Source organism: Catharus ustulatus, chromosome 7 (genome assembly GCF_009819885.2).
Source record: "Catharus ustulatus isolate bCatUst1 chromosome 7, bCatUst1.pri.v2, whole genome shotgun sequence".
Lineage (NCBI taxonomy): Eukaryota > Metazoa > Chordata > Aves > Passeriformes > Turdidae > Catharus > Catharus ustulatus.
Genome location: NC_046227.1, coordinates 36,608,275 through 36,752,453, shown reverse-complemented (window position 1 = coordinate 36,752,453; position 144,179 = coordinate 36,608,275). Strand labels below are relative to the sequence as shown.

The window sequence follows — 144,179 nt, the reverse complement described above, 5'->3', positions numbered from 1 at the left end:
TGAATTCTCCATGATGAGGAGCATGGGCTGATTTATCCTGCAGTTCCCAGCGTGGAAACTGGTCTGTGGATAAAGACCTGAGTCTGCAGCATCTTCCATCAGCACAAAGCATACAAGTGTAAGAAAAGCAAGAAACCTTTTCATAATCATGGGGAAAAAGAGAGAGAGAAAAAAACAACCCAAATTCTTAAATGCATTCAGACTCAGCTGGAATTCGGACCAAGAGATGGACTAGCTACTTACTTATCCCTGAGGCACATTCACCCCTCTCTATAATTAAGCTCTTGGGCTGTTTTGTTAGTGGTGAGAAGCAGGCTTTGCCAAAAGTCATCTGGCTTTCTCCCTTAGAACACTGACAGGTTTTTTCCCCCCCTCCTTGCTAAAGAAAGCTTTCAATTTCCATTGCTTATGTGCTTTAGGTATAATTATTTTTTTTACCTTGCACGGTGTTATTTCCTACCCATAAAATTATACAAAAATGGTCATCAGTGAGCCTGCTGAAAAGACCAGCCACCATACATTACAGAGAATAACCTTAATATTTATAAAAAAAAAAATAAAGACCATATTTCTTTTAAAGATCTTGCTCTAAACAAACTGAATTATTCATGCATAGAATTGTACAGCATTAGAACACCTGTTTTCAATCATGCATAATGTAAAATCACTCATTACCTCACAAGAGCCTCTACATCTCCAGCAATCAAATGGCATTGAAACAGCAGAACAGGTGCTTGGCAGGTGGATCCAAACAGATGTTTTAGGCTTGGTTGTCTTTTCTTGTACAGGTGTGGTGATCTTGTTTTCAACGGCATAATTGCTATTTGAATAGGTGATATTTAATTCTTACGTGCTTTAATATTTATTTTTGCTTCTTCAATTCCTTTTTTTTTCCCACTCTGCAAACTGCACTGGCTCAAAGCAGCTTATGAGATGTGGGAAAGCTCTGGGCTGAAACATCAGTGATGCAATGGAAAGTACAATTCCTCTTAGTCAGACCTACAAATTCTCAACCAGAACTTTATCCTTTTTCTAGACAACTTGGGCAAAACCACTGCAGAGCCCTCCAGACTCTCAACCAGGGTCCAGCTTTCCCTTCCTGAAGGATGGATACAGGGAGACATGACAAACCTTCATGAAAACAATTAAAAAGGAAATGGAGAAGATCTCTCCATGTTTTTTGAGGGTTCAATTATGCACAATTTAAATGTGCATAAAAACTTCAGCAGATTTAGTACACTGATGTCGTGAAGGAGAAATCACTGATGAAGGACAGGGTTAGACTAGAAATTAGGAAGAAATTCTTGCCTGTGAGGATGGGCAGACCCTGGCACAGGTTCCCAGGGAAGCTGTGGCTGCCCCTGGATCCCTGGAAGTGTCCCAGACCAGGCTGGATGGAACTGGGAGTAACCTGAGATAGTGGAATATGTCCCTGCCCAAGGCATGGGGTGGAATGAGACAATCCTTAAGGTCTCTTCCAACCCAAACCATTCTAGGATTTGATGGTTCCAAACCTTGGCTCTGCTTTCCAAACTCCTGTTTTCCATGTGGGCCCCATGGAGAGAGGGGTGTGGACGAGTAGCCTTTGCCAGATTGTGGACCTGGCACTCTGCAAGAGGGTACTGAACCTGCAAGGAAAGAAAAAATAAAAAGGCAAAAATTTGACATCTTCGCCTTGGAATTTAGAGAAAATTGATGAACAGTGGCCAAAAAGTAGTTTGGTGCTCATCACCTTCAAGCACTGATTACTGCTTGGCCAAAGCCGATGTGTTCCCACTTCTACTTCAGTCTGAACAGCAAAGTGGCAAATCATTAGAAACTGTTTTAAACTTGGCACTCTGACCAGCATCTCGACAGGGCAGCCAAGGACTGACAATCCAGGGTGACAGTTTATTGCTCTGACAGGTCACCTGTCCCCAGGCTGTGATCTGACACCAAGGACACAGAGGGATAAACAGGATGCAGTGACCCAGACTGATGCTCCATACAGGTGTGTTCAGAGCAGAACAACCCTTCATGGTTGACATGTGATGCTTGCAGGGTGTAAAAAACTGATTTGTTTTGTGTCAAACCATTTTGTGTGTCAAGGGCCAGAGCAGTAAGGTTTTAGGACCACAATGTGCCACCATAAATTCTTCCCTGTGAGGATGCTGAAGGTGCCAAAGAAGCTGTGGCTGCCTCTGGATTTCTGGAAGTGCCCAAGGCCAGGTTGGACAGGGCTGGAAGCAGCCTGGGACAGTGGGAATTTGCCCTGCTCATGACAGGGAATAGAACAAGAAGATCTTTGAGGTTCCTTGAACCCAAACCATTCTATGATTCCAGGATTTTAGAACACAGAAAATAATTTGTACAAACATATAATTCAATTATTCTTGCCCACTAAACCATATTAATTCACTGCATTTTTCAGTGTCAGAGATCTCATTTTTCTCTGAGTATAAGCATTTCCCAGTATTTTTAAGAAGGAATGGCAAAAGAACCTGATTCCCCCAATCAAGGGATTTATTTTGGATTTACCTCACTGAAACAGGTGCTCATTTGCCAGGGCAGAAAGAAGAGTTAATGAATCTGTCCTGAACCAAGTATGACAGAACTTAGATAACTATCCCATTACCAAGTAGGGTGTCAAGACTGATAAGGACACATAAATGTGTAGATCAATTTATCTATACATTTCATATTTAGACAGACAAGAAGCATTCATTTACATGCTTATTTCATGAGCAGCAATTAAAACATATAGGAAAATATTTGATAAAAAGTTCTGACACTCATGGTGGCTTACCTGTCCAAAGGCGGCACATACCTCAAAACAGAAACTTCCACAACCAGCAGGTGCCTGCAGTGACCTCGGCATCACCTCCTTCACTCCAGCCCCTCATCCTTCTCCTGGCTCCTTCTGTGGTAAAAAAATGGGCAGGAGGCTTCATTCCCAGCTGAAAAGCTCCAGAAAACCTCCCTTCAGCACACTTCCTGAGAGACTGTAAAATTCTTGTATTTCTGGGTCAGATATATATGTGACTTCTCGTAGAAGTTACTTTAAACACAAGAGCAGCAAAGAGAAACAAAGGATGTATCAGTGTATCCAGGATGAAATTAAAGCTCAGCAAACGCTTCACAAATTCCACCAGGGATTATTTTCTGAACAGGAGAAAAATATAAACTCTTACCTTTGACACAACAGGTCCATCTCACAGCTCCAGCACAGCCTCAGCATCTGCTGATGTCCCCCAGTGCTCCTCCTTTGACCTCCCATCCAGCCCCAGGTGCTGGAGCTCATCTTTAACCCAGGATGAGGTGGTTTGGGTTGTTTTTGAACATTTCCACAAAGAGCTGTTTGATCTGGAGTGCTGCCTTCAGGAAACAGAGCTGCTCTCGATCTCCTCTTAAGAACTTTTGACCACTTTTTGCTGCAGGATCTTTTCCCACATCCTTGTCTCCATGACCGGGCTTCAAAGGACACCGTGCTCTCCTCTTTGACAGCCCTCACCAGCTCTACACCTCCTGGCTTGGAATGGGTCTGTGCAGCTTTTCTCCACGCTGATATTTCCATTCATTACTCACATTTAATTTGTGTCTCAGCTGATCACAGAGGCAGCATGGATTGGCCTCTCCAGGATGCTTTGGATCAATTTTCTTTTCGCATGAAGCATAAATTATTAATTACACCAGGCACTCAAACCCGACTTGCTCCCAAAGTTTCATGCAGTTTACAAAAAATCTAAATGGTTTAATAACTCCAAAATATCAGTGAATGTGAGCTGTGTAAATTCCAGGTGAGAGGCAAACTCCTGTGATAAAGGACTTGTCACGAAAAACATCCTTTTCATTTATGGACCAGTAACAGCTCTTTTGTGTTGAAGGCCTCAGAATCATTTAATACTGCTGTGGCTCTGCATATTCACCAATAAAATGGCCCAGAGAGATGGTACAAGGGGGTTATAAACAAAGCAGAGAAATTAGGAGGTTTTTGCCCAGGTGCTCTTCATGTCTCACTTACCTGAGATGTGCATCCCACAGTTCCTTCACTCAGCAGTGCCTCTGGAGCATGCTGGGCTGCACTCTTCCCAGAACTGTCAGGGCTGGAAAAGCCCTCCAAAATCATCAAGCTCAACTGTTAATGTGACACTGGCAATCCCACCCCAAACCATGTCTCCCAGGGCTAGATTTTGCTCAAGGCCAGGTTGGATGGGAGCAACCCGGGACAGTGGAAGGTGTCCCAGTGGAATGAGATGAGTTAAGGTCCCTTCCAACCCAAACCATTCTGTGATTCTACCAGAGAACAAAACTGCAAATCGCTCAGAGGGAAGAAGCAGCATTGCAAAACTGAATCAATTGTGGGGGTGATTAACCCCATTTACTGTGTTTTAGACCCTCTGACTGCACCAGTGACTCCTGCTCTACTCTCTACCAGCATGGAGGGAACAGTGCCCACATGGAGACCAAACCCAGGCGCTTCCAACTTCTTAGGTATCCAAAGATGTGTTTAAATGCATGTGTTTATATATATATATATATAAATGTTGTGTATGTTATATATATAAATACATGCACACACACATACAGGGAATCATGGAATCACAGAACAGGTTGGGGTGGAAAGGACATTAAAACTCATCTAATTCCAACCCTCTGCCAGACCAAGCTACTCCAAGCCTTGTCCAAACTGGCCTGGAACACTTCTAGGGACCCAGGGGCAGCCCCAGCTTCTCTGGGTACCCTGTACCAGGGCCTCCCTACCCTCTGAGCAACAAATTTCTCCCTAATCTCAAACCTAAACCCGACATCCACCCTAAAGCCGTTCCCCTTTGGCAATAGGACATTCTATATAAAACACACAATTTGCACAGGAGGGAGCAGAGTGTTCAGTGCCACTCCTGGTGCAAACCCCCAGCCCTGCTCCCCTGGGCTCCCCCGATGGCAGTGGGGCTCTGGCAGCTCCACTTTCAGCCCGACAGCTGCGGATCCCAGGTGGTCTGACATTTGAGAGAGGGGCTGCAGGGGAGATTGGAGGTGTTTGAGGGGAGAAGGAGGCTGAGAATAACAGCGAGCCCTCATCCAGATGGAATCGTTCACGGAACAACCTGGGATACTCTATTACTGTCCATATGCCTCCCAGGTCTCCAAAGGCCACACTCCATTGATTTATTAGAAATCTGCTTCTCTTCCCCCAGCGTTGCTTCTTTCCCAAACAGGGCATAATGTGGGATTTACTGCCATCTGAAATGCTCCTTTTTGCAAATTAGTTCTTTGCATAGGCTGGGCTTCAGAAAAGCTCCAATAAACACCAGATTAGAGAGCATTTCAGGACGGGAGCCCCCTCTTTATGTAGCCTTTAAACAAATTTCTTCCTGCCACAATGAGTGATAAAACATTTTATAGGGCATTTCTATGATAAGTAAATGGCTGAAGGCATGGCACCAGTAGAATTAAAGCCACCAGATATAACTCTGCTAACAGTCTGCCTTACACTTATTTCTTCCTTTGCATATAAGCCTGGAAGAATTATTTTATTGTTTTAGCACTGCAAACAGTTGTTATTAGTGTATCTTATTTATAGTCAGTTCTTTGAGGCACTATAGTAATATAGAAAAATATCAGTTATTTCATCACACTGGTGAATTTAATGAACCTGAAGGTGTGTGTTATTTTAGCACTTGCTGCAGCTCCTGTGAAAACCCAATGGTGCTAAAATCTGTAAACCTGTCACTGCTTAAGTAATAACCTTGTTAAAAGCATCTTCATTTAACTTATTTCAGCTTTTGCAGAATGCAGGTTTTATTTTATCAGTGCAGGGAATAGGTGTTTCCAACCAAACCACTTATTGTAAATATAGTTAATTGTAGTTCATTAATTTATTCTCAGTGTTATTGCTTTTATTTTAACACTTAGTTTAAATTAAGTGTTGTCTAGAATTGAGTTCCCATTTTCGATTTTTTTTAAACAAACTCTTAATTTATATAAAATATCTTTGGTTAGAACAGTAAATTTTATTCTGCAATATGGAAAATGCTCTTTGCATTCATTAATATCCCTTTATGCTGCAAGAAATGAGCTTTCTTCCTTAACAGCAGACAGGAAAACAAAATGAGATTCTTTTTTTAATCTTACCACTGTGAAATTGGGCTTCTTCCTTTCATTTAAAAATATAGAGAAAATGAAATATTGATAGCATGTGATCCAAATTATCAATTGATCCCTGCAAATGTACATCTACAATTATCGAAATCCTGGCAATAGAAGAATGGGAACTCCCTGCTATTTAGCACCATTCAGCAGAAAGAGAAGTGTAATTTGCACCATCACTTTTTTATAGCACCAATGATACTTCCTATATTATTACACCACGAAGTTTGTGACAAATGATGGAAGTATCAGGTTCCCAGTAAATTATTACAAGGTGGGCAATTATCCACCCATTAATACCTTTTGTCTTTGAGACCTGCTGTGCTCCCTGGCAGACACATCCCAGGGGTGCAGACCTCAAAACTGATGCTGGATGCCAAGAGGGACCCGAGCTCTTGATGGCAGAGGGGCTGCAGTAGAAACCCAAATGTGTTGACAGCTTTGAAAGAATTATCAGAATTATCCATCCAGGATGCTCCCATTACATTGTCATTTGACTGGGGGGCTCATTTTTTTCTTTATTCCCATAATTTAGCTCTCCTTCTCCATGTGTTTCTGTTTCAGTGTTTATTGATCTGTGCTTTGGAGTAGGGCTGTGACTAATTTAAATCAGAGCATCATCCTCCAAGAGAGTGACACATCCCCAAGCAGGCACAAGGCTGACCTGGGTTATTTCATTGTCCCTCATTACAACCTTCTGCCCTAATCAGTCTTCTCAAACAAGCTGAAAGTGTAATTAACTTCATGCTTTCTTCCAGTTTTGGTGCCAAAACCCCTCAGAGGGGAGGCAGTGCAGTGCAGACCCCTGTGTGGGTCCTACACAGCAAGAGGGATGCTGCAAGAATTACTGCATGCTTTAGAAGCAAGGATGGGTGAGGATGGTCAGCAGGCAGCCCCAGAAGTGGGAATGAGGACCTGAAATGGGGCTGAAGGCATCAGCATCCCCCAACACCTTCATGAACATCTCAAAACCAAGGTGGGAGCACCCGGATCAGGTGTCCAGGATAGGAACACCCAGACCTGCTGTGGTGCTGCCCAAAGCAGTGAGGAGTAGAGCAGGGAACACACACTGCCTACGCACTGTGTCTGCAGCAGGGTCATTCCACCAAAAATGAGGTCTTGTCTCAAAGCAGAAGAGTGTCAGTGTGCCCAGGAGCTGCAGCAAACAGAGGAAAGGGAGGGAAGCCAAGCTGCCTGTGCCTGACCACAGCACCAGGACTCAGGGCAGAAGTGAGGATGCTTCAAATCCCAACAGCTGCAGTGTGTCTTCAGGATCTGAGAAACCAGACCAAGCAATTGAAAAGGAATCCAGTTGTTTAAGCTTAGGCTGGGACTGTGTTTGTATTTGTTTTGCTTGTAACCTTTCGTTTCCAGCCTTCCAGCTAAAAGCCTGACCTTACATCTTGCTTAATAAACCTTTTGAAAAAGCTTTATTTTATCATCCAGCCTGGTCCGTGCTGCAGGGAAGATGGATGGGAGGGGATGGGTGAAGCTGTGGAGGTGCAGAGGCACATCCCAAGGGTGCAGGGTGGGAAGCTGGGGTATCCTGCCCTGAAATGCTATTCCACAGAGCCATGAGCACCCCTGTGAAGGGTTAGACAGGCAGGAGAGATCCTCTGCTAAAGCATCTCACAGCTGCTTCCCAGAATGCACTCAGTGGAAAGGATACAGATATCTGGAAGTGTGTATAAAAGGATCTAGCTGATAGTGATCAAATGAAATTTAGATATAAAAGCAAGTCTGCAAATGCAAGGGTTATTTTGGAGCCCGGAGCCCTGGGAGCTTCCCTGCTGCAGAGCCAGGGGTCCAGGAGCCCAGTTTGGTGTGGGTCAGCATCACACTTCCTCTGGGGCTGCCACCTAACTCTGCTTCGTTCCTCCCTGCTGTGTCTGTGTAACTGCATCACAAGCTCCTTCCTGCCCTGGATTCAGCTATGAGTGCTGGTAGAAAAAATTTTGAGCCTTTTCTGCTCCAAGACAAAAAAATTTCCCATATCAAACATCCGGCCTGTCTCCAGGAGCCCTGCTCTTTCTGCTGACATCCTGTGCTGCCACAACCCACAGAGAGGCAAGACAAACCCCCCACACACAAGATAACCCCAAATTTGATGATCAGGTGCTGAATTCAGCTGCAGGAGGGAAAGAAAAGGCAATGCCAACATTACCATTCCTTCAGACTCTGCAGCACAGCAAAGTCCAACAGCAGAGCTGGGAAAGGGGACTCTCCTTTTGACAACCATCATAACCCAGCCCAGAAATGGGTTTTATACCCATTTACACTGCATGGACTTTGGCTGCTTTATAGCTAGAGCAATAGTATTTATCCCCAGTGCTGAGACACAAAATAATTCCAGGTAGAATTTCACATTAATGATCTTTTCAGAATCTAAAGCCAGCACAACATAGTTCTGTACCCATTGCTAGTATCAAACAAGAGTGAAATCAACATTATGTTTATGGCTGTAGTGCCAAAAAGGTAAGATTAAAATTATGGAGCAGAAAATTTGAATTTAAGAAGATTTTTCTAAGCCAGCATACATTTATCCCTCACACTGACACAACAGTAATAGCAATTTGACCCACATAACTTTTTTGTTTCTTAAGTTATACTATTACAGACCAATTACACATTCTTTAATGAAATGTTATTAATTATTGAAACATTAAAAAGCTGAGGTCATTGTTTTTTGTGCACTTAGCATAGCTTTTAAGACAGATTATAGGGAGAGAATCTTTTGGTAGATAGTCTTAAAATATTCACCAGTGCTAGAACAATTTAATGAAATTCACATTTATTTCAAGGATTTTTTTAATTAAATCTATTGGTTGTTGGTATCCGTAAACCCTTAAGAATAAACACCTGCAGTGTTTTATTATGTAAAAAGGTAGTTTAATTGCATCATATTTATCACAGACAAATCAAGCCCTATTCAGAAGATAATAATGACACAGTAATTGGACCAGTAATTGGTTCAGGATGATTCAATATTGTACTAATAATCATAAATACAACTGTCTCCTGCTTTGGTACAAGGCTGACACTGTATTATAGATTGGATTTGGTGCAATAAATATCCATGAACCGGGTCCAGTAGTGCCCAGGTCTTTAGTGCAACTGCCTTAGTAAATAACAGGTATCTAATAATGCAGCCTACAGGAGCAATCATTGTTTCCTGGCGGGAAACACTGGGAATGCTGCTCTTTTCTGCATCTGGGAATGACTGGAAGAGGCATCCTTGCAGCAATGCTTCCTTTGGCTCCTTGTGTCAGGCATTTGCCTCAGAAATGATTCCACTCCAAGGAAACCTGGTCATGCTCAGAGCCAGTTGTAAAGTACATTTGTGTAGTGAAAATCTTGCTTTTCTTTGGTTTTTCACTTATTTGTTTGCATTCCTGACAACTGGAGAAGTGGCATGCTCCAAAGAGGCACAGTTTTCCAAAAATGCTCAGCATCTGCCCTCAAACCCTCCAAGGAGACACAGGAGGATGAGCAAGATAACCCAAAACTGGGCACCCCGAACTCCACAGCAGGCAGGAGATGCACACGGTGTGGTTTGTCCCCAGTGGGCACAGATCTCTGGGGATGGCCACTGACGAGCCCCTGTGGGCCACCAGAACCCAGCAAACCCCTGGAATCTCTTATGTTCTCCATAAAAATCAGTTTTGCTGTTCCTTGCTTTAACTCTGCCTTTCCCCTGCATTTCCTGTGCTTTTCCTGCCTGATCCAGAGCATCACCATCCAAAGTGAGGGGTTTTCCTTGCTCCCTGCTGCCTGTCTGGCACCATGGGGGTCTTGCTGCAGCATTTTGGCAAGCCACGCTTCCTATTTCAAATGGGAAGGGTTTTCTCTTATAAAACCTAGGTTTTCATTTGTTTGGGTTTGTTTTTTTTTTTTTTCTAATGAAATTACCCATTGAATACAATAATGATAAAAAGGCTTTTTTTGGTTCCTTACTTTCACTGAATATGACATGTGACACTTAGGTCAGAGTTCCCCAAAACCAGATATTCCAAAATAAATGTACTTACTAAAAAAGTGCTCGTATCCATATTACAGCACTTAAAACCAGATGCCAACATTTCAAAGACTCCACAATTTCACCTGGAGCTCCAACCACAATTTTCTAGACTGTCCTGGTATGATCTGAGCACCTGCTTAGTTTCATGATTTCCTTATTGTATTAATTAAAGCATTATTTAAGGTACGACATAAATTGGCATAGTGGTACCCAGCTTTAATCTACTTTTTTTTGCTCAGTGTGTGAATATAGAATTTTTAAGAATATGACAATATAGAAATGAAATAGGGGAATAGACATAGAAATTTAGAAGATATTGAAGTGTTAATTCATTTCCTTTCTTGACTTGTGTGAGGAGGAGTGGAAATCCAGCAGAGCCAACACCAGGGCCGGGTGGCAAAGGGCAGCTGGTAGGAGGTGGCAGCCCTGTGGCCAACTGCTTGTTTATGGAGGGTTGATGCAGTGAAACACGGAGCACAAGCCCACTGCCCTGGCATTTGATGACAGCTGTGAAAATCAGCCCTGTCACCCCCGCATTCAGCACGCGCTCGGTGAACCCGCGGCTCCTTCACCAGTGCCGGGGCCTTTCAGAGGGAGCCAGAAGGGAGTGGAGCCTCATTATCCCCAAAACAATGGTCCTTATTCACCAGAGACTGAAACTTGCCTTTCATCAGAGCACTGTATGGCATAGAGCTGGAATGGAGATAACACAGCCCTTTTATCGCCGGGGCAAACGCTCAGGGTCCGTGCCCCTGGCTTGGAAGGGTGCCCTCTGCAGATAAATTGTAAGAATTTACCTTTTTTCTTTTAATTTCTCTGCACTGGAAGGAGGAGCAGCCAGGCCCAAGGTGGACAGTGAGTGCACATCTCCTTGATGCCCCATCCCACTGTCTGACACCTCCACCCCAAAGCACAGCAGCTGGAGGGAAGGAGGGGTGAGAGGAATGCAGGCAGAAGAAGAGACCCTTGAAATTCTACAGAGGAGAGCCCTGGCATGGACACTGAGGCTGAAACCAATCTGCACAAATGGAATTCCATGGCACCAGGGGACCAGCTCCCTCCTGGGGTCAAAGGGATGGAGCCCAAGGACATCAGCAAGGTGGCAACCAGGGGAAGGCACTCAACACCGAACCATCCCTTTTAATTTATTTTTCCCCTTGGTGCTCCATCCCCAAGCCATTTTTTTCCCTTTTGCCTGAGTGTCTCTTACCTTAGCCTTGCACAGGGAGGAGGGAAAGGTGAGAAGACAGGAGAGCTATCGCTGTGCACAGCCAGGCAGGCAGGCAGCAGAGGTAGATGAACAGAATGTGTTGAAAGCATCATGATCCAGCGCCAGGAAATAACAGTTAGCATATCCCTGAATGACATTTACAGGAAACCTATGTTTCCTTTTCAGGGCCATAAGCTTCAACAAACTGGTGTGTTCAGTCAGCCCTTCCCCATGTACAGTATGGATGCCACAATTTTCTCAGCATATGCTCAGCTGCGTCCTTCTGATGGCATCCATGTTGGCGCCTTTCCATCTATAGGCATGGAGGGATGTCTTCATCTTCTGCAGGAGTCTGGGGCTACTGCCAAAGGCAGGGATCCAAGCACCGCAGGCAAGGAAAGTGGATCATTTTGGTTCCTGAATAAGGATTAGGCTTTGCAACACCTGAGCAGCGAAAATCCTGCAGAGCCTTGGTGGCCGGAGCCAGGAAACGCCGCGGTTCTGCGGAACGTCGCTGAGCCGAGCCCTATTTAACCAAGGTGAATGTTTGCTGAAGAGCAAATTAGAGGAAATTTAGGAAACAAATGGCAAATAGGCAGCCACATGTAGTGTGGCTGTATAAAGGCTTCCATGGGTTTGGCTCTGATGTTTTCTCAACGTGTAATAGATAACACCTTCATTATCTTAACTCTCCTCCAGCCCTCACCTAAGGAAAAACCACACAGCCTTCACTCCAAGAACTCCTTTACTTATTGAGGCAGAGATCCCTTTGATCTTTTGTTCTATATGCTGAGGAACCCACTTATACACCATCCTAAGCACCAGCACTAGTTAAATCCCTTTATTATTTACTTCTTTATTTTTAATCACAAACAGAAATAAAAAATCCTTCCATTTTCCCCCTGAAGCTTATCCATTTCTTGTCTTTTCAGAGTATGGGCCGAAATGTACTTTTCTGACTCAAGAAAGGAGGATTTCACTGAAGTAAACAGGATACCCAGAATTAAGGGCAGGATTTTGTCTACACACTGTTTTATCCAATCTACATTTATCGTCTCTAATACACTTAGGAGAGAAGAAGGGAATTTATTTGGATATTAAATGGCCCTGGAAATCATTCTCAACAAGGAATAAAACATTCCCTTTACATAAAATCACATTATAGAAAAAGTGTTCAAGTTAATTTAAGGGGAAAATTTAGAAAACAAAAGCCAAGTCACAGCCACACACACACACAAACTCGCCTCGCTCCTGCTTGGGGAAGAGGACTGAAATATTTCCTCTCCTCCTCTCTGGCCAGCTCATTTTACAGAAATGAGAAGGTAACCTTATCGATCAGCAGTGCATAAAAGCCAGGCATACACAAAGCAGGGAGAGGTGGGTGATATAGATGAGAATTAAAAGTGTTTTTATAGCTCTGCACCTGATCAGGAAAAATCTTTTTCAGCTCAAATGCATGAAAGTTGTCTCGTACTCTTAAGCCATTTTTCACCTCTTTCATCAAACACGTGCTTTGCCCAAAGAAATGATGACAACACATGGCTAATTAACAACAAAGAATAATTGAACTATGGCTCTAACTATCTACCTTTAAATCAAAGGAAGAAGGCAACCAATACTAAAATTTAATCTGTCCTCTGGGGCTGGAGACAGCTTACAGGTTCAAGTCAGATAGCAAATGTAGCTAAATGGCAGTCAGAAAAGATCATGTGACTGGGGGCTAAAAACTAATTAATCTCCATAAAGCTGTAAGTGAGGTAGGTAAGATGACTTGAAATCTGATTACATTATTGCATTTAAGGAGGGAAAATGCAGCATGTATTTTTCATGTTGATTTTAACCACCTGAGCCCTTAATGACATTTTGTACCTTGAAAGAAAACTCATATTTCATTTATATTTTAAAAGACTTACAAAGATGCTATTGTCATCCACACAGAATTTACAAATTTAGTCTAAATAATGCTGCTATGAATCACAGGGAGTGCATTTCTAAACTTTTTTTTCTGGTGTCAGCCAGAAAATTCCATGTAACTATGGGAAGCTATAAAGCCAATCATTTAACAAAAGCTGAAATAAATCTGAAGGAAAGAATAATTTTACTACATACTCAAACAGAGGAGGGAAAAAAAGACCCTGCATTCTGACTGCTAAGGATACATGTGCACTGCTCCTCTGATTTGTAAACAATCTCCAACTCTAAATTTTGAATTACTGGGAACACAGCATTGATTATGGTTTCTATTATTTATAAATTGCTACACAGAAAAAAAAATTAAAAATAAACCAAGAAAAACCCAAGCAAACAAAAAATTCTAGGTGAGTGGGAAAGCTCAATTCTTTGAATTTAGTCAAATTATGCATGGAATCAACAAACTTAAATGTAATATTTTTAGTTGTGCAGGACAGATGCTAGAATACAGCATAGGAAAAGGGGAAATGGCCTCAAGTTTCTTCAGAGGAGGTTCAGGTCGGATATTAGGAAAAATTTCTGCACTGAAAGGAGGAAAATGCTGTCCAGGGCAGTGGTGGAGTCACCTGCCCTGGAATTGTCCAAAGGAGTAGATGTGGCAGTTTGTGCCATGGTTTAGTGGGCATGGGGGTGTTTGGTCAAAGGGTGAAAACTCCACCCTGGAGGCTTTTTCCAACCTTAATGATTCTAGGAACGGAAAGGAAGAGAGAGGGAACAGAAGCTGCAACCACGTACCAAGCTGAAACCAAGCCTGAAGTTAATTTTGGAGGTTTTAGTCATGGCTATGGACCACTGTGCATAATCTCTGCTTCTTGTGCAGCAGCATCCATGTTAATATTAAAGACTGGAAAACACCACAGACACACCAAAAAAAAAAAAAAGAAAAAAGAAAAAAAAAATTAAACTAACCTAGAAGCAGAGGCATTATCAGACTCAATTACATGTTTTGAAATTCAGTACCAGCAGTACCTGACAGCCTGTGCAGGGGGCTGAGGCAGGGACAGTTTTATGTGATAAAAACCTGTACTTTTAAAACGTTCGTAAAATATTTGATATACACTGCTGAACAAGTATATAGTGGCAATAAATAAACAGCATTTAACTTAACAAGCACACGTTTATAGGTATAATAATGGCATTTTGCACTTCTGCAACACCTTTGATCCCAGAATTTCCGAGTTCTTTGCAAGGATTAATTAATTAAGCTTCAACACGCCCCCGCACCAGATGTCATTAAAATACTTTTTATGGCCTACAAATTCTACAAAAGACACGCTTGTATTTCATGTCTTATTGTGCCTCCTACCCAAAGCAATTACTTTTCTCCTCACTTGGCTGTGTGGTGGATGGGAAATGATGGAGGGGTCCTGCTGCCCCATTGGGCTGGGAGATTCCCTGGCACCTCTGAGTCTTGTCACGATGATCAGGAAATTCAGGAGGTTCACACCTGGGTGAATTTGGGGAGTTCATGCCATGCACTCTCCCTCAAACAGCTTTGCCTGCCTTGCTCCTAGAGCCTCAGGTTTTCCTTCCCTTCCTCCTGTGTTGCTCTTTGCTGTGACTGATCTCCCTGAAATGCTCAAGGCTTTTGCAATGTTGCTATTTAGAGTCAAGAAGACATTTTTCCCACATGGTGAAACTGCCATGTGGCTGTAAAGTGCCCCCACACCACCCCCCTCATCCTTCCCCTGCTTCTCCTCTCAGAAACCAAACCATTGCACTTCTTACATCTTTATTCCCGGTTTTGCCAGAACCCAACATGAATTACAGCTCAAACCCTCCTTGGGAGTGATTTAAGGTAGAGCAGCTTGGCAGCAAAACTCGCGGGGTGAGAGCGCGTGTTTGTAAAGTCTGGCACAGATGGATGCACCTCCTTGCACGAACCCTTAGCCTCCATGGGAAAAGGCAGAACATGGGAATCAGCTCCCAGACCTCATCCTCTGCTTATCACGCTTATCTAGAGCTGGCAGTGCATCTTTTCCTGGACTGTGATTAGTGAAAAACTCCCACACGGAGCAAAGTTTGGCTCTATGACTTATTAGACTTAGGAGAAGTCACACGGGCAGCTGAATTAAAGTTTTTATTGCTGCTGGGCTCTTCCTAACATCTCTTTCTCTCTCCTCCTGCTTCCAGGTACCTGATGAGATCACAGTGTTTTTGATTCAAGTCTTCTCTACCTTATCTATTATTTACATAAACTGGCTGTGTCTCCTGGCCAGTAATCAAATTTAAGCAAAATTTGGCCAATGAGTTCAATTATGGACATGCACATCACCTCCTAAAAACACACCTGATGATATTTTGATGGCACTTATACCAGCCAACCTTAGACTGATTGTCTGCAGATCTATCTGTATTTTATTCTGGAAATAAAACACTTATAAAGAGCATATAAAAATATGGAGACTGACTTTTTAAACAGGCAGATAGTTACAGGACAAGGGGAATGCTTTTGAATTAAAGAGAGGAGATCTAGATTAGATGTTAGGAGGAAATTCTTGACTGAAAGATGCTAGAACAAGTTGCCCAAATTCCTCAAAGCACCAGGAGAAGGATCTCCTTGAGACCCACCAGCCACATGCACTGTGCTGGCAAAATCACCCTCCCAGAGGGACTGGTCTGTGGGCTGTGGCCACAGGGATTTGGTGACACATTACAGAGCTCTTCAGGACCTTTTCACCATCCCACAGACAATTCACAGGCTCTCACTGAGCAGGTGTGTCCTGACATGTCCTATGGAGCTATTTCTCAGGGTGTTGAGCACCATCTGAGAGTTCCCTTTACCTGAAGTATGCTTTGAGGGATGGCTCACCAGAAACCAGTTTCAGCAGACAGACAAGGAGCGCAGACCATGCCACTGCTCCTTCTTTCAGCAGATGTGCTCTCTGTCAGGAGCTGCAGCTCTCCCTTAGACTCAGCATTTCCTCTGTCCCTGTGCTCGCTTATTCAGGCCATAAAGAGCAACTGTGTGACCAGGGGACAGAATCAACTCAGCTCAAAGCAGGGGTTTGTTTGGCTTCTCTATAGCCCTGTGCCATAATGTTTTGTCACGCGAGGTCTCGTGCCAGCTACTTCTGAGAAAAGCTCTGCTGACCAGCATCGAGCACAGCCTGCTCCTTAAGAGAATGTACTTTGTGTATTCCTTTTTTTTTTTTTGAGGAAATGAGTTTGATCCTTCCATGGTGGAGTGAGAGGGAATCTCTAGGCCAGGCTTCAGATTCCTGACATAATTCTCCACCAGCTCAACAACAGAATGAGCACGTTCCCAACAGAGTTTGAGGAAGATGCAGTTCCATGTGCCTACAGAAAGAAAGGCAGGACTTCCCAAAAAAGTGTCTTTTCCTTAAGAGAAGAGAATCCTTTAAAATAAACCATGACTTTACCTTTTTCAGGTCACTTAGATAATGTGGCTGAGTCCAGCTGGGCTGAAGAAGTATTTGCACCATACGGATGTTGATACCACAGCTCTGCATGCTTAAATATTTAATTCCACTAAGGTACTGTGCAACCAAAATACCTTGGCTTAATTTAGGTTGCATCTGGAAACATGTCATTTGAGATGCCAAGAGGTAGCTTTCTAATTTTTTTTGCTTCTCTCTTCTCATGAATCTACAATTTCTACTCCCAAGTTTAAAGTGTGTAAAAATGCAACTTTTTTTTTCAGATAGAATGATAATGTTGCAATCCAAGGGTTGGCCCTTGGTTTTATATACTGGAGCCAAAATATTAGATAAAAATCATCTGAAGGCTCTTTAATAAGAAAGATGGCAAGTAAATTCTGGTTTAATAGAAAAGCCAATTCAACTATTAATCACGATTTCAGATAATTCCTAATGTGGCATGATATCATTTAATTTCCAAAAACCAGAGGAAGTGACAGCACACATTTTCCTGAGCCCACGTAATGATATCATGCAAGGAAGTCCTTTCTTAACCACTTCTGTGCACAGGTCATAAATTACCAATCAGACACGTAGATCCCCCTTTAATATTTTAAAGTCTCATTTTTTTGTGTGTTCTTTTCTCTTGTTCATGCTTTGTCTTAACAAATACGCCTGGCCATAATGAAAATAAACCTGCTGAAGTCTCTGTGGCCTGAGACAAGCTATAACACATTTCTGCACCACGGGGTGGGCTCCTGGGATGCCCACTGAGAAAATGCATCCCCTCTGCGCATGCCCAGACTATTAAAATGAATTGACATGTTAATGCTGACAGGAAAAGAGCACAAGAGAGCTTGCTAAATTACTGCTCAGTCAGGCACTAGGAATTCCTGAGTGGCTAACTCCTGAGCAAAACCCGCAGCAAGGAGACATGAAGAAAAAAAAAATTTGAAAAAAAAAAAAAAAAAGGAGGAAGAAAGGAGAAGAGGGGAAAAAAGAATGGGAAAAAAAAAAGTGGGTGAAAAAAAGAAACTTTATTGTCAAATGCAACAACACAAACAAACACCAGGGGTTTGTCATGTTAGTAATGCACCTACTCATAAATCATATGGATTTTAATCATACCTGCCACCTCAGCCTGCTTCTCCCCTGAGAAATTGTTTTCTTTTTGCTCCCTCCTTCACTCACTTTCAATTATCTGGAAGCTGTTTCTCCTGTTTATTTATTTATCTAAAGTTCACATACAGTATGCATGCACAAATTTCCTCTGGGGGCCTGAGCCCAGGCAGATCATACAGGGATGCGGTGGAGCGTGGCAGCTAAACATCTCAGATGAATGTACTCAGCCTCCAAAACCTGCTTTGGACCACGGTGACAAGAGGAGGGGAGGACAGAAAGTAATTAGTGTGTGTACAATGATGGATTATGGCTTAATATTCAGGCATTTCACCTTTGCACTGTTATAGGTAGGCCCACAAGATGACAAACGAAGGCTGCATTCTTGCCAGGGAGGGAAAAAAATAGATGAAAAGGTGGGGGGGGGAAAGCCCCACAGGATTTTCACTCCTTTAGCCATGTCCTCTGTTCAGTGAATAAATTGCCTTGGTTGTTTTAGTTACCTTTCAGACCTTTTACAGTTTGGAAAATGCCAGATATATGCACGTATACATCCATGAGAAACCTGAGGGGCAGCTGCTCGGTGGATTTCTGACAAGCTGGCACAATGTTGTTTTTATGTCTCACAGCTTCTATATGTAACTTTGCTACAGAGCAACTCACTCTTTCAGATTTTAAGGAGTGAACTGCCAGTGACCTTTTCTCAGCTCTGTGAGGTGAGTGTGCAGCCAGAGCTGACATCAGAGAAAGATCTTATAGACAACTTAAGGAAAAAAAAATTGCAAAAAATTTTTTGCAAACCAGATTGAAAGAAAAATAGATGAGGAGAGTTCAATAAGGAGATACAACTACAGGTTAAATAGAGTTTTAACTCCAAAAATGAGTTTAATTGAAGCTCTGTATGTTTATTAGGTCTATTGTAGCTTTTTCAGGAATGTTTGAAACTATAGCTGCTAGGCAGGATATTGGTCAATTAAAGGAACATCCAGACAGCTCTCCCATTTTGGAACACTTGTAGAAATTAAATGGATCACATGCAGTTTGACATTTTGCAAAATAAAAGAATAATGGGGGCACCGTATTGTTTTTGCCTTTTAAAGAGAAGAGTCAAGCTCGCCCCGTGAAGCTTAACTGGAACCAGGATCTGGAATCTGGGTCCAGATTTCTTCCCCCACTGCTTTCTCAGAAAACTTCTGATGCTCCAGTTAACCCTTGCAGCACCACACACTTCCCACTGGATATTTAATGCACCTCTAGCCTGGTATTTTTAAATAGTCAGAACTCTTTTAGTCAAATCTATCTGAGGGGAAGTAGTTGTGTTCTGTGGAAGATTCTGCAGTTCAATATTTCCCTCTGAAGGCCATGACCTGGTTATGAGACAAGTCCTGTGCTTCATGTCCTTTGAATAAAGACTTTTTGGAGGAATTCAGCTGCCAATGTGAGTTGTGGGGTGAGAGTTGGTTTCTCAGAACCCCCACCCTGCCCTGCAAAAGCCAAGGAGCTCACAGACTTTCACACATTTTTTGCGCCAAAACCTGAAATCCTTGAGATCAAGGGGTTTCTGGTGTCCTGTGGTACTTCAGCCCTCTCACATAAATCAAGTTCATGCTGTGGTCAGAGCAGATTGTTCACCAACTGAGGAGCCACAAACACTTATGTGTGTGCCATCTTTTAAACATTTCAACAGCCCCGTTAAATGTTGTCACATAAGCTAAAAATTAACCGTGAAGACACACTTTTCCTCACATTCACTGCAGCTGAGCCTGAAACCAAATCCCAGATGTTCCCAACAAAAGCCATCTTGAATCACTACTTTCCAAAAAAGTGTTTCAAAGAAATCCAAGGAGGTGTCCCTTGTCCTGATTTCATGGACAGAGGCTGAAATGGAGTTGAGGGACCTTCAGTCCAACCCACCAGGAACATTTAGTCCAACTCAGGACAGCCACTGTCATGCATCTACACAAGAAAATACTTTGGGGTGCTCTAATTTCAGCCTTACAGTACCTGAAGGGAACCTGCAAGAAAGATGGAGACTATTTACAAGAGAATGGAGTGATAGGAGAGGGAAGAGCTGAAAGAGAGCAGGTTTAGATTTGATATTAGGAAGAAATTCTACTCTGTGAGGATGGTGATGCCCTGGCACAGGGTACCCAGAGAAGCTGTGGCTGCCCCTGGATCCCTGGGAGTGTCCAAGGCCAGGTTGGACAGGGCTTAGAGCAGCCTGGGATAGTGGAAGGTGTCCCTGTCCATGGCAGGGGCTGGAACAAGATGAGCAAAGTGTTTGTTTCCCTCTGTCTCTCTGAATTACCTGAGCTAGAATATATCACAGGTGGTTTCCTGTGATATATTCAACAACTTAGTTTTGAAATGCCATGAGCACTTTCTGGCTGGGGCTTCTCCCACCTGAAGATCAAAGCCCTGAATGTGTACAGTTCATCTTCCTTGGTGTAAACAACATACTGCACGTTTGGTACAACTTTCATTTCATTTTGTATTTTCATTTGCAATCTGAGATATCAAAGAAAGCCAAACTGACAAAAGCCAGCTTGTAAACCCAGTCAAGTGGAGTTTTCCACAGTTTACAGAAATCAACCCATAATCGACTTTATTTAAATCTCTGAGTGCAAAAAAGGCTGCAGGTTGTCAGAATAAGACAGAAGCATAGAATCATAGAATTGCTTCAGCTGGAAAAGATCTTTAAGATCATTGAGTCCTTCCATTCCCCAGCACTGCCAGGACCATCACCAACCCACATCCCCAGGTGCCACTTCTACACAGTTTTTAAATCCCTCCAGGGATGAGGACTCCACCACTGCCCTGGGCAGCCTGTTCCAATGTTTGACCACCTTGATAGTAAAGAAATTTTCCCTAATATCCACCTAAACCTCCCTCAGCACAACTTGAGGACATTTCCTCTTCTGTTCCCCCCAGTTACAGTGAACCCTCTTGCTCTGGTGTCCCCCTGCATGATGGAGAGTGGATCTGAGGGATTTACTTCAGCACAGCAGTCACCTGCACATGAACACCCAGAATTAATTGGGACTTACCTCCACAGGCATTCCTTCAATCTCTTTTTTATTTTTCTGTAAGCTCTCCTACCAGCTGTGCTCCCAATGTCACCATTTTTGGACTGTTTTGTCTTCATTAATATATAAGAGGTTGTAAGATATCAGTCATCCAAATTTTTGCTAAAGAAGCATCTCTAGCAACTAGGCCAGGTATCACCAGCAGTAAAATTGCACAGAATGGGACTTTTATGAATTACATGGATCTAGATACAGTAAAAATACCTCACCCTCAGTTCTGTGTTATTCCAATGTCAGGAATTAATGCCAAAGTTTTGACAGACTCTAAATAAAAACAAACAACAGACAAAACAAACAAACAAAAAAATCAAACAAAATCCCCAAGTTCTTTAGTTTGCTTCAGTTTCTCCCAACCTTGCAGCAATGTGAGTTTTCCTTATGGTTGGGGGGAAAAAATGAATAGTTACCATGGAAATTGCCACAAATGTTTTTCTTTCAGTCTCCATCAAGCTACAGAGCACGTTTATAAAGACACACATAGAATTCACTTGTCATTAAAGAACTTAGGCAGTAACAGAACTACGTTTTCCCAAGTTTTACAACGTATTTCACAATAATTTGCTCTGCTCTCGTTCTCATTACAGAGGCAATATTAGAATGATAATGACTTACATGCTCTGTCATAGTTTACTACTCTGACCTTTTCAGTATTCTGCCTTTTGAAAGCTTGACAGGGCCACCTCTTCTGCTCACTTCAACATGGTAGAGAGCTGGGACCAAGGAAAGAAGAGGATAACAGCAGTAGACACTGCCAAATTTTCTTAAGCTTTAAATAACCTTCCTGTAACTCCTCATTTCTGGGTGCATTTAAACAGATTTCCTGCCTTTCTCCCAGCACTGGAATTTGTGTCCCTGGGATTGCAGTGGTCATCCAGAGCAATGGCTTACCCACAGCAGGTGCATTGGGAAGTGAGAGGTCTACACCCGCACTTTACTACTTGAATATCAGTTTGGCCTTTTGAATTATTCATCAGCTCAAGAGCAAAGTCAGATTCTCATCCCAGATGACCAGATGTCTGTTTTCTCAGCATGCAGAACTTTTTTGTTGGTTTTTTTGTTGGTTTTTTTTGGTTTTTTTTTTTTTTGTTTTTGTTGGTTTTTTTTAATTGTGCCATTAGACCCCAGGCCCGTCCCCTTACACATAGCACTTATTTTATTTTGTAGGATAACAGACTTTTTTCAGCTGCATTTCCTGCTGCCAATTCTCCTATAAATCATCAGGTGTTTGAAGGAAGCTCCACAGGATCAGAGCACAACCTGATGCACAATGTGGGGTCACAGGTAGGCATGCTTGCATGCAGTGTGTTCCTGCCCCTCCCTCAATTCCTGGAGCACAAAGAGTCAGAGACAAGTCCTAAAGGGAGTCACTGTCAACTCTCCTTTCCCTTGTACTTCTTTTAGTGGTACAAAGCCATACCCTTCTTGAAATGAGGGCACAAAGGGGCAGGAGCCTCTTAAACCAGTGGAATGCTTGTGATGGAGGAAGCAATTGCAGGGATCAAAGAATCACAGAATCATTTAGGTTGGGAAAGACCTCCAAGATCATTGAGTCCAACCCTTGACCAAACACCACCCTGACAACTAATCCAGAGCACTGAGGTTCCTGGAACACCTCCAGCAGCTCCCTGGGCATCCCCTTCCAATGCCTAATGACCTTTTGAGTGCAGAAATGCCTCCTGATGTCCAACCACGATGTGCACAGCAAATGGGGCTCCTTGTCTCCTGGGGAAGCTGCTCCCCATCCCAACCTTTTGCTGAGCAGCCAGGCTGACAGATAAAACCTCTGGTTTTAGAGATTCAAAGAGAGCTCTCAGCCTGCTGCTGCTCAGCCTGACCTCCCTCAAACACTCCCCTGATGCTGCTCCCTGCCTTCCTACAGCTGAGGTGGGGATCAAGCCACTTTCACCCTCTCACATCTCCATCTCACATCTGTCCTCTCCAATATTACTTGCAGGTGTTTTGAGAAGACCCACACACACTTCAGGCTGCCTTTTTCTCCTCTTTTCACTGCTCTGAAATAGCCTGCCCTGTACATTAGATCTTCAGTGTTATCCTCCTCGAGTACAGCACTTCAATAAAAACCAGGTGTTCTGCTGCTTTCCTGTGGGATCCCATCCCACTGCCAGGCATGGGCTGTGCAGAACACCCTGCCGTGGTGAGGGAAGGGTTAATGATCTCCGAGCCTGCTGCTGGAGGATTATTTAGCACACCAGGTGCCTGCTGCACTCTCACTGGCGAGGAGAGCCTGGGAACAGAGATGAATCAGGGCTGCAGCTGTGTGAGAGAGGGGCCTGGGAGCTGGTGAGGCACTGGGGATCAGCCTGGGACCCTCTGCTCTTTACACAAACACAGAGCAGGAGCTGAGCAGACCCCAGCGTGCCCCAGCCCTCCAGCACTGAGGGTCTCACCTTCCTGGGGAACACCAGAGCCTCAAAGTCTGCTGGTCCCCAGACTTGGGCAGATACTCATCACTGTCACCTGTTGCTTGTAAAGCTGCCTGCTCAAGTACAAAGATTTTGTGGCTGTAGGGAAATATAATTCAGACTTCAAGACACCTAAAAGCTCTTATTGCTCTTCTTAGCTCTCTTCTCCAAGTGCAGCTTCCTCTTCCTTCAGAGAATAGTTTGATTTTGGAGCTTTTTGTGCTGTTTTTTTTTTTTTCCCTAAACAATACATAATTTGTACCATTTGTACCATTAGTAACTCCTGAGTTTTCCTTTCACGAGAATACAAAAGCAGAGGACAGCCTGTCCCACACAGGAATGCAGAGGAGACTCTCACATGGCACCAGGAAGAGTAACTGGAATTGCAAAAGTCATGGGACCAGGTGTCTGTCTTAGGTACCAGCCTCAGCCACAAGAGGCTCAAGAGATGAATCTCAGAACTGTCCCAGGCCACTGGGACTTCCCATTATCTTTTAATCAGAGTCAGTGGAAAGCTATCCTCTGATCCAATCCTGTATGGTTTGATTTGTGCAATTCATAATGTGAACAACAAATACATCTGTAGGGTTTCAAATGTTTTTTTCCAAAAAGATAATGAAAGTATTAAAGGAAAACCAATATTGGGATAGTATTGTACCACTCCCAAGGAAGGAAGGTTTTGATCCATCTCAGCATCTTCACTCTGCTTAACTTTATCAGAAAAATCCATAGTAATAAACTCTCTATCTCTGTAAAAGTTTCGTTCTGGATGAGATAATTATGTTTTCTCTGGTACATCACCTCTCTCAGGGGGTTAAATATGGCACACACAGAGAAGGCAATGCACATGTCCCTTGCACGAGTGGTCTCATTATAGAGATCTCCATCCACAGCTCCCCTGCCCTGGAGGTAAGAAAAATGAATCCATGTCAAGAAAACCACTAGACCTGGAATCATGGACTGACTTGGGCTGGAAGGAAATTAAAGCTCATCTCATTCCAACCCCCTGCCATGGCAGGGACACCTTCCACTATCCCAGGTTGCTCCAACCTGGCCTTGGACACTTCCAGGGATGGGATGTCACACTTCATCTCCTCTCGTTTCTTTTCCTTCCCTGACTCATGAAACAAACAAAAATTAATATCCAGAAGAAAATAAAAATTAAAAGAAGCAAACACTTACTCCACTCCAAAGGATGAAAGAGCAGAAAAAAGTGATGGTACAAGTCCCCTGGGATCTGCAGTCCATGCAGAGGACTGTCCATACTCTTCCTAGTGCAGATAAAGGATATTTTAAACACCCTTCTCTTCCATATATGATAGCCCAGAACAGAGTCACTGCCTGCCCACTGCCCCCACCTGCTGTGACATCAGTTGGTTTCCCCATCCTGCAGAAGGGAGGTAGGTCCTGCCTAAAATGTGCTAGTCCAGCTACTGCTGGCACTGAGTGAAGCATTCATGGTTCACCCTAGAGTAATCCCTAAGTGACTCTTACTGCCATGTATACCATACCCAACTCTTTTTGCTTCTCTGTTCTCTGCTTCATGAGTTTCTTTTCACTTTCCTGAGTGTTTACTGTACTTTGAATAGTTCTGTGGCTACCATCCGTAGGAGAACCATGGGAACTGGCAGGCAATGAATGACTGGCATGCAAAAGGGGGTTTTGGGGTTTTTTCTTTCCCCTTCTTCTTCTACTTCTCCTTCTTGAAAACAACCTTGGCGAGCCATCAGATGAAAAAATCCATTTTTCTGCCAGCTCCTGCCCAGTGCCAGTGTCAGGCTATTTAAAGCTCTCTGAGAATGGTTTGGGGGAAGGTAGCACCAAAGCAGCATATCGAGCTGCATCTTTCACCTCCATATTAAAAAAAAACAAAAAAACAAAAAAAACCAAAAAACCAAACAAAAAAAAACGAAACAACCCAAATCTGAGATTACTGAGCTCTCTTTGCTCCCAGACTTGACTTAAGTTAAACATCCAAGCCCCTGACATAAATGTGCTCCGTAGGAATCTGTAATAAGGTAGTGCAGTTAAAACTAGCAACTGCATTTTCGATGTGAGAGCATAATCCCCATTGTTACTGGGGAGTCTGGATCTTGCCACAACAGAGGGGTTTTTGTTATATTACATGCCTACCAACCAAGTCCTTTTCTTTTATAGCTCCCTACGGTAGGGAAGGGAAAAAGAGTGGATTTAAGTTTCCAGGGAGCTGTCGGCCTTTGTAATGAGGTACATGGCTCACTGCTAGTTCACAAAGGGGGTTAGCACCAGAACCGTGGTGCAGCATTCATCCTGCCAGCGAGCTCAGGTGAACACAGCGCTCGCAGCCAAACAGGAACGCTCAGCCCCATTCACCCGGTGGCTGGGTAATGTACCACAAGCTGAAAGCTGTTCATCGAGCCAGCGGGAAATCCAGGCGTTCAGCAAGCGCTGGAACCGGAGCTGCCGTGATGGATGGTAATATCCAGAGCTCTGGAGCTGCGTGGAGAAACCGGGGCAGGAGCGAGAGAGTGGCTGGCACAGTCCTGGAGATGGGCTGGGAGACACAGGAGGATGGGGTGAGGTGTTCTACTCTCCTCCTCCCTGGGAAACTGCGAGAAAAAGAGATGAATTTGATTTATTTCCTATTGTGAACTTCGGGGAAAAGAGTAAAAACTGAGAGTGGAACACACAAACAAAACAAAAGACTTAACCCTGGGGGGGGAAGGAAAAAAAAAGTCTATTCCCCAGGGAGAAATGTGATACTCCCCAGCCTGCCCACTATCAGCACTCTGAGACTCGCTCCCAGCTGCTCTGCATTCTTGGGTTTCATCACTCAAATCTGAATTTCAGGAGAGCGTTAACGCTGCCCGTGCTGCTCCTGCTGTTTTCCCCTGGCGCTGCCCCTCAGAGCGATGCTCAGGCACATCCAGAGTGATGCAACCTGGACAGGTCAGAGCCCACCATGGCAGGAGGAGGCAGAGAATCACAGACACCTGGCAGGGCTGCCAGCAAAAGTGCAAAACCCAGGGGACCCAGAGTATAAAAATCAAAATTTAATTTCTATCAGGATGAAATTCTGTCTAAAATTGGCCAAATAACATGCTATAGCATTTATCCCTTTGAGCTGTTGGGTGCAGGTGGAGAGCAAACCCATCAGCAGCCCTGTGACCCATCCCAGGAGCCCTGGAGCAACAGGGAGGAGAAATCATCCCAAAACTGCAGCTACTAAACCTTTAATCTTGAGATCATAAAATGGCTTGGATTGGAAGTGAATTTAAAGACCATCTTTATCCAAACCCGCTTCCCATGGGCAGGGATACCTTCCACCAAACCAGGTTGCTCAAAGCCTTTTCCAACCTGACTGTGTTTGGTCACATCCCTCCACTCACTTTTGACACCTCTGCTTCATTTGACAGCTCATTAAGAATATGAAGATCATTAAAAATATAAAGGTTGATCCATATTAGTAGTTTACAGAAAACATGGCACCTTGCCCTGTATTGAGATAACATCTATTATTTAATGAAATCAAATAACATATTATTTGAGGAAACTGAGGCACACTTGGGTGAAGAGGTATGCAAAAGAGAAAGGAGAAATCACTGCCTATCTGTAGGAGGAATTAGGTATTAGATGATATTCCTTGTTTCCACTCAAATGCATTCTATTCCAGCTACACACTGCCCAAATCCACTGTGGTACTCAGGACTGTTAGTGCAGCATGAGCTCTCAGTGCCAGAGCAAATCCCGTTGATAAAAGGACAATAAACTGCTAAAGGTCTGCCTGAACATTCTCCCCACCTGCTGCTCTTAAGGCTCTTCCTGAGGACTGGGAAAAGCATCCCTGAAGTTTCAGCATCACCTCTTCAGTGATTTGGCACGGCCACCTTCCCGGAGATCCCGTGCCAGCTGAGAGGGGCTGGGATCACCCGGCTGCTCATCCCCACTTGACCCTCCTGCCTCTTTGTCACAGCTGTGTCACTGCCAGCTCACCACAGCACTTCATGAGCAGGGACAGCAAGGAAATCAGACAGTGACCCAGAGCTGGCAGGGCACGGGGAGAGCACAGCTCCAACTCCAGCCCCGAGCCTTGGCTGTGGAGTGGGATTTACATAATAATTAACTCCGGAATTCTTGGACAACTCACTTTCTGTGCAGCAACTGCAGATGATTCCCCCGTACACCCTTAAAAATCTGTCTAGCTAACAGATCCAAAAATCCAACACCTGTGTGTCAGCACGAACAGCTGTACACTTGCCACCACTCCTCTCTCTGCAGAGGATGCCACATGCCAGTTGCTTTACTTAGAGCGTGTGGGGAGGCCAATCCATTAGAGAGAGAACACAGCATAATTAAGAAGCAACATGCTTTCTTGTTCCTGCTGCCCTAATTTTTCTTTTTTTCTTTTTTAGTTTTTTTTTCCTCCCCCTACTTACTTTGTTTAAACAACTCCATCCACTTTATTCTGCTGATCTTCAGGCTTGCAGGGGTAGTGAACTTGAGAGGCAGGGTCTGTTTTCCCAAGTTCTCACAGCACTCATCAGCTGGCGTGTCAGGCTAGAGAAGCTTCCAGTTACACTACATTTTTGTCCTTTTTTATTAATCTCTTTCCTTTCTTCCCCCCCCCCCCTTTTTTTTTTCCCTTTCCCTGAGAAATATCCTCAATATGAAAGATCTTTTTGGAATAAATATCGGGAGACACAAAGAGTGCAGAATCTAAACACGCGCATTCCGCACGCTGTACGACGGCAACAAATGATTACATCCACCCCGAAACATCCACAGACAGTCGTGTTTGTTTTCATTGCATTCCAGATATCAGTTGCAATCACTCTATGTATATTTCTTTCTCTCTCTTGCTTTGTGTGTGAGTGCCTGTGTTCCCTTTATACATGGAGCAGAGGAAACATTTTGCTAAACTAAGCTTCAAAACCTGTGCTCCAGCAATGCACACTGTGTATAAAAATGTGAGCTAAAAAGGGGGTTTTAAATCCATTTGGAGCCATAATGTGAATTTATCTTCACATGAATAATTTGCACCAGTATTCCTAATTTGGCAAGCAAAGAGTGCAGCATAGCTTCACAAGCCATGGTACCTTTGTGCTCTTAATCCTCATGGGGCTACCTATACTTGTCTTTCTGTACATTGGATCACTGCTAGTGGAGGTCTGAAAAGCATCTCCAGCAATCTTTAATTCATGTGATTAAAAATTCAAAAGAAGCCCTTGTACCAGCTGTTAAACTATGTTAGTAAGCTGTAATTCAGAGTTCAAATCCCAGCAAATTGAAGGTTAGGTTAACAGGATCATTCAGTGGAACTGCATTATATCGTAGCAACTAGAACAGTAGGTGGACTGTTTTATACATGCTCATTTGCAGAAGATAAACTAAGGATGAGCAAACTCAGAGCACTGCAAACCTTGCCTTGGATTTATTTTCCCCCTTTTCTCTTTCTGTGACATGATTTTTTTTAGAGCCTGGCAGATGAAACCAACTGTGGGTTTTGTTTAATCTTTGCACAGATAGAAGCAGAATAAAATCGACATGAAGTGTTTTGTTTAAGATTATCTGGAATCTGAGCAAGGTGTTTTTCATCTCTGAGACTAATTAGTTTAAATATTGCAAAGGTGAAATGAGTTTGATGGTCTTAAGTCTACTGTTCATTGTCCTTCAGCAAATACAGAGAAAGTATATGAGAAAAGAAATTCGCCTTATTTAGCACAGTTTGATAGTTATTCCTTACTCAGACTGGTCCCAGGGTAAACTTGCTGAAAGTCTGGAAGAACCAACCTTAAGTGCAAGTAAGGTTGAAAGTCTTATGTACGATTACAATTATTATTTATTATTAACACCACAATAGTCATTAGTCTTCAACTGAGACTGAAAAGCTATTGTGGAGAGTGTTGCATTAAAAAGTGACATTATTTGCTCTACAGTGCTTACAGGCTCTGCAGCTTTACAGAGCTTGCAGGGAGAAGGTGAGAAACAGGATGTAATATCATCTTTAGTTTGCAGATGGGGAATTATGGCACAAAGTGTCTTTCCCAAAACCACACAGGAAGTGTGCAGAGCTAGAAGCTGAATCCTGATCTCCTGGAGGCTTTAGCCAAAATACCATCCTTCCTGTCTATTGAAAGAATCACACATTATATAATAGGCTGTAAAGCAGACCTTTAAGGAGCCCAGATTTTAGATGTGGTCCTGTGCTTGCGGTACCCAGCAAAACAATTAGCCCATTTAAAATATCCTCATAAAGTCTTGAACTCCATGATCTTAGAGGTGTATTTCAGCCTTAAAAATTCTATGATTCACTCTTGTGTTTCTGGTGAATTTGCTAAGGTGGGATTTGTACAATAGAGGGAAACTGGAAAAGGTTAGGAGGGGTTGATAACTTGCTCAGGATGGTAGGAGGGAGAGGGGCAGCAGCCTTTTGTGGTTACAGGGTAATACTGGGGGACAAAGCTTCCCAATAAAAGCAGTCAGGAAAACTATGTCTTTCAAATTAGGAGGAAAAGATGATAAAAGAGAAAAAGTGCTGTGAATAAGAGTGTCAGGGATTCTGGTAGAGGCAAAGGTGAGCTGAAGAAACAGGTGAGGAGAAGTTTGGTAGGAAGAAAAGACAGGAGTTTTAGGACTATAGCTCCCTGCCAAAGCACAGGAATCTTTGCATAGGTTGCAAAAGAATAAAAATTAAAAAGTGATATTTGCAATTTTGCCTTCTTGCTGTTGGTAAGATACCCCCTAGTAAAAGCACAACAAATTTTGTTGTCCTTCTAGGGATGCACTGACAGGTTGGAAGAAAGAAGACATCTGCTTATGCATCTTTTGGCCGAGACGCCTACGAACTTTGATCGAGCAGCTCCTTTTAATTTCCCACCTGAGACAGCATTTCTCCTGAAATAACTAAAAGTCCTGGCCACTCTTCCCAATAAAGGTCTTCAAACAAATTTATAAAAACCAAACCAAACCAAACAAACAATTAAAAATTGCTTGTGACCAGCACGACTGGATGATGTGTGGTTGGTTGCTGCCATTAAAACCCTCCAGTGACAAATCCCTCCCACTGTGGGTCAGATGTCATGTCTGTACACATGGCACTCCCCAAACAATTTTAATCCTACATCAAACACAGTGTTTAAAAATAACTTTGTCTAACCAAGGACTGAGTAAAACTTGTGAAGGACTTGGCCTCATAATTTAGAGTCATCATCATCAACAGGCTTTCACTTGGATAGCACCTTTCATTCAAAGATCTCGGAACACTTAATTTAATTAAGCCTTTCAACAATGCCATAATGCAGCCAAATGTTATAATAACTGCTTGTAGAGGTTTGAATCTGAGACAAAGAGAGGTTAAACGAGTCTCCCAATGTCCCAGAATGAATTAATAACATCACTGAGAAGAGGCTGCAAAGCTTCCCTGCAAGCCACGCTGCTTCCCTCCTTTCCCACCCTGACACGGGTGGGTTTCTGTGCCCACTGGGCTGTGCTGAGGGTGTCTCTGGGTTTTTTTTTCTGCTTCCCAGGGAGCAATCTGTGTGAGAAATGAGCAGTGATTGCTCAGCAGGGTTAGCTGCACCCTAAAAGGGAAGGTGGTAATGGGAACATCCCACCCCCCCCAGAAACAAGATGAGAAAAGGTCTCTCAGTGCTCTCCTCCACGCCACCACTTCCTCTGGGTTACCTTGGGAAGTGGAATTGTTTGCTGTTTTCCCATGGCTGAGAGCTGTGAGATCTTTTATGGCACATTAGTGATCTCTTATAATCTGAGTCCAAGAAGCCACGGCTGGGAGAGTACAGTCACCTTAGCCCCGTGTGGGGAATTGCCTCAGCCCTGAGGGAAGAACATCCTGTCCTCGTACCGGCAGAAATCGCTGCACTCTGACTTTTTCTAGGAGGTCCCTTGCATTCAAACGCTGTCTCATCCCGATTCCCCGAGCCTGGGAGATCTGAGCAGCATACAGGCTGCAGTGGTATGGCTCCAGGCCATACAGCACACACTAAGCATTACCATATGTCACAGAGGCAGCTAGACAAAATCTTCCCTGCAATGCGAAGAGCAGCGCTGGATCCGTGCACAGCTCCACTAGTTAAGACCAAACAGCAAAGGTTTTGTAAAACAAAATCGGTTTGGTTTACTGCTGAGCGTCAGCAGCTGCTTTCAAATTTACAAATGCATTTACTTTCTACAGAACATAAATGAAAAGCAATTGATTTCCGAGCCACCTGCCAAGACCTGGGATGGGGGTTTGTTTTTTTCCAGGCGTTGCTGCAGGGTTTCAATCACCACGAGCCACAGGTGGAGTGACCACTGGAGCACTGGGACCTGCAGCTCCCACCCTGCTGAAGGAGAGGTGGAACTCAGGGATGTGAATTGCCCTGATCTCTGCAGGATTTGCTGTTTATTACGCCAAGGATTTCCCTGGCATGGAGAAGCTCCAAGATTAAATATTTGGCCCTTTTGTTCTGGGGACTGACACAAGGGAGGAGGCACTGCTGGAGATGCATGATGCACAGGGAACGTGGGGTCTCATCAGAAAGGCCACATCCCATATTCTCCCAACTCTACAATCTCATGAACAAATATTTAACACCTATCCCAGCCCCATATTTATAAAGAGCCATCTGTTATCTGCTTCCAGTGGTTCCAAATTAAGTCATTCCATGGCAGGATTGATGCCACTCAGTACTGACATGATACCTTCAATTTGAGGATAAGATGGCTATTTGGGCTAATTTCCTAGTGGTAGAGCCCTGTGTAATTGAACAGGGTTGAAAACAAATGAGGCTGGGCAGAGCTACAAACAAGGTCTGTGTTGCTGATGGTACCCATTTCGCCAGGCCATCTAACCAAAGCCCAAGCTCCAGGAATAATACCATGCTTCAAAACACCAACTTTGGCTTTTAAAAACAAACCCCTGGTCCTTATTATTGAGAAGTTCAAAATGTGTTTACTGCCGAAAAATCAAAAGACAAAGAACAATTCCAATTGTATTTTTGAAATCTAATTATTTGAAGCATGATCTTGGAACGTTGGGCGCTGAATGCAACAGTGTAAATTACACACAAATTCCTACAAAAAGGAAATTATGTGGGTTTAAATGACAGTATAATGGCTTAAGCTTATTTATATTAATTAAGCACATCAAAATAATATGTGACTGTTAATACATGAAACAACATTAAAGTATAATAGCTGTTTTCTCTTAAAGGTTAAATGGCCTTGATTCTTTGCATGTGCAAATGACTGTCATTGTCATTAATTGCCGTCTCTTGCTTGCTCACATTTCTTGGAAATGCAAGGCTGGGCACTTTTAGCATGCAAATTTAGCTTTAAACTCTTTGCCATGGGAGACCTGGGTGTCAGCAGGACCCACCCAGGTAAAGCAGAGCCTGCAGATGAGCCCTGAGCACCGTGCACTGCCCAGCTCAGCTCACAGGCTCCATGGAAGGCTCCCAGCCCTGCAGAAATTTTCCTCCTGCAACAGATCACAGTCCTTACAGCACATAACGAAACTCGCATCTTAAATTTATCTTAATGAGCTGAAATCTGCCGCCCTAATTGGTGTACACATGGCGTGGTTTTAGTTACGAGATAAACAATTTACTCCAGTATCAAGGAAACATCGGTTAGGATTTTACGAGGCTCCCAAAAATGTTTGATAAACCCACCCTTCTGTTTGTTGCAACAGCTAACGGTAAAATAAACTCCCAGCACATCCCGTGGTGGCCAGGCTGAGCTCTTTGTCTCAGCCCTGCTCCCACCCAACGCCCACCAGCTTCGCACCCTGCTCGGCCAAAACACCGCCTGGGCTCCTACAGGTGTTACATTTTTTGCTCTTCCCCAGTGGCCAGTTCCACTGCAATTGGACTAAAATAATATCTCCAAAAGCAATGTGCTGGCATCGCTGAGAACATACATATAAGGCCACTGAGGTCCGCGCAGCAAGGATTGCACAATAACCCATTAAAATAAACATTTGCAACCACAGATAGCTGGACTGAAATCCCTGCTCTGATACAAATAACATCTGGACAACTTTTGTATGCATCTTCCAGCATAAAACACCCTTGAGAAAAAATAGAAGGCAAGCTAAAAGACAAAGGACCACTAAAGATTTTATTATGCTATGGGTGTGGTGCCATAAATTTGAGGGGATTCAGGCAAGAGTTGCCAAGCTTGAATTTAAACAGCATGTTGTTTTTAAAAGTTGTAACATTAGTGACGAACAAGTCAGTATTCTTACATAATTAATCCAGTGTGAAATAGAGTGACTGGAAGACATCCAGTGGTTTAAAAATAACTCAATCATCTTTAAGATCCACAATACTATAGGATTTAACATTAAGGCACAGGAAGTGAAGGCATCTTGGTACGGAGCATGCTGTTTTAATTCCACTAAAATTCAGCTTAACTGAGCTCTCTGTACAACAGCCCTGAGCCATGCAAAGCCAGGGAGGTTCCTCTCGAGTGGATCCCAGGTTTAAACACCAGGATTCTTCCCTCCACCAGAAAGAAATGTCTCTGGCTGGAGGTACCATTAAAGAGACAAAAATAGGAGTGCTTTTTTGTTTTTTTGTTTTTTTTTTTTTTTTTGCTAAATGGTAATCCTTAACTGGGAAGACTGGGAGAAAAGACAAAGATATGCGGGGAAGGTAATGAGTGTCTTCAGAAGATGTATAATCATGGGTTGGAGTTGAATGGACTTCAACATGCAGGGTTATTCCTTAGTGGTGTTTCCAGCTGGCAACAAGCACAAGGGAGTGCAAACTGGAGACAGCCTGAGTGGGGCTCAGTGTAATGATAAAGAAAAACAGCCAAACAAAACCCTCCTTCAACCTGAAGGCGCCACTTTCATTTGTAAATCGAGGGCCTGGTTCTTGAAGTTATTCCCATGAGAATCTCCAGCAGAGCCACCTGTAAAAGTAAGATATGGAACAGTCACTGTTCCTGCAGGTTGGATAAATTCTGATAATAGGTTCCCTGGCCATGAACTAGTTTTTTTAAGATCTCTTCCAACTCTGTTCTGTACCCTTATGTGTCCAAAACTGGCCCTTCTTGGAGAAGCACTTGACACATTCTGCTCACTCTGAAATCACAGGAGGCACCAAACTCTTGTCCCAAGTGAATTTCCATATCAGAAGTAACACAGGCCTGCCCAAAACCCCAAGGAGATCACGTTTCTTGCAGCACAGAAGTTAGTGGGGGTCCAGAAGAAGCTAAACCCTTTATTTGAAATCTGTCTCTGGAAAGCTGCCATGGGTCTAGCTGGACACCTCAATGATATTTCATTTTCCACTGCATCATCCCACTGTGAAAACCTACCAGAACCAGGATTGTTCCAAAGAATATGTGAATTCCCAATAAAGGAAAATAAAGCCTAAATCGATGGTAGAAGGTGACTCTTCCTTAGCAAAGCATTCCCACTTTGCCTGGCTTGACACACAGGATGAGAGCAAATACATCGAAATTGTAATCTTGAATGATCAAAATAAATCACATACAATTGATTTTGACTAATGTAAAGCTAACTGAATACATTTCTGGAAACAGTAGTTATGAATTAATAATAGTGATTAAGATGAATTAAATACACAGACTAAATTCTGCCCTACAACATGCTGACTTCCATGGAAACTGTGCGTGCACTTAGGGGCTGAGTCTAGCAAGTTAATTTTGAATTATTTTTTATCTGTTGATTCAAAGTAGTTTGTTAAAAAGAGTTTATGTGACTAAATAACACACCGTACCTATCAATGTTTATTGAGCTTTGACTATCATTTCCTCAAATTAACAGTGTATTTGCTTAACTATGCAAAGAATGGCTTTGTGAAACTCATTGTTACAGGACTGCAGCAAGTCTTAACTAAACAAGTGTGACTCAAAACAGTCTTCATTCCAAGAATCATTAATCCCATCTCCTGTTTTGCACCTTTTTCCCATTTAGCTATCATGTCAAGTCCAATCCACAAATTCTCCCTCCACTCTGACGGTGTTATGTCCCAAATCTGACTCAGAAATATGATGACAGCTAAAATTAATTCATATTTTTGTTTATAGATATATATATTTCTATTAGCCTTCCCTTCTCAAAAATGAGTATGTGTAAACACATATTTATATATGTATTTTATTTCTGTATGTATACACATGTGCATTTTCTCATATGTATTTGTCTCTATAGCAGATTAATTCATTATGACAAACTTGTTCTTGGACTAGAAACGGTGTGAAATTTACAGAAATGGAGTAAATTGAAATGCACCACGTGGCATCTCCTATGAGGATTTACAGAGGTACGTTTGGGAAAGAGAAAATATCGTGTCAAGTCCAAGCCCGTCAGGTGGAAAAACGGTGTTTAAGACTGGGTATGAGAACAGAAAGGAGGAAAAAACTACGGATGTGGAAGTAAATACAAAATGAGCAGATGGGTTTCTGGAAGGTAGCATGTGTCAGGTTAACCTGGTATCAGTTCAGATTAATTCTGATGAGAACATCTGCAAAGAGGGAGTTGTAGGTGAGCAGAGCAGAGCCTGTAGGTGTTATCAGAGGAGATTAAAGGAGCTGGGCACGCTCAGCCTGACAAATCAAAGGCTGAGATGCAGTTTCTGTCTATAGATAAACCAGTGGGGTTAAAGAAGTGGGGACAAGATTTGTAATTAACCCAAATATGAATGGATATCATCTGGCAATTAATGAGCTTTGGGAGAAGCTTGATGAAGGGTCCTGCAGGGTAAACTCTTGCACAGCTGGCCCACAGGAGCATGGGGATGAGGATGGAAGGAAACAGTAGCCCCAGAGGCTGCTGAAGATGGAGTTTGACCAGTCCACAAATGGGATTATAACTGTGAGAGTGACCCAGTGCTCAGAGGACCCCTGCTGATCCCTGCTTTTTTTTAAAGTATGGATCCATGATTTTTGAACATTTACACAAAAAATTACCAAAGTGACAAAGTTTACCAAGAGTGACAAAATCCAATATTTTCCCATCGTTCCATTTTCCAAACATGGAATGCTTTGGGGTGACCTTCCAGTACCTGAAAGGAGCCTTCAAGAATGATAGGGGAGACTATTGACAAGGGCCTGGAGTGACAGGACAAGGGAGGATGGCTTTGAACTGACAGAAAGCAGGTTTAGGCTGGATATTGGGAAAGAATTCTTCCCTGTGATGGTGGGGAAGCCCTGGATCCCTGGAAGTGTCCAAGGCCAGGCAGGACACTGGGGCTTGGAGCAGCCTGGAACAGTGAGAGGTGTCCCTGCTCATAGCAGGGGGTTCTAATGAGATAATCTTTAAATTCCCTTTGAACGCAAACCATTCTGGGATTCTAGGATCACTATAAAATATTTTCTTTTCAGTAGAAAATTCTCCCTTACATTTGTTTCTAGAGGCTCAAGGCAGAAACCAGGATGTCTGGAAGGGATGTGACCTTTATGCCTCACTGCCACTGGCTGGACATGGCTGGGTCAGGCTTGGTCCTTGTGTTCCTGGTGATTGAACAGCCCTTGATCTCATCTCATCTCATGCTGGTGACAAACAATGTGGTGTCTCTCTGCTGGATGCTAGCAGGAAAATGGGCTCTTCCCTCAGCCATGGGGACATCCCAGTCCTCCTCCAGACTGGACAAGAACAAGGTCTGGCTGATGGCAAGGACATTTGCAATTATTTCTTGGGGAGTCTGATGGCTCTTCTCTTTATGAGCTGAAAGAATGGGTTGGGCAAATGTTGCTCCATACTCATAGCTGCTCTTACCTTAGGCCAGCTGGGTGCACCAGATGCTCTAATTAGTAGACCATATCAGAACTTTTCTGTCAAAATTACTTTTCTAATAGAAAATGTCCTCTCCATGAAAAGGAAGACAATATTTGGCTTGAAGAGTTTTCTCTCTGTGTCACTAAAATACAACTTTCTTTTTCACTGGTTGGATTTTTAAAATCAATGTCAGTTTTATCAGCAACTTAAATTGTGAATTTCTAAAAATATTATATTTTTGGAAATCCTTTCATATGAAAAATGTTGTGGTTTTCAATTTTAATCCAAGAGTTGGATTAATTTCTTTTCTAAAAACAGAAAATATGTAATGGGAAGGGATTTCCACTTTCTAGCCAGCCATGGCTTTTAGTGGTATTATTATAATTAGTTATTTTCATTCCTTTTATGTAGAACCATTCATAAATAGCCTAAATTGTAGCAAGGAGTACACACAAGTAATTTTTTAAAGCACTGGGCAATGAAAAGCAGAATCTTATTTTTAAACAGAAAAAAACCCAATAAATTAAAACCTTCATTTGAGATCAAAACTTGCACACAAGTGAAATTACTGGACAGGGAAGAATGTATTAAAAGTAAAGTTTTACAGTGAAATAATGAGCCTGGAAATAACTAAATGCATTTAAATGTTCCCAGTGGTCCCAACTTTGAGGATTGCTAATATATAGCATAAAGAAAGTTAAACTTGGCCCTTGGACCTCAAGATGGTGAAGGTTCTCCCACACAATTCCTGGATGGACACAAGCTGCATCTGACACAGGAGCATGCTGCTAATTGAGGCCAATGACAAATTAGACAAATTAGAGAGAATCATCCAACATAAAATAATCTGTGGTTCTCAGGACTCGGATTTTGATTGCTCCTTGGAAATGAATAAGAAAAGGGTTTGCAACAGCCATGACCTGGGGTTTGCAAGTAGACAGAATAAAGGGACAGCTTGGAATTGAAACTTTAACACTGACCTGGGATTTAGATGCCATGGTTTGACATTCCTATGCCAACAAGCAAAAGAAATCCAGGAGGAAGTTCCCAAATGCAAAAAACATGTTCAGAATAAGGGACAGGTATGTCTCAGATGTTAGTCCAGGTACTCACCATGGGAACCAGTGATAAGAAGGTGTTGATGCTCCATCTGGATTCCCCTCAGCAGACCACCTGTCCTACAGTGGTTTAGTGCACTTTATGAAGTTGAACATGATGGTCCTGGAGCAGGCTGTTAGCTGGCATTAACATATGTGTATTTATAGTTTAAGTTTCTGTAACTCTGTGAGTCCACAGGTTAGATGGCTTTGGCAAATATGTGTGTTTTACACTGAAAGCACAGGGTTGGAAAGTTTGCTGCTGAAATATTTCCTTTTCTCATCAAAGCAGCATTCATCCATGGTATCTGTGAATAAAGGTGGTTAATAGCATTTAGGGAAAGGACAGTGCTGACACTGGTTTTGGTATAAATTATTCACTAAACCTGATATAAGCCAGGAGCTGGTGCTACCATGGTTTGTGCCCGGCAAAGAGGAGTCTGAGAAGCTGGTAGGAGATGAAACATCTGTAGAGGATAAATCAAATTTCATAGAATCATAGAAGAAGCCTTGAATAATTTGGGGCGGAAGAGATGTTAAAGATCATCTCATTCCATCCCCTTGCCAAGGGCAGGGACACCTTCCACTGTCCCAGGTTGCTCCAAGCCCTGTCCTGCCTGACCTTGGACACTTCCAGGGATCCAGGGGCAGCCACAGCTGCTTTAGGACCCTGTGTTAGGGCCTCACAAACCTTTGAGCAAAAATTTTCCTTCAAACATCAGACCTAAATCTCCACTCTTTTAGTTTAAAACTATTCTCCCTTGTTCTGCCACTATATGTCCTTGTAAAAATTTCTGTAGTAATGAGTGAAGGAGAAAAGTAAAAATGAAAATAGTCCCCAGGATAGAGAGGAAAAAAATTCCTAGGTACTATATTGCTTTCAACAATTGCAGTGGGAAGCCACATGAGTCACCCTGTAGCATCCCCATATACATGTTAAATGTTCTGCCCCTAACCTTTGCTGAAATCAGAATAAAGGGAAAAGCTGCAGTCCAACCATTAATGGAAAAGTGATTATTTGCCTTTAGAGAAGATACCCACTGAAAAATGATGACATTATGTGCTCTTTACAGGGATGCTGCAGCTTTTATAGATGCTCTTGGTACAATTCATTTCTGGGAACTGCGTGTGAGAAGGTTTTACACTGTCATTACACAGAAGTGCTATGGCAGGGCTGGGAACCCTGCAGCATCTTTGGGGTTGCATCCCCTAAACGCAGCTGAAGAACAGCTGAAGTTAAGATGAAGGCTTGGTGGTGAGAAGAAATTATGAGATTGTTTCCACCTGGCTGAAAGTGAAAATTTGAGAGCTCTGGGCACTGAAGGTACACAAAGGGAAATGAACTTGGCCTGGGAATTGGGTGCTGGGGTTTGCAGATCCATCCAGCCACTGAGACTGCATCAAAAATTTCAACAGTGTGGCACACCTACTGCTTGTGCCTGTGCAATCCAATGCTTTGTTTCTCTGAAATACCACAAACTCCCTATGTTTGTGAATTTTCAAAATTTAAACTTAAAACTCCATGTATGGCTTATATTTAAAACTGCCGGGAGAGGCATGTAGCTCTTTCTAAAGTGACATCTTTTAGAAACATAATTTCATTAGTTACTCATATTTAATCACCAGAATAGGGCATTTTTTCCCCCACTTCAACACTGACGTTTTTTACACTCTCACTTTTCACTAATACCAAAGTCTAGACTTGCTCAGCACAGCTGAGATAAAATATTTCATGCAGTATCAGCTTTTTGGCAGCCATTGGATTTGTGTACCCATCAAAACTTCATCTTCTGAGAAGAGAAAGAATTAAGAAAAAGTCATTTACCCAGTTAATTTTGTAACTATCGATTTCAGTGTAAACCCCTTCCTCTTTATAAGATTAATTTAGTTCTTCCCATGCCCCACAGAAAAATCTTGTGCCCAGAGAAAAGCTGCTATGAAAGGGATACAAATGAATCTACTTAGATAATTGTAATTCCAGTCAGACACTGGCACCATGTAGTTCATGTTTTATCATAAGAGATCAATTTCTAAGATTTAGCCATCAGTCTAAAGAGTACAAGACAAAATTTCACCCCCGGGACTGTAAAGAAGGCAGGGTTGACTCCAGCCAACGAGATTGTACCTGAGACTTGCAAGATCTTTGAATAAGAGAGAATTCTTGCACCGTGAGAGTAAAAACATCTCCATCAGTCTCGTGTGTTGGTGTTGAACAGGAATTTTTCTATAAAGTGGGGATCTCCTGCCCTTGTGGTCCATCAGGGATGGGCAACCAAACCAGCAGCCATTAAACCCTGAGCTCTGCAATGCAAACGCTTGCCCTACATTTGAGAAGAAACATCAAACAAAAACCTCACCATTTTCATGTATTTTTGCAGTGGAATCACAGCACAAGGATTTACCCCTCCTCTTTTTTCTAATCAAAGACCGATTAATTAATTCTCATTATCTCCATCTCTGTCACAAAGATAGCATGGTGACACTGTCAGAAAGCTGTTGTAATTTGCCTCAGGCATGGCTATAATTTGGTGGTGGTTGGAGCGATCACTCTCTATTTTTGTGGGTCTCATCACCCCCATGTCCATGAAAAACACTCCCAGATGAGATTTGTGCACCAGTAGGACAGAAATAAAACTGGTATGAGCCTCACTCTGCACAACCTCCAAATGAAAAGAGCTCAAGAGAACAACTCACAGCCTCAGATATTCCCACAACTGCACCAAAGGCAGTGTCAGACTAAGTTAGGAAAGCAACCAGCTCAGAAAGGAAAAAAAAATCCTTTTCCACAGCAAAATGCATTCAGGGAAAACTTCTCTGCAGCTGCTGCTGTTGGGACAGAGGGAAGAGTGAATAAACTCTCTGTCCCAGCAGACTGCAGAGCAGCTCCCACTGAAAGGGACCACACCAGGAAACAGAGCTCACCACAGCCCCATCAGGGTGAGCTGGGACAGCACCACGGCTGTGGAAGGACCAGGAGGACAGCTCGTTACTGGCAGTATGAGCTGAAAGCATCCAGGGACAATTAAAACCACATGGCACCAATCCCCCTCCAAGCCCAAGGTTAGCGCCGATCCAGCTTTCAACTCAGCGAGCTACATAAACCAGACGAGGTGCAGCGAACAATGGCTCATGCGGGTGTCCCAGTTTCCACCAACAATGTCAGCCCCACTGGTGCTGACTCAATTTGTTTCCATCTTGTGCTCTTTAGAGTCGCCTCTGGCAGCTTTATTTTTCAGGCTCCTTCGCCGAGTGAACGCTATCCAACAGCAGCGCGATGAGCTGGCACCCAGGAAAACGCGCACGGAGCGCTGCGTTCGGATCATACCTCACAATGCCAGGTTTGAGGGTGGCTCCTCCTCTTCCCAGCCCTTCTGGCTCAGTTTTGGCATTCAGCTCAGAGCAGGACATCTTCCCATGTTGCTGTTCTGTGAAGTAAAAGGAAACAGCAATACCCATATATAACATTAACAAAGAAATGGGCTCAAAACAGATATTTATCCTACGTGTACATGTACCTGCCTTTTATATAGAGCTGTGCTACATCATCTTTAGTGCAGAAGCAGCAAAGTACTCACAGCAAATAAAATAAATATATATCTGACCTCAGTGAAAAAAAAAATCTTCTTTCTCAGTGTAACATACCGTAACTTGAAGTTTGCTCTCCCAGAATTATTTGTTTAATAGAAATATTTTCTGTATCACCTTGTTCTGGCAGAAAGTCAGAATTTGCATTTATATGAGGTAGTTTATCAAATATAACATACAGAAGTCTGTTAAGTACACATTGCATTTTGTTTGTGAGAAAATCTGTTTGTATTTAATGTAGTTTTTAAATTAACCTTAATGAAAGCTTCTGAAAATTGTTGTTCTAAGCATTTGAAATATGCAACAAGAACTAGTGGAAGACATAAACATGTTTTCCATTATATGTTATCAGATAGTCCAAAATTACTACAAAAAGAATGTGGGACTATGTTAAATTAGAAAGATAAGCAAGCATTTAGTTAAAAGGCAAAGGTCTTTAGAAGAGTAAAGCATCTGACAGTTAACCCCAACATCTTCTGATCTCCTACCAAGAGTGGGACAGCACTTGCAGAATACAGTAGGGTGTTTTAACCACATCCATGGCTAAAAGAGAACAAAAAAGAAGTCGTGTTTCACAGAAATCCCATGGTGGGTATTTGTTCAGTCAATATTTACAGAGAGGTGGCATGGCCATGGCCATTTTTAAAGATCTTACTCAACCACTATCAAATATGGTCTGCCCACAGTATTTATTATATTTTGAAAAGAACCAAATATATGAACTTTAAAAAGTAATAAAAATGTATAATCCCTTCAATTATCAAAACAGCCTTTTTTATTTTTTATTGTCATCTTCTGTCTGTTGATTTAAATTTCTCCTTTGACAGGCTGCTTTCTGTTGAGAGCCACAAGGGTGGCTTCATGAAGAACATAATGTAGGGAGCAAAAAATCCCATTGGTATCATGGCTTTCTTCCCATCTTTTCCTCATATATCCAATTAAATGCATTATAAAGAATAAAAGGGTATTGTGGAAAAATTGCCAAACAAGGACAGGCATCAAGAAGGCATTTAACATATCATGTGAGGAGTGAGGCAAGCAGTACCTAAGTAGTTTGTGGATGAGTTGCTGTTACAATAATCATTCAAAAAGCAGCAATAAAACCATCACTGGTAATGATCAAGTAAGGGCAGGAAAATGTGACTAACAACGTTGTCTTACTATTCTGGTAACCCTTTGCATAGAGAAAACTCAGTCAAATCAGGTTTTAATCAGGGCGATATTTTTCTGGAAACTCTTCCTTCCCAACGCATTCTGGCACTTAACCAGTGCTTGAATAACATTCCCACAGCAAGTCTCGAGTCAAAGCTTCGTTTTCATAATCAACTGCTCTGGAAAACAGGGAAACCGAAGGGCTTTTCTCAGAACACCATAAACTTCTCCGAGAGATAAAAAAAAGGAGAATACCCAGTTACCAACCAGTTTTCAAGATGAAGGGTTCTAAGCTCCAGGTGCTGGAATCATGCACAAATCTGTCCAACATGAGGGCCACTTCCACTGAGCATCAGAAGCTGCTCTTTGACTTCCTTTCACTTACATTTTATCACTAGTGCATTGGAAATTTGGATCATTTTCCATTTTATTTTTGATCATAATATAGGCAGGTCAATCCAGCTGTCATCAGGGTCATGGAATACTGGAAATCCTGTTTTGGATCGTGTCCTCTTTAAAGGGAATGATTTCCTATAACTGAGTTACAGATTGCTGTGCTCATAGGGTGGTCACACAACTCCAGCTCTGCTTTGCATTAAAAGTGGAATTTTTAATAGCCAGGGAGGAAAAAGGAGAGAGGATTGAGAAGTTGCAGTATGAACATTTTGCAGTAGAGACCAACCCTAAATATCACACAGGCCCGTTGCCTGTCATGTCCAGGGATTCTGGGGTTCTTTTCAGTTATATCAGACAAAGGGTGGGTTGGAAACAGAGCCAGCCTCCCAAAACCCTCCACCCTTTGGCTTTCCAGAGTTTTCTTGGAGGTTGTTAACCAGACATTTACAGCCATGAGAAGTGATAGAAGCTCTTGGATCTTGCAAATTCCTCATGAAGAAGAGAAAAACCCTAAAAACTCTACATTTCGTGCTTTTGGCTTCCTAACTGAGCCTGGAAGGTTTAAAGGGCTTGACTCAGTTTCCCTCATTTGCAGGCTCCACACTGTGGATGGGATGGGGGATGAACAGAGCTGTTATGGGAATGCTGAGAAGCCAGACTGGGCGAGGGCAAGACCTCGGAACAATAGCAAAGAGCTTGGGGACATCTTCCACAAATAAGAAAGTTCTTGGCATGCACCACAGCCATGCTTAGTAAAGTTTTCTGAGCCTTTCCTAAATAGCTAAAGGAGATTCTTTTCAGGCTTTTTTAAAATTTTATTTATTTTATTATTTTTTTAGGGCTGGAATGAACAGAATTTGCATATTCTTTTGGACACTGTGGGGAGAGAGATGGAACCAAGCTTTGGTGGATAGGCCAAAAGATAATTAAAGCAATTATATACTGTAAAGGAATATGCTATGTTATTCCTAAAGGAAGTCTTTTGGCCAGATAGAACTGATGACAAATATTTATTTTCTTCTTTTGGCATTAATACCCTTAGTAGGCAGTATTAGGAACATTTATCAGTATTCATATATGATATTTAGGGTGGCATTTTTATTATGTTCAGTGCAGAATTTTTTCACACGTTAATAAAACACCCATTTGCTTTAAGATGATATTAAAGCCTGTCTAAGGACAGAGTGTGGCAAATAGGATGAGCAGAGGTTTGGGGCAACTTCAGGAAGATCTGGGGTTGCACCACTAAAGCCAAAGCATGTAAGTTTAATACAATGGGGAGAATTACCTGTAAAAAACGCCGGAGCTGCAGGGTGATGGCCCGTGGCACAGAAAGGATACAGAGATCTTTGAGCAGGAAGCAATTTGGCAGGCTCTCTGCCTTAGCAGCCAGGAGCTGATTTAGTCAGTGGGTAGGAGAGGCAGCTCCCAGTGAAGAGTTGAGAAAGCGAAGGCGGTCCCAGTGAACTATCAAGAAATACGGATCCGGAGCTATTATGTAACATTAGGGTCAGAACTGCAGATAAGAGGCTGATGCATCACAGCGTTAGCAAACAGCCAGTGTTAATATGTTTGCATAGATAAGGCAGATTTGGCGTGGTGCACGGGCATAAAAATAAGGAGCCAACACGAGCTGAAACGGAGCTCAGAGCACCACTGCCAAGAGATGTAATTCTTGTCTTCATCTCCTTTGAATATCAAGGTTTATTTAGTTTACAAACATATGGGTTTTCAAAGCTATTACAACTGTGACATCGATTTAGAAGCTACAGACATGCAAGAGGTTAAGATTAGAGCTGGCCAGGAATTTTCTTACAAAACAGAATTTTGCTTTTTAGCCAGGATTAGTTAAGACAACTGAGCCTTACAACATCATCCTGCCAGGTGAAAAAATGACTCACTTGACAAGCACAGTGCTGCTGGGATGAGTCCTTTTAAACTGTGTATTTACATAAACATTTATGGGCTGTTATGATTATTAAGAAAAGATGTGATAGGGAGAATTGCACCTTTCAGTTGCTCAGGCGAGGGGAGGATAGTTTGGGAGCCACTACCTTCCTTGGATTTATTAAAGCAAGAGGAAACTCTTGCTTCTCTGTACAGCAGGGTGGGTTTTGCCTTTGTGCCATGCTCTATAACCCACCCACTATAACCCGAGGTTTTTCAGACAGACATAAAAACAGAAGAATTATAAATGTTTTATATCTGAACTTGAGACTGACATCTAAAATCCAAAATAAAAATATAATAAACAAAGAAAAACTTGTTTAATTAAAATATTCTTTATTGGAACAAATGCCCAAATATTGAAATAAGAGAATCACAGAATCATTTAGTTTGGGAAAGACCTCCAAGACCATTGAGCCCAACCTTAATACTACTACTAATAATAATGATAATGAACAACACATCTGTCCTTTTAACAGACTAAAGCCCCTGCTACAAAATGAGAAAAGCAGTAGAATTCTGTGCCAAATCATCACTACACTCTCAATCAAAGAATTTAGAACTTCAGCTCAATTCACAATTCACTCAGGCGCTGGGGATTATTTGGGCAGAACCCGAGATTACAAATCAAAGAGCAGCACTTGTATATGCTCCAGTTATGAAAGCTGCTTAATGATTAAAGTCATCTTTCCGAAAAAAAAAAAAAAAAAAAGCCAAAACTGATGTTGAGATCTGAAAGTATGTCTGTGGATTGACAGGGCAGAGGTTAAATCCAGATGAGGGTCACTCAAGCCTGGTGTTAGTCTAAATGAGTTCAGCATTAATGTTGAAAAATCCTGGCGCTGAGCTCACCACCTGTCTGCTGCAGAAATCTGAGGTTCAGCTCTAACTTGAGGGTTTCTTGCATTTGCAACACTTATGTGCTGCTAACCAGGGAGGAGGGAGTGGGCAAATCTGGCTGTTGTTTCAATCGCTGCTACCATCCTTAAATCACTTTTGTCTGCTGCTTTTTTTAAAAAGGCACCACTTCTCGTCTCTAGTGCAACAGGATGCAAATATGAGAGAGAGCAGGGCTTTAAAGAATTAATTCTGTCAGGACAACACAGCACAACCTTTCCACCTTTTTTTTTTCTTATACATTTTTCCTTTAAATTCTTATTTCTTTTTTTTTTTTTTTTTTTTTTTTTTGCAAAAGAGATCTGAAATCGCAAAAGGAGAATTGCCAAATTTCAATCCCAGCAGTGATGACAAAGCAAACATTTAGGTCCTGATCTCAGAAAGAAAAATGCCTTGCAGACTGAGTACTGAGCTTTGTGTAACATCAAAGGGTTAAAATAACCAACACTTAAAGCAAAGAGGAATAGATCACTTACAACACACATTCTATTATTTGTTGAAAACTTGTAGGGTGGATGTAAGCTCGTTATCATTCACCAGAAGATAAAATTTGCTGCAGAAGGTACACACTTTGCAAGAGTAGAACAGCTAATCTCAGACCACTAATAGATTTAACCTTGTATATTCACAGATATTTAAAAGTGTTATGGTTTGAAGGTCAACTCCACTGTCTCCGAGTACAAGGAAAGAAAAGAAAGGAATAAAAATTAGAAAGAATTAATTCTTCAAAAAGTTTTTACAAATCAAAACCCTGCAGTTTCACACTGAGAACAAAAGAAGCATATTAAACACCAAAGTTTATCAAGACAAATTAGGTCCCAGTTTCAAATTTTCTTTAATCTTTCGCATCTGAACGTTTTTTTGCCTCATGCTGTTTTCCCTAGTTAAATGTTAAAATGAATTCTAGCCAATACCATTGACTTCCTCCCTTAAAAATATTGAGACACATAATAAAAAATTAATTACTTCCCCTAATTTCCGTGTGATTCTTTAAAAAGATGTAAAATTCATTTAAAGTAAGTGGTGACTTTGTCTTTGAAGATCACGACAATTAACATGGATCAAAGCTTAGGTTCTGTAACGATGATAGCTTATTAGCATAATGAAATTAACTTAGAGACAAGAATCTTTAATAGGTACAACAAAAACGCTTTAATAATACTTGAAGAAAATTATGTATTTGCTAGAAGTACAACAGTTTCAGACTTTCTATCCAATTAATAAGTTGTTAATTAACTCCTTTTCCAAACAATGTGCACTTTAAGTTAACATCTGCCCATTGGATAACACTTTCCAATGGTATTTTTTTTTAATATACTGTAGAACTGCAATGCTGTTTTACTGGGAATTCCTTGTAGGACTATTCTTATAGAGGGAAACAGAACCCAAATATAGTAATATGCTTTCTACAGCCAGCCAATTAAAAAAAAAGAGAAGGCTTATTTCAAAGATGGGGAGGAGGAATGGGTAATTCCTTAATTCTGGCTGCATTGTTTGTGTGCAGTCTCAGATTTCTTTGCATTTTCAATAGGAATTATTTTCTGCCATTTATATTCCCCTGCAAAATGGCTCTCTGCTGATTAGTGCCTTATATAGACCTGATTTGGGAGCAATTTTCATATCTTTTAAAAATATCTATTTGTAGTTCCATGATACAAGATTTTACAGTCTGGTTTTATAAGACTGTAAATCAATAACTAATGGTTTTGAAGATACAGAAAGGGAAGGTTGTTCACAAAAAAGTTAAAATAGAACCTTATATCTAAAAAGAGTATTTTCACTTTGCTTTGTAGTGCAGAATAATAAGGGCTTCCAGGGCTTGAATTTTTAATTAAAATTACACATTTTTGTTTTGGGGGCTTCTGCCTACAGAAGGGTGTGGGGATCAAAAATTTCACAGAGCATTTTGCAAGTGGGTTTGTGGAACACACGTGACTCTGCACTGCACGGGCTGCTCAGGCCAATGATGGAACAATTAAAGAGGCCTTATTTGAAACAAATGAGTTATTATATTCTATTGGGTCAAGGATTCATGTTTTAATAAATCCCTAATTACAGTAACTTTTCATTTAATCTGGCAAATTCTAAGCAAGTTAAGAATTTATGAGAGTTGGAATCAGCAATAAAAAATATGCCTGTCTGCCATTCTGCTCAGGGCCACACAGGTTGAACTCATTTTGAGGAGCTTGGAAGCCAGGAATGTATCTCCTGAGCAGGGCACTGCGACATGATTACATCTGTGATGTACAAAATAGTATTATGCATTTATAAAATAATATTGGGTATGTATAAAAAAGATTGTGCCTGTATAAAATGCACTACATATTAAATTATGCATTAAATTGTATAATGAATTATTATGTTATAGTCATTATTAATAATAGTCTGGAAAGCCTTAAATCCTTTTTTTTTATATAAAATAAAAAAGAAACAACAAAAATCAACCAAGTCCCCAGCATAATCATGAGAGCATTTTTGAGGTGGGTTATTTTTTTGCTTTGGCAAACTTTTCCACCACGAACCTGTGACTACACAAAGCTTTCTGTGCACCATCCAGCCAAAACTCTTCCAGTCACTACTGGCTGAGCTCAGGATTTCTATTTCTGATCATGTGTGGTGCTGGCCAGGCTCCTCTCAGATCCTGTGGCTGAGTACAGACGTCTCTGAAAAAAAAACCAAAATTGAGTTGTAATGAACATTTTCATATGAAATTTTCAGGTTTAGAATTTTAGGATTTGCTGGTTCAACACCACCTTGGCAAACATTGTCTCCCCTAGAACAACACCCTTATGAGAATTAACTAATTAATACCTAGCAAATATAGCACAGGTTTTACCATCCACTGAAACACATTTTTCTTTGGGATTGAAACAAGGTGCCACCAATAACTCATGTAGAAACTGCATCACAATGGAAAGAAATCAAGGAAACTTCTGTTTTCTGCACACAAACAGGCAACACGTCTACCTCTCCAAAGTTTGTGGTCTCTTTAGTGAACATAAATGTGCAAAGTCCTGTGAATTACATCTGTAGCTGGCTGAAATTTCCTTTTTTGTGGTTGTTTCTATTTGAAAGTTGCTGGAGGGGGGGAGTTGGCTGTTTTGAGTTTTGTTTGTTGGTTTGTTTTTCTTTTTGTTGCAAATCAAAATTGATAATTTTTCAAAATTTCTCCCAAAATATCAAATGCTAAAAATCCTTGTTTAGAAATTAAATATAGCAAGAGCTGAGCACTGCAAGCTCATTTTGGGGCCTGAGCTGCTCTAGAGCAATGGGGACAGCACAAGGGACATTGTTGTGTCCCAGGTTACTCAAGAACTTCCAGTTCCACCTTGTTCCTTGCACCTGGAGCAATTCTGCATCCAAAATTGCTGCAGGGATTAGTAAAATGAGGAGCCCTGTGGGCAGAAGGCTCACACAGAGGAGGCTGACCCAGTCCTGGCAGGATTTGGGGCTGTCCCCAGCTGAGCTCTCCACAGGCTGAGCTCACCCACTTCCAGCAGAACCTTTCTGAAACAGACACCTCCTTTACACTCCTGGCTTTTGGCACACCAGGGTTTTTTGAGATGAAACATTTCCAAGTCATAAATCCATCAGATAATTCCCCAGTTCCAAGTTCCTTGATATCCAAGAAATATGATACAACCTTGGCTGGGAAGAGCAGTTGAAAGAATATCATCACCTATTGCCTTTTACATACTTCCATGCCATACCTATTTCTCCCTGGATGATTCCCAAGCTGAGAAAAGTCTCTCTCCTTGCTTAACAAAATGCAGTGTTTCAGTGTAAAAGACACTGAGTGCAGGCCAGAAACATTACAGGTTCTTCTAAATAAGACATTATTATTCTTTACAGGAGGAAAAAAGAGATCAGGCTCATCTCTAAGCGAAGAAATTCACTTACTCTTCCAAATTTTGAGTCAATATTCAGAGTTAGTTTATACATAAGGCTCTAGTGGAGATTGATACTGAGCCAGAAGATACTAAATTCTCATTTTTAGTGAATGACCACGATGCAGAGTTGCCAGCCATGAGTCTCCTTTATGATAACAAAGAGCTTGCCAGGAAAACCCTTGGTGAAAAAATGGTGCTGATAAATACATTGATTTAAAGATAACCAGTACAGCATTTTCATTGTTCACACATGGTTTCATTTTTTGATCAGCAGAACATATTTCCTTTGCCCAGCTTCTCCTTCCAACAAGGTATTTCAGCCTTTTTCCTGCTTTGGAAGCAGAAAACTCTATGACTAAATCATGAGTACATGATTTAGGTTGGCCTGACTGGACACACACAAGAGCAGGATTTGGTTGTTAAGAAAAGGTGACCTAGCAGGTTTTTGAAATTACAAGACATCTTTCTTCACCCATCCTATTCCAAATTATCTCCATAAAATTAAAAAAGAAACGTCTATTTGTCGTTGATTATCCTCTGTGAACTATCACCTTTGCCCTTCCATGTTAGTGTTAGTCCCAGATTTCTGTGATTTCTCTCAGCTGTGCCCTGGATTTTGGGATTCTCTTGATGGCCCTGTTCTTTCAGTGATGCTACTCCTGTCTGCTTTCAGAATAATTTCTCTTTCACACTTCATTTGCATGTTTTTCTCACTGCATGGGAAAAAAACCCAAACAAGCACAAGTTTCCTTGTCTCCAGCTTCACAACTGAGCAAAACATATATTCCCCTTCCTTCCCATTCCCCTGCCTAGAGTTGGAAATGTTGCTTCAGACGTTCATGTGCAGCATTGTGGAAAACCATGAGCAAAAATCCTGGCTGTGAATTGGGAAAGTTTGAGCTGAATCTCTTTGGATGATGACCTGAAGGTCACATTGCACTAAAAGGACAGAAGCTACCCAGGCTTCAGGTGAAGGCATAATTTAATCTTTTTCAATTTGTGTTGATTTAAACCCTTTAAGTTTTACTTGCAGATTTGGATAAGTACCTATTAAATTCCACCTTTTTGAACAGGAAGTTATCTCCATTACTTTTAATTTTATTGACAAGAGCTTCCTAAATTTTAAGTGCAACATGACAGACAAACTGGCTCAAAGGAAGAGCTCCACGGTGGGGTCAGCCCAGTTACAGTGATTTTAGTCACCACTTGCAATTAACTCATTCTTCCTGCAAATATTGCATCACACACTGAAAACTTAAGGCAGAAATCACATTTTAAAAGTTACACCATCCATTTAAGAAAAACAAATCATCTATAACCTGAGCTGTGATGGAGGTGTTCCTGCCCCTCCTATTCCTCTCTTGAAGTCCAGGATGGGTCTCCTCGAGCTGAACAAACCAAGTGACCTCAGCCACACCTTGTGTGTCTTTCCCTTCTCCCTCCAACACTTTTGTAGCCCAAGTTTCACTAGTTGGGGTTTCAGGGTCCTGCCCAGCAGTTTTTATTTGTTACTTGTGTTCTCCCAGCAGGAAAGAAGCTCAAGAGCCTGTTCCACCCCTCACTGCTGAGTTACAGCCCAGCCACAACCCACAGCACTACCCAGCTCCTCTTGGCCCTCATTACTGAGCACTCAGCATTCTCACCCCTCTTGTCTGCTCTTTAATAAGAAATAAAGTTGTTTGTTTATTTTATACCTATTTAACTTGTCGTTTTAAGATTTGCAGAATGCCATCAATCTCTGCCTCAGCACGCTGACCTCACTTTAATTGGTGGGGCTCTAAACTCTGCACAGATGTTATTACTGTGAATTTAACTTTATATAGCAAGAAATTTGGGGCTGCCATATGCTGTCTTTTATGAGCTTGCAGTTTGCAATGAATATCCATGACTAATGCTTGTGACCCAGGTAAGCCCGTGATTAGGGAAGGTAAAAAGTTTACCAAACTTTATTACAGGGCTTTCAGTAATTTCACCAACAACTAATGAACATCTCCCCTGCCTCTGCGTTGGTACAACAAATTGCTTAGCTCTTCTTAATATATCTGCCAACATCTAGTGCCATTCTGGGACTCTCATGAGTCACCCAAAATTTTCTACATGCATAGATTGCATATCAGAGGGGATAAGATGATTTCCTCTGATATCCAGCATAAATCAGACCTTTTTATGTTTTTCTAGTGGTTTTCAGTTGTGCTTGGAGGAGTTGGCTTTTCTTGTTGAATAAACTGGGGCAAAACTTTCTGAAGGTCAGTAGGATTTAGCCAGGTGCTGAATCCAGAATTCAAATGCATCTACTAAGTCTAGACAGAAAAACCAGAGAACACAGAAAATTAAGAAAAACTTTATGAACTGTGATCTATTGTAAGCATCTTAAATTTTATTCCACCCAACACAACAGCTTCAGTTTAGCTGAAGCTCCAAGAAAACCTGTTCACTGTTAGTGAACTTATTGGTCACAAGGCCTGGGAGAAGCAAACATTATTTCAGCTAAAGAGATAAAAAGTAGGGAAAAAAACAGTGGGTTTGAATTAGTCATACACATATTTGCAATGCAAAGCAGGAGAAAGTCTTCAATCAGCAGAGAACTGAGGTTGTGGTGTCTCCTCAGTGCAGGAAAAGAGTCAGAAAACCTCACTTGTCCCAAGATAGAATTATCCAGGCTTTCAAAAGTGATTACATGGAGTGCAGCAGCAGATAGAGGCACCTGTAGATCAGAAGTCCTTGCCCAGTCTTATTTTCATGTCTCAGCCTTACCCCTGCTGAATACCCTGCCCAGACATCAGCAAAAAATAATAAATTCCTGCTCACTGTCAAAAAAATTTATCACAACCAGAAGCATAGAAAAAACCCTGAAAATATGAATCAATCTGAAGCACTACAAAGTTAAAGCTGCTGGTTAATAAATAGGAATATGTTTGCAGCAGGTCCTGTGTTCCCAGCAGCTCTGTTCACATCTACAGAGTCAGCTCACAAAACAGGAATTGGAGTGCTGCTCTCATGAGTCACTCTGCTTGGAAACCTTTACATATCTTTAAAAAAAAAATCCTCAATCAAAAAAAAAAAAACATGTGTTAAAAGTATTTTAGCCAAGCATGTTATTTCTCTTAAATATATAACAAAACACAACTGTCCTCAAGGTAAATATCCTCTGTTTTATTACTTTAGATCACTTTTCAGTGCTGTAATCATGTCATTAGGATTGCAGTTCCTGGCTCCAGAAGAAATAACCACCTAACTATAAAATTCTGGTTTCCCAGTCTATTTTGAGGGGACAACCAGAGGTCAGTGGGTCTGAGCCCCTACCACTGAAACCAATGGCAGTAGGTTCAAGTAGGTTCAAGCCTCCTGCTCCATGGTGTGTCCCAAGGAGATTTTTTTTTTTTTCTCAGCTGCAGTTTCTAACAGATGTTCAGGCAGCTCATGTCATTCTTCTGAACTGAATTAGAGAGCTGTGTCAGGAAAAAAGTGTGGACAGCCTGTGTCACCCACAGATGCACCAGCAACATTCCTGCTGGTACCACCAGGACCTTCTGTGTTTCTGGTGTTTTCTTTTGTAGCCTAAAAAAACCTCACTGAAATAAGGAAAAAAAGCAAAGTTTCTTCCTTTGCCTTATAGGTGGAAATGAATTTGAAAAATAAATCATTGTGAGGCCACCACAGAGGCTCTGAGGATCTTAGCTTTTCCTCTGAGACCTTTTACTTTACTGTGCAATATCCTCAAGGATAAGAGCTCAAAACCTTTGGTTTCAGCCTATTATAGAACAGGCTTACAGTGTGGGAATTCCATATTTCATATTTCATAACATATTGTAATGCGTTATGTTTTATTTTCACTACCTCTGGAGCCAGAAAAGTTGCATCTGTCATGAGTAACTTCTGCAAAAAAATAGGATAGTGGAGACCAAAGGACAACAGAAAATGATTTCACACTGAGAGGCCTCTCCTTGCAACACCAGCAGTCATCAACAATGGTGATAGCAAGCAGCAGAATGACACAAATGTCCTTAAATTACCTTTATGCATCTCTACACTGTTTTCTTGTCTCATGCTGACAAGATTTGGATCTGCCTTGTGCAAGGGTGCCCTCCCAGGTGGTCCAAATGTGGGCAAAATCTACATCAACAGGTGTTAAACTGTATGTCCATAGACCAAATCAGCTCAGCATAACCCCAAGAGATGCTCAAAGCCAATTTTAATCCCAGGCACCTCAGCTCCTGCTGGGCTTGACAGGCCTGACCTACCATGGATGTGCAGATGAGGACTGCAGTGGCCCTTAAAAGTTAATTTATTTATTCTTTTTTTAAGAACAAGATTGTGGATATACTTCAATCCCCTTTCAAGGTGGTTTTTTAGCACTCCAGTGTATATTTGCTGTGTTTCCTGAGGTCAAATCAGTGGCAGCTTTAATTGCACTTACAAGGAATGTTGCTAAAATGGGCACAGAGTCCTAAACTCAATGTTTTCTTCATTATTTTGCAACTTTGGGAGCCTGCCAACATCGTTGCGAGATTTGGCATGCGCTTACCTGGAAAGAATGAGGCTTAATATTTCGTTTCAGCTTTGCAAGGTTTTCTCCTCCCGCCAGAAAAAGAGCAAGCAGAGGAACCAGAAACACAGGCAAAGGGCAAGGCTGGTCCCCCTGATGTTGGTACAGACCAGCAAGGCTCTGCAAGGTTCTGGGGAGCTCTCCTGGAAACCAAGAGCAGCTCCAGCACAAGTGGCTGCATCTTTGGCAAATTCGTGTACAGGGAATATTTTCACCTCTCGTTCCTGAGATTGGTAGGTCACAGAATCATTAAGGTTGGAAGAGACCTCTAAGATTCATCAAGCCCAAAAATTAGGAGGTGAGAAGTTTGTCACACCTGGAGGTGTGAACTGCAATGGCCAAGCTGAGAACCTCACCTGCAGCTTAAGCTTAGACCTTTAATTCAGAAAATAATCCTCAGACAGCTCTTACTTGGTGCTTGGAACTCCCAGACTACTTTTTGTTGATTGTTTTAATGTAAAGTGTTTTGACAGCCTCAAAAAGGGGGTGGAAATAAAGGTAACCACCACCCACATCCCACAAAGAGCTGTTACCCACCAACACCTCAGCAAGTTAAGGTCAGGTTGGACAGGGCTTGGAGAAACCTGGTTTAGGGGGAGGTGTCCCAGCCATGGCAGGCGGGATGGGACAAGATGAACTTTAGGGTTCCTTCCAACCCAATCCATTATAGGAGTCTGTGAAGTCAAGTCTCTGCTTTCCTGGGCTGCTTCAATAAGGATTCAACCCACCCATGCAGGTTTCCCTTTTGCTGGTTTAAAACAAGGGCTCCATAGAGCTGGGGTCCCTCTGGAAAATCATGGCACTGGAGCTGGGATTCCTGTGGGCACTTACACAGTGAAGTGCTGGAGCCAGGGTGGGTGCTGAGGATCCTGCCTGGGGTGAGCACCAGGAAAGGGAGACCCACTGCAGACCAAGGAGTGGATGCTGCCTTCGTTGGGATGCTTCAGCTGTTGAACAAAAATATTTTCCTGGTCAGATTCCCAGAGCTGTGCTTCCCTATCCACAATATCCAACTTTCCCCATGCAGGCTGCAAAGACTAACTCCTGACTCAAGCTAAAATAATCCACAGGCCTACAATTTAAGCATAGGTGTGTCAAAACCCTTCTGTAGATCTGGCCTTCCTTCTGCAGCTGCCCCACAGAGAGGATTCAGCTCTTTGGGAAATGAAACATTGTTCAGTGGGAATAAGGATGTCAAATACTGCTTCCAAAGGAGTGATGCCTCAGTATATTTTGGTTTAATATTCTTATGTCCATGACACTGGTAGGAAATGGGAAAAGGTAAAAGCTCTGTGAGGCATGTAAATCAGGAATGGGAGTGTGACAGCAGGGGCTGGCACGGCTGTCACCAGGGCTGGCAGAAAACATTCCCTAAGGACCTGAATCCCCACCAGCACTCCTGACCCGAAGAGTTAAATTTTGCTGCTCGCCTCAGCAGCATAAATCCGCAGCGTTTTGACTGAATCCCATAAAAGTAAATCAGTGTAAGTGAGGCCAGGCTGTGGCCCCAGAATCCTGCAGGACCAAGGCTGGGAACAAGGGCGATGGCAGCAGCAGCAGCTCCACCAGGCTGGTGGCAGAGCACAGAGTCAGCCAGGGAGCAGCTGGGAGGCAGCCAGATGGGCAATGAAAGGGGCACAGCCAGCACCTCAAAAAAAATTAAAAAATAGGTTTTTAATTGTAGGAATTTTTGCAAGACATAAAGTTGAATTATTTTCTTTTTTTTTTGCTCCAGCAGCAGAAATGTAAATGCTGCCGTTTGCACAGAGAGGGTTTTTTTTTTTTTAAGTTGTTGTTCAGAGGCTGTGCTTAAAAAGGGGCTGGTATTAATCATGTCTACGTCAGGCAAGTTTAAAGGGGCACACCAGGCAGTTCCTTGGAGGAGCTGATGGACAGGGCTCGATTTTGCTGGCTGGTGGTTTTTTTTCAGAGTGGGTATCAAATGGGTCCACGTGGCATGAACAGAACATAGCTCCAGATGGGAGAGCAGTTCCCATCTCTTGCAGAGCAAATCTGCTGTTTGAGACTATATTCTAGGACTGAAATTTTATACATATGACTTTGTTGGAGCTGGGATCTCTTCCTTTGAAAATGTGCTACAATAATAATTGCATTTACCAGTTGCCAGTCCTCGCAAAACGTGGGGGTAATTTTTTTTTTTTTTTTTTTGTTCGGATTGTGAAATTAATTGTCTCTAGCTAATATAATTAAAAACAAACACTTCGCATTTCAGCAGAGGGAAAGGGAGAAAGAGGGAAGGAAAAAAAAATAAAAAAAAGTAAACTGCAGCCCTGATTTTCTATTGACAACAAGAAAGCTCTGCCATCCCTGAACTGTTTAATTATTGAAATGAACTGTAACAGTACACTGGATTGTTGCCGAGGTCACCGAGTAGTACTGGATGTCAAGAGGAAAGCAGCAGCTCCAAGAGCCCTGCAACGCCCCAGGCTCCGGGTGAAATCCCACACACTTTTTCTCAAGCATTCAGCCTCTGATAGGTAGCCTGATAGCACGGCTGCTTTGCTGGAATTACAGAGGTCCAACGGTGCTTGCTTGTTTTAAGACGAGCCAAACTATGCTCTGGTGGCCACCGTGACGCTGTGATTCCCATGCCCTATCGCATTCCTCTTTCTCAGATCCCAGGCATTTTTTCTTTTTCCCCTACGTGCAGTCCAGGATGTAGACAAATGAATTCCAAGTGACCTATGTGGGGGTGGACTCTTTGGAAACAAACAACAAAAATAAGATATCTCCTGTCCTCACTCTTTCATTTGCTCGTTCCCTGGATACAGTTTATTCGTGGCAATGAAATACACATTGTGTCTCTGGAGTTAGATCCAGCAGCAACATCTTTACCACCCCCTAACCTTGGGGGGTTTTTTCTTCTTTTTTTTTTTTTTTTTTTTCTTTTCTTTTCCCGATTTCCTATTTAAGCCTTTACAAAAGACATCTTGTTTAACATTATCTGCTCCTTTGGAAGTCAGTCTGCCTGCCCTCTAAAGCCTATCATATCAAGGCTTGCTATTGATTTAAACAATGTTTTTTTTACTGGAAAAAGTTTAGGAAACTGGAAGTTTTGTAAAAAAATCTGTATCTGCACTGACAGGAGGATCTGCTGGACAAATAACTCTGTTTGCAGGAAAAAAGAAAAATTTCTTTTGAATCTTTCATAGTGAAAAAAATCCTATAGATACAAAAACTGCTAAAAAGAAATAAAACTGCAGTTGAGGAACAGACAATAAACATTTCAGATTGCTTTATGGTGCACTATTACAGGCAACTATCTTGCTTAAGTAGGCATAACATTTCTCACAGTATATATTTAAGGTTTTTTTTATGGTGTAGATTAACAGCAGGGAAACACAGCTCTTAAAGGGAGGGCAGAAATAATTTCTACCACTCCAGAGGCCTGAGAGGTCACAAAAAATCTTTTAAAAATGGCCAGAAAAATGCACTGCATGGTCAAGCAGGAACAGCCCCCAGCCCACCCTGATGCTCCTGTTGGGGGTTGCACACAGAGCCCATGGACAGCAAAAGCCAAGTGAGATCCCTGGGATGAGTTCTGGCCCTGCAGGCTCTGGGGAGGCTGCCCTGGTTTCCCAGAGTGTTGCTGGCACACCAGTGGAAGATGCAGCCCTGCAAATGGTGAGAGCAGGGCTGGAAAGAGCTTCCTGCAGTGAGACATCGCTCCTGTCCCAGCACCAGCGCTCCTGGAGCATCCCCTGGCAGCATTCCCTGCTGTCAGCCAGCCTGCCCAGGGATCAGCCTGGCTGGGCCACCACAGCCCCCCAGGGACCCCAGCCCTGCTCCAGAGTGGCTCTGGAGGACAGTGAGCTCTGCAGGGACATCCCCTTCCAGGCTGCCAGCCCTGCCAGCTGGAACAATGGAACAAAGAATAATGGGGAACGAACAGCATTGTGCTGGATTCCCTTTGGCTTCATTGAAATTGGTGATGTCCTTCAGTTCTGGGTGCTCCAGAGCTGTCCTGGCTGTGCACAGAGCAGAGCTCAGAGTGCCTGGCAGAGGATTCTCATCTCTTCTCCTCTGCCTCCATGGGGAGGGTTTGCCAGTTCACAGAACCCCAGAAAGATTTGGCATGGAAGGTTACCTTAAAGTCCATCTCATTCCACCCATTTCCACGGGCAGGGAAACCTTCCACTGTCCCAGGCTACTCCAAGCTCCATCCAACCTGGTCTTGGACATTCCAGGGATCCAGGGACAGCCACAGCTTCTCTGGGCACCCAGGGCCTCCCCACCCTCCCAGCCAACAATTCCTTCCCAAAATCCACTCTAACCCTGCCCTCTGTCAGTTTAAAACCATTCCCATTTGTCCTGTCACCCCATGCCCATGTGAAAAGCCGCTCTCCAAATATTTGGCTAATTTTTTAGCAGTCCAAAGGAAATGAGAGAAAACTGATTTTTATTATTCCCCATGGAGCAACAACTTGCTCTGCTCCCCAGTTTACTTTTACCTCCTTGGAAACACACACTATTTACTCCAGATGCTCCCACCAGTGGCTGGGTCCTCATGGGACCTCCTTCACCTTCCCTGGAATATGCAGAGTTTCCACAGAGGCAGAGAAGCTGATCTCTGTAAATTATGTGCACTCAACTAAACAATTTAACAGTTCCCCCAGGTAGCCAGTGACCACTGTATGTCTATCTACTTAATTTGAAAATTAATTTTGGAATGTTGGTGGTCATTTCAGTTTAACTTTTTAACTTAAAAATCAGTAAGCAACTTCCTTCTGGTTAATTTTTATTTTTATTTCTTAGTTTTTCCTCATATTTCCAGTGGTCATCTTGCCTACTAAATTTGTTCATCCTTTTCAATGCATCACTTTGGGTATCAGAGGTGGGGGGAGGAAGGAGACTTGCTAAGAAATTGGAAAACATTTCACATTTTTTAAGTAGGTAAGATTAAGTGTTTGTGCCATAGTTTACAATTATAATAAAATAAATCTAGAAACTATTTCATGTATGAGAGCATGTGCATTAGAAAACATATTTCTGTAACAGATAACCATCTTCTGAACACTAGAATGTTGGTAATTTGTCAGTTTTTCTTTTAATTAAAACTGTGTATATAGTTCATGCTCTGTTTGATTCAGTGTCAACATTTTGGATGGGGGCTAAAACTGATTTCCTCTTAAATCTCTGCATTTCTCAGGACAACTGATGAAGTGTGCCTTAACATTAAGCTCATGAACCCATGAGGTTTTGCTGTTTCAAGATCAGTAAATCAAGAGATATTAGAGCACCAGCTCTGATAAGACTCAAGACTTCTAACACTTCTGTAAATGCTCTCTTTACCAAAACTGCATCCATTTTTCCTCTCAGACAACGTGTTTTAATTCATTGCATCATTACCAAGCTGGTCCACTGCAAAATGAATTAAAATTATGCTAGTTAGGAATTCAATTCAGAGTATTTTTCTCAATGCAACCCATGAAACATTTAAAATGTTTAATTTTTTTTTCCCATAACAACAAAAAAATCTGCCTTGTGTTTCCCTAAACAATAAAAAAATAAAATAAAATAAACAAAAAACAAAATTTTTTTTTTTTTTTTAAATTTTCAGTCTTCCTTTCTGAAAATATGGAACTTGCATGGTGGGTTGGAATGGACCATAAAAATCATCCAGTTCCACCCCCTGCCATGGGCAGGGACACCTTCTACTATCCCAGGGTGCTCCAAGTTCCATCCAACCTGGCCTTGGACACTCCCAGGGATCCAGGGGCAGCCCCAGCTTCCCTGGACACCTGTACCAGGGTCTCATCACCCTCACAGGAAAGAATTTTTTCCGTATATAAATTTCTCCTCTTTCAGTTTGAACCCAGCACTCCTTGTCCTGTCACTTAAATTCCTGATGAAAAGTCCCAGATCTGGGTGTGTTTGGAGCCCAGCCCTCCTGACTGTCCCACACAGAGTGGAAATAACCACCACAGTTCTAAAAACACACACATTTCACCACATTTAGCCCCAAGCCCCAGTTCCTTCTACCTTGCCTATTTTCATAAATACTCATGGCACTCAATAAAAATAAAACACCAGTGAACAAAACAGATCCATGTGAATTTTCCCCCAGGGGTGAGGAATGGAGAGGAAGCACATCTGGTACAGGAGAGTTGTGTTGCTAACTGTGCTCATTGATAGGTGAGTCCAGCAATAATCTCATTTATCTGCAATGTACCTGAATGCTTCTTGGATCAAAGCCTGGGGAAAGCAAAGACTGAAAAGTGAGAAAGCCCACTCAGAAAAGATGGCAACTTCCAGATGTGATCACCATGGCAGTGAGGTGCTTGGTTGCCTGGGAATTACCTCAAGAGAAGCACGGTGAGAATTTCTTTGGGGAGGATGTGGGGAAAAGCACACCATGAGAAAGAGGAGCAGATGCATCTTTCAAGCTCAGTATTCCTCTAACTTCACATGCCCTTTACACAGCCTTCTACTAATTTTTCTACACAGATAATCTATAGAACCTAATTACACAAAGTCTAAAAAAGCTCCTTCCACGAAAGGCATAATGCTGATATCTGAGTCACGAGCACAGTTAATGTAATCTAACACATATTGCGGGAACCTACTGCACACAGATATTACCAATTAGCACATGATTTTAACAATCAACATTCATGCAATTAATAGAACACTTCATATTCCTTCTAATTTTGAGCTCTGCATGAGCATATGTTATCATGACGGAATGTGGGATCATTTATTTATACTGGAAGCAAGGCACCACATAGAAATCAGAGATGCTGAAAGTTAGCCTGAAAGTGAAACAGGCTCAGCTTTGCATTGAGGAAAGAATATTATTAGTCTGACTTCTAAAAGTTGAACCTTTACCTTACCTCCTTGTTGGTCCTTGCTGTTGGTGAACTTCTGCAGGGGAAATTGCATCCTGATTACAGCTGGGGAATAGAACGTGTTCATCTAAAATTAAAAAACTATAATGTAATCATCACTCAAAAAAAAATCAGTAAATAAATACATCTTGCTTAGACATTTATATATATATACATCAAAGATATATATACTCAAAGATAACAATAGACACCTTGTTTTCCATAACATATGTATTATTTTTCTTTACTGTGAACAGAGAATCACTATACTTCTAGAGGAATGCATAGAGAGATTAAACCCAGATCCCCACAACATTTAGCCACTCACTCACTTTGAATTCCATAGGATTTAGGCATTTGATACCTTCAGGATCCAGTCCTGTCTGTTTTTCTGGCAGCAGAGGAAGCAGGAAGCAAATACCTGTTTCCCTGAGAGGTGCCAGCCTACCTTACCCATCTCTCTCTCCTTCCTCCTTGGTGCTGACATCAGTAAGAAGCAATGAAACCCTATTTAATTACTCAAGTCCTAGCTGTGTTACTGGCTCATTAAGGAGATGAGATGCTCAGTAAAGAAGGTGTTTTTTGCAAGCAGACTGCAAGGACTCACACTGCACTGCTGCAGTGGATGGAGCTGCTACATTCCCTGTCTCACTCTGAGAAGAAGAATTTGCTCCAGAACATCTCCACATCTCCAGCTGCCTGGTTACAGAGGATCTCTCCTCTGATCCTGCTCCCAACACATTTTGGAGTCCCTTTCCACCTGAAGGTGGTGGCTGTCCCCTCTTTGCCTTTCCTGTGAGTTAGGAACAGCTTTAGGCTTGGTCTTCTGCTTTGGGAAGAGCTCTAAGCCCAGCATGGGGAGGCTGCTGGTGCAGGGAATTCTCTCCAGCAGCAGGTACCAAAGCAGCTTTGTCTGCAGATGTAAACTCTAAATCATTGTCTTTCCCTCTTTCAGGACAAGCTCCTGGGAGAATTTGGTTTACCACACATCTGACGTGTATTTATGAACAGGGGAAAAGCAGCCATTCTCTGGGAATAACTCTATTTCTAAAAAATGTCAGGGGAGTATTTATGTCTCCCATTACTGTCTCCCCCACTGAGGGAGCCTTCACAGAAACATCACTTTTTGGGCTCCTACTGTTTCAAACAAGGACAGATTACAGCAATCTGTAGGTTGATAAGGAAAAGAGAGATTTCACCTGTGACTGGCACCTCTCATGTTTATCTCAAGGGCTCTCCAACCCAATATTGGTGAAAAAGGTGATGAACCCTCTCTGAAAATCAGTGTCTGGTTGTGCCATATCCACAATTGGAAATAAGGATCCAGCTCAGTCCAGATTTCCATGACGACCAGGGGAGATGTACAGCTATAGACAAATGAGAGGGGAATAAAAAGGAAGGTTTCAAATTCAGTTTGTCTGAGGTAACTTCAGTGAAGGTAATAGAGATACCTGAGTGTCACTGACAGGGAGGTAAACTAAGCATAATGGTTTTTACACTGAGTAAATACATTAGCAGTGGCCTTCCTGCCAAAAGGAAATCATGAGATACTTTTTTCCACCAATATCTTCAGTAAATTTCCATTTTTCTTAACCATTATTTTTATTGAAGGCTTTACTGCACAAAGGATCCGGGGGGAACAGGAAATCACATAATGGTGCAGGTTGGGGAATTCTCTAAAAATACGTAACCATGGCACCCTTGTCATTATCAATCAAGTGCTCTTGATAAAAAGTAAAGTAATTAGCCTTTGAGAGGAGCATAAAGCTAATTAAAAATGACAACTTAGTCATCTCAACAAACAACAGCACAGAACCAGTCCAGAGTTCTAACTATAGCACAGTGTGATAACCTGACCTGCCACAACCACTTGCCTTCAACCCCTTAAAAGAAACCACAGTTTGTGAGAGTGAAACTTTGATAACCTCTTCCTTCAATGTGAAATTTAGATTTGTCTCATCTACCATCCAATATTTCTGTTTGTTCTCTGAGTTTCTTCGTCTTTTTCTAGGACAGTTCTGCACAGATATCAGAAATTTTTCCAAGTGAAATGATGGAAATTCGTTTAGTCTCCTAACAGGAGATGACAAAATGTGAAGCATGAACATATGCATTGTCAAAATAATTCACAAGTTGCAAATGGGTTTAGTCTCATAACAAAGTTGCTTGCTCAGAATTTATAAATAATAACCAGAAACAAAAAGAAACCTCTGGTCTCTCACTTAGGGAGCAACTGGGCTTCTGTCCTCTCACAGGTGGTAATAGCAAGGTTTTAATTTAGTTCTGTGGAGCAAGAATGAATATTTCTTCTTTTCTTGCCCTCCAAAAATCCTTGAGGGGGACACATTATCAGAAAATTATTACAATTGCCACCACTTTTGTTAGCAGGTGTATTTACTCACACTGCAGGCACTGAAGGAAATAAGTTGCTGTATTTTCTTGGAATCATAGGATGACTTGGGTTGGAAGGAACCATGAAGATCATCACCTTCCACACTCTGCCATGGGCAGGGACAGCTTCCACTGTCCCAGGCTGCTCCAAGCCTGGCCTTGGGCACTTCCAGGAACCCAGGGCAGCCTCAGCTTTTCTGGGCAACCCTTGCCAGTGCCACCCCACCCTCACAGGGAAGGATTTTCTCCCAATATCCCACCTAAACTTACTCCTTGGCAGTGGAACCTATTACCTGTGTCCTGTCCATCCATCCTTTATCCCAAGTCCCTCTCCAGCTCTTCTAGAGCCCCTTCAGGCACTGTCTTTAAATATTTCTCTTTTCAGATCACCAGATTCTACTAAATAACATAAACACAGACACACACACACACATGTGTGTGTATGTATATATATATATATAATTAAACATACTAATTCAGCCAGGAACACTGCTTAAAGCTGAGATGCTTAAAGCTGAGAGCTCATTCTCTTTAAGAATCAGAGTTCTGGGATCACAAAATCATTAAGGTTAGAAGCAACCTCTGAGTTCATCAAGTCCAACCATCACCCTGGCAATGCTGAAGTGCCCTAACCTAAGGTGTGTGCACACAACAGAGTCTCCTGAGCTCACACTCACAGGATTAGATTTTAAAAGGATAAAGCAGTGCTGGGATGGGCCAAGCCCACACTGGTTCCTCAGCAGGTCCTGCTGAGTGATGCTGATACTCCATCATGCTGACAGGCTTTCCTCGAGCACTCAGGAAATTCAGATTTGATCCTCCAAACAAGGATTGGCTGGAATAGGAAAAGAGGAAGGAGAGATTATGGTTAGGTTTTGAGTATCCCACACTAATCTTTCACTATAGTTTCAGTTCCTGCTGGCTGGGAAGGTCAGAACAGTGACTTAGGGAAGGCCTGGGGCTGCTGAGATGCAGCACATCGGGAGCACCCCATGGAACAGAGTGATTGCAACGCAATGCAAGAAGAGAAAACTTAATCTCCTTTGACTCACAGTATATATGAATATATGAGAGGGCAAAATACTTACAGATGTGTATCTAGACCAAATAAAAAGGCCTTGTAGAGACAGGGAAATATGTATCTTGTGCTGCGCTGCTTGAAGTCCTAGGAAAGCTCGAAGCAGAAATAAAATGTTTTCTTATATTTTATAAAAACGTTGGATGAAAAGAAATTCTGAAGTAGATAAAGACCTTGATCCTGCTCTGTAATGCTTGGTAAGACACAGCTCAGGAAGGGCAGCTCTGGCTTAGGAAGGAGAGTCTCCCTAAGCCTCATCCACAGCCGGTGGAGAGAGGGATCATCCATCCCCAGCTGGAATAAGGAGGGATTGCTCCATTCCAATCCATGGAAGCAGACCAACACATACAGGCTGAACATCTTAGGCTGGGATCCCAAATCTACAGATCTGCACCTCTTAATAATTATTCACATGCCAAATGTAACAGCCTTGGACAACCTTCCTGAGCCCTGCTTTACAAGCTTTTCATTGAAAACGTTTTTGGGGTCAATTTTTCTTCCAGCTGAATTCTGTATCGTGAATTCAGTGCAATTTTGGGTTATTCCAGTTTGCTTTTTCAATTCTTTAAAGTGTTTTCTCAAATGTGTTTGTAGAGACTTGTGACTAAAAAAATTTAAAGGCCCTAAAGGAAATGCAGTTTCTTTTCATACGCCTACAGGACAAGCAGGTGTTCTGGTCTCAGACTCTTGCATGTTATAGGACATGAGGGAAGATAAGAGAAGTGCTGCTTTTCTCTTCCTTTTCTGCTTTCCCCAAGCAAAAATTAAAGTTTTACAGGGATGAGGTAGTAATCTACACCACCTGCAAGGAGCAAGCAGGTGACTTGATCTTTTGACGTGTCATTTCCTCGAGTAGGGATGGTGGAGATGAAAATGAGGTATTTGTCTTGTTAGGAAAGGAGAAAAGAGTGAAATCTCCACTTACTCACGTACCTCTTCTTAGATCTATGGGCTCTAAACTTAATTCCAGGTTTAACCTGGAGAAAGAAATGGAAAAAATGCTCTGTAATGAACAGGACTGTGTTGGCAGCAGAGTGGATTTGATGATCTAACAGCTCTTTTTCCATCTCTGATTTCTTTGATACTATTTATAAAAAGGGAAGAAAAATGATGCACCACTCCAAACAAATTGTTACCATAAACCAACAGCAAACATCAGAATTGGCCCTGTAAGAGAGGGAGAGGACTAACAAGGTACCTTTCCTGCTCCTGGGCTATGTTTATCTCCCATATTTATTTAAAAGCAAATCAAAATACTTTTAAGCAAGTCGACTGGTTCCAAATTTAGGAACAATTGAACAAAGAGGAATCTGCTAATTCCAGATGGAGTGCATATAGTCCCTTGGCACTTATTACTTACCAAATGTTTCAGAAAGCAAACACATGACCTAAAAGATTTCGTGAGTGTGGGGTCCTCAAAAAGCTTTTAACAAGTCATGTATTTCCAACCATATTTACTTTACCCACACACAAAACCCCTGCTTCATTTTCCTTTTTTTTTTTTTCTCTTCTAGGCAGACAATGCTGCCTTTAAAGACTATTTATGGATGATTCAGTTACCCCATAAGGGCAGGAGCTCTAAAGGTGTCTCCTTTGAAAGGCTTCAGCTGGGGAGCATCTGCTGCCTGCCAGGGCCACCTTCCCTGGTGGGTGCAGGTGTTCTGCTAAAGTGGGATCCTCCTGCCCAGCCCTGCAGGAAATGGGCACCCACAGATGGTTTCTCATCTCAGAGAGACGCAAAATATTTCTCTGTTGTGGGTATTTTTATTTTTTTTTTCTTTTAAACCTGCTCCCTTGCACACCAAAGTTGTCCTCCAACATCCTGCAAGGGAGTGCCAAGCCACCATCATGACACACCTCTCAAATTAATTGAGATTTATTTTTTTATGCATTTCATATTCTTCACTGAGGTGTTTTAAATTACTTTCATAGGAAAACAAGCATAATGAACATAACTTGGAATTTTTTAGAGAGCATTATATTCCATTATTGTAATTGTTTCCTCCCCAGATTCAATATTTCATGGGAAGAGTAAAGTAGAAATTCTTGATTTTTGAGGCAGTTTGATGAAAGTCAGTGATTTTTTTTCAGCTTCCCCACCCAGGAGAACAGAGGTGGCAGGGATATTGCCATCTGTGTCTGTCCCAGCTCGTGTGGGTCCTGGTAGGCAAAAATCCCACCTGGGTCCTGCTTTGGGAGATCTTCACTAAACCCCTTCAGGCTGAGAGGGTGAAAAGTTTTCACTTCAGCTCTAGGTGACAATTTTCATGACACATACACAAAAAACTTCAAGATTTCTTCTGTTCATACTTTTCTGCTGGAGGAATGAACCTGGCCCTGTAAGAGGGGCAAAATCAAAGACAGCAGAGAAAAATACTTAGTAAACATTTAATTCTCAGTTGAGGTGATTTTTTTAATTTTTTTTTTTTCTGTTCTTGCTTTCAACATTCTGATAGGTCCTTTCTTAGCGATCAAGCCCCTTCCATGGTTCTCAAAGGGAAAATAATCTAAAGTCAGTGAGTTGTGACTGAAAAGTGAAATAAGTTTTCATGGTAGTATAAACAGGTAGATGTAATTTAGTCTTGAGTTTTTGATGAGTTATACCTCTTCCTTTTAAGCTTTTAAATATTTTTTTCCCCTTTAGCTCTTACTTTAATAACCTTCCTTCCAGTTATACTCCAACCCTTTCCTTTGGGTTTCTATGGTTGTCATTTTTTCACAGCTACAGACTCAGCCCAGAAAGAAACTGAGGGCAAACACTTATTCCAATTTGAGTATCTACAAGGTGAAATTTATCTGCTGACAAAGACTCCCTTTGTTCAGTAACTCTTCTCTAACTGTGTGCAGTGTGATAGTTCCCTCAAGTTTTCCTACTGCTGGCATTTCCCTGCAAATCCTTAAGCTGCACCAGCAAACTCAGCCGAACACGTTATTTTACATTTTTAACTGAAATGCTTTTTGTTTTTATTTTAATGAATCCCCTAACTCCAAGTTTAATTAAACTCATGTTTTTTAATTAATTACCAACAAATGCAAATAAGGCAAACTACACAAACATGTATTCACCGTTCCCTGATAGATATGTGGGTGGGGTTTTTTTTAATCCTGAAGTGCCAGGATTTAAAAAATCTCAAAGTCTTGAGGGTTACAACCCAAAAATTCTTTTCATTTGGGGTTTTATGAGAATATTTTAGTAGTGAATGGCAGGGAGCTCATCTTCTTGAGGGAGGAGAAAGCAAACTGCAGGTTCTTTAGTTTTTACCCACATTATTCTTGTTAAACAACAGTGACACTCAGCAGATTTAGGCCTGTGCATGTATTATTATAAGATAAAAAAGAGCAGAATACAAGAATTTCATAGAATCACAGATATGTTAACATAATCACAGTTACCTTCCCTAAATGCTTACAAATCTGAATTCATGACATGCTCTCTGCTTACTTAAATGCAGCTAAACCAGAAATCCTAAATGAAACACATAAGAGTTCAAGCATCAAACTCAAATGCTCAAAGCCCAGGAACCCCAAATTTAAGGCATGTGATATTGTAATGCTTAAAAATTAGAAACTCTCTCCTGTGAGGACAATACCCAGTTGAATTATTTTTTAACTACATAATTATTATTTTGAGGAACAAATATTTCAAGATCTCATGATCTCATTACTCTGAAGAGCTGCTCAGAAACGTCTTAGCTTCTCTGATCACTTTTTTCAGTCCAAACCCTGCAAAAGCAGCCCGTCCCTAATATGTGGGATTATTTAAATCATTAAAGCAAGCAGGAATATTTGTTTCTGCTCCCTTCCTGGGCTTGACAGGGATGAATTTGGCTGTGTCCACAAGTCTGGTTCAGCTCGATCTCACAGTCCCAGCATGACCTGAATCCACACACAGAGATCTCGAGTTTGCTGAAAACCAAAGTGCAGAGCTTGAGCTCTGGCCCTCCTGGATCCCAGCCCAGAGTCCTGGCCCTCTACACCCTGGACACGAAGCAAAGCCAGCACTGGAGTGCTCAGCAAGTTCCCTGGACAATGTATTTTCCCATCAGTCAGCAGGTAAGAGCTGTTTTTCCTACTTGGCAAAGGGTTTTCTTATTTGCAGCAGCACTGCTCACCTCTGGAAAACATATTCTGCAAGTGTTTGCAAGTATTCATGTTTCCACTTCTTTTTACAGTCATTTTAGGTTATATTTTGAGTTTTATACATCTCTGTATTTATATATTTTATATATTTTCATAAATTTTGTATTTTTTATACATATACACAACTCTCTGTGTACACATCCATAGAACCTCTTCTACTTCTCCCCATCCAAAATGACAGGCAGATTTCTCCATCATTCACCATGGGCTGGAAAGAGGAGATTAAGGGACTGACACTAAACCACCTTTACCTCCACAAAGAGGTTTTCTGCCCCCTGAGATGCAAAATGTGAATCCACAAATTTGTGGTGTCTCTTCTCCCACCAGAAGGACAAATAACTTAAAAGGGAAATTAACAACTTAAAAGGGAAATTACCAACTTTGAGACCTGCCTATACAGCAAACTTTTTGGGACTTTTTCCAGCTCTCTGTCCCTCCATTTGCCCAGATGAAAAATGGGAATAAGCAGCCCCTAATGATCTTATACAAAAAATTTAATAATGTTTAGCTTATCTAATTGATGTCTTTTGAGGAGCTTAGCTAAAAGATGTCATATGTGCAAAGTTATTTGTTGTGTTTAGAGATATTTGCGCTCCCATCCTTGGGAAAATTCCTCACGTTCCCTGTCCTGCTGCACTTAGCAGTGATCCTATCTTGATTGTGTTCCAGCTACCCAGTGTCAAAAATAATCAGGAATAGGCAAGATAAAGCACAAGAGTGTTCTGTGGAAGGCTGTGAATCCAGTGGCTCCTCCTTCCCCTCCTTGTCCAGTCTAAACACATGCAATCCTTTGGAAGTAATAAATAAATAATTGAACCAGCAGGGCAATGTCCACCCGTCTCCTGAACAGCTCCTGTAACACGATAGTCCTTAGGCAGCCATGCAAGATTTATCATCAGAATTTCAAGGCTTGAGAAAGCCCTTAAAATACCCCACATCCTCCCAAACAGCTCTTCCAAAAAAATGAGGAAATGAAGACATTCCCTCTTTTGCTTTTTCCCAGTTTCCTTCCAGCCCACAGGTTGGTGAGAGGCATGGGGACTGCTGAGACCAGCTTCAACAAAAAGGGGTTTTCCTTCCTTAAGAAATATTGCAAACAGAAGATTCCCATGTTTGAAAGGTCAGAGGAAAAAAACATAATGCACTCATGAAGAGACAACCTCATTAATCCTGTTGTTCTTGGCCCAGTCAATAGAAGAAACATAAATGCTGTCAACACTGCGCTGCTAGATAAAGGATAAAAAGTGGGAATGAAATGTTTTACTGCAAGGACTGCTCTTATGGTTTGAGAACATTTCTGGAAATAACCTGAGCTGAGAAAATGTTCCCTAGGAGGAATACATTCTGTGGGAAACTGTGTGGAAGATAAAGTTTGGTCAGTGACCTTCTCACTATCCTCTAATCACACAGCACACACTGCTCCAAAGAGGAAAAAAAGGAATATTGTGCAGCTAGAGACACTTTACCTTCCACACATTACATGAATTGAAGTGGAAAACACAAGAGTATCATAAATCTCTATTTCATGCTTTCAGACACTGTAGTGAAATAATAATCTACTGTAACTCACAGGGAAAAAAAAAAAGTGACTTTTGGTTTAGGGCACTGCAATAACACCAACTGTGATACACCTTCGATGAGCATAAAAACAAATGACTGGAAGTTGCTGAAAGGGGAACTTGCCTTTTCGTCTGTGCAACGTTGGAAATGGAGAAAGAGCCTCACATTTCTCATCCAGGAGCAGGAATGACAGAGAGGGAGAGACCTCTCCTGTGCAGGCAGCTCCCAGGGATGAGGCAGAAAAGCTCAGTTTAAATACTCACACATTAATGCAGCAGCATTCAGATACTGTATCTGAACAGACAGAGAGAGTAAATATTGGCTTATGTAGTTACTCCTGGGAAGATTAGGGACACATCAAATATGGATGTCCCCAGCATCCACACACAGGGAGGGTATTGGAAAAATCCCACCTTTAGATATTTGTGGGGAATATCGCTTTTCCCCTTCTTTCTTATTTTTTATTTGTCCTTTGGAAGCAGAATTACTGTAATTACTGTCTCTAAAAGGTGGTTATTTGAAGACTGGTGTTACACGCACGGAAATGTCAAAGCTTTTTTGGTTTCTGCAGCACGAATCTCGGGAATGCAGTGTGATCTTCCTGAAATGGCATTACTGGGGTAATGCCACAGCACAGAAGTTGGGTAAATATTTTCCTTGTGCTCATAAGCTCCTGGCTGTTGACAAATACACTACCTAGAGCAGTAATGCAGGGTAATGATGTCATTACTGGGGATAAACATCGCAGCTGCCGTGTGCGCTTGTAGCTCTTGCAAAATAGAGCTGAGGGTGAATTAGTTTGTGTACTCCACATCTTTCACATATTTCACTAATCACCACAGAAATAATTGCAGGAGCAATTGGTGAGCTAATTCAGACACAGGCGAATCTGAAGTGCTCAAGTTTGAAATTGCCCCTTTTTTTTTTTTTTTGGATCCTTAAAGAGGGTGGAGTGGACAGAATGAAATAGCTCTGTGTCATTGTCCCTTGCTGGTTTCCAATGGGACATGAAACAGCGAGGGTGCAATTAAATATTCTCTGATTTTACTTCCATCCATCTGGAACCAAGAACTACCAGAAGTCTGACAAGACAGCCTGATCTCCAGCCAGATTTCTAGAAATGTTAATAAGAGTTCGTTATTCAAAAAAGCACCTTCAAAACTTCTTAACTACCAGGAAGAGAACCTCAGATGTCTCATCAGCCACCACAATTGCTCCTGGAAAAAGTCCAAGGAGTGCCCAGCAGAATTCTCCTGCTACCAAACCTGTGAATGTCTGTACATAATCAAACCTGCAGAAATCATATCACAGAGATGTATCATCCATGTACAAGATAATGCAGGTAATTAGAGATCAGGAATAAAACCTTTTGAAAAACCTTCAAGGGATGGACAGAAAGGAATAGCATTTTAACAGATATTCTCTTGAGAACGTCATTCAAAATAAATTTCTGTATTTATGTGTATTAATTTATAAGGAGTGTATTTAACTGTATTGATTCAGAAGGAGACTCTTCCCTTTGCTTAGAGATTTCCAAGTATAAATCAGAGACTCACCGGGGGTGGAACACCATTTCCAGTGCTTTGGTCAGGTACATATCAGCTGCAAAACGAGCTCAGGACCACACAGGACCTGCAGAGGCTTTGTGGGGTGGTTTATGGCAATAGCAGAAAGTCACCAGCAGAATTTTCTCGCTCCATTTTGTGCAGTGTAACTTAATGGCATTATCGACATCTTCTGTGATATACATCCTGTGATCAGTGCAATTACTGCATGTCATCACCACTGTAAATTTACCCAGCCTGAAACCATTTTAAACTTAAACTGCATACTTAAGAACTACTATCCACCTCCTCTTTGTAAATTAGCTGTATGATTTATCTGTGGGAACCATTTCAAAAAGTATACATTCAGAAATACATATACCACATGATGTCTTTTCCATATGGCATCTCATAATTATTTTGCTGTGTGTGAACATGATGAAAACAGTTTCATAATTCTCTAAGGGTTAGGGTAAATTATTTCAATTAGACATATTTCAGAGCAAACATTACCTTAGGGTTTATTAATAATAGTACCTGAGAAGGAACAGCTGCCTTTTAAGCAGTGAGAGCTGTCAACTTCTCACTGCCCCCCTGTAGCACCCCTTTTGTGACTCTAAAAAAATGGTAGATTTTCTCATGCTTTACCTAAACAGAGGACTTGGCAGCAGAGACCTGGTTGTAATCCTCAGCAAGGGAGCTGGTGGGTGGATTTTTTTCTCTATAAACTCTTGTATAAACCACACCAGTCTCCTGGTATTTATTTTGTGTAATGCTGGAAATCATACACAGATCCAACAGGCCATGTAAAGGAGTTTTGTAACTTCCTGAAATGCTTTCAGGCAAAATCTTTTCTCCAACAGCAGTCCCAGGCTGTCAGGATAATATCATCATTTTTTAAAGGCAAGGTTCCTCAACTATTTGTAATAGGATAGCTTTGAAAAGACAAAATGCAAATCTAAATTAGATCAGCTCATTATTAGGAATTGCTATTGGAATTAAAAAGAAAAATTAAAACGAAAATTAGCTCCATTGTCAGAGTGTGTGGACTGTTTTGCAAGCTTGCCTTGCAGTTTTCCGTGCTGCATTCCTCATTTAGTTGTTTTCATATATTAAAACTAAAATGATGTGCCTTGATTTTGAATGACCAGTTGTGTGGGAATACCTCTCTGCTCAGATCAGCCCACCTGCTTTGATGCTCCACACAAACTCATCTCCCTCTTTGCAAGGAATACTTTAATTTAACTCACAAATGCCTAAGGATCCGTGTAAACCCCCAAATCTGAAAGGGAAGTGTGCTGAGAGCCAGCCAAGGAGCAGGCTTGGAAAATCCCTGCCTCTCCTCACCCTCCACAGCGTTCAGAGGGGTGAGTGAATTGACCCTGAATGCACAGTCACTAAAGCTGGGTTGAAAAAAGGGACAGAGCTATGTCTGTTGGCTAATAAATAATGCAGGTACAATCTCACAGAGGGCTGGTGTGACTGAACACTTGTTACAACCTGTGGGCTGCAGGAAAAGTGTTGTGGAGCTGCAGCTCTCAGTCAAAGAGTGGGAGGTGAGGGCATCAGCCCTCCCCAAAATCCTGCTTGTACCAGCCTCAAGCATGGAAGAGGGATGAAAGCACTCAGTATGGGAAAAATAGAAATTTAAACTGAAATACCTCTAGTAAGAATTAAACTTTAAAATTAATGTGTTGAGAAATCAGTTCTCACCTTGGCTGCCAGTTTGATCCAGCAATTCTTGTGTGCCTATGGGGAGTGGGATTCTCATTTAGTTCATCAATTCCACCCCAAATATTTACACTCACACACACAAATAGCACCAAAAGAGAGAAGGAGGATGTAATTACATGCAGAACTGCAGGTGTTACACACAGAATCACAGAATGGCTTGGGTTGGAGGGGCCATTAGAGCCCATCCAGTCCCACCCCCTGCCACAGGCAGGGACACCTTCCACTGGACCAGGGAGCTCCAAGCCCCGTCCAGCCTTGCCTTGGACACTTCCAGGGATGTGCAAACCCATGAAAGCCAGTACCAGGGTATCCAAAATGCTCAGTTATCACCCAGCCAAACACAATTGTTCCACAACATCATTATCATATTTTAATCTTTCCATCTCAACCACAAGAGGAAAAAACTATTTCCAAGCAGAAAAGAAAAATTGATAGGCGAAAGAAATTCAATATATAAAATATTTCCTTTTGGTTCAGGTCCTAGTATTTTTGCCTGGCTCAAGTTCAGGAAGCTCTATAACTTTGTTGAGTAATTTCAAAGGCCCCTTGCCTGTGTCATTGCTCAGGAACACATTTAGCTTTGAAATTGCCACTTTAAATATGAGAGAAGACTTTTTCTCCTCTGCCAATGAAGCCTGTGGATTTCTACAGGGGTTTTTGCCTGTCCCTTCTCCAGGAGGAACCCAGGCAGGTCCCAGCCCCACAAGAACCTTCAGCACTGTGTGCTCCATACTCAGATGTTCTGGGGCAGACTTTCTGTGTCCTGCTCCAGTATGTAGAAATCCACAAGAAGTGAAGGAATGGGAACTAAAAGCCTGAGACTTTTTTTAATAAATTGAATAAACTAGCTTTTGTCTAACGTTTGGACTTTGAAATGGGTTTTTAATTTGGGGAGGAATATATTCCAAATCATGGAAAGTTGTGATCTCTTTCCCCATGTCATCCAAGGAGGGGACTGATCTCTGATCTTTGCTTTCCTCTCTATTTAATTCCTTTATTTGTTCTTCACTCACTCCTTGACCAGACAATCTGTGTTACAGTTCAAATGCTGCTGTACATTTCAAAATCCCACACTTTTCTGGGTTCAGTTCTTTTTGGGCAACTCTCCTGAAGCAATGAAGCTTTCACACTGGCCCTGTCTGCCAGACCTTTTCTTCCTTCACCATTTGCCAACTCATTGGCTTATTTCAATCCAATTTAATAGAGAGGTAGAAGCCCTGAAGATAATTAAATTCCTGTAACTTCTGCAAACATTGGCAGCTGGAGACAGGTAGGGGATTGAAAAGAGAGCCTCTGCTGCAGTAAAAACTGCAGTCATGGGTTTAGCTTGGATATTAGGGAAAATTTCTTCACCAAAAGGGCTGTCCAGGCAGTGGTGGAGTCCCTATCCCCACAAAGGATTTAACAGCCACGTGGATGTGGCACTTGGGGACATGGTCTTGTGGTGGCAGGGTTGGAGAATGGTTGGGCTCAATCATCTCAGAGAGAATTTCCAACCTAAGGAATTTTTAGGAGGCTCCACAGGAACATCTCTGCTGGTTTGGGTTCAGCCAAGAGATTAATGTGAGACAGAGCCCCTGGGGAGAACTGAGGCACTATGTCAAAGGATGGCCAGGTTCAGATCCTTCGTGTCAAATGATGGAGGATCCAAATACTGATCTGCAGTGGCAATGAGACTTCAGGAATTCTGCATCTCAGGGTCCAATGTTAACTCTGCTCCTCCTTTCCACAAGTGCTGCCTCTCTCTAGTTTCACCTAGTTTCTGCAGAAGTGTGTAAGAACTGATGTGATACCTGGTACCCAGGGAGGAGAATCTAATTCCAGATTCAGCATCTGTGCATAAAATGTTGCCCTCAGCCTGCGGTTTTTTAATCTGAAAGCTAATGACAGCAACACAGTGAGTATTTATATTGTCGTTTGTCTTTACAACCACTTCTGGTGTAGGACATTCCTTGTGCTACTCTCATACCTGTTCATAAAATCATTTCAGGAGTGACTTGGTATAAACTTGTGCTCAACAGTTGCACAATATCCTTTACTGGCAATGGGACTCGGCTGGGAGACAGACTTCCATCTGTTAGCAAAAGGTTGGGGGACTGTGAAAACTTATCTATTTCTTTTTCCTCTCTGTCCTTTTTTTCTCTCCCACACTTTGCCTCTTTCATTAGTTGGAGCTAAAAGTCCTTGAGCAGAAAAGGCCTCTTTTTTTGCACCAGATGTTTGCATGAGCCTAACACATTGGGAGCATTTCTTAGTTCAGGTCCAGATGGGCTATTGCAAAGAAGATAATAACAAGACTAGCAAATACTGATGTTCTCATATCTGTATGGCAACATCACCTTTGTAATGGGAGCACTTGTCTGTATACGTTATGAGAAAACATTTTTACTTGCATATTTAGCTGTAACAGCCCCACTGAAGTGCAAACATAAGATCTTAAAACTACCTCCATCAAAATTAATGGACAGCCTGACAGAGATCAAACTTGTTTTCTGCAAAGATTAATAATCTTACAGCATCTAAGACTTTGCCATGCCGGTCTTGTTTCTGTTTCTCTTGCTCTGAGAGAAAGGCTGGACCTCTCCTGACTGTTGTCTGCCACCCACAAGCCTGGCTCAGGACCCATCTATAAATTTCATTTGCCTTTTGAAGAGACGAAATTTTCCTTGACGAAGGTGATTATCAGGTATTAAAGGCTAATCTTATAATAAATTTGTGAATTAGTAAGCTTATTCCTTAACTAGTCAAAAGCAAATCCCTCTTGCTCATACCTTGTTAGGCTGGCATCGTGTGCTATCATATCTCTGGAATTTAATCATTTGTCAGAGTAAAAAAATCCCAAGCAGAGATATTTGCTCACTGAAATGAGCCAGGGTGGCCAGGTTACTCCCCATAATGTGGGGGTTTTTTTAAGATATATTTTTTTAATTAAATCCCAAAGGGCTTTTATTTTGTGTCAATTCGTACAATAAAGTTCTCTTTTATTAGACTGACCTTGCTCGTGTGTTGTTAGCACACTTAATTAAACTCTGAAACATTTAATTCTTTCTGGGGCCCTAATTCTGTTATATACAAACACATTGCTGTGTGCCCTCAACGAGGGAAAGTCAGTGTAATTCGACACAAATTTCAGAGACCTCCCCAAGGCATTTGTTTGTGTGTTGGGCAAAGGAGAGGGGAGGGAAAGAGTTGGATCCTGGCTTTGGAATTGCCCCCGTTTTGAAGGTGAGCACCATCTGAAACGCTTGGACCCACTTCCAAATCCCCCCGCAACCTGGAAGCACGGCTTGACTCCGGCCCAGCTGTACCCAAAAGCAGGGATAAATTATGCATGTGAGGGGCTGCAACAGCCTTCACATTAAATATTGATCTGCTGGTCCTGTGCCACGCTGCGAGCCCGAGCATCTCCAGATCCACCTGTCTGCTCCGCGGTGACGGCCGCTCCCGCAGGAGCGGCTCCGCGGTGCCACACAAAGCCGCTCACATAGGTGGGGCCACGGCAAATCTCCTCAGCGTAATTTATTCCACACCCTTGCTAGCATAACAAGTGTTCCTCAGCCTCTGTGGATGTGTATTCGAGAGGGAGCTGTCTGTCTACATTTGATTTTACATTTCCTTCGGCGGGTTCAGGGATCCATACGCAAAACGCGGCACCCGGGGACGTTCAAGAGGATTGTGAATTCATAAACAATAAATGGATTACAATCAGACATACCTTAACATTTTAATCTCTGGCAGATAGGGTTTAGATAAGTGCTTTTGGGTGGCTCTGTGTAATAGATTTATTCACTATATTCTAGTTGGTCTTTTCTGAACAGAAGGATTGCAGGGAGTGAGGAAACAAAAAGTCTCCTCCAAGGGTTCTCCCATTGCTGGCCTGGCAGGCAGAGCTGCCTTTCAGCCAGCTGAAGCACTGGAATACATGCAAAATCATTTTCAAAGGAGGCACTGGGCACATCATCCAAGAGTAAGGAAAAACCTCTTTCTAATCCCACCACAGCACTTTTTGACCTCAGCCTCCTGCAGTGGGGGCCATATCTTGGAAATTCCCTGTACCCTAGGAGACAGATGCCCTTACAAGCCTTCCTTCTCACACCTTTCCCCCAGCCTCCAACATAAAATGACCATTTTTTGATCTGGAGGAATTTCTGCAGCCACCAACCACCACTGCTGCCCAAGAGATGGGCAAATTGCACCCAAACAACCCAGGTTTCAGGCACAAAAAATAAAAATTGTCCTTCCTGAACTCTCCCTCCCATCCTGCAGCAGTTCTCCTACCTCCAGACGCAGGTCCTTGAGGTACATCAGAATATTGGAGGCAGATGTCTTCTCCAGCCCACTTGCTTGTCTCCTCCACTTGTCAATGTGCTCCTTGTAAAGGTGCTGACGTTTGTTTGAGACATCAAAACTGTAAGACTGAATCAGACCTGTGAAGAATACAAATAACTGTGAGTGTTAAGTAATTTCCCTAACATGAAATAACTGTAAGCAGTTTTCCCAGAATTCCTGCATTGCATCCAAATTTCTAAGTTACAGTGAGTCATCAAAGCCATTTCCAATTATTTTAGAAGGTGCTCCAAACAAGAATCTGAGTAGCCTGACCATATAAGAAAGGTTGGAAGGGTTAAAGTAGGGAATTTAATAGCACACTTGTGTTAAACATTTCCAGTTAAGTCATATATTGAAGATTTTCCACACCTGAAAACATAGAATCTTTCTGAAAATTACTTAGTAAAGAATTAGTGTGGCTTGCCCATTGACTAGGTATTCCAATGAGATGGAAAACTGTTACATGCTCAGCCTTTACTAGATTTCCTTTTTCTTTCTTTTTTTTGTTCTCCTCATTTCAACACAGCCAAGAAGGCACAACATTGGAGAAAACAATGTAATAAAAAAAATATAGGAAAATCATACTTTTTATTATTTTCACAGGAAGATTTGGGTTTAACTCTTGGGAGGAGACTCAGCTCAAATGACATTTTCACACAACCAGTACATCCTCTCCTATCTGCTGCACTGAGCTGGGTTCAAAATAGCTGAATAGCAATAACTACCAGGCCAGTTGTGGATCTGACATTCAGAATCAAGCAGATGGCAAGCACAAAAATACAGTCTGGGTTAAATACTGACCACATTTGCCAGAAGCACAGACAGAGAAACCCCTGCCACATCCAGATCACAGGCAGAGCCCATCCAGATCTACCAAAACATGAGAGCAGAATTCAGTCTAAATTATTCTGTGCTAATAGTACATGGACATCTGACAGTATTTTTCTTTTTATGCTCTTCTTTTTTTTTTTTTTTCCTTTCCTTCAAAAGGATGGAATTTCACTCTGTACCGGGCAGTTTGGCCAAGAGCTTTTTCCCAAATGGATGCAATCCCCTTTCTGATGTGAGTGCCTAAGACCAGTCTCCTGCCATTCCGTGCAGCCACGCTGCCCCCGCGGCGCTGCTGGGTAGGAGGTGATATTTAAAGCCATGCCAATGGAACACAACAGGGGATAGGCAGAGCACCAGCAACAGAAGGAGGATTTTGCAAGAGCTCGCTAGGTCACGTTAAACTCCTTCTCTGGCCACATCCAGTGTCCAGCCCGTATGTCTGAAGATCTTTGCTGGAAAGGTTTTGTTATTTATTTGGAAATTTACTGTGGCTGTGGCTTAACTCTGTGTTTTGGAGCAGTTCTTTAATTGATATCGGGCGCCTCATCCTCCATAAACAACAATCAAAGGAGGACAGAAGGCAGGTGATCAATACCAGTGGATGACCCGGTCTCTATAGGAATGTTACTTATACATCAAAAATTTCTTCTGAAGAGGAGAAAGCAAGTGCACAAGAGCTGAATTTATGAGGTTAAGAGAATCCTACCTTTGGCTAAGCATCAGTAAAAGCCTCGTAGAGAAACTTCTTTGTTTCTGGCACAAATAAATATTTATTATTGCACTGGGGAAAAAAGTACTCTCACAAAGCCTAACTATTTTAATAAAAAATTTAATATGTTTATTTCTTCCAGACAGGAGATAAAAAGCTGTCAGAGAAATAATGGTTTAAATTACAGTGAAATGTTTCTTTCTCTTTCTTCTTTCCCAAAAATCTACGTGGCATGCTCAGAAATTTTATTTTTAGTGAGAAATGTCAAGGAAACACTTTATGGTAAGTGGCTGCTCTCTATTAATTCTTTTGTTATTAAATGTGGGAACATTAATTACCATTAATCGTTTTGGCTCTAGTATAGATTTCCCACAATAAATTCTTTAAACACATATACAAACCCTATAATCTAATCAAGTAATTTTCTTCTACCTACTTGGAAGGGAGAAAACAGCAAGACTCTTATTGTTATTTCTATTTTTTTTTAATTCTGAGGAGGTGGAGGAGGAACTGGCAATGGGACCTCTATAAGAACAGAGAAAGAACCCAGTAACTATTCCAAAAGACAGTATATGTGTTTGTCAGTAGTAATCATGCCTTATAAGAGGTAAAGTGCCTTAATAAAATATAAAGAAATTCAGTAAGGAAGAGATTTATAAAACTTTAGGTTATCAAGGAAATATATTGCTCTGCAAAAACAAAGATAATAATGAAACTTTGGTTTTCCTCGAGAAAATGAAAGAAATACCTGAATTAATTCAGCAGCAATTAGCAAGGTGCTTCCTAATGTAGCTGTGATACAGCCCACATTTCCAGTGCTGACAATGTAGAAGTTCACATTTAGTGACAGAAACATAAGTTTATCAAGAGAAAGAAGAAATTTAAAGTTGCAAATACAGGTTGCTCTTGTCAGGGTAGTCACAGGAGCTTGTGCTCTGCTGTTTTTCACAGGGTAACACTGGGCTGCTGAACTCTTTTTAAACCTGCCATCACCAGATTTTCATACTGGCAGGTGCATTTTTTAAACCACAGCGGGTAATTCTGCACAATACCGTTGTCATTACTCCTCAGAAGCCCTAATTTGAATAAACATGATGAATGAATGAACTGCATTTCTCAGAACAAACAAGCTGCAATCTCCATCTTAAGCACAGAAGCCACCGTGTGACTGATTAAGTATGGATGCTGCTTGCCAAATCTCACTTTCACTTTTAAACTTGTAATTGTTCTCAGAATGAAGTTTCCATAATGAACAGTTAAAACCATTTACCTCAAATATTGATTTACAGTTGGAGACCTTGCATTAATATGTGTCTTAGTCACTTTGGGCCTTTACCACTAATCAAGGTCTGTGCAGGGAGAGGAGAATAATTCAGTGAGGATTCCCTTTATTGGGACATGATCCACACAATGCTCTTCAAAGTCCAGAGTCATTCATCCAAAATTCAGCAGCTAAATAATGCAGCCACATCCCAGCAGCTCCTCAAATCCTCTCACCTCGTGTTAAACTCTTTAGCCCATCCTTGCACAAGGTTAGCAAAGAGATTTTAGTCTCTCCACTCTTTCCTTTCCTCACTCCAGGCAGCTCCCACTGATTCTCCCTCTAAGTTTCAGCTTTTCTGCAGCACCTGATCTCCTCCACACATTTCCTCTTGCTCCCTTGGACTCTGGTATCCTTCCAGTCTTCTTCCAAGGCATTCTAGACACACAGTGTTTAACATAAGACTCAACCTTCTAAGAACAGATAGCCAAACATTACTTCTTCCTTTTTAATCTTCTCTTCCAGAAACTCCCTGAACTGACATAACTCTGCATAGCTGGGTCAATTCCTGTATCACATCCTATTTCCATTCCTAAACCTGTTGCCTTCACACACTGCAAACCCCTTCTTCCAGCAGGTAGCTCAATAGTGTTTTCAAGTAACCTGCAGCTGCTGAGCTGCTCCAGGGGTTCTAGACCTTCTATGTGAGATGATGCATGGATTTTCCCTCTCTTTCCCTAATGAAATGCTCTAGAGGGGAAATAATGAGGGTCATCACAGGTTATATACATTATTTACTGATGGAAATATATTCAAAAAGAATAGTTACTCCAGTAGTTCCCAGAGATGCACAGAACTTTTGTGCATCCACAGAGATGCAATCCTTCACTGGACATGCACAGCCTGCTCAGGGCAGTGCTGGATCCCATCCCTGGAGGGACCCAAAACCTGTGTGGATGTGGCCCCTGGGGGCATGGCCTTGGCAGTGCTGGGGAATGTTGGAATTGATGACCTTAGAGGGCTTTTCCACCCTCAATATAAACCCCACGATTTGCCAAAGCATTGCTGGGGAAACCTGACTTCCCATCTGCTCGGCAGAGAAATCACACCGCGGCCCCTCCAGAGACGTGCTAGAGCGTGGCTCTGAAAAGGCAGGAATGTGAAAAAGCTCCTTTTCACCCCTTCCATCCACCAGCAGAGCCGAGGGTAACCTACTTTCCCCCACGAGTCCCTGTGCCTGAAGGAGCTCAGGCACAATGGAGCACACGGCGCTACCTCACACACAATATTTGATATTTTAGCACCCAAGTACCCGGCATCCCACGGCTTTCCCTCCTCCCAGGATGTCACAGAGTTATTGACATTGACAGAACCAGGTTAACAGAAACTGAAGGAACACTACAAATTCCTGCCCCTAGCAGGAGGGATTCAATAATTGCTTTTTCCCCTTGCCGCTTGTTATTTTTGTATTTGTTTTTGGTTTTTTTAAATTGTTGTTGGTTATTTTTTTCCCTGGTGTAAAAGTTCTCAAGCTCTGGACAACAACAGGTTGCAATACATGGTTGTTGCCCACCGTGCTGAAAATATGCTTTGGATTTTGCACCCTGATCAAGCAGCCTGGACCCCTCTCCAAATGACTCAGTAAAGAGGTAAATTCTGAGGTATAATTTTCTTCAGCTGTATAAACCCCAGTGTTTTTAGAAAAGATAACCTGAGATCACCTAGCATACTTGTGTTATAAGGAAAAAAAAATAAAACCAACATTTTTAAAAATAAATACAGAGTTTTTTTAAATTTATCAATTTATCTCAATTTCTGCTACAAATAGTGAAAACTACCTTTGTCTCAATATTAGTCAGACACATCCAGAAAAAAAAGAAAGAAAAAAAGTAAAGAAAAAAGCAAGACCTGTAATATTTAACAGTACTACATTTTTATCAAATTTAGTCATCTTTTTCAAATCTTTTTTCACTAGATTATGGTCACTTTCCAGGAAAAAAGAAAATTTAAAAAAATAAAATAAATGTGAAAGCTCCAAACATTTTCAGCTTCTGCTGTAGAAGAGACAAAATGCCTGTGACTTGGAGAACCTGTCACAAGTTATAAGCATAAATAGCACAGTTTTATATCTTCGGGAATAACTTCAAATACACAGCACAGCCCCCTGGTTTTAATCTTATTTTTTCCCTTAATAATTGACCTACATAAGCAACCAAATCCTTGGTACATTTTAGTGGCATAATTTAAATTTCTCTTACGTGTACTGTAGAACTGAAGTCCCTAACCAATCATTATGGAAGACTGAGGGCTGGAGTGATGCTTTGGTTGCTGCAGTATTTAGGAAAAAAAAAAAAAAAGAAAAAGGAGAAAAAAAAAACCTCTAGAAATGAACAACCTGGTGGAGGTTTCAATCCATTAGCAGCATTGAGCTTGCCAGTTCTGTACTGCAGCATTTGACAAGGCTCTGAGCCAGAGATTAAGGCACGTCTCCTGAGGAAGGAAAAGAACAGGAGCTTCCACACTTCATTAAGGATATGTTTTATTTGCAAACTGCCAACCCACAGAGTGGCACTGACTTTTGGGTCATGGAAAAGGTTGCAGTTGTGCACTTGAGCCGTGCCAAGTTGCCGAGTTGGATAATACTCTTAAAAAAGCAAATCAAAGAAAAATGATAAGGAAAATAGGGAAATCCACGATTGCAAACCACCTAAAATAGGACTGGAAATGTTACTTGTGCTCCAGTCAGGATTTTCCTCCTCAAAAATTGTGCTAAAGCAGGACAAGAGCCCAAAACAACAGGGAGCAGTTAACTACAAAATCCATATTCATGCTGGATTTTTTTATAATTTAAACATACATTCTCGGATTTATTTCACATTGATTACTTTAAAAAATGTTAATATCCCTATAGAATCGAGCCTTATCTCTATTTGATGCTTTGCCAAAGACTGTACTAACATTCCACAACTGTACACTTTTTTTTTTTTGGCTAAGCTATTGTTGTTTTCTCCTGGCTTGTTTTAGAAAATCCAAATAGAAATACGTAGTTTATATGGTTTAGAGCATAAATCATAAATCACTTGTCATAAAGGGCCAATTCTTGGAATCTTTATCTGTTGTTTGCACTGGCATTTTCCCAGTCATTTTCACAAGGACCAGCATTTGAATAAAGACATAGTTGCCAGTAAAGGTAAATTTTCTCTATTCCAGGAGGAAAAAAACCAAACCCTTTAATAACAATATTCTGGGTCAGGCTCCAGATTCTCTGCACTGACATCAACAGGATGGTTTGAAATTAAAGGTGTTCAATGGCTAAAGAGTGCCCATGGGACCATCACTGGGAAGCTTGCCTAAGAAGAGGTAAATTATATTTCTGGAATGTCCATGACCTACTTCCTTGGATTTGAAAAGTGTCAGCAGTGATCACCAACAAAGTTCTGAGTTGCTCTGCCTGTGCACCCACCTGGTCAAGTCACAAGCACCACTTCAGCCACTGCAAAGCTGGCAGAGGTGAAGGTGCAGCTCTACCAAGATCAAAGTTTGTGGCTCTGTATCATCTTCAGCGCCTAAAGAAACCAAAGCTATTATTTTTATTTTTAATCTGTAGCCTAAAGGAGACCATTTATGGACAGAAAATTGTTCTGCTGTGTGTCCTTCAGTACTTAGGAAAACGTGAATTTGATAACCTATTGCTGCACAGAACAGCAGTAATTTTTAAAGTACTTCAAGCTCAATGACCTTGGTAGAATTTTTTTTTTTTTTTTTTTTTTTAATGCATGCAGATCTTATGGTGTTTTCATTTAACATGTCTTCACAGCTGACTGGTGGTTCTCCCCTGTTGAACTTCCTGATTTTCCCCATTTCACCACCTTTAATGATACTTTCAGCTAGAGCTGGTACTTTCTGTGTTGATGTCATGGGAGCCATAACTGGCAGCAAAAGTAGCACCCTGGTTCATCCCAGGAAAAGGCTCTGGGAAGCATCTTCAATGAGATCAATGGAATATTTGCTTTGTCTCTCCTCTCTGTTAGAGTCATGCAGAACAAAAGTGAACAAAAATGAACAAAAGGGAAAGTCAACAGCTGCAATGATATTGGTCTTTTTTGGTCTTGTCCATTCAATATAACCAAATTTTTTGACTTCTGAAGGAACAGTTAAACTCTTTGTAAATCTGAAGTGGATAAAGTCATCAGCCAAAATAAAATGTTCATCCAGAGCAGAATCATGGCATCTCATCAGTCTTAGGAGTTGAGAGAGAATCAGTGATTGGGGAAAATATCAAAAGCTTGCAAGAGAGAACTTTTGAACTGTGGGCCAATTTTGCTTTGCTCCTATAAATTTTCTTCACTTGCCATGTTCCACTTGAACGAAAAAAAAGAAGAAACAACTAACAACAAAAACACCAAACCTATAACCATTAGTTAGCTCTGTGGTGAGGTGTTTGTCTGCCAACCTGAGGTCAGAAGCAGAGCTGGGATCCCAAGGACGACGCTTTGTATTATAGCATTGTATTTTTGATGCGGTATTTGAGAGTCAATTACTGTTTCCATTATAAACCCTGTTTTTCCAAGGGTTTATACCTCAACTGTTTTCATTTTCATCATGCTGAACTTGGCATATGAGCATTATGGGTTCACAATTTTTAAATAGACCAAATGAGGTTGGCCCATTTTTAGATACAGGGTAGTCAGAAACTGTTTGTCAGTTGGTTTTGATTTTTATTCTTTTGAATTTCACAAACTGAACTATAGTTTCACTTTTAGAACTACGTTACTTCAGAGAATTAGTCTCTGTGGTTGTGTCTGATACCTCTCAGCACTTCTAAGAAAAATTTTAATTGCATTTTTTTGTAAATAAAAAGGGCTGTTGACAAAATTCTCCCTTTAAGAGCTGACTTTCTTTGTGCAAATTCAGATGCTGAGGCTCCCAAGCCATGTGTCCCTACAGAGGCTGGTGCACATCAAGCCACTTTTACAGCTGAGAGGTGGATTCTAGCCGAGTAACTTACCTCATTTTGGAAAACTGGGGGCAATGCATCAATTCAGAGGTCAGCACCTCCAGTCATAATCTTTCTGGTGACTTCAGAAAGCTTTGGACCTGAGAGACCTGGAGGAGTTGTCTCACTGCTTCCCCCACCAATGACTCAAGGTTGACTGTGCAACGTGGGGCAGAGGGAGGGCCAGGTGAAGCCCAGAACAGAGTGCACCCTTGATAGAGACTGAAATCCAGATGGCCACTGGCTGCTGAGCCCTCCATCTGGGGCTGCGTGTCACTCGGTAATTGCACACAGCAGATGCTAATTGCTTAAAAGCTCCTTCAGCTTAGAAAACTCACTTTGCCAAGGCCACGACGAATATTTTTCTTTGACTTCAATTTCCATGCATTCCTTCCACCTGAATTTCCTGCATTTTTTTCTATTAATTGAAGATAGCTGGAATCACAGGGCAATGACACAAAAGTTTCACAATTTGGCTGTAGAGCTGTTGGACTGACTCATATTCAGTTCATCCCTGTGAACGCCTGTTTCTGGAGAAAAGGTTTGTTTCGTCTGAAGTACAAAGAACTCAGAGTTCATTTTTACTAGAAAGGTTTCTGGTATTTTTTCCCCAACAGAGCTGCTCTATAGTCTAAAAACAGAGCAGAATCTCCTCTCTATGAGCCAGATCTCTACTTTAAGGTGACCAATAAGACCTTAAACTCCTAAAACACAATTACACATAATTTATTTTTTTTAACAAATAATTTTTAGAATACATCAGTTAGATCTGCAAGTTGGGTCATATTAATTTGTTTCCTTGGGAGAATGAATCACAGCAGAGTTGTGACTCGCCCAGAACCACACAGAGGATCAGGGTCAGAGACAGGAGGGGAGCAAACATTCCAATTCCCACTGCCATGGGCTGCTTTCCTAACACAGAAACTGAGCAGGAAGGAATTAGATTCCAGTCCAAGCTTTACTGTTGGCAATCAATTTCAAAAAGTTCTAGGATGAACCACTCTTTCTCACTCAGTCTGGAGGAAGTCACACAATTTTGCACCTCTCCTTGCATCCCCCACTGCAGCAAGGTGAGGCACCAAGCCAGTAGGCAATCACTGCTGCAGTTGGCATCATATGGTCAGGTCAATCCAATGTTTCCACCTGTGGTGGACAGGATGCATTCCAGGGGTGGAATGCAGAGTTTTGTGCTGCCATCTCCCCTTTCCCCTTCTGTGTACTGTCACCACGGGCTGTATGTGCACAGAGTGCTTGCCCAGATCATGGTTTTGTCAACACTGACAAGAACAACTTTCTTGAAAGCTATCAAAGGCATCCTCATTATCCTTTATGGGCTGTGTAGAAAATGTCTCCACTATTAGACATTTAACTGGAGTGCAGCAGAATGATTTTGCTGGCCCCCTCCAGTTCTTCGGGTAAAAGCTCTGTTCATAATCAGTTTCTGTTTTTTTTAATGACCCTCAAGAGGTCCCTTCTGGTACACTTCAGTTCCCTTTCTAGTGTCCCATTGATTTTACAGACTTTAGGAACTTGCTCTTAACCTTCTGCTTTTTCCCTGGATCACTGCTGAATGATTAGGCACTATACAGCCCTTTGTTCCCCAGCACACTGAGGGTGATATCTGGAGAATTAAAACACCAGTTACAATAACATTTGCTGGGGAAAGAGACTGTTCTTCTCTCAGGGCTATTGACCCCATTTATGTGCATGATTTTCTAAGAGGACAAGAATGACTTCAGACTCAGGGAAAAAATACAGGAAGGTCTGCTTGAGCATGAGATTGAAATCCACTCAAGAGCCTCTGCTTGTACTGTGATTTTTAGCAGCAGAAGTGGAAGCATTTAGTGTTGGGAAGGGTAGGCCAGAGCCTGGAATATGGTGGGCAGTGTGCAAGAATAAAAAATGGAGATTAAAGAAAAGGATTTTAAAGGATTTTCCAACTAAAGTGTTTCCAGTTATCTGATTTGATTCACATGGAGCCACAGCAGTGCCAAAAATGCATGCTTGTTGGGTTTTTTTGAAGTTGGAGAAGTTTGAGAATTACTTCTTAAGACATGCCAGGTAAATTCAAAGAGAGGGACGCTTGGTGCAGGGACATCCTCCTAACCACAGAATAGCAGTGCCACAGGCTGTGATTAAATGTGCTGTTCCTCCCAGAGACTCTGATCCTTCTCAGATGCTCTCATTCCACCCAAATCCTGGTGCAGGAATCATAGAATGGTTTGGGTTGGAAGGGACCTTAAAATCATCTGCTCCCAACCCCCCTCACCATGGGCAGTGACTTTCCCATGCAATTTCAGGGCTTTTTTCCTTTGCCATGCCCTCCCCAAGTACCACAAAAAACTTTTTCAAGGTAGATCAGTTCTTTGAAAAAAATAAAGGACCGAGCTCTGATATCATCCTGCAAACTTCCTCATCCCCCCCCAGATTTTCCCAGGAGGGTGAAGTTCAGGAAACTCCATTTGCATCAACAGGTTTGAACCAGAGTGCAGAGACGGCTGCAGCCCAATTACTGCCTGCCCTGGGCTGCTGGAAGATGCTGGGAGAGGGGGGAATAAAAAAAAAAAAAAGAAAAAAAACACCCAAGCTTAAAACCAGAGAAAGAAATCGCATCGTTGTTGTGGTTGTTGAGATGCCAGCTGAAAAGGAATCATTATAAAGAGGCTGATACTTTCGGGGGGAGGCAGAGGACTCACCCGAATGATCCCAGTTAAGGGCCTTAACAGAGAGGAGGCTTTAACAGCTCTTTGGAACTGGTGAGTCTCCCTGCTTGGCTGGGTTTGAATTGTGTGTTACTGCAGTAACATCTCACAAACAGGGACACCCCTCCTCTTAAAAACTGTTTGCTCCCGAAATAGCAACGCAATTTAGCAATATTTTGTATCAAGACAATTACATTGTAGTATTATTGTAGTCTTAGTACCTCATTAAAACAAAAAAATGTTAAATCCTTGTTTTGTTGAACACAAGAGATGAATAGTAAATATTGATTTAGAATGAATGCAAACATTTCCCTAGGAGTGGATAATTACAGCCTTTCTATGCAAAACACTTATATTTGAAGAAGCACTTCACTTACTTTGCCATGTGGTATACATTCTTTAGTACATTTTAAATTATACGTTGTCCTGGACAGTGTCTGCTCTATAATTTCTTGTGTCTCTACACCAGAGTCAGTATGTAATTTTAAACTGCAAACTTTCTGCCAACGAGAAGGGGAGAACAAGCTTAACTCTTTCCCTTAGCTGGGCTCAGAAATCAATTCAGACTGCACACAGAGTCCTACGACCAGCGAGCTCAGGGCTGGAGCAGCAAGGAACAAGTTTGGAGTAGCTGGAATTTAACAAAGATGCTGCTCCCAGCAGACCTCGTTTTCACACGGCATTTTCTGATTACATCCCAGGCTCCATGTGCTCCAGTTTCCAGCCAGATCACAAGGAGTCCAAAAGCCAGAACAAAAAAACTCGACTTCCAGAGAATTCACAGATGAACTGAACATGCGAAAAAGAGCGCTGAGGTTGAGCACATTAGAATGTGTATCTCAAGGAAATAATTTATTCTACTTATTTTGGCATTCAGATGGGCAGTTCCTCTGCAGACTGACATGGGAGAGACTCGGCTCTTTCTGAGGAGGGTCAGGCATCCATATGGTGCTACAAGAAAGTGGAGGACAGAGTTTATACTCCAAATCCTATAGCCCTTGTCAGGCATTTTAAACCATGTATGTCTATTAGTTTGAAAAACTGGAAAATAAATTCATAATCAGGCAACAGGAATGCGAACACAATGTGCCCCTGTAGTAACATGAAAGATTAATCCAAATGAGTTATGAATTCTGTTATCTTATATAACCACAAGCACCCTCACTGCATATATTTAATGGGCCAAGTTTTCCAAACCTGGGACCTTGCACCTAAATTACTTATTTTCATAAATATTCACGCCCTCATCTCCCCATCCCAAAACAGAGAAAAGCTTGAATTGATATTTAAACTCATCCTAGTTTAAGCAGCATTTAAGGATGCATTTAGAGCCCTTGACACATCATGTAAGGCCAGGCTCTGTGTGCTGCTGGATTCAGAAACTTTAGGCCCCACAGAAGATTAGAGACTCTGGTTAATTCACTGCAGTAATGAGCAGAGCAATGGCACTCAAAGGAAGAGCAAAGAAGCGTTGAATGTGATTCCAGACATTGACCACAAATTGCATTGACTAACCCAGCACTGGATAGAGCACAGCCCTGGCAGGAGGCTCTTGCATCTGCCATATACTCTGGATATCTCCAGCTTTTTCTGTAAAACTTACAAAGCAGGACAAGAGGAAACTGCCTCAGGCTGTGCCAGGAGAGGTTCAGGTTGGACATTGAGAAGAATTTCACCACTGCAAGGGTGGTCAGGCTGCCCAGGGAGTGCTGGAGTCACCACCCTGGAGGTGTCCAAGGAAAGACTGGACGTGGCACTCAATGCTCTGCTTTAATTGAAGAGCTGGAGATGAGTCAAATATTGTATTCAGTGATCCTGGAGGTCTTTTCCAAACTTAATGATTTCATGTTCTATGATTCTACATCCACACATGTACACTGGCACACTCATGTCTGCTCACAAAGCACATCCCAGTGTTAGTAGTGCTGGATTTTTAGCAGGGACCTCATTGAATATCTACTACTGTAGAAAAGAGTTAAATACAGGCTTAAGGAAATATTGTTGTATTAGGGCAGAGGTGGAGGGAGGGGAAAGAAACTAGATCAATTTGAAATAAAATAGATTTTACTATTTCAAAATAATTCCCTGGACAGGGGAAAAGGGGAGAATGAAGGGAAAAAAAAAAAAAAAAAAGCAGTGTATCAAAATACAGTAAGTTCTAACTGAAACAGCAAAAGATTGCTGGGGAAAACAATGAAATGCTGATGCCCTTTATTTTCTCCAAGATCTTTCTCATGAGCCTCACACTTCACCCACCACCAAACCTTTTCCACACAGAGGCTTTACCAGGCAGCTGATCATAAGGAGACACATTTCCCTAACGTGTGCTTCCTTAGGCACAGCTTTGTGCTTCCTGAGAAGCTTAGCAGAGCATTAAGGCAAGAGACTTCAATCCTGTGGGCAAAGTTATGCGTCTACAAGGAAAATATTCAACCTCTCCACTTGGCACCTACCCCTGTGCTATTTGGAGGCAGCCCCATCTCCACAGCAGCACCCAGGATAGTCCTGCTCAGAGCAGCTGAAGAAACCTTCCACTGGAATTTGCTGGCTTTAAAATTACCTCTTCCCTTTGGCCCCCATTCCATGGATTTGCATAACCATAGGGGAAAAGACGACACGAGATAAAAATAAAATGTGGCCACTGCAAATCCAAAATCAAGGGGAAAGTGTCAGGGCAGTGTTTTGCTTTGGGTTTTAGTGGAGACAAAATAACTGAAACTACTAGGAAAGATAACGTATGACTAAGAAAATTCCCTGAGCAATCAGAGGATGTGTTTTCAGCTTTTTTACATTCTAGTTTTATTTTCTCACAGCAATGAAATAGGATGAGATTGGAGTCCCATGACCAAGCTGGCACAATCCACGCACCCTACCTGGATAATCACGGACTGTAAATCATCATTTTATAAGAATTTAACTTTTCAGCTTCCAACATAATCAAACGTAGTGGTGAGGGGGGCCACTAATCATGACAAAAAATATACTTCAGCTTCTTTCTTGAAGTGCCAACTCCAATAAGTTCTCCGAGTGAAATTAAATGCATGCTCTTATTCCAAACCACAGTTTCCCCCTGGGATGGCCTGATCTCAAGTGGGGGCTGAAAGGCCAGTTGAACCACAGCCCAGGGTTACACCCATTTTTGCAGTTTTTTTTAACTACTGCATGTAGTATAAATTGTATCCCAGCCCACTCAAGTGACTGTGCTTTCCAGCATTGGTAATAAAAAAAGATGTCTTCATAGTTTCCACATTCCAGCACTAACGAGTGGGCCAGTCCATATCTTCCCTCGGTTTCTCACAGTTTTGTGTTTGTTTGTTTTAAAGGCTTCTCTGCAAAGCTAAGGGCAGAAAAGAAAGAAAGATCTGGTGTGTGGCGTGACGGTTGGCGCCGAGTCTGAGAACAGTAACAAAGAGTCATTTTAGAGTAGAAATTAAAGTGGAAAAGACCCATTAGTCCATGTGCAGTTGTCCCTGCCAACGCAAGGATGCGATGCTTTTCCGCAGGCTCAGCACCGAGCTCCGTGCTCTGCCACCAGTACCGAAATCGCGACATGTGAGCGCGAAACGCGGCCCTCGACATCCCAAACCCTCAGAGAGGGTGTTCCACCTCCTGAAGCCTCCCAGAGACTGAGCATCTCCTCTCCAGTGCTGCAGGGGGCTGGAGGACCTGCCCTGTCCTGTCCTGCAGCAAAGGAGCCGGCCGCGGTGTCGGCGTGCCAGCTGCTGCCCTGCCACCACACCGGCCAAAGCAAACATCACACCATGCAAATTTATAACAAAAAGTGGAGCAGAGGCCAAACACAATGCCCTCCTGGTGGGAGGAAGTGTGGAGACAAGACTTTTTCCTTTTTTTTTTTCTCCCCCTTCTTCTTGGAAGGGAGGAGAAATGTTTTTTGGCTCCTCGCTGTGAAGTACAGCAGTGGCGAGGGAGCAAATCCAGGCACTGGCTTCTGCAGATATCGATCTCTGTGCACTCTGAAGTGGATTGTGACCTTTGGCAACCTCACCCCCAGCCAGACACTGGGGTCAGGGAAGACTGTCTGAGATGGAAATAGCCATTTTAGTCACTTTTTAACCTTGCAGTCCCTCGGCAGGGTACAAAATCCTGGAGATTGTTCAGGTTCTGAAACACAAGGCAAGTGCTGCAGAAGGGTGGGCAAATTAGAAGGAAAGGGTGGAGTGGGGTCAAGTTTTTCCATCCCAGTTCCCAGATCAGCTCCAGAAAGCTGATGGTGTAGAGAGGAGTTAGAAAGAGTGAAGTCCTTTGCCTGTGGCATGAGTCAGATGTAGAGGCAAAAGAGAACAGTGGAAGCACGAATGGGTTCACACTATTGCAAGAAAAAAAAAAAGGAAAAAAAGAAAAAAAAGAGTAATTTTTTGCTTTAACAATACTGGCACTCAGGAAAGATGCAGTTCTTGAAAGCTATCATGTGTTTGGGACTCCAGTATTCCCCTCCAGACACATCCATCCTCCATTCACAGGACTGATGGCCAACGCATTCAGGGCTAATTCGGCGCATTCCTGATCCCTGGGACCCGCTCTGCGTGTGCAGAAGAACTTCTCACAATGCAGGCAGTTGATCTGTACACACTGCAGGCTTTGTGCAGGACTCCTCCATGTCAGGCATCCAAACTGGAGCTGCTGAAGTCCGGAAACAGCCCAGACAAATAGCGAAAACACTATTTCTCTGTATACAGAATATTTTTAAGCAGAATAAAGGCATTTGGATTATACCGGCTGTGTAGGGGAACAACCTTAAAAGTCCACGATGAGAGTGTAAGCACTCAGCAGACAGGCCAGCCAGAGAACAAGCCTGTGTATCAAATGATAATCGTGGCTAGGAGAAGCAAATCCGAATTTCTTAAGCACGGAGAAGGCTCGCAGGACTGGTGGAGACGGTGCTTACCATACGAAAGTGTTAACAAGCAGTGAAAGAACTGAAGCGCATCTAATTAAAAATGCATACCAAGGCATAAAGACAGAGTATAAGAGTAAACAAATGGCAGAGACCAGATTTGTTTGCAATAAATGAAGAGGAAAACACCACACAATGCAAACTCATCCAGCACAGAGGATGCGGAGGGAGGCGAGCAGGGAAAGGCACCACTCTGCAAAAAGCTCCCAAAGCAAAGTGCAAGGCATGAAAAAAACAAGTGGTGCACTTGAGCAAGGAGGAGGGGGCACAAGGGGGTGGAACAGGTTCCAAGACACCATCCTTGGTAGGAACATGTGCCGTTTCCAAGCAGGTACCACACTGCAATATGGCTAGACCAAAAGACGCTGCCAAGCAGAGCTCCAGCTCAGCATACGAACAGGCCACCACAGGACACAAAACAAAACTAGGCCTTCTGGGAAAGAGTACTTCTTAATATTTCTGCTGTAAAATATCTAGAGTTAGGCAGGAAAATACTGATTTTGTCCAGGAGGTTGGGGTTGTCATGAAAGAGCCACTTCTGTTTCGCTGGCTGTATGCATGGACTTTGTGGCTATTTACATGAGTAGCACTGCCTCATCTGCATTAGATTTTCAGAAATAAAAAGATCTTCAAATCTTAGAATGATTTGAGTTGGAAGAGACTTTAAAGCTCAGCTGTTCCCACTCCAGCCATGGGCAGGGACAGATACCACTATCCCAGGTTGCTCCAAGCCCCAATGTCCAGCCTGGCCTTGGACATTTCCAGGGATCCAGGGACAGCCACAGCTTCTCTGGGCATCCTGTCCCAGAGCTTCACCACCCCTCCAGGGAAGATGTGCCATTAGAAGAGCTCTTGCATCCAGGAAATACTGACACCCTCCACTGCTGGTGTGTTCATCATTCCTGACTGGAAAACAAAGCCCGGACACTCTGCCAAGGCTTGCTGTGTCACACCTTAACCACAAGGCAAACATGGCCCGTCAGGGACTCAGGCCCATTGGCAGCAGCTTGTCCTGTCTTCCCTCACCCCAGTCACGAGGCCACCTTCCTTTCTTCAATAATTTTCTTTCTTTTGGGTCTTGCAGCACTGAACAATGGCGATCACACCATTTCCCAGAAGCAGCGTTGCTCGATTACTGCAGAGCACTGTCATCTCTTTGTTTTTTCAACACATGATAGGCCACTGCCTTCACCCCCTTGGGATTCCCAGCCGAGCGCAGTTCCCATCCAAATGGGGATAAAAGTTCAATTTTATTTCACGGTTTTGTCTTCCCTACAACAAATCTTTTCTGACAGTGTTTTCTGACTGCTAAACTGTTCCGTTTTGAGCGATTGATCTAAAACATCTGTCTTTGAGATTAAAAGCAATGGTGAAGGGATACTGCAATGATATTCCAGAGGTGTGGAAGTTTTTGAACACCAAACTAGTAAGCAACAGGAGGGAACTTTTTAGGAAAACTCATGCACCTCACCACTTGGGTTTTGCAGCGTGCATCTTTCCCCAGAAAGTTTTGCCAACTGCCACATAATACAGGAAGTCGTGCTTCAAAATATTTAAGGTTGCATTTCTCACCATTTCCTTCTTATCTTTCATAAGAGTCACATTTTAAAATGTCAGCCTACATATGGGAGTGTTTAATCTCAAGGATGCTGATCCTTTGGGAAACTTTTTTTAAATCTTCTCCTAAAGTTGGGGGTTTTGTTGTTCTGGTTTTTTTGGAGTTTTTTTCCCTTTGCTTCTATCTTCTCTTAATGTTTTGCTTCTGTTTAGGCTGTACCTTGTTTCTCAGCTGCTTCTAAACCCTCCAGCCTCAAGCTGTTCCTCCCTTAAAGAGGACTTATATACACCTTTGGTAATACAATTGAATGTTACATTCCACTGATATTTTAGTTTTCCAAGAAATACAATAAAATGATAAAACGGCAAGTTTAACTCAGAACATTTAAACTGTGAAAGTTTGTGTGCAGTGTTAGCTCTGCAATGTGCCTGAATACCAGTCCCAATGTTTGGCATTACATTTTTGTTTAAATTCCATTACTTCCGCTTGCCCATATTACTGCATTTATTTTTAGTGCATGTGCTCCTTACTGCCAGTTTAAATTCATTTAATGTTATGCACACAACAGTTTTTCAATACCTTTCTGTTATTTGGCTGTATAATTAGCTTTCCAAAATATGATTTATTTTAGTTGAGTTAAGTTTTGGCAAGAAAGCAGGGGGCATGGGGGGTTCTTCAAGCACAAATTTACTACTGGCAACTCTGCTATGAATGGCATGGAGAGCAGCATCAGAAATCCATCTTATTCACAGAAAGGGCAAATCCACTGGGGATTAAGTGTAGCCCCTTCTCCACCCTCCCCTTCCCTGTCCCCCTTGGCTGCCCTCCATTTACCAGCTCAGACATGGAACTGGGGCTTATTCCTTGATTCAGGAAAAGGAGCTATTAGAAGGCAACACCAGTTCCGAGCGTGCTGGACCCCATCCAGGCAAAATTTGTTCATTTCTTAATAATAACAACATAGCATCCTTCTAGGTCGTTAATAAATAAAGGGTTTGGAGGGGCAATAAAAGGATTGTTCTTTTTTCCTTTACTAAATGAAACTATTGCTATATAGGCCCTACATAATTCACAGTAACCTGTGGTATCATAATAAACTCTCTTTGTCCCCAAGCTCACACAGTGCTTAAGGATATGTTTAACTGAGGGAATGAATGTGACTTCAATTTAGAAAAATAAAAAGAGATATTTCCTTGCCTCTCAGAAAGAACATATGTGCCAATATTTAAATATTTGGGCACCTGTGCACCTTGAGTCCTGGAAACAACCACAGTGAGGTCAGTGACAACCAAAAGTACCAGATTATGCATTTTATAGAAGATATTTTATGCAAAACTTTCTTCAGAAAGCTCCAAAACACATCAGGAATGGACTCAGGATATCTTCCCCTGAAACATCACTGGACCAAAAAGAGCATCCATCTTTGACAAGCGTTTTAGACTTTCTCCTTCAGGCTAAAGGACGTGTCTGTGTGGATGGGAGCAGACCTGGACACCAAACAAAAAGCCAGTATTGCACAAAATACCCATAAGCAGCTCTAAAAGCTAAAATGAAATAAATTGTATTTGCTATCATGGAAATGGAAAAATTATATAATGAGGAACGTGTGTATATATATATATATATATATATATGTATGCACCAAAAAAAATTATATATATATCCATTGAGGCTGGGCATCAACAGACACCCATCCCACATACCAACACTGTCTCAAGGGCTGTCTCTAGAACAGATCCTTTTGGAGTAGATTGCTTTCTGGGAATAGTTTTCTGTATCTTCTGATAGGGACCTTTAAAGGCCATCCAGTCCAACTCCTTCAGTGTTTCAAACTAGCTCAGAGTCCCATCCAGCCTGACCAGGAACAGGACAGCCACCACTTCTCAGGACAGCCTTCTTCATTCACTGTTTTACCTCTCTTATTTAAAAACTTCCTTATTTCCAAGCAAAACCAACCCTCTTTCACTTTATCCCTTGTCCTATCACAACAGGTCCTGATAAAAATTTGTCCCCATCTTTCCTATGGGGTAAAATATGTACATTTTTGATCTTTTGGTGCCTGGCACCCTGAGGAGATGATGGACACTGTGTAGATCCTGAAGTGCCTGCTCTTTCCTCTGTTTCCTCCTCTGATGGAGCACTGATGAATGCAATCATGCATCTTTTGGATTATTAATCTACAATCCTGAACCGTCACAAAAAGCCATCACATTCATAATTTTAAGATACAACATGACCCTGATGAGTCCTGCCCTGCATCCAGCTCATCAGACCCTCCAGGAAGAGGTGAGGTTTCAGGGTGAGAGTGTGGCTGTGGAATGGGGTCAGCTGCTGCCTCTCCCAGTCTCACCTTTCCTGTGTGGAAAACAGGATGCCACTCAGTGATGTCTCCTGCCTTTCCCCCAGTCAGACCGAGAAATGGGGACACTGCACATCCTCTTACACCACTCAGCTGCAAAACTGGTGTGGGGCTTTGAATAATTAACAGGAACGACCAGCCGTGGCTGCTTACAGGAGTCATCAAGAGAGATTAGCTGGAAGCAAGTACTGATGCTCTTAAACTTCTTATGTCTACAGCTGGCCTTGTTTTTTTTCCCTCCTGTTTCATTTAGCACCAAATTCTCCAGGTGCTCACAGGGCAGAGCTGCACCAGGGGCTGGTCCCTGCTGCCACCCCAGAGCTCAGTCCTGCCCCACTGCAGCTCTGCTCCCCACGTTGGCAGAACTGCCCCACCTCGATGCTATCAAGGATTCCCTGGATTTTGTTTGCTGTGCCATAAAAAGAACATGGTAGCTGCAGTCCATCATGCTAAATCATTTTAGCACCTCCTTTACCCTACATAGACTTACAGTGCTGAGAGCACATTTGTATTTTTCTCCTGCTACTTTGGATTTATACAAAAAATGCCCCAATTTCCATTTATTTGTGACAGAATATTGCCTGTCTTCTTGTTTTATCTTTTCAGCTTAAGAAAAATAACATAGGACATGATCACCACTAACAAGACAGCACATTCTATATGACTTCTCCCGCTGTGTTGTTTTATTTACCAGCTTTCAAATCCCTAACCTTCCTCTCTCCAACTTCCTTTTAAATGAAAGGATCCTCTTGTCTCTGTGAAGTTCTTATCATCTGCACTGGTTTGCGTGTTAAAGTTTCAGCATCCATTTAGTCAGTGATGGTTATTCTGCCTAATGACTTCTATACCCCTGTTAATACTCTTTTATCTGGCTCTAATATTTTAAGATCTTGTCTAATATTAATGCTAAATGCTAATATTAAAGATTTGCTACTAATATTTTAAGCTCTTGCTGGTAGTGTACTAATGTTTGGGGAGGTGCTTGGGAGTTCATTGTATTGCAAGGACTGCTGGATAAATTTTAACAGCCTTTAAGAGTATTGCATAGAAATCTAGGCAAAATAACTGGGATAGAGGGACAGGTTTTAGCAATTTATTTATGGAGTATCCTGCCAGCAATGAGCTCAGAATCAGGTTGAAAATGCATGTGTGTGTGGGCATGTGAGTGTGTGCCTCTCTGCATCTCTCCAATAAACCAGGATACAGAAAAATAACCCCACTGTGAGGCAGAGGTGGGGGGCACCTGCAGCCTCTCCTCCATCGAGTTCCAGCTGGTGCTGCCACTGCAGGTGATGCTACAGGGACAGGGAAGTTGGTGGCTGCTGTCCCATAGGAATCCCAGCCCTGAATTACAATTCCTTCAGTATTGCTGCTTCACCAATTTCTCCTATATGCCTACAGACAGCCATGTTTCTCTCTTGCCTATAGAACATCCTAAAGGGTTACAGAAGACTAGGGGGAAAAAAAAATATTTAGAAGAAAAAATTAAATTAAAACCTCCCATATTTCAATATCGGTTTATTAACACGAACCTCTGCCACATGCAAAGGGAGAACAGAATCCCCTCTGCCTCTGAAGAACAACCTCCTCCACTAAAAATAAAATACAGTGCAGCATTTATTTCACCACGGTTTAAGAGTTAATGAAAGATTTGCACCTGTACAGCTGTTGCAGACTGAAACGAGCTTGTGGAGAGAATGTGTTTTCTGGTTGAGACAGTTGTAAATGCCTTGAGTAAAAACACTGAGGACTGCTAATGGATAGGTTTATTTTAAAGCATGCCATCTGCTATCAATCATAGAGAAGTATAGGAAGCAAGTTTGGCTGTGCTCCCTCCTTGTGAGCCTGATAAAGATAGGGCTGTGGTACTCTGGAACATTTAGTACTCAAGAGAATAAAACATCAAACCTACTCAGCAGCTCCACTAACAATAATAAAAATGCCTCTGCCTAAAGGTGACATTCTGAATTTACGATTATTTGTGTCTATAAAGTGTATTCTTTGGCTCCTGACTCATTCTGACTGTCTCACTACAAGAACAATACATTAAGCCTGCCTGAAGTAAATGGAAATCCTATCCTTTTATTAAACCAGCAGCCAGTACCTGAGATGTTCTAATGCCCTGTAGGACCCAAAGAAGGTTTTCTGCTCTGAGTGTTAATTCTTTTGGTAGGATTAAAGTCAACTGCAGAGAAAATGCTTATTTTGAGCACTCAGAACTAAGCCCTTCTCCAGGTAAATGTACTTTAAAAAGAATAAGAATAAAAACAAGAAAACCCAAGGCAGATTCTGAATATGCAAATGCACCAAGCAAAGGCTGCAAAAACTGCAATTTACTCTGATAGCTCATATTTTATGCTACTTAGCATTTGAGACAGGGAAAGCTTACACTGTAAGAACCTGCCCAGGAAAACCATGCACCAAACTCCCAAAAGGTGTGTGCCAACCTTCCCTCCTAGTGCTGAACTTCACATCTGCTGAGATTCTCCAGAATTGAATCCAGGGATTTTTTTTAAATTTTTTTTTTTAATATAATTTTTTTAAATGCAATTTTTTTTCCCTACAGTGCATTTTCCCCAGAAAAAGGCAGTTGGAAGATGCAGAGCTGCTTCCCTGAGATACACGAGCATTTGGTTAACTTCAGAGGTATGAATCATTCCCCTGGCTAACACCACATCCCTCTTCTCTCACTCACACTCTGGTACCCCACTGATCAGGGGCTTTTGAGGCTGCCTGCTTAAAAATAATTAAATATATAACACTTCTTGGCAAATTCACCAGATATAAAAAACACTTAGCAATGGAGCACACCGGATCTGTTCATATTAGGCTCCTGTCTCCTATCTGCAGCTTAACAAAATTCCCTTGCAAGCCTACTGCTGACTGGAAAGCATTACTGTGGAAGCTTGGGGAAAACCCACCTGGTGATCGAGCTCATGAGCCTAATTAAAGTTAGTAGAGAAATTAAAAGTGGGAAAAAAAATTAGAACAGCAGCACGGAAAAAAAAAAATGGAGTATGCACTAGCAATAGGAAAAAGATAAAAAGCAATAGGAAAAAGTGAGCTTTCCTTTGAAGTCTGCTCTGGAAAGTGATGGTGATTTCTTTCAATGCCCCCCACAACCTGAATTCTTTACACAATGGGCCATAGGTCCAAGCAGAAAAACAGAAAGTAGAGGTTTAGACTTATAAAGTTTACAATGTTAAATCAAGCCTGATTTTGGGCTGTATTCACCATTTTGGTCCTCAAGAGCTTCACTGTCTTTAAAGTCCATGGTCAAATGATCACTGGTCAAAGGATATCTTTAATCCCTTTGTCTGAGGAGCAAAATAACTCAGAAATAAGTTTCTAGGGGAGGATCAAAACTAGAACATACTTGGAATAAGTAAGATAAAACATTATTTAAAAAAAAATATAGGAGACTATTGAGACAGAGGAAAACCATAAAGATAGAGAAGATTGTTCTGTGGAGAAGTGGATAACTCTGAGCATGTTGGGAGCAGTCAGCATGGTCACTTGACTGCAGAAACACAGAAATACTGGAAACAGTGCAGGAGTATAGGAAGGCAAAGCTCAAATAAGAGGAAAAACTGGAAGACAGACAATTATCAAGAATTCCATACTCAGCAGCACCTGGGAAATAACTCCCTGGAGGTAATTCTCACCTCTAAGTGAGGATTTCCAAATAACTCCCTTTCAAGAGCAACACTCCAACAAAGAAATAAATAACGCCAACAAATAAATAAATATCAATGAGCATCTCTCGTTGAGCTCTGCACAAAAACCAGAAAGATATAACTATCAATGACCATCTCTCATTGAGCTCTGCACCAAATACAGTCTGTTACACTCTCCAAGAAGGGGGACAGCAAGGGCACATCATAACACCAAGGTCACAGACCAGTCACAACCATTAAAACCTCCAGCAAAAAGAGTTCATCAAAACTCCAGTTGATCAAAAATTATTAAACCATTGAAACTTTCACAGAGACATAACTTTTGCTCAAGAAACATCATTGCCAGGATTTTAGATCTGGGATGAGGGGCTTGGATAGCCAAAGGAAAGACAGAGAAGCCAATCCAGACTCACCCATAGCCTGATGGTTACACGCCCAGGGATGGCAGGAGGTCCACGTCCAAATCCCAACTCTGAAGACATTCCCAACATTGCTGAAGCATCCAGGAGGAAAGATGTGCTCCACAGCCTTACTCCACGATATTTTGCAGGAAAAAAAAATAAATTAAAAAAAAAAAATCCCAAGGTTTTCTTTTTTCTGTCTCATGAGAAATGGAAACAAATTAAAAGGCTTGAAATTTTTTCATGGCACAGACCCTTTTTTGTGGCCAGCCCTAACCCCACACTGCCCAGAGGTTCACAGGCACTCTGCTCCTACCAGAGCTCCTATGGTGAACTCCCCATCTTTTGAATAAACTTAACAGGATCATTTTAGGCTCACACAGAACATTTTCCTGTAAAGCTTGCAGGCTTGGAGCAGCTTGTCATCAGAGTTCAAGTCCCTGGCACACAGTTCATTGCAGCTCTAATGAAAAAGCACAATGATTGAGCCTGTGTTGCTAAGATTAGACATTAGTGGCCATATCAAGAAGAGAAATACCTGCAGATTAGCAGAGCAATTTGCTGCTCTAAATCTGAACCTTCTAATCTCCCTTTTTTTTTTTTTTTTTTTAAAGTAAGTAGCAGCCCATGAATATGGGAACAGAATTAAAACTGCATTTACTAAGTGATTTCTAAAATACTTCAGCATGTGTTTTAGAAAACTGACAAGTCATTAAAATATAGTTAATAAACATTATTCAGAACTCGTTGCTTTAGATTAACACTGCTTTAAAATCCCAGACATTGATTGGTTCAGTGCACTGCTGCAAGAGGAACTCCAGCTGGTGTCCCTGCCCTGTGGAAGGAAACATGATGGGCAACTCTGAGGTTACCTTGCATTTGTATTTCCTAACTGCAGAAAACATTCAGAAATATTCACAAAATACTTTAAAGCTTGGCATCCTGACCACTGAGGGCATGCACAGAGGCTGTTATCACAGGTAAAAACCATGGAAAGATTGAAGGGTGGCACCAGACTGGGACACTTGGGGTTGCTCAGCCTGGAGAGGGTTTGGGGAGACCTTAGAGGCACTTCAAGTGCCTAAAGGGGCTCCAGAACTAGGAAGGGACTTTGGGTAAGGGGGAATGGCTTTAAGCTGAAGAAGAGTAGATTTAGATTAGATTTTAGGAGGACATTCTTCCTTGTGAGGGTGGTGAGACCCTGGCACAGGGTACCAAAGAAGCTGTGGCTGCCCCTGGATCCCTGGAAATGTCCAAGGCCAGGTTGGATGGAGCTGGGAGCAGCCTGGGACAGTGGAAGCTGTCCCTGGGAGGGAGGCTGGAGTAAGATGAACTTTATGGTCCTTTTCAACCCAAAGCATTCTATGATTCTAAGAAAACTAAAATAGCAACATAGGAACAGCACCATTTTCAGTGACCAATTCAAAGGAACCTGAAATCATGAGCCATTTTTGATCAGACGTAGGTGAGAACCATCACACACAGCTTTCACTGATGACAACTTTTTGAGATTTATTGTGTGACTGTCAAGAAATTTTCTCTTTTAGAAGCTCTGCCCTGAGCCAATTGGAGCTGACTGCTTTTCTTATTTTGTGCAACCATGATCAGCCCAGATACTGGGGGAGAAACAACCAGGCACAGCTCTCGACTCTGGACCATCATCGGTGGCCTAAGGCCATCAGCTGAGCTCCACCAACAGGCGATCTCCCTGATGTAGAGGATAGCAAGCTGGTTTTGATATTTTTTGCCAATATTTTGCAGGAAGGACAAGGATTTAGTGAGGTATTGGTGTTTTGAGAAGGGGTTGATCAAACTCTCTTTTTCTAGTACAGCCCCTCGCCCTGTTTTATTTTTTTTATCCAAGTACTGCAGGTCAAGCTCCAACAGGAGAGAGCTGAAACTGAGAAGAGAGACAATGTAGCTTAAAAATGAAAACATTGCTGTTCATAGTTGACTTAGTAATGTAGCTAAAGGGAAAAAAAAATCATCGATAAAATTGTGCCCATCTAACTTAAGCTAAGATAAATATTTGGAAATGCTCTTAATGATCATTTTTAATCACTTGCAGGATTTAGTGGGCAGCTTTCTTATGTTTTGGGTTTTTTTCTAATAATAAACTGTTTAATATTCAGAAATGTCAGTAACCTGGTGAATGGTTTTGATTTATGACATCTCGCAGACACCAGAATTCTGGATTTGAAAGCTGAAAAATGAGACATCTAGATCCTCCAAAAGATTTTTTTTTTTCAGTCTTTTAAAATGACTTGGAGTTCAAAGCCTTTCACCATTTCATATTGTTACTTACATGGAAAAAAGAATAACACCTTGCACCCAGCTAAGATCATTTGAGTGATCCAATAAATTTATGCTTGAAGGTTCTTATGAGATCAGTGTGATTGAACCCATTTTACCTTCCCTGATCCTGGGTGCCATTTTTTAGGGCCACAAATCTCCATAAACTCTACAAACCTGCTCATTCCCTCCATTCACCATTGTGGCTTGGGCATATTTGTTCCACAGGGATGAGCAGAGCAAATTGTGGAGTCGTGGAGCATCCCAAATCGGAAAGGACCCACCAGGACCATGGAGCCCAACACCAGGAGGCTTTAGCAGGAGGAGAATCTGAGAGGGATATACACACATGAGGGTGCTGGGATTGGAGTGAGGCAGCCAGGTGAAGGGTGACTCCTCCAGTGACACATCTCGAAGCAGCAGGGACATTTTGAGGCTGTGAGAGGCTGATCTGTAAAGGAAAAGAGCCTGTTTGAAAAAGAAAAAAAAAAAAAAAAAAAAAAAAAAAGAAAGAGAAAAACAAATCTTTAAGAGAGAAGAGCTGCTCAAGGTCTTGTTTTCCTTAGCCCTGTGGTGAAGGAAAATTGTTGTCAGAAATACAAGTATTTAAAGAGCTTATGGCAGCAAGGAAGCAAATGACAACTTCTGCCAGTGGCCGCGGAGAGCTCAGCTGCTCCCTGCCAGAGGGATTCACATCCAGCCCGGATCTGGGAACACTCTCCAGAGCAGAAATCCCTCTCCTCAGCCTCCCTAGTGTCTAATCTCACCATCCACGGACCCAGCCTCGAAGCTCCTGCTCACATGAGAGTGCTCCCACCTGGGTCTGTGCTGCCAGGTCCCGCTCGGCGTGGGGCTGAGTCACCGGCGGCTTCTGCAGCTTCCAAAGAAGCCAACAGAGCAGAAACATGAGGAAATATTCCTCGCCCACTCCCAGCCATGTTGAAAAGAAACCTGTTGTGGTTAAATGACTCGGTCAGTTCTTCAGGGATTTTCCAAGGTTTCCTATAAAAAGAAATCTGTGGGAAATGAATGATTGCATAATCACTAACACATGCCAATTCATCTAAGCCTATTATCTTTTATGGCGTTTTGTACTCTATTGTCCTTACTCTGGTGAGTTTCTGCCTTACAATTCCTTATTAAATGATTCACACATTTTGCTCTCTCCGACCCTTTTGCATCAGTGGGATCCTTAGCATCTCCACAAGGAAAGAAGGCAAAAACAAATTGTCCTGCCACCTTTTCTCACATAATATTTTTCCCACCTTCACAGGAATATCTCAACAACAATCTCAGTGAAAATGTGAAGGATCTGTGAGAAACTCTATTAGCTGGGTCTTGATGCCACAAGAAATAAGTTTTTTTCTTAAGGAGTATGCATTTTTACAGAGGTTTTCTAAGGTTCCTGACAGAAATGACCAGTACTCATAATTTTAAAATTACATAGTCCCTTGAAAATGCTGCAAGTTGCCTACAGGTCATAATTTCTTAGAAACAAACCTCAAGTGTCTTGGAAGTCTTAATTACACTGCATTTCAATTGGATTTAGTCTGCTAAACCACAGATTTTTAACTGGAATCTCAGATCTTTAAAAGCCTTTTGATTTTTGACTTTAGGACCCTGACATTGCCTGAAAGCCAACCAAGCATTCACCTTTAGAATTAATATTTAATCATGTTTTGAGTAGGGTTTTTTTTCACTTTTGAGTGGGGTTTTTTCAGTTTTGAACTCTTCCCAAGAACAACAGGTTCATAAGCATATGAATCATGGCTAAGCACTCACCTCTCCACAAGGTGTGGCCTCTAGCATCACTGAATTTTTAAATAAGGGAGAAGCAGAAAAGACCTGTGTGATTGAGGAGATGCAAAGCATTTTTTTCCAAAAATCTCAGATACTGAGAGGAATTATCACTGATGACTACTAACCACAGAACTCTAGGACCAGGGAAAAGCCCAAAACAGATGTAATAATCTTTAAAATAAAGTAAGAGGTAACTCCCCATAATCTTAATGTGAGAGCGAGGAGACTGCACAGCAAAAATGGGTTCAGGGACATTCAGGCAGAGAATAAATGAGCTACAGGTTCTAACCCTAAATATGAGGTGGGATAGCCAATCTTTGGTTATACCACTCATCTCTGCATTGAAAAGTCTGGTTCTTCAGAGCAGATCTGTGTGAATTTTCCCCAGAAATGCAGCAGGAGGAAAACAGGGGAGTTGGGCAGAGTTCTCATGTCCCAGACATCTCAATTCTCCATCTTCCAGTGCAGGGTAGCTCCACCTTAGGAAAAGAAGCAGAATTGAAGGGCAGCCTGGATGTAAGATGGGAGGTTCATGGGGATCAGAGCTGGTGGTGCTGAATACAGGGAAGAAGAGGAGCAATGATCAGTTTTGAACAACAGTGCAAACAAGAAAAAGCTCTGTTGTTACACAGCATCCTCCCAACCATGCAAACCCTCAGTGTTTCTGCAGCAGCTCAAACAACTGCAACAAAAAGCAGCTTTGTCCTCTCTTTTGCCATTCCTGAGATAAAAATGGCTCCATTTCCCATTGAAGAGGGAAGCAACAGCCAACAACTCCCCAATTTACTGACAGGTTTCACAAACTCCAGAAAGCCGACAGGACCTACTCCTAATTTACCTCTGACTCCCAGCAAACAAGCAAAAAAGTTCTATATAAAGAGCAGAAACATGTCAGGCCAGCAAAGTCTCTACAAATCAGATCAGCTTTTCCAGAAAAAAAAATTATTATTTCCATTGCCCTGCCATGAGCAGGTTTTCACACACAAAAATACCCATTTTGGTTCTCCTGTACTGTTCCATGTATTCTCTAGCTGTTTCTTTGACATGGACATTTCTGAAACCAAATTGAATTTTCTTTTAATCGGGAATTATTTGCAAGGCTATTTGGCAGCATTCACACCCTGCAAGTGTTTTCTTGTTGTCAAGGGCTCCTGAGGGTCTCCAGCACCTGTCATCCTCTGCCAGCATCAACCTTTCCATGTGGGCAGGTCTCCAGAAAAGATTATGGGCACTGTAAAATCCACCCATCTGAAATCACCACTTCTCTGATGGACATCAGGGGCTCAGAGAGGAGAGTCCATTCAATTTTGTTGCTCCTCCAGTGTATCTTTCTTGATTTTCCCTTCAAAAATAGATTTACACTTATTTCTATTGGTCTTGTAAGATCTGCTTTGGTTTTTTTCTATTAGCTAACTATTCAGTCCATTGCTAACATTTTAAAGCACTTTATCAGTCTATATAATTTTATAATCATTTGGTTGCTTTCACTAAAAAAAAAAAAAAAGCAACTAGTCAGACACCTAATGATACTTAAGTGCAAATAGATTTTTTTGTGGTTGAATAATAACATCTGTTTTGATTTTCCAGCCACAAAAGTGCGTTTTATCTGGCCTTCCTTTATTTGAACTTTTCACATCTGCTCAGGCCTGCTTCCCATAAACTAAATACCAGATCCTTTCACAATGTAGGAAATTTACCTGCACCAGTAGTTGTCCCAGCTCCAAAGACCTTTATAGGAGCCAGATAACAATGTCAAATGACTAATAAATGCAATCTTAGTGCACTGTGTATTTATTAAGCAGTGCTATTTATTTTCTCCATCTCAAATGTTTTATATTCACAGACCCAATCCTGAAAAACTTATTTTAATGAATGAACTAATTATGGAATGAAGTATGTTGTGGGCTGGTATCCCCTGTTCCACACAAAATTTAGAGAAAAATTGTTACAATGCTCTATGTCATTAGCTACAAATTCAATCAGAAATTAGAGGGATGGTCAGATGCAGTGTGCTTTCAGCAAATAAAAAAGTCATGAGGGGAATTTCATAAGCCATTTTCAGGGTTATCTGAAAAAAAGTCATGAGGGGAATTTCATAAGCCATTTTCAGGGTTATCTGAAAAAATGTCATGAGGGGAATTTCATGAGCCATTTTCAGGGTTATCTGCAAAGATTTGCTAGTGAATTTTGAATTTTGGCTTATTCGGGTCTCTTCAGAGGTGAGCAAAGTGAGAAAGGATAACAGAGCTAATAAAAAACACTTGTTTTCTTTTTTTTTTTTTTTTTTTAAGTAGCTATTTAGTTTCTAATTGTAGTTCGCATTCATAAACTTAAATATGTTTAGGTAAAGGGAAAAAAAATATAAAGTGAATGGTGTGAGACTTCAATTGAAGCAAAACAGGCTGAGGGGTTTTGCCACTGCCCTCAGCAGACTGGGAGATACATCCTGGGTATCAGATAAATGTTAAGGATCATTCCTGGAACTCAGAGCTAAGGCACAGGAGAATTCTTCTCTGCTGATGAGACCAGGAAGATGCGCAAAAAAAGCACCCCCTCATCAGCCTCTCCATAATATCTGCATCTATTCAGCATTTTTTGCCACTGATGGAGAGGTGTGTCTCGAGAACTCCTACATCCCTGGGCCCCGTGCAGCTGTGTCTGCAGCAAAACTGCAACGCTGGGCTGCTTCCCACAGCCAGAGCACTCAGCTGAAGGCTCTGCAGAGCACAGCAGACAGTGCTGAGCAGCCAGGTTTTCCTCCTCTCAGGACACCAGGAGCATCTCTCCTCTTCAAAGTCTCCTAGCTCTGCTGTAGGGAAGAGATGGAGTTTCATTCCTTCCTTGTTTTGAATCTTCAGCAAATCTTGGGCTCTGTGATTTGGCAACCTCATCAAATACAGCTTTATCAACCCAAAACGCCCACCAGCACCAGAGTCTTAAATAGACATGAGATAGAAAAGCACAAGGAGGACCACAGTGGTTTTGGGAAATGTTGGAGAGGAAAAGCAATATCCATGCACTGCCCTTGATTTACACCTTGATTTTTTCCATCTGCACAAAGGATTGAAACTGCGTCATGATGGAACAGTTGTGAGAATCACAAAGAACTTAACAAGTCAAAAATGGATTAAAAAGCACTTTATGGCTTGTTAAAGAAATCCCCCTGTTCCTCAGAAGCATTTTTAGCATCTTATTAGTGGTATTTGATCTGACTAACATATTGACTCGTCATTTGAATAGGAGATGAATCCTTTTTGATGGACCACAAAGGGAGTATAAATTCAAATGAGGCACTTCTCCAAATTTTTATTTAAGCATAACCCCAAAGAGCCCATAACATCTGTAAAGGTTTTTTCTGTGCCCCACAAAAGACTGTCCTAATGATCTTTTAAATCATGCCTTCTTTTTTTTTCTTTAGAAGTAATCATTGCATATATATTTAACTCAAATAATAATGAGTTGGACATTCTCTTTTACCTGTTTTCTGAAATGTCATGCATTAATTTGGCTTAAGAAAATACTCTAAGCCAATTTTTTTTAAAACAATCTGTCATGGAACTTGTACTTTAGCATGAGTTGAATTCATCATCAGACTCATACAAAGTAGTTCAGAACTTGACAAATGAAAAGCATAAGACATATCAGAGAAATATGCAAAAAGACTCATGCCTTTCAATCAATCTCCAATCTGAAATGATTTTGATCTATCCAATTTATACTGTTTGGGACAATTCCAGTGTCACCAGGACAGTCACTGCTATGGAGTTAGTAGGCAGACCCACAATTGGCTTTCCTTTGGCAAAAGACAGAAAACTTTGCTCCTAGTCATTTTTGGAGCAATTTTATACCATCTAAGAATTTGCACTTAGGAATAAGTTGGAGACCTCTAGCTCATTTTGAAAACAGTAATTTATAGCTACACAGACATTATGATTTTACAGTGTTTTGATAGTTACGCCTTCACTATCCACATGGAACATTTAAAAACGGATTAGAAGCCATTAATCTTGGAAATATGAGGGATTTGTAGCCTGAAGAGGAACTCAGAGCATTTGCATTCTAAGTCTCTTTCTGCATCTAGGTGTATGGTGTTATTAAGGTATTTTATCCTCTTCTAGAACAAGTCAAGAATTATAATGAGGCAACCCTTTTGTGGTAAAAGTACTGGATAATAAATCAGGGATCTCAATACTTTCCCACAGATATTCTTATTGACCTTGGACAAGTATTTAAGCTGGAAACCATTTTAGGCAGTTCTTGTCTCGTGTTGCAATCTCCAACAGCACTCAGTCAATCGGATCCCCATATGTAATTTCATCCTTTAGGCACAACAATAATCACAGCCTCCCACTCCACTAAAAGTCTTTCATTTTAAAATGGAAATACTTTAGAGATAGGTCAAATCGAGTCTCTGTATTTTCCACACCTATGCCTTGAAGTGTGGGGGATATCCACTCGATCCAGACCTTTGCAGCAGGCTGTTAATTCCTCCAGAGCCTGACCTCAGATGTTGGGTTCAGCTATTCCCAAACTCTGATAAACGTCAGGTCCAAATCCAAATCTGGATCCCAAACTTGTGCTATGGGCCCATCTGTACTTGAAAGCAGCATTAAATAAAAAAAAAGAGGAAAGCTAAGATCATGAATATTTCTATTTGAATACTGCATACACAGATTTATGAACTTAAGCAGTTACTTTTCTTCTTTGTAAAATCAAAACTGCCACAGGATTTCCCGTCCATATATACCATATGCTTTTTCCAACTTTGTTTAAAATTCTTAGCGTCCCAATATGCTGGAGCTTCTGAGCACTACTGAGGTGTTGCAGGATTTTTTTTTTTGCAAGCTTTATCAACTTTGCAAACTGCACTATAGTCAAGAATTAATTTTTGTATAGGAAAAATGAATTTTATCTATTCATTTCTGCAATATGGTAATGAATGATGAAAGCATCATATGAAATGGAGCCCTTGGGTAACAGCCTGAAATAGAATTAATTCTCCTAAATGACAAGAGTGTTTATTTCAGTGTAACTGACTGTATACATAGGGTCAAGACATGCAAAACCAAATCCTGCCAGCACATGCCTTGCAGGATCTTCTGAGTACAATCTTCATTTAGAGCCCAGTCAGAAGTATGACAAGTGAGACACCAATAACACTAAAGGAAACTTATAAATGTTTGCAAATTCGTTTTATGGATTAATGACCCTACACATAAGAATTGACATTTCCAGGACAAATCACTTCTTTATCCTACTGGTATTTCAGCAGTTTTTGCTTATGCCAAAGCAGAGGCGAATTTTTCCTACTTCAGATCAAACGAGATCTAAAATCTGGGAAGATTTAACAGTAAAGTAAAAACAATGGGGATGTAAATGTTAACCATCTGCATTTCTCGCTGCTATTTCTTGTGATGTGATATCTCCATCAATGGCATTATATTTTTACTTTTGTTATCTCTCATAACTTTTCATTCTATTATGGTTAATCATTGATAAACAAACACTTTGACTTATAAAGTGGCAATCATCTTGTCTAAATTTAACTGTGTAAAAGTCAAACACCTACTCCAAGCTACTCGTGAAGGCTCCTTCTATAGATAGTGGTGACAGATTGGCATTTTCAGAGAGAGACTTATCCTACCTGTCTTACACACTTGTTTTAAGATGGGATTAATCACTCTGTGGAAGTACTTTCTTCTTTCTCTTTCCTTGGACTGACTTCAGTAAAAAAGCAGAACACAAGTTTTGTTAACAAAAAGAAAAAAGGGGGAAAAAAAACCCCAAGAGATTATTTCAGGCCTTGAACTTGAATCCACAGAGGTATTTAGCCCCAAAAAACATAGTTTCTCCAGGATGCAGAAAGTTTTCTCCTAAAGGCACATGGGAAGAAGAAAGCTGGAGAGAGACAGGAGCCCAGCCTTTTAAATTATCACCTGTCCTGACTCTCTACCTTTAGGACTGGTGAGAAGCAATGTAAGGAGAACCAAAACAAAAGGCAGTAACAGACTTACTTTACTCTGTATTGTTTTTTACCCAAATAAACCGTGGATATTGTCACAGTTTCCCTCTGGATGGAATTCCAGTGACAGAAAGGTTTTCCAAGCTTTGGCAAGAGAAGAGGTCTGGCCAACAGCTATTCTGCTTCAGCAGAAGCAAAGCAAAACCAGCATCTCCCTTTTTCACATGAGATCAGCTCCAGCTCAGCACAGGGAAGGACCACACACCAACCATGGCTTCAGGACATGAGCCTTAGGAGGCAATTCAACGGAAACTTCTAATACCCTTCACATCATTCAAATGAAAAGATGCTGATGCTGAAGAGGGGAGAGACATTCTTCCTGGCGTCTCTCCATTTGAATTTCTGCTACAGTGACAGTATCTGGATTAGACTCCAGGACAGTATTTCTGAAACAGCAGGAACCCTGCTTACTGCATCAGTTTTAAATTATAAGCCTTCCAAAGATGTCAACACCACTTTCCTGGAGACTTTCCTGGAATTAAAGCACTGAGCTTTTCCCCTGAGCCTTCACAAAGTCCTATGGATCCATCTCCCAGTGTCACCATTTGTATTGTGATTTGCCTATGTTGGGTCACTGCTACTACTTCATTTCTGCTCTATAGTCAGCCTGGCTCTTTGATGTTACTCAGTCACTATTTCCTTTCCCTTTACTTTTATCTCTGTCCTGGCATTCTTCCTTTAAGCATCCTCTCTACCAGATGGTCTCCATCTCTCCTTCAGAAGTGCCCAAAATATTCCTACTGCCTCCTCTTGATCTTCCCCCAGCAGCAAACCTCTTCATCCTACAGAGCTCAAATACCAATGGATTTCTCCTCCTTGCTGCTCTGCTTCTTTCTTGCACTTTGAAAAGGAATTCACTGGAAGCAGCTAACCTCCAATCCTCATTATGCACGATGCACTCATTTATAAGAGTTTACCCAGGAGAAAAATTCAGACGGGATATAGGCTGCTACAATTGCGTTTTTTCAAGTGGAAGCACATCTGATGTCTGCGTGCTGAACTGGAGCTCCAGTTTTTAAAACAGGAGCTCCAACTTTTGCATTTGGAAATCCATATGGATCCTTTAATCTGAAGGTCAAAACAGCTTTCATGAAAGATACTGAAAACAATGATACTTTATATTCACCAGCATAATTATATAAAGATGATTCAATACCGTAGTATAATCAGAGGATTGGGAGAAGTCTCTGTGTTATGTATTTTTAAGATGGGGTTTAGACAGGGTAAGATGAGGCTTCAGAAGTTGACAGAGAGGGAAAAAAAATCTTGTCACAATTTATATCTTCCTAATAGGTCACTGAAACTCTGAGGATAACAATTGCTTTTACTTGCAGTTGGCAGTGCACTATAATCAAGAATAAAGCTCTAGATATTTTTGTGGAAGTACAAGCACTTACTAAAATGCAGCAGCATAATAATGTATTATATATTATACAAATACAGCGAGGTGGGATTTGTGTTTGTCTCTTTGCAAGAGAAGAAAGAACTCTGAAATGACCTTCTGTTCATAAGTTTCTTTGAAAAAGGCTTGGCCTGAAACCACTTCACTACTATTGATATAGTCTGTTTCTGTACATAAATCTTAAATGTAAGCACGGCTTCAAAAAATAACTAAGCAATCACAAAGCTTTACTTTTCAGATTCAATTGCCTTCAAATCCTTTACTGAAGTCCCCTTGGCACTGTCACTTCAAAATCAGGATAATGCTGCATAGTGTTTCTCAGTTTCAGTAAAACAAAAGCCTTATTGAATAAATATGTGTGAAAACATTGCAAACAAAACCATCTCAGCAGCCACCACCTGACCAGGCTGTGGTGACCCTCCCTGGTGACCTGCGTGGGCTCAGCGCTCGACTTCTTGGCATGTCCCTGCACGGCTGAATTCCACTGTCTTTGTCCTCAAAACTGCAGCAAAACACACGTTTTCCTTGCAGAAACCTGAGAGCAGGCTTTAGACATCAAGGAACAGCAAGGTGACCTAGGATTTCCATATGCAGGAAGCTGCTGATCAAATGGTGTATCCTTTTTTTAATCTGCTTCTTGGATCGTGAATATAGAGGAAACCTTGTGGTTCTGCTAATCCCTTAACTCTGGGGTTTGTAAGGAGAGCTTGCAACATTACCCTGTCTTGGAAACGTAAAGGCAGAGTAAAATATCCAGTATTTACTATCTCATGCCTCGTTCTGCTCTAAAAAAGGATGACTCAGGAATGTTTTTCTTTTTTCTACACATCATCTTCTGCATCTCTTACATTTCCCTGTAGTTAAAATATTAGCTCAGGCCCATAGATCCCATTATTGCAGCAAGAGCAAGACAGCCCCCTATGGCAGTGTCCCTGTGATCAGGTTTAGGGGCTGTGAGCTCAGGTATCCAAACCCCTGAATCCAGAGTCACTCAGCAATTAATTCCTGACTTTTGGGCCCTCGTTGGCAGGAGGCACACAGGTAGTGCTGGTTCACAGCTGACTGCACCAAACAGCCACAAATCAGGACAAGGTCCACTGGATTAGATCTGCTTGTCCTTTCAAAAAGGTTCTCCTATCAATTTGCTGCAATTTGTATTTCATTTTGTTATCAAGGAGCCTCAATAGTCCTCAGAAGCACAAAGAATCTCAAAGTAAATGCATTTTCACTAGCAGGTGAGGTAACAAGGATTTTTTTCTCTTGTGGAAGGTTCATTGCAACATGTTTGCCCTAAAAAACAAGAATTATTGCCAATTCTATTCATGACTCATTAAGGCGAGTTAAAAGAATTTACAAAGCAATTATTGAAAAGCAACTTCTTAAACTGCAGAATAAGAAACAACAAACATGTTGTTTAAAACAAAGAACTGTTGTAAATTTAAACCTGTAGAGTTTTAAGTACCAAAAATTGAGTGGGACACCAGTATTCAGAAAATATCCTGGTTCTTTCTGAAAACTGGAAATATCCAGCAGGACTGACAGCACAAACTGGTAGCTGGGTTGAGGCATTGCAATTTTATCTCACTGAACACGAGGTGGTCCCAGCTCTGCCCGACCCCCTGGTAGTCTGTGAATCCAAAGGTGGTTTTCCCCTCAACCCTTCCATTTCCAAACCTCTCATCTCCACAGCCCCAGCCAGCAATGAGCAGTGCCCAAATCAGGTGTGCAGAGCCCAGGGAAGTGGCCTTGACACGGGCCAGGGTGAGGAGGGCAGCCTTCACTTAATAGTGGGACAGCTACAAAAACCTGATGCTTCACACTTCACACCGTGATGGGAAGCAGATGTCTGAGTCCTCGCTCTTCGGAAGAGCAGATTAAAAAAAAATTTAAAAAGAAAAAAAATAAAGAGCAGTGAATAAATGCTACAAATTGAGGTAGGGTCAACTCTGCAATGTAAGAGATCAGGCTAGACAGAGGCAGAAATAATTTTCTTGCAGATTAGAAGCAGATAAATGAGAGAGAGAAAGAAGGAAAACATGCAGTACAGAAAGGAAGATAAGAAAGAAGCTGTTCATCTTATGTATGGGAACCAACTGCTGCATATGTATTTCCTATGCAGTTTTAGTAACTATCCCCAAGATGTTAATCTGAAACACTTTGCAGGAAGTGGACCATCTATTTAATTTAAAATGTTGCTTGGAACACTGCAGGATTTTCAGATAATTCAGTTAAAGCACTGGACACTCAATCTGCACAGCAAAAAGGCTCCAGCCAGGATTTTGAATTTCACACGTAGATGGAGATGTCTTACTTAGAAAAAATGCATTTAAGCATTCAAGATCAGTTGTTTATGCTTGCATTTAAGTGTTTTTACTATGACAACTGTTTACTAACAACATCAAGTATAAATTACACACGCACGACTGAGGGCATACAGTCATCCACCACAATTAGTGAGGGTGGGCACATACTAAGCCCAAAAATAGAGGGTATTTCCAATGGAATTAATAGGAAAAATAAACAACCTGTAAACCAAGGTGAATTCTTGTTCAGAAATTAACACAGAACAGCCCAGTGGGAAACGTAACGTGCAGTTTTCACACATGGCAGAAGTTTGCTGGTGGTTGTGTCCATTAAAGGTGAAGGCTGTGTTACCAACAAGCACGTTTTCATCTGGCCTTAGACTTAGAAATAACAGTAAAAATCAAACACAAACAGTTATTTTCTTCCTTTTGGGATTTGGCACATGTGCTACAACAGACATAGATGGAAACTTCTAAAATAAATTAAGGAATGTACTTGTCAGTTTATTAATCAAAGTTTACCTGCTTCACATTACACGGAGACAAATTAAACAAGCTACCACGGTACTCAGAAAACATCTGCTAACAAAGTCAGAAGTAATGATAAACAAACTTGAGTTCCCTTTGTGGTTGATTTCCATCCAGCTGCATTTAATTATAAAAGAGCTATCAAAGAAAGCTCCCCATTAGCAGCTAATTCAGAATGACTTCAGAAGAAAATCCCAGAGCCTCCAGGTGATCTCTCTCCAACAACTTTCTCATCTCTGCAAGTGATTGAGAAGAGCTGAATTAGACCAGTTTAGTGATCAGTCCTCCTGCTAACTGCCAGAGTAGAATGAAGATGATATATCATTTCAGTACCTGTGACTGCCTGTTTTCAAAGTGGGACCTATAAGATGTAGCAGACACTTCCTTGCAAGCAATCTCTGCCAAAAGCATCAGTACCAGCCAGAAATACAGAGATAACCCTGAAAATTGCAGTATGCATTTTCTAAAGCAGAGCAGCTGCTGATATCATGAAGGAGAAAATTTGTCGCTACAAGTTTTTTAATAAAGTTTCTTTGACTTGGGTGTTTTCCACAAAGAAATCGAAGATGTGGGCATTTATAAATATCTAATTTTGGTTTACAGCAATCAGGAATTTTTGTGTTGATGTAGCTAGAGATGCATATAGTCCCAGATTCATGCTCTGGACCAGATGGCATCAGCCTTACTGTAGTTTTTATTATTTTTGAAAATTATTATAAATTAATAAAGTTATTAAAACATAGCAGCCACTCTTAAAAAAAAATAAAATAATAAACAAAGCAAATACATCAAGCTTCTGTAATTTCTTAAAGTGAGAAATTTTGGCAATTTGACAGCCAAAGTCAAGCCAAAAAAGTGAAAGATTTTCAATGCACCCAGATCTATCGGGAATTTTATAAAATTTCAAGAAGACCAGCAATAATCACACTCCCCAAATGAGCTCTGTGCACACAGCTCAGGAATGCACAAGCAACTTGTAGCATATTCCAACTGGGAGCTTTGGACAACAACGTTTGATAAACCATTGAAAGATTTATTTTTTTTTCCTTTTTCCCCCCCTGCTTTATTTTTTCTGTGCAAGACAGTAATGGGTAATTCTTCCCTGAAAGCTCACTGCTGCCTGGCCGGCGAGCAAATATGAAATCAAAAACCCCGTGTGCCAGATCTGCACAGCTGTATTTGTGCTCCCGCGGCTCCCGGAGGAGAGCACACCACATGTCAGTTCCTTGACTTGGGGTGGGTTGGTGAGGTGTAAGTTAAAAGGGCAGCTGTACACTCCGGGAAATTGTCCAGATTCATTTTCTACCAATTGCTTTAACAACGCCACAAGCCACGCTGAGGAGGTTGGGATGCTGGGTAGCACAGGTAGGAAATAGGAAAACTTTTGCTACAGCTTATTCTTGATCCGGGCCCCAAGCTCTCTTGAAAAATCTCTAGGGTCTTTATAGAGGAGAGTTTTTTTCCTCCAAGAATAAAGGAGTTGGCTCTGATTGCTGCTATTCTAAGAGGTTAAGGGAAGAAAAGAAATTGTTATATATCCACATGGTAATCAACCGAGGTTTCGTGTAACTGTTGCTCTTGATGTGGTTCTTCCAGACTCTTCCAGAAAAGAGTTTATTGATGTACCTGGCCTAGAAGCTGGAGAGCCAAAGGAAGAAAATGATAACACAGTTTAACAAACCCTTTGTTTACGTAAACATCCATCCACAATCTGTGTCTGGTGGGGTGAACATACGGCTTTAATTTTACCCTTGGCACGCTGATCAAACAATGTTGCCAATATCTATTGTTCTCCTCATAACAATATGCCTGGTGGTTTCAACATATCCTCTCCATTAGCTGGCTCCAGATCAAGCATTGCTGTGTATGTGCTTGTGTCTCCATAAAACTGGAATATGGATCTCTTTTCTTGCCTTCTTTGTACCAAATGTGTAAGAAGGAACACAGTTGAGAATGGCGGTCAACCGTCCCCGTGAGTCATGAGAACAGCTCGCCTCGGAACACGCGCCGGAGCAGACACCGGCTGGGAAGGAAGGCTTGGATTGGATCTGAAAGGCCATGGCCATGTAGCTTAGGCTTTTCAAAAACCAGAGGAAGTGGTGAGTCAGATCCTTATCCCCTTTTATTTGGGCTTTAGCAAACCTTTCTGGATTTGGTCCATCTCTGATCTACGTGAGCCCTGCTCTGGAGTATGGACCCACCACAGGTGGCTAGGAGAAGGGTGACTGGGGTTGCTTTTCTTTGGATTTTCCCTCTCCTTTTTTTTTTTTTCCAGTTTTACTCCCTTTCCATTTACTGCAGAAAGCCACAATAACACTTTTCTCTTTTAGAAATTTCCAGATCCTGTAGAGACAGCGTAACAGAGGAGATTGGGAGCTGAGGAATGTCACAAGGAGAAACTTCCAATGGACTCCCCGAGCCAGGATAGCTTCTCAACTCCATGCTAATCTTCTCAGCTCCTGCCTCAGCCTCTGGAGCAGCAGCACTACTTTCTTTTGCTTCCAGCAGCAATCAAGCTTGACTTTTCTCCTCTATATTGTGCTGTGTCTCAGCCCATACTTCCAAATGTTTGATCCAAAATTCACTCCAATCAGTGGAAAGAATCTCATTGCCTAGAATGCACATTGGGTCTGGCACCTTCTTTCCACCTGATCACTAATGCCTGATTTGTATTTGATAAATCAGTGAGGAAATAGAGTTTTCTGATTTCTCTGGTGCTATTTTCACAGTAGTGAACAAAATCTCACTGAAGAAACTATCACTAGTAAAGACAGCAATTATATTTGGACATCTTGTTTTCTAAGGCTGAAAGATGATGTTAGAGAGGAGGAGGCTGAGAAGGGTTGATGGTCCCTCAACCATTTTTCCTGCCTGGAGGGTGGCAGTGCCCCAACATCCTTGGTTGGTCTGGGGCCCTGCATGTGGCATAAAAGGATGAGTGAAATCCTGTGGGAACTCTGCAAGGAGGCAGTTCTGGGAGATAACACAGTGATGATCAACACCACCAAAAATAGGACTCTGCAGGCCTTTTTTTTTCCCATGCTCTCATGACACTCCTCCTCACTGGAAGTAGTAATTCTGAAAAGCTTCAGGGTTTATTCAGTATTTCTGTTTTCTTCCTACTGCACCGTTTCTCACTTGCCTGTTTCTCCCCAGTTTTGATGTTTTACCTTCTGAATATGCTGAATCCAAGCCCAGTGCTTTGAATGATTTCACTGACCCTGCTGTTCTGCATGCCAGCACAGATACATATCTTTTAGGCTTACTTTTATCTATGCTAATTTCACTTCCCCCTCACGTTTGCAAGCAGAAAGCAACTGCAAGGCTTCCTGTGCATCCCAGGCTGAGATTTAAGGAGTTTGAGAAGAATTAGGCTTGATGCTGCTCCTGCTCTCATATATATTCAAGCACAGCTTTTGGTCTCCTCGCCACACATGTGCTTCAGCCTGTTCTCGACTGTCACAGCGATAACATTTCTATATAAACTCATTCATTAAGACTATCAGACTGTAATTATCTCTGCTGTGCAGAACGAATGCAGGTTTCCCCTGTAATGGCATGGCAAGAGAAGGAGAAAAGGGGGTAGAAGAGCACTCCTTTTATTTTTGGAATGGCTGTTTACACAGAAAGCCATGGCAGTTCTGGAAAGCCTAAAAGTGACATCCAACCCTTAGTGGTTGATCCCATCAAGATGTTGAATCCTTCCCTGAATGAATCAGGTAGTCTCTATAATTCTGATACATATTTTTGTGTCAACAAAAAACTAGGGAGTTATTTTCCCTGAAAACACCTGTGGGAGGTGGGGACACTGGGAGTCAGCAGGAAAACAGACTCCTGTATAATTCAAGCCTTATGTGTAGGAAAAAAAAAGTGCATTATCTTTGAAATTGTCTAATACCACAGATTTATTTACTATAGAATTAATTACCTTGCTTGAAGCAATTAATTACCTTACTTGAAGTGGCACTCATTGACACATGATATTTTGTCTAATTCTCTACTGTGCATAAAAATGCAATATATTGTAATATAAAGTGTAGCTGTTACTGCTTTGAACACCAGTTTAATCAAGCAGTTTGACAAACATAACAATAGACTGATTACCTTTTTTTGTCAGTATTTTTTGTTAAGGATTTGTCAATTTTACTGTCAGCTTGATTTCATTCTGAAATAGCAAATTATCATAATAAAAATACTCTTGTCCCAATCCATGCAGTTTGAAAAATGTTTAATCCACTCCAGCCACTGCCACATTAGGCACAGAACATAATTTGAGTTTAGATGCAGTGAAAATTGCACAGCTCAGCACAAACACATGGGTCAAGCATAAGGAAAATCTTTTATTTGGTTCTCCTGTCTGTGTCCAGGAGTTGCTGAAGCTCTTCTTGGGACAGATTTGAGGAGTGGAAAGAGGTTTTTAACCAAAGTTCCCTGGTGAACTCCAAAAAGGCCAGTTAGTGAGGGAATTAAAGCAGCATTAAGCCAAACTGAAGCAAATGCTGGCACATAATTAACACAGCATTGTCAAAGAAAGCTCATGGTTTAATTTTAGTGGGGAAAATATGGTATCTCAGATACCATGATATGGGTGTTTGTTCACAGCCACTGTACCTGTCAACTATTATTATCCTGATGCTGCCGTGTTCCCTGAACTGTTTTGATTTTTTAACAAGAAGATAATTTTCTCTGATGTGCCATCTGTAAGGCACAGTTTACCAAAGGAAAACTTTATGTCAAATTTTTAATAATTTTCTGTCAATTCCAATAAAATCAGATATATTTTTATAATACTTACAAAATAATAGCAAATGTGACTCACCACATGTGCCACTATTTCATTTGATATCCTTCTTCTCCCACTGACTTTTCTTTCCAGCTCAAAATGTAATTTAAATGTCAACTTGAACTAAAAAAGTTGCATTCCTGGGGAGATTTCTGGTATCTCACACAATCTAAATAATTCTACTGTTTTCTACTACTTTACCTGTTTTCTTCTATTTTAGTCTCTCATTGTGAAGATTCTAAAATTAACAAATGGTGGAAGGGATGAAATAATGCACTTTTTGTTTACATATAAGCAACAGGACAAGTTGTAGAATTATAGAATGGTTTGAGTTGGAAACAACCTTAAAGCTCATCCAATTCCACCCCTTTACATGGGCAGGGACACCTTCCACTGTCCCAAGTTGCTCCAAGACCCATCCAACCTGGCCTTGGACACTTCCAGGGATCCAGGGGCAGACACAGCTGCTGTGGAAAATTTGTGCCAGTGCCTCAGCACTTAATTTCTTCATAATATCTAATATAAATGGATAAAAATTACTGTAAATCAAGTGTGCACAGAGATATCCACACATAAAATGCAGGTCTGCTTTGCTCTGCCCAGAGATGCTCGGGAAATTGAGTCAGCATTGTGAGAAAGTTTACATTTTTATATTTTGGATTTACCTGGAGACTTCCAGGTTCTTCTAGGAAAGTGTCATTCCTACAGAGATGTTTGCTCTCTCCACGAGGTTGCTTTTCATTGGGGCAGCACCACAGGCATTGGATACAGGACCCACCAGCCTGGATTTTCCCTCTGGGATATGGCAGAGGAGACTTCTCCAACTCACTGTCACACAGTCAGGAAACAGTGATGGCAACCAACTGCCCTGCCAGACTTCAAATCCCTTCCCTCACTGATGAATTTATACACATTTTTCACTTCCATAAAAACATCTCCATCCATAATGCCAGAGAGTTGTCATGATCTTTCTTTCCTAATGATCACTTTTCCTCTGAAATTCCTATGAAGACTGCTGAATGTCATCCTCAACTCCCTGTAACATTGCACAACAGGCATGGGAAAGCTGGGAAAACCAGTTTTGCTGACTTCAGTTAGACGTCAAAAAGTTTAGTGCTGAGATTTAGCCCTAATCTCTGTGGTTTTAGCTCCTTAATTCCAACACTCCCAGTGCTCCCCAGTTTGTGAGAATACACAATAAAGACTGAGAAAACCAGCTCCTCCATTTTTTCAGTCATAGGGGTAGTTTGGACTGTTGCACTTCAGGAGAAATGAGGTTTATGATACCAAGCAAACTGAGGACTCATCACTGTCTAACTTAGAAAAGATGAAGATGGTTTAGCCTAAATGAAAATTGGAGGTTCAATATTTCAAAGATGCCAAAAGCACCATGAAATGTAGGAAGCAAGATCAGGTACAAAATTAACTCTAAACTCACCTGGAATTGACATGGGAAACAGTTGCTGCAAAAGCCATCTGGAAAAATTCCTCCAAGAGAAGAGTTATTGGTCAAGCTGCCTGGGCCCTTCATCATCTCTGAATGCAGAGTTGTCTTACAGACACAAAATTTCCAGGATCTTAATGGTATCTGCACTAATGGGTGAGACCTGCATCAAGCAATGTTCACCAGGAGATTTATACAATTATTTTCTAATGAAATTATTGAAAATTGGGTTTAGAGTCAATCCCTGTACACTCACACTGACTTCAAGGGCCATTTGCACACCTGAAAACCCACTCTTCCTTTCTTTTCCGGAATTCTGTGCATCATTCACTATTGTTACCTAACTTTTGAAGCAAACAGGTGAGGACATTTTTAGCTCTCAGCTTTGATTCTCCCCTACAGTAAAACCCATCCTTTGCAGAGAATGGGGGATGATCTTCCAGGAAAAAAAAAACCCACAAACAAACAGGATTTAGGATGCATTTTATTCCTCATTTTCTGACTCTCAATTTAATAAAGATAGATATATTTAAGGTGTCTGGGTTCTGCCAAGAGAGAAGGCTTCCTGCAGGCCCTGTATATTCCAGAGATTTGTAGGGCTGCTTTGCTCTACGATGGATGAAGAGCACCTCATACTGCCTGTATTTACCTCTTAGAGGTGTTGGAGGCTGTAATTAATTACTGTTTGTAGAACCCATTGAGATTGTTAGAGAAAGGCACTAGAGAGCGAGTGGTGTTATAAATTATTACACTTGAAAACATTCAAACTCTTCAGCCTTCCACTGCTTGCCTTCACACAAACTTGAAGCATTTCCCTTTCTCCTCCTGGAATAAAATTTGCCCTCTTGACATGCACAAACCATTAGAGAGGCTGTGCTTACAAGCACCTAACAGTATTTTCTCAAGTTTATTTTGACTTTGACTTTTAATCAACATGACGATGATTGGAAAAAGCCAGTCCAACATTTCACTAAAAAGGAATATTAAAAGTGCATTGATTGTGTCTGCAAAGATATGCAATTAAAAAGTATAAGTGCTGTTATTTAACACTTGACTTTACTTATTTTGAACTCTTGTGGCCCTGTTGTGTACATGGTTAAATGTGCAATGCTGTGTGTTTCAAGTAACTTGGCTGCAAGCAATTTTATATTTTAATGAAAATAATTACAGTTTGAGTAATATGAAGTGTATCTGAAGTATAACCCCTGATGCTACTTCCCCAGAATTAGCTGTGATATAAATTATTATGATTTATTACGGTGACTCTCTGCTTTATGTGTTTATAGGGGATCCTGGCTAGCAATGATGATTCTTAACTAACAAAGAATTGCATTTCAAAAGCAATTTTTTCTTGGATCTCATCTGTAATTCTTCCCCAAAAGTGATATGATTTAACTATGCTGCAGTATGTGCTATTGCAAAGATGGCATTATTGTGCTGTCATTTTGACAGCTTACTTTAATTTACACCATTTAATGGGTGAATGCATTTTTTAAAAATCTGGTGTTATTCTTTCTTAATATACCATATGCCATCGATCCCACATGCACTTCTTTGCATAAGCACACCAAGTTACAGAGTGGTATAAAGCAACCTATGTGTCATGTACAACCTCTCCTTTGAGTGACACATCAGAAGCTCAGGTCCTCTCTGTTCTTCAAGGATTCTGTGGATCCTGTGACATTTCTGAGCCTCGAGCTGAAATATGTTACACGATACGTGATGTCCCCACTGGCATCTGTCCACCTCAGAGATGGGCACTTCTCAGATACATGGTACAAAAATAAATTCCTGAAAGTCATTTGCCTTGCTAAAAGCAGCAATATAGAAAGTGCAAAGATTGTTGTAATTACATTACTGCAAAGGCCAGTATCTGCAGCAGCTGGTTCCAATTCCAACCACTATTTTAAACTATTTGGTCAAACAAAATCTCTTCCAGCTCCTGACACATTTTGCCAGCTAATGGTAACTACTCATCAGCACGGGCAAAGGTTGGACAATCATTCCCTTTGTCTTCTTTTGGTGAGGGCAGCCTGATCATTCCTCAGGCTGGGGAATTTCAGGGTCACCTCCAGAGGAAGCAGAGGACACAGGGGTTTGATCTGGGGCTGTCCACACCTTTCCTGTGAATGTACACCTCAGCTCAGCAAACATCAGCTCAGTAGAGCTTTCCCATCCAGTTCCCAACCTTCCTAAAGGATTCAGCTCCTCAGTTTACCAAGGCCAGGCTGGAGAGGGCTTGGAGCAGCCTGGTCTGGTGGAAGGTGACCCTGCCCATGAAGGGGTTGGAACAAGAAGAGCTTTAACATCCCTTCCAACCCAAACCACTCCACGATTACATGATTCTACCCATGTAACAAACCCCTCAGAGGATGTCACTGAGAGCAATCCCTCCTCCTCAGGCTGATCTGTCACCCTGGGCTCACACACTGTGTGGAAGCATCTCCACAACTCCAGCTCACACCTAGCTTTTCTCTGCCTTCCTTGGTCCTGTCCACACAAAACCTTCTGCAGACTCGCTCAGCAAAGCCTGAACTCCTGGCCCAGGAATAATCTCTGAAGGCTTCAGAAAATCTGCTGTGGGACGTTATCTCAGTAAAGGAAAATTTCGTTTGGGAAGCAGCCCAATTTAAGAAAACAATTTCATGACAGCATGGAAAGCAAGCTGATGGTAATCCAAGAACTTAATTTTATTTGGTAGACTTCTGTCCACTTTCCAAGGACACCTAAGAGTTAAATAATTTAAGACTATAACAAAAACAACAAAAAAGAAGATATCCTTGTCATTCCATTTTCCTGTTACAAATATTATTTTTGGACAGAAATGCTGCAAATAAAAGTGCAAGTTGAGCTAAAGATTTTAAGCAAGAGGTATCCAAGGTTGAAAAGGATTTTGTTGACATGAACTGAAGAAATACAACATACCTTTATACTGACTTAGCTCTTTGATGTTATACATGATACCCAGTATGGCATTACAACCAACTGTAAATGTCATGAAAATACAGAGATTCCATGTGGAGTGAACCTGCAGTGAATTAATGCCTCTGTCAAGGTGTATCCTGAAATGTATTATGCCATCCTCACTTCAAATCCCAGTTTACATATTCCCTGCAACTCACATGACCAGGAATACTAAAACATGCCAGCAAAAACAGGAAACAGTTTATTTTAAATTCTATCCCATGGTAGATTAACAGTAGATTTGAAAAGAGAAATTATATGAAATATTTAGAAAATTGTGAGCTTTTTAATAATTGCTAGCTATTATGAAAAAGTATCTAATTAACTTTATTTTTTCCATGTTGATTTAACACAGTGGAGTTCGGGTCTGGAGCACAAGTCTGATGAGGAGTGGAGGAGGGAACTGGGGTTCTTTAATCTGCAGAAAAGGAGGCTTGGGGGGACATTAATAACTACAATTCTATGAAAGAATATTTTGCTGAGGTGGGCTCAGTTTCCTCTCCAAGCAGTGAGGGACAGGACAAAACAGCCTCAAATTGCACCAGGTGAGGCATAGGTCAGGGATTAGGAAAATATTTTTCATGGGAATGGTGAAAAGTATTGGAACAGGCTTCCCAGGGGAGTGATGGAATCACCATCCTTGGAGTTTTAAAAAGCAATGTGGATATTTCACTAGGGGAAATGGTTTAGTGGAGAACATGGTGGTGGTGCTGAGTTGGACTTAGGGATCTTAAAGATCTTTTATAGTCTTAATGATTCCATGATTTCACCTGTGTCTCACCTAAAAAAAAAAATGCTGGGAATTTTATATGCCCAGAAATGAGGCATTTGTACATAACAGAGCAACAGATGCTGACAACTGACACACACTTCCTGCACCCACTGAAAATTATCTCCAGGTGCTATGAAAAAGAGGGAGAGCACTGAACAGCAAGTCAGAAAAGTGACACAAATGAGATTTCTTGGGGTTTTTACGCATTATCTTGAGTGGCCACTTCAGACAGAGAAATATCAGAGTGAAACAGTAAAGAAAATGCAGCCAATGCTAAGTGTTAGGAAGGGACTTTCATTTAAAGCAGGCTTTTTTACTCATTTATGTTTTGCAGAAGACATCTTTGAGATGGGATTTGCACTGGACTTTGCTGCAGGAGCAGAGAAGCTGCATATTTTAAATTTCTTGCAGAAATCCTATGGAGTAGAAGTGCATTGAACATCAACTCCCTCCCCCTCCAGTGCCAAAAGAGCAGATGAGAAATTTTACAAGTTGCACACACGGCCCCTTGACCTGTGTGATACTGGATAACCCTCTGCAGTGTCAAGCAATGGATCCCCTTACCTGCTGCTGCAAAACAGACTTCCTTATGTGCTTGGAAAGGACACTTCCCATGTCTGAGGCAGAATTCCTGTCCTGCTTCACCTATGGAAGAAAATCATAATGAAACAGAACCCACAATTAAACCCCACGAACGAAAAAAAAAACAAAAAAACAAAACAAAACAAAAAAACCAACAAAAAAAAAAACCAACCAAAAAAATAAAAACAAAACCAGAACAAATGAAATTTTACAGCAAATTGAACTTAACCCCCAAAATATTACTGAAACCAGCCTTGACAAAGTAAATTTCTTGTTACATCCACCTCTCTTTCAGGGTGGAAATGGAGCTCTGGAAAAATGCAGCAGAACTGAGAGGCCCTGATGGAAGGGAGAGTTTCTGGACACTGAGAAAAGCATTGTAGCAGATTGGTGCTGTATCATATTTACTTCTGATGGATTTAGTTGGTCAGCCCTCTTCCTCCTTCCATGCAACACATGCACACTGATCTGTAGCACTCACATATGGTCACCAGCATAGAGGCAGCAAATGCCAGATCAGATAGAGAAAGAATAAATTTAAGAGATTATAAATGTCTTTTCATAATAGTATATATTCAATACTGTCACTAAAGAAAGAGTGTCCAAAGACAATATGAATACTTTTCTCCTCTTTTATATGATAGTAAGTAAATAATTTCAGTTCAACTTAGTAATGGCTTTGCTACACTCTTAAAGGGTGATTAAAAAGTCAAAAAACCCCTCATTTTGAATCTCTAAGGGGAACCATTGCCCTAGTGAACATTAGTCACAAAGGTTCTTTCCTGCCATGAGGTCATGAAAAGGTGAAACCTTTCCAGTGGGAAGGACAGGGATGTTGTTGGTGCAACACATCCTGACAGTCACAAAGAGGGGGAGATGGAGGCCTTGTGAAATCAGTTCTGTGTCATCTCTGCAGCAGTGTCCAGCCCCCTCTTTGTGGTTTCAAGCTCAAGCCCAGCTTTATGTATCTGCAAAAACTCTCTCACAGAAGCATTTTCTTCAAAGAGATGCTGAGATTTGTTTTATCAGATAATGCTGCAACCCTGTCTAACGTGACACATGAAAAAAGAGGAAACTTCCCTAAAAACATTCCAAACTCCTCTTTGTGCCACCCACACGTGCAGTCATTACTGAAGGACAGAGCTGCATGTGGTTCTCACAGGGCTGGGGCCTGGGGAAGAATCACCCCACAACCACTGCCAGGCTGCCCAAGGCAGAGCAGGATTTCCCTGAGACCTCCCTTCCCTCCCCAGCACTCACAGAGCTCTTTGGGTGTTCATCATAAAAAAAAAACTACAAACCTGGCCACAAGATTTAAAATCAAAGGCATTGAGTTATAAACCCTGATGAAAATCTGGCACTTTCCTGAAGTGTCGAAATAGTTCTGGTCAAAATATGGCCATAATCACTAAAATGTACAATTGCTTTTCATGATCAGCAGTAATTATTCACATAAATGGCTTTATTGACTCCGGTCACAGGAAATGCTAATTTTGTGTGACACTGGGAAGGACTTCTAAGACCTAGGAGACAACCATGGCATAAATATTGCAAAGCCAGAGCTATCTAAGACTGTATCACCACAGCTTCTGTGGATTCAAACCAGAGCCAGCGTTAGTTCTGCAAATACTTCTGCATCACCTCATCAGTGTGTGGGAGCAAGAGGTAGATTTGTGTCCCTTGGAAAATATGCAGAAGCAAAGAGATGGTTGAGAGAAAGATGGAGATTTTATTTTAAATTATCTTTAAGGTCCTTTCCAACTCAAAACTTGCTCTGATAGGAATGTATTTGTGAAGCACAAAACAGTGACACGGTGCATGAGAAAGGATAAACAAATTATTGCTCTATGAGTTTGGCTTTTGTTCAGCCTCAAAAAAAGAGTCACCCAGTTGAGATACTCAACATTTGAGTTTTAAAAGGAGTGCTCTGGGATGATGGTCCCTCATTAAGGGATCAGCTCTATAATTAATCAGCAAATGGGCCAGGGTGCACCATGAGATGATGGCAAATATATTTCAAGTCAAACCTCTGCTCCAGCATATTTGTAAAGCTTTTTCAAACAGGGTCTGGGTCAGACCAGACATAGCAGTCTTACAATATTTTCTTAAAGTATTGCCCAGCCTTGGAAATACAGCTGAGCGTCTTGGATTCTTCTCATAAAGCGAAAAGGGCCATGTGTCTTGTAAAGACAAGCCCCAAGGGAACTGAGGTAAAGTATTTTTGTAGCCTTAACACAAATTTTCCTTGTGTTTATGACTTCATTATTTTAGTGGGTGTGTTATTTCAGTGGGTTTTTCAGCTACTTATTTTCTATCTTCTTTATGGTTCTCTTTTTTTTTTTTCCCTGTCTACTTTAAATAAGGAAAATGGACTCAACAGATGATGCAGAGGTCTTTATAGCAGAGCTACTGGTTTTCATTCCTGTTTCCTGAACCTCGAAGAATCATGTGCTTAAGATGCTCAAGGAATATTTTTGTAACATAATATTAAAGTTACTGTTGGTGTCTGGTCAGTGTAAAAGCTCCCCATATGAGCAGAGGTGAAAATTTTAGGCATCTATCTTCTGTTAAGTGTAGTGAAAGAGTTAAGACAAAATGAATTAAGGGAACACAACCAACAAGAGAAAAATTGTTTCTGATTAGCAGGAAAACCCAGGATTAGGATGTGGTTACTCTGTAATTGCAAAATCTGATCTTCAGTAATATCTGGCAGGGTTTTAGGGAAAAAAGCAGTGAAAGGAGTGAAAACTAATACTAAGCTCATTTAAGGTGAATTAATCCAAAATATTGGTCTCCATACCTATGGAGTTGGCCCCTACATTGGGAGAGCCCTACCTCTGCAAAAAGCTGCTGGAATAGGTGGGACAGATGTGGTGCAGCACATCTGTCTGGCCTGGGCACAGTGGCTTTCACAAAAGTGCCCTTTTTTCTAGGTGCAGCTTCAGCCAAAATGCACAGACAGCAGCTATTGATCGAGCAGAGCTGAACCAATGACCCATCCAAATTGTGGGGTTATTAATTATCACTTCTACTTTACCCAATGTCAACTCACTTGCCATATCTGCTTTAGTGGTAGCTTGTTTGCCTAATTAACAGTAATTTACATTTTAACTGAGCCTGTAAGTTGCCTGTAAAGTCTGTGCTTGGGGATTCCAGTGATCACCAAGTTGCTGGTCAAAGTTTTGATAAGAAGTAATGCTTGAGTAAATCCTACAAGCCATCACCCTAAGGCAAAGTAATCTCATGGCAGGGATGGCTGAGTAAAATAATAGGAAGCATGGAGCTTTTCTCAAACCTAGAGCCAAATCTTTTACATGACATGAAGTTCTCATTTTTCCTCTCTTTTTTTTTTTCTTTTTTAATTTGTCATAGACTTTTGGTCTGTGCCAGGAAAAAAAAAAATCAAGACAAAAGTCTGTTCTTGGATTTATGACATGAGAAAATCCAGGAAAGGAGACCTCATGAGAAAGCCTGTTTGCACTACATTTTTACATGACTTTCAAAGAGTATGCAGTGGCCAAAAAAAAGGTTTAAAAGCTAAAAAACCAAAATAACATGAGGAGTCACTTTCCCTACCTAGTCAAAAGAGGTGGTACCATATATTAGAACCTGGTAGAGTCCTGACCTTCCAGTCCATGAGATGCAGTTTGCATCTTCAGCAAGAACTGTGGACAGAGTTGTCCAGTGCTCAGCTTTTCCAGCTGGAGGTATCTCACACACTCTCTTAATTTCATTCAAATATAATAAAAATGTGGTGGAGAGGTAAAAGTACCTACTACAGGCATAGGAAATGCTCAAGGCTACAGGCTGAAGTGAGTTCAAAGGAGAGCAGATAAGTTGATGTAGTTTATGTTTTCCTGTTTCAAAAAAAAACCCAAAAGAAATATTGCAAGAGAAAGACAAATGTAATAGATTTAATACATAAAAGAGTTTGGTAGGAAACACAAATGCATGACTGACTCAACTGAACACAGACTAGAGTGAGGAATTCTGCCTTATGGATGATCTTAAGGGGAAACCAATGCCTCTTCTTCCCCACTAAAAAATATGCAACATAACTGAATTTCACACAGACAGGATTGGACTTAACATCAACCAAATAAAGGTGCACAAAGCAGGTCATAAAAATTAAACAAGAATGTAAAGTCTATCATTCACCTCTACTGTGTAGCTGGATATTTCCTTTTGTTTCCTTTTGGTTTTGGAGTTTTAGAGAATGTTTGAATTTAAAATTCTGCTCTTATACACAGATCCCATTTCTGCTGAAGGACCTCAACCTTCATGAAATACTCCAATTCTGCTTGCAGAGCCCTTTATTTAGGCAGTCCTTGTTCACTGAGATCCAACCAGTGGAAAAAAAAAAAAAAGAATGGTATGTAAAAAGACATTGGTCACTAACAAAACCAAAACAGCAGCCAAAGGTGCCTACTTCACAAATGCTGTGGTTAGAAAATTTGAATCCCATGGAAACCAGCCATGGGTTTGGACAGGAGAGCTCAACACTGACTATAAATTATTTGAACTGATGGTCAGGATCTGGCCATTGAGCTGGACAGATTTCCTCACTCCTTCCTTTACCAAGAGATTTTCTGAGCCTCTTTTCATCCATGGTGTATTGCTCAGGTACCTGCTGCAATAGGGTCATGTGGGACAGCAGCCTCATAAAAGTGGATTTTGGTGCCCTATTCACACATTCAACTAATTTTTCTAGAAAAGCACCAATGAGGGGAGCTGCTGCTCACTGTGCTCTAACAATCTACCCAGGGGTTAAAATATTGATCCATACCTACAATATAATGTAGCTTGACATGTTTCATCAAGCATGTCGTTCTCACTCCAGTTCCAGAGCACTTCTCTGAAAAGTAAAAACAGTAAAAAAATAAAACCCTAAGAATCCTACCAACATGTAAAATATATTTAAATAAACCAAAATAGCAGAGAGAAAAAACTTCATCGTAGCACAATAGATAATTTAACACCAAACTTTAAACAAATAGTGCCATTTGCTTTTGCAGCAGCAAAAAGAGTTTATTATTTCACTATTTCATCTCACCTTGTGTCATTAAAATATAGGACACAAGTAGTAAAACACAAAGTAAATATGCACATATCTTTACACCATGTAGGGCAGCTATAAATCTTACTCTTTGATAACAGCTGTACTATAGCAATCATTTGAGTAGTGCAGCTGCCACAACAATATCAAATTTTATAGTTAAAAAGCAGTCAAAACTTTAATGGTACAGTGGAGGTAGATATATATTGTGCTATAAATAAACATTATCTAATGAAGAAATGAAACATGTTTATTTTTCCTTGACATATCGTTCAAAATCATATATCTTTGCTGCTGCAAGCTGCTATAATAGCAGCCATTATACTTCAGCATGTATAACAACAAGGTCTGTAGTTGGGCTAATTACGCTGGATTCAAATGAGGGATGGGAGAACTTCAGACAGCGTGGCCTTGCAAGCAAGGCTTTCATTTCAGCAGAGCAGTATCTTAAAATGTTATCAGAGCTAACATGTGCTGGCAGAGGTTCTGAAGCAGTTGGGAATGCAGTGAGAAACGAGTGGGTTTTCCCCTCAGACGATGACTTCTGCTGTGTTGGTGTGACAGGGCGTAATCGATCTGGGGAGCAGGGGACCATGAGAACTGATGTGCTGCTTCACTCACTGCCACATTACTCAAATATGAAAAACCTCTGAAAGGATTCCAGCAAGCACATGTCTAGCACAGGCAGGCTCATCTCCCTCCCGAGGTAATAATGTGCCTAAAATGTGTTTTCTGTGAATTTGCTGAGGTTTGTGCTGTGCTCACATCCAGCCTAGGGATGCACTGATGGCACCTATGGAGACATTCACCTGCCTCCTGCACAGAGACTGAGAGAGGGCATGGGAATTATTTCAAACATGCTAGAAACATCTAATATTGAAGAGTTTTGAGAACACAGCTCATTGTGCTGTATTAAGGGAAGGCCACGAAACATTGTCTAATGTTCAGGTGTGTGTTTCTGCAGGAATTTTCTCTTGAGTCAAGAGCGAATTTCTTAAAGACATCTCCCAGTCCCTGCTGCCCATCCCACTGCAAAAAAAGCCCACAAAGTGTCTGGAAACCACTCACTGACTCACTGGGTGCCCTTGGAATGGCACTAGAATAGTGGTGCAAACCCAAAGCAATGCCAGGGGTTGAGTCCATGGGACGACACCAGTTCTCAGTCCAAGGCTTGCCCCAAAAAACAAATGTGGTTAATTTGAGGCACTCAGCATCAGCTCCATCTCCACTGATCACTAAGATCATTAAGGCTGGGAAAGACCCCTAAGGTCACTGAGTCCAACCATGAACCCAGCTCTGCAGGTGCACCACAAACAAAGACGTAGCCTCAGATATCAAATAGAAGACCAAAGTCTACAACTACAGTATGTCACAAGATGAGAAAGAGAGCTGGGGGTGACAAAAAAAAATATCCTGGGTTCCTGCAGCACCAGGGAAACTGGCAAGTAAAATTCATGAGCTCCATTCCCTTAAAAATCCTCCTTAGGAAGCTCTGATTCCCCTCTTCACATCATGAAATTCTCCCTGCCAGAAGGGAGATTACCATCTTGCCTGGAGTTTGCCTCCTGTTCAGTGTGGGTTTCTCTGAAGGTGACACATGGACACCCTGGTGGGAATTGCTGCAACCCGGGGGAGCAGATCCATTGGAGAGCAAATCCCTGACAAACAGCTTATTACAGTTAAACTTTGTGCGTGCCCACCATCAGAGATCCTCAGGGTGCTTTTGCTTGCCATCAGCAGAGCATTTATCCAAAAAACCCCATGAGATGCTATAAAATAAACCCAACAGCTGTTAGCAGAATTTGACAAATCCTAGATACCTTTTTGTCACATTGAAACCTATACAATTTACTCCATGTTTACAAACAAATTGCTGCAGAAAAATATTAAGTCCTGGCATTTAGAGAAGCTCTAGAAATTACTCACTCCCCTGGAATTCTCCATGACAAATTAAGACTACACTGCTACTCCTAATAAATGTAGTTAGAGAAAAGTTTCATAAACATTCTTGAGATTTCTTCTGTAACAGCTTTATTTTGGCTCCCCACTTTTCCTGCTTAAACAAATGGTAAGGTTGGCTGATATTGTCAAAATACAGCACTTCTCATGAACCAGGAGTCATTTATTAATGTAATTTATTGAGCCACCATTGTAAAACATAAAATCATATTTTTACTGTGGGACTCACACACATTAAACAAGCAAACAAAAACCAGCAAAAAAACCTCCTTGTTACCCCAAGCTAAGAATATTTTCTTTTAAAAGTCAAATGATTGCAACTGTGGATCTGTAAGATTATGTGTTTCCAGAACTGGCCTTTCAGAGGCCAACAGGGTAAGTGTTAATGAACCGTGCAATGTTGGGTAAGAACAGAACAGATGTTTGCACAGCCATCAGGTAGACCTTTGTTTATATAAATGCACCACAGTAGATAATACCTAATACCTTTCTCATGGCTTAAAATAACCTTCCCACTAAAAATACAAACAGGCTTTTCCCCAGTTGTGAACATGCTTAAAATCTAATTAATACACAGCCGACTGCAGACCCACCAAACTGCTCAGCAGGGTCGGACCTGTCACCCAGCATCACCTCTGTCATGGCACAGTCTTAATCTCCTCCTTTGTCCTTATATTGCAGTTTTTGCTCTAAAGGTTTCTGCACTAAAAAAGTGGGGAGGTGAAGCCATAGTTCAATTCAATTTATTTTTATATTGCCTCTCATACAAAGTCTTTCAAAACTCTTTATAGTGAGAGATAGAATAATCATATAATGCTTGCTGGAATTCAGCGCTGTGACTTTTACACTCAGGGTAAAAGCTACGTAACAGAAAAGCAAATTTAAGAAAATTTAGTGACAGAGAGGAGATTAATAAATACATATTATTCCTGCACTGTAGGAGAAGAGGGAAGCACATCCCTGTTCTGGTGCATTTGTTGCCCTTCCTTTAGTTTGGAGGATCCCAACATAAAGGGGCTGTTGGGGAGGGTGAGAAGGGCATCACTCAAAGGAGACCCTTCCAGCTGTGCTGGGCACAGAAACATCAGCCAGTTGTTTTCCTTCACATGGAAAACCCAATTCCCATTCAGAAAACAAGAAAACTTCAGCCTGTCCTGAGAAAATAATGGAAAAATGCACCAAGTCACCCACACTCATCATCTGACAAACACAAAGCAGGAGTAGCCCCATAACCAGGGAGGGAAAGTTTTTTTCAAAAGACGACCAAAAAAAGGAAGAAATACAGAAATACTTACAACACCACCATTATTAATTTATCTCAGTGTCCAAAAACATTACCCCATAATAAGAAATTATTCATAAGGATAACCCTGGAACCAGGTACACAGCACACCGTGGCAGATCGAGACAATCAGGAGTCATCTTGTGGACTTTGTTTACCCTGCTATACCCATCTAGATCTAGGAAATAAGCACCAAAAATCTGCCTCTTGGGCTCCCAAAGGAGCTCTACCCCATATCTAAACAAAACCTGAATATCAGCACGCTCACCCAGTTTATCCCAGTATAACCTCGAGCAGCACAGGAGAAAAATGCTCTGGAAAGCACACTGATAATTAAAGAAAGCATGCAATAAATTCTGTGATACAGTCCTATATTGTCATTGTAAAAGTTTACTACATCTTCGAGGTCCATCGATTCAGAAGCCCACACATAAAGAAGCCTGGTAAAAGAGCATCTAAGAAAATATTTGGGCAAGAGCTAATATTTCTTCCCACCTGTCTTCATGCCCACACCACTCAACACAAGCCACATCTTTATAACACACAGTAAGAAAACACAATATATAGTAACTCATTTTCTGACCTTTTAATATTTCTGCCATTGATTGTCAGAAGTGAGGACGGCTCTCTATCCTAAGGTGATGGATTATTTAATTAACTATTGACCTTTTCAGTATCAGATGTTGACAATGAATGCGCTCCTGTGTAAGCTGCCTCCTCTGGATGCTGTTCAGTTCTCCACTGCACGTGGATTTGTCTCACATCTTAGTTTTAAGCATAACATTTCTATTATTTTAATCTAAAAACAATCAGACTTGTATTTAATGATGAATACTTTTCTGATCCACTGCTTAGAGTTTTATTTTGAACTGTGCTTCTAGCAGAATTTATGTGAATATTAACAGAATAATTTCTACTGCTTACCTATGACTGAGGTTCCTGGCATGCTTTCAGGACAACTTCTGCACCAAGAGGCAAAGAAGCCAACTCAGAAAGGAGAAATTGTTCATCATCTGTGCACACGGGTCAGGAGATGTCCCAGACTGAAAATTGTAGCAGTCATTTGATATTATGCTTTGCCTTTGGGCCCAGCAAAGACTCCAGCCAGGAACACGATGACATTTACACCAAGCACCTTTAAAAAGAAAGCATTTCACTACTTTCCCACAAGACATGCAACATCAAGCTTTGTTTACACACAAGCAAATTGACTTAAGGCTTTTTCTCCCCCAAAATAAAGAGAAAAGATCCAGATCCTCATCCTGGAGACCTGGAATCCCAGTGCTCTGTTCTCAGCCATTATATATTCAGCTACAATCTTTTTATAAGCAAACAAGGTATTTTCCTTCACGAGCTTGTTGTTGGAACCAAACACTGAGCAAATGATCCGTGCCTCCAGGTTGTCAGAGAGATTTACATGTGACTACACAGCAGTTTGGGTATTCCACTGTGATTTCTCTCCAGGAGTGAGAGAGCTGATTAATCTATCATATTCCTGGTAGAAACCATCCAGCATTTCTACAGGAAAAAAGTTCCTAGCCTGAACACCTTTGTAATAAATACTCTCTTCTGATTTAATCTGTTCACTTAGAAAATACATATTTGCCAAACCAGGCACCAGAGAGAAGTTTTGGGGGCTTTTTTCTGTTTGTTTGGTTTTTTGCTAAACAGACAATATTTTTTCAAGGTGTTCTATTTCCTTAATTATTATAAAACCACTTCATAGGAATAATTCCACCAGGTATCCTCACACCAGTAAATAACAATTAACAAATTTCTAGGAGGTCTGTTTACAAGAAATCGCGTTCTCGTTATTTTATTTATTTTTTTAATCATATTTTTGTCTGTGAAATCAGCAGCACACGCGGCAGTAAATGTTCGTGCAGCTGATGGATTTGGTAAGTGGTTTTAATCAGGATCTTTCCTTTTGCATCAATCAGCCTTCCCCACAACCCAGGAGAAACCCCTACACGTGTCATGGATACACCCAGATAGCGGAGCTATAGGTCTGATTTTTTGTGATGTTAATACAATATTATGATAGATATCTATTAGAGGGGAGAGCAGAGCAGCAGGCAGACTCCAGCTCCTCTGACAGCGGCTGCTCTTTCTTTGTCAGCGTCAATCCGCGCCGGAATCGCGGGGAATGAGCGGATGTGACAGGAGAGGACCGCTCCAATTATGGATGAAGGGATACTATCTACTCCCACTGGCTGATGTGATTTATTCCACAGTCCTTCTGCATTTATAGAGCAGCAGATTGTAGCTGCTTATGAAGTGACAAATAGTGCTCAATGACATTGACTGACTTGTCTGATCAATTTAGCTCGTCTGAAAAGTAGCCGTGAATCGCTGTCCTTGTTGAATGACGGCACCAGCGGTCCCAGCTCAACCCCACCGACGTGAAACCTCAAATGCCATTAGAAAAACTATTAAAGAGGACTCCTTTTAATCAAATAGCATGACAGGTCCATACAAAGAATGAGAAATGGAAACCTTTCCCGCAGTTTTGCTTTGAAACACACCTCACTTAAAGAATGTTTTGCCTTTGAGACCGTGTCAGGAGGACATTTTTATTGTTTTATAAGTTCCTGAATATTTGATACTTTTTGGTGGAGGAGTAATGCATCTGACAGAGGGGAAACAAGTGAAGTTTTCTTGCAAGAGCAAACAAAGCAACTTTTCATGTATTCTAGAAAAGTTGCCAACTGTCCCAATTTTAAGTTGTTAGACTAAATTTAAAATTCAGTGCTCCTGGAATCTGGAGATGATGTAATCCAGCTTTTATATTAAAATCAAGAAGAAAAAGAGAAATTAAATTCCTGGTCTTGTGGCCAGAGAGCAACTTAAAAATGTGACTTTTGTCAACGCAGTGTAACCAAAATCCAAAATAAAATTGGAAGCCAGCTTACAAATGCTGAAGGGTGTTTGTGGATTCTGAGAAGTAACCTTAGGACTACTGCAGCCTGGCAGGACTTTTTCACACTTGGTTTTGACAGCACAAAATTTCTTAGAAGTCTGGCTCATTTTGGTAGAGCTGTTGCGTTAATACCCTAATATTGAAAACTGTCAAACTCTCGGTGGCTGGAAGCCCTCCTGGCAGAGAGAGTTGTTAAATGGGAAGAGATGGCAGAGCCAGGCTCTTGGGTGCACAGAATTCCCACTGCTTTCCTGAGCCTCAGCACAGCCCTTCTAGTAATGCTGGAATTACATGATAAGGCGTCATTTGGCATAAGCAAAGGCCTCAAAATAATTCCTTTAAACAAATACAGAATTAAAATCCACTGAGAAACTTTGAACAATTGTATTTTATAGAGTATTAGATTAGTATTTTTATAAAGTCACAATGTCACGTCACACCTTATAAATAACACTTATGATATTTCTTACATGGAGCAGGCACAGAAGTTGCCTGCGAATGGTAATTCTGTGTATAAATATATACAAACTTGTGAGGGAGTCTACACACACATATCAATATATATATGGTCATAGCACGAATAAATCAACGTCTGCATGTGGGGGGTGCCTGTGTGCCGTTCATTATATATTACAATATTAAACTGTTATCCATGCACAAGTATATTTATGTATATATTTCAATTTATTAGAGCTAGGCAGGCCTTTACAGACTTAATAAAGAGCAGCAGCATTATAAGCCAAGAACCATTTTTCCCTTTCCCTGTATTATTCAAATTTATTAAACAATATTTCACATTTGTTTGACACAATGTCAAACTCGGGACTCCTAAAGAACTGCTGCAGCTTTGGAACTGTTATGCTTTCTTGGACTTTAATCATTTTTGGCAAGACTCCATTTCCTGTCAGAAAGTGAAACAGCTTAGGAATGTCATTTTCACGAAAGAAAACAGAGAGAATCCGAGAGGAAGTTCTCCTCCACTCCAGAGCCCCTAAGATACTCAAACACACTCGCAGGAGGGCTGGAATACATCAAACATTAGCAGAGGGAAAAGGACACACTTTTCCCACATTAAAATACATGGATAAAGTTGAACTTTTGCTAAAAATAGTTCCCATGACTAATCCTATTAAGTTTTTTAAAAATTGGGCTGTATCTCCCTTGAAGTCAAATTGTTTTTTAACTTTAGTATGACATTAGAAAAAGACTCTAAAGTGCCTTTGCTTAAGTCAAAGTCCCTGGAAGATTATTTTTTTTCTTTTCTGTTTTTTTTTTTTTTCTTTTTTAAGTGAGATATGAAAAATGAGGACAGGAGCATGGATCACTCTTCTAAAAGGGCAATTTACCTATTGAAGAGGTGAGGAGGATCAGTCTCTCCCAGATCATCGCTGGTGATTTACAGTTTAAAAGAGGCTCCCTACAGAGGGAAGAGGTTCAAGGGAGCAGACACAGACTAACCCTTCCCTGAGCCAACTCAGTGCCTGCAGGAGCTGAGCACAACCATAGAGGCAGAGATAGAGGAAGCCTTGAGGCAGTTTTGGGCAAGAATCACCACTTTTCTTTGATCAGAAGGCTGGTTATGTAAAAACCACCTTGACTGCTTGTTGTGATGGGGAAACAAGTAATGGCCAGATGGATTTTGAGAACACAACCCACACCCCAGCAGGAAAAACACTGCACCAGGAAAGTTAGCAGTTCCCACTGCATCGTGGCCACGTTGGCAGTAAATAGAAATAAGGACTTCTGACAACCACCAGATCCCTGTACAATTTATGAATCCTATTTGGGGCTCATCTGAGTGCTTTTCTTGCAGACCAAACACTTCCCAAGGTTTATGCCATCCTTGTTTGTCCTAACATCCCAGACAGAAATCCCAAGGTATGGTAATGCCACGGTTGTTTCAGTGGGAAAGCAGAAGGAAGTTGGCTGCAGAGGAGGGTGAGAATCCATCCTAAAGGAAAAGCCACTTGCAACAGGACGTTGAGATAAAAAGGATGTTTATCTCCTTCAAGGAATTTGACCTAAATCCAAACAACACTCGTGCACAACAAGGAAAGGCAGGTAGGTTTAGCTATCACATTTTCCCTAGAATTGGGTTAAACACCAAGTGGTGGGACTTAAGGAGCCTTGCAAATGTCGTAGCCCTGATTGCTTTGGTTGCAATATGTGTTTAAACCTGTGTGTTACAAACTCCAGTGGGGCACAGGCTGCCCTGGAGGCCAGATCAGTGAGGCCAAGCTGGGAGGACATCCTAGCACTGTGATCTGCAGGATCCAAGCACAGGAAGAGAGAAAAGCTGGCAAAAGCTGAGCAGAGTGTGACATGTTCAAGGAAAAGGTAAAATCCTAAAGGGAAAAATATGACCTATACTTGGGTCTGAAAAGCGTGCATACTTCTAGCTTAGTCACAAGAAAGAACAGGAATTGGTATTAATGAAATTGGAAGCATGCTGGAGAAGGAAAAATAAAATGAAAATAAATTAATAACTCCCTTAGCAATAAATTTGCACTTTCTGCGGTTTGCTGGGTTTTTTTTTTCCCTATGGATGGACAAGCACAGAGCACAAGGGGATGAAGAATGGAGGGGTCACAGGAGTTGTCTGCTTCCATAAACCTTCACATCTCCTGTTTGAACTAATTCTCCATCTACCTTTGGTTCAGCACTGAGCAAGGAGCAGCACAAACCTCACTCAGGTCTGTACAGGTAGCAGCACACAGCCATTCCCTTTGGGAAGGGAAGGAGCAGAGCAGGTTGTGGTGGGAAAACCACCCCCCTTGCATGTGCTTTTTCTCTGCATCTCTCAGGCAGCCGGGTCAGGTACGATGGGGTGGTCCCAGCATGTCCCTCACACACCAGGGGACTGTAAAAACTCTCAGCATCAGCCTACATCTGCTTGCCTTGAAGTCGTCCCCCCCACCCACACTTCCATAGCAGCTGAGTGAGGTCAATCCCCAAACACTTGTGAACACGGCGCTCCTTCCCACCCCCTGAAGCCCCTCTGGCAGCATTGTTTTCTTTTCTGCCCCCAGCTGAGCTTTCATGGTGCTCTCTGATGTTCCTGCAAGGAATAAATCATTCCTCCAGCCCAAACCTGTGCAATAGGTACCTTCACAATCTTCTGATAGCACCACTGCCAGTCATCCTGACAGCATCTTTTTCCTGAATCCCTGACTCCAACCCAGCACGTGGCATTTGTTTGTTGTCAAAAGTACAACTTGGTGCATGCACTTACAAAAACGCCTTGTAGCAAGTTAGTCACCGAGGAACATTTCCAGTCATTTCTTTTCCAGCACAGACTACAGGTTTCCATGGCTATATTCCACAGGAAAAAAAAAAAAAATCCAATTTCATGTGTAGATGAAATACTTCAAAGTCTCAAACACTCAAGCCATCACTAACACATGCAATAATATAAACTGGAATGAATTTCCAGGATGTAGTAGGCTGAAACTCAGCTTTCGGAGCGGCAGGGTGAAGTGCACTTTGACACCAGCCCTCCTCATCCCCTCTCCCCACACCAGCTAAATCCTCCTTACCTCACCTTCTTCTCATGGCTGGCTCAGTCTCACAGCAGCTGGCAATCACCAATTAACACCAGAGCCCATGAACGTGTCCAAGCTACAGCTCAGCCTGCACTTCCGACCCATCACCATAGAATCAGTTTATACTGCAAACCCATGAAGTCAACTCATTACACATTCCTCAAAAAATCTCCCCATTCCTCAGCACCCAATCTTCATTCAAGCTTATCTTTACCCTCATTTTATCCTGTATACTTCCCTGCATGTTAAGGCAAATATAAGACCATTTAGGCTGGGAAAACCCTCTAAGATCATCAAGTTGAATTGTTAGCCCATCACTGCCAAGCCCAACACTATCCCATGTCCCCAAGTGCCACATCTACAAGTTTAAAATCCCTCCAGCAATGGGGACTTAGACTCCATGAAGGGCTGTATGATAAATCATTGTTGAAAGTTTTGTTTGTATTGTTGGAAGAGTCTTCCATTTGTACTAGGGAGAAGGATTCTGGAGAAAGAAATCTATATCTGGAGCTACACTCCTATTTTTCTGTACATGTAAAGAGTTACTGAACTTCCTGAATTTAATAAGAATTAAAAAAGAAAAAAGAAAGAAAAAAATAATAAATCATACTGATAATTAGCTGTTAAGCAACGATCGCCATGCCCATTCTTCCTGATAAACCGTGTCACTTAAATCCCAGCCTTTTCCCACTCCCGTTGCTATAGGTGCCTCTCAAACAGCAGTTCACACATTACACTTGGCCCTCCTCCCTTCTGTCCCAGCCTGGCACCTCCTCGAGGGTGTCACATGCAGCCATCCATTTATCTTCCCTTTTTATCAGCTTGCTGAGCCATTCAAACATGGGCAGAACCTTCTTGAGGCCTCCCACCTTTTTCTTCCCCCCCCCACCCAAATTTCCATTTATATCTGGATTTTTCCAAGTCCAACACAACCTAATGGGCAGGGGAAGGCCTGAGCTCAGATTGTTTAACAATGCCTTGAGGGGCTTATTCACCAAAGTTCGACGCTCTGACGAACAGCTTGCTGCAGCTCTAATGGTAAGGCATATAAAATGCATCATACATTAAATTTAATGTTGCCTCATTAGTCTTAATTAGATTCCTACATTACACCAGGATTATAGTTTCTTCGTGTTTATGTTTGCTCCTAAAATAAAGTCTACGCTAGACAACAGTTTGGTGCACTTTCTAACCATTGAGTAAATATGCCCTGAATGGACACCTATGGAAATTCTTAACCTTGAAGAAACTAGAAAGAAGTCAGGTGGCTTTGCAAATACCTTTCAGACTGAGACTACTTAGAGTCACTTATAAATGAATAAATTTAAAGGAAAAAAAAAAAGCATACAAATATTAGAAATTATCTTCTATTTTAAAGGTTCAACAGTGAGGGGAAAGGAAGGAACTGTTTGCTTCAAACAAGTGGTAGCTTTTCTATTTTTATGGATGCTTTGATAGATTGCTCTCATACTAATTAATTTTGTCTTCTGGATTAGATTTTTTGCAGTTTATTTACTTTCAGTTGTAAAATCTGTTTCCAAGTGATGCCACTAATTCATCTTTGGAACTTGGTTCCAAACACCAGCAGAGCTCATCCCATGATTAGTCAACATGACCTACGCCAGGATCACACACATCAGAGCTGAACAGTTTTCTTAAAATGGAGCATCCCACTTTTCTTCCTGCAATTATTTTAGTGAACAATTTTAAATTTCAAGAAGTTTGGAAAAAATATGGGTGTTTTTGGTAAAGTCAGACTGAAGTTTGATTGTTATAAACATTGACAGGGTGAAAGCTGGTTTGCCAAATATTGCCATTCTTAATATTTGGCTCAGATCTTGCCATGAAATAGTTCAGCCTCTTGAAGTTATTGCTCATCCAGCACAGAGGGCAGTTCATGCAAGTCCATCTCTTTCTTTCTGACTGATTTGTCCAAGCCCCCACAGTAGTATAGAGCAAAGAGAAGTCAATTAGCATTATTACCAGTGAGTGTTCTGCTGATATTTTTTAGATTATTTCCTTTCATGTCCCATACCATTAATTTGATAAAATTTAATAAAATTTCATTTGAATTTGCATGTGGCCTGGTTTACTTGTTAATTAAAATTTGAAGAATACTATTGAAAAGACAGTTCAAATCTGTGCATTTCATTTGCTTAAGGGTTCAAAAGAAATTATTTTGTCTTGTTTGGATTTACCCTCTTCAAAAACCTTTGCACAAAAGTGAGCGTTTGAGGTTTCTTTATATTTCAGTTGGCCATCCAGGTACACTAAAATAACATTATTTCCTCTGAGATAAAACAAGCTGACTTAGGCTTTGAAAAATTATTTTCTTGGCTCAGGAAATGGGGAAAATGCTTAGGAAAATTTTCAAGAACTATCTGGCTTTAAAAGTAGATCAAAGTCTAAATATTTGTCTCACAGACAATACTGAAACAATTATTTAAATGACGAAGAGTGCACATGTACTGACTTTGTTCAAACTCGAATTTAAACTTTTCATCCATCTACACTACAGTAGCACATTTTCCTTAGGAATGGCATCTTGGGAAAGGCCTGTACAACATGAAAAGGAAAAGGTTTACATTTTCTAAAATCCCCTAATCCTGCCTTTTTGCAGTCTCTCCATAAATTGTTACCTTTTTCCTGAGGGGATAAAAAGCTCAGTGGTTTCTTCGGTTCCTGGGGCAAACTGCAGCTACGGAACAGCTTAAATCCCAAACAAACCAACCAAAACCCCAGAAACACAGAAAACTACCACTCGTCATCACAAATTCAAGGAATAACAAAATCTATCAGTAAACATGGGTGAGGACCATATCAATGGGCTACGGATGGATTCACAGGAGGAAAGAGGACTGGATCTACTACAGACATATCTTTAGCAGCTATATAATGTATAATTACAGCACAGTGCTGAGCA

General features: G+C 41.5%; 1 protein-coding gene and 2 long non-coding RNA genes across 3 annotated transcripts in view; all 3 read right to left on the bottom strand.

The window, feature by feature from the left end:
• Positions 1 to 41,488: 41,488 nt before the first annotated feature.
• LOC116998876 lies at positions 41,489 to 61,496 on the bottom strand. Its single transcript, XR_004418485.1, has 3 exons — positions 61,427 to 61,496; positions 48,659 to 48,799; positions 41,489 to 41,584 (listed from the first exon to the last, which is right to left on the bottom strand). It is a non-coding gene; the product is annotated as an uncharacterized LOC116998876 (long non-coding RNA).
• A 1,129-nt stretch (positions 61,497 to 62,625) lies between these two features.
• LOC116998849 lies at positions 62,626 to 122,203 on the bottom strand. The gene is made up of 7 exons (XM_033064981.1): positions 122,174 to 122,203; positions 104,715 to 104,848; positions 104,075 to 104,348; positions 101,618 to 101,732; positions 78,146 to 78,294; positions 64,489 to 64,646; positions 62,626 to 62,787 (listed from the first exon to the last, which is right to left on the bottom strand). The coding sequence occupies exons 3-6, from the start codon at positions 104,324 to 104,326 to the stop codon at positions 64,548 to 64,550; spliced, it is 615 nt and encodes a 204-aa protein (XP_032920872.1). The 5' UTR covers positions 104,327 to 104,348; positions 104,715 to 104,848; positions 122,174 to 122,203; the 3' UTR covers positions 62,626 to 62,787; positions 64,489 to 64,547.
• Positions 122,204 to 135,725: 13,522 nt separating this feature from the next.
• LOC116998894 overlaps positions 135,726 to 144,179 on the bottom strand; it is a 21,083-nt gene continuing 12,629 nt past the window's right edge. Inside the window, exon 3 of the long non-coding RNA XR_004418490.1 lies at positions 135,726 to 135,929. This is a non-coding gene — a long non-coding RNA (uncharacterized LOC116998894). The remainder of the gene's footprint in view (positions 135,930 to 144,179) is intronic.

Excerpts from the sequence above, each read along its gene's own strand:
- LOC116998849 (XM_033064981.1), bottom strand. The coding sequence starts at position 104,326 with ATGTCCCTGCTGCTTCGAGATGTGTCACTGGAGGAGTCACCCTTCACC. Across the intron at positions 101,733-104,074 it reads TGAATGGAGGGAATGAGCAG|GCTGTGGAGCACATCTTTCC; the intron begins GTTTGTAGAGTT and ends TCGTGGAGTAAG. Across the intron at positions 78,295-101,617 it reads GTGTAACCATCAGGCTATGG|GTCTGATTCAGTCTTACAGT; the intron begins GTGAGTCTGGAT and ends TATTCTTCACAG.